The sequence below is a fragment of the Microtus oregoni genome, unplaced genomic scaffold (assembly GCF_018167655.1).
Source record: "Microtus oregoni isolate MIOR12 unplaced genomic scaffold, Mior012 000007F_ref0000211, whole genome shotgun sequence".
NCBI classification, from domain to species: domain Eukaryota; kingdom Metazoa; phylum Chordata; class Mammalia; order Rodentia; family Cricetidae; genus Microtus; species Microtus oregoni.
The window spans coordinates 10,090,515-10,233,080 of NW_024543066.1; the positions used below are offsets into that span (position 1 = coordinate 10,090,515).

At 44.3% G+C, this 142,566-nt stretch overlaps 4 protein-coding genes across 5 annotated transcripts in view; all 4 read left to right on the forward strand.

Moving 5' to 3' along the window:
* The first annotated feature begins 8,823 nt into the window (after positions 1-8,823).
* On the forward strand, positions 8,824-60,769 carry Stox1 (storkhead box 1). 2 transcript variants are annotated; one of them, XM_041656596.1, is made up of 4 exons: positions 8,824-9,124; positions 51,495-51,644; positions 53,206-55,495; positions 60,533-60,769. In XM_041656596.1, the coding sequence occupies exons 1-4, from the start codon at positions 8,824-8,826 to the stop codon at positions 60,678-60,680; spliced, it is 2,889 nt and encodes a 962-aa protein (XP_041512530.1). In that variant the 3' UTR covers positions 60,681-60,769. The 2 variants fall into 2 exon arrangements, with proteins under 2 accessions (XP_041512530.1, XP_041512531.1); XM_041656597.1 differs by lacking the exon at positions 53,206-55,495 and having other exon boundaries at positions 60,533-60,687.
* Positions 60,770-70,861: 10,092 nt separating this feature from the next.
* Ddx50 (DExD-box helicase 50) lies at positions 70,862-97,755 on the forward strand. Its single transcript, XM_041656518.1, has 15 exons — positions 70,862-71,042; positions 75,027-75,326; positions 78,193-78,268; positions 78,609-78,787; positions 80,582-80,699; positions 80,810-80,995; positions 81,412-81,557; positions 85,711-85,860; positions 89,250-89,411; positions 90,529-90,648; positions 91,398-91,471; positions 91,694-91,853; positions 94,878-95,012; positions 96,733-96,777; positions 97,268-97,755. The coding sequence occupies exons 1-15, from the start codon at positions 70,959-70,961 to the stop codon at positions 97,544-97,546; spliced, it is 2,214 nt and encodes a 737-aa protein (XP_041512452.1). The 5' UTR covers positions 70,862-70,958; the 3' UTR covers positions 97,547-97,755.
* A 6,987-nt stretch (positions 97,756-104,742) lies between these two features.
* Ddx21 (DExD-box helicase 21) lies at positions 104,743-123,137 on the forward strand. The gene is made up of 15 exons (XM_041656041.1): positions 104,743-104,903; positions 107,223-107,645; positions 108,730-108,805; positions 109,045-109,223; positions 110,302-110,419; positions 111,508-111,693; positions 112,922-113,067; positions 113,752-113,901; positions 114,300-114,461; positions 115,394-115,513; positions 116,430-116,503; positions 118,229-118,388; positions 119,050-119,184; positions 120,269-120,313; positions 120,753-123,137. Exons 1-15 carry the CDS (start codon positions 104,817-104,819, stop codon positions 121,008-121,010), a joined length of 2,319 nt encoding a protein of 772 aa, XP_041511975.1. The 5' UTR covers positions 104,743-104,816; the 3' UTR covers positions 121,011-123,137.
* A 3,667-nt stretch (positions 123,138-126,804) lies between these two features.
* LOC121451066 (kinesin family binding protein) overlaps positions 126,805-142,566 on the forward strand; it is an 18,291-nt gene continuing 2,529 nt past the window's right edge. Inside the window, exons 1-6 of the mRNA XM_041656546.1 lie at positions 126,805-127,291; positions 130,962-131,060; positions 134,919-134,998; positions 135,282-135,465; positions 138,609-138,693; positions 140,564-140,679. Coding sequence (XP_041512480.1) covers positions 126,878-127,291; positions 130,962-131,060; positions 134,919-134,998; positions 135,282-135,465; positions 138,609-138,693; positions 140,564-140,679 — 978 coding nt within the window. The 5' untranslated portion in view covers positions 126,805-126,877. The remainder of the gene's footprint in view (positions 127,292-130,961; positions 131,061-134,918; positions 134,999-135,281; positions 135,466-138,608; positions 138,694-140,563; positions 140,680-142,566) is intronic.

Genomic DNA, 142,566 nt, shown 5'->3' on the forward strand with positions numbered 1-142,566 from the left:
AAGAATAAGCCTCCGTGTGTGATTTATTAGGGTGTTGGGCTCCCCAGAAAGAGCCCAAAAAAGGTATAAAAAAGCAAGTCAGCTTAAGTTATGTTGGAATATGAAGAGAATTTATATTTACATACACTGCTCAACATAAATAGAATAAAAAATAAACATTAATATGAATGATTTTACATGTTTCAAGATCTTTTTGTTGTTGTTGAGGGGCATGATTTCAAGACAGGGTTTCTCTGTGTAGCCCTAGCTGTTCTAGAACTCACAGTGCAGACCAGGCTGGCCTCGAGCTCCTGAGTGCTGGGACTAAAGGCCTGCACCTATGCAGGTTTGTGATCAGTCTGCTTCCAGGCTTCAGATAAACCAATAATGTATTACCCTTGAAGTAGCTTTCTATGACAAGGTCGTGTTAGAATTTGCAAAGTTGATGTCCTCTTTATCAAAGCTTTCAGTCGGATTGTAACTCTCAAATCTGTGTCTTTGTGGCCACCAGACACCTGGCACGTCACAGCACCTGACCCTCGCTGAGCCCGGCTTCCCCCACTCTAATAGATCTTGTGTCTGTGTGCACCTTACTGACCCTTACTGCCTTTCTGTCTTTAATCAGGAAATGAAGAGAATCTACTTCTAACATGTACGATTAATATTTAATGGCCATTCATTTGTTTATTAGATGCATAAAACAATTGTAAGCCAGGCTAACCACACACCCTTGCCATTTCTGCCTAAAACATAAATATTTAATTAGAGGAAAATCTGCTTGGAGCCCTCCTCCCATGAGCCTTGGGTCTTGCTTGTGCCATTTACTGAAGCTGTCTGTCACCTTATCTGAGGCTTTCTACCAGTTCCCAAAATACAGGAGATATTCATGTCTCAAACTGTTTCCAGGAGATGAGCTCTTGCTGGAAAAGACCCAGGTGACCATCACTGCAAGCATTTGGATTTAGAATACAGTGAGCTTCCCCCCATCCTGACACTAGCCTTCAGCACTTACCTCTGTTCTAAGGCTTGCTCAGATTTCACTCTTCAGAGCCCGGGACCCCGAGTGTCTCCAGATACTCGTGTTCCGTAGGATTTCAGCAGCACTCCCATTTCAATCAGCTCGCTAACAAATGTAATTATTTGTGGACAGGGTCTCTGAAGCCCAAGTTGACCTCAAGTCAGACCTCTTGCCTCTAAATCCTCCCCCCCATACAGGGTTTCTCTGTGTAACAGCCCTGGCTGTCCTGGAACTCATAGACCAGGCCGGCCTTGAACTCTGCTGGGATTAAAGACAAGCACCACTTTACCCCACCCCCATGGTCTCTAATTCTTGAGAGCTGAGACTGTAACAGCGTGGCACTGAAGGGCTAAGGAGATGGTTCATCAGTTTAAGAGTCCTGGCTTCTGTTCGAGAGAACCCAGGTTTAATTCCCAGTACTCACATGGCAGTTCATAACCATCCCTAACTCCAGTCCCAGGGGATCCGATGCCCTCATTTGCCTCCCTGGGCACCAGGCATGCACATGGTACACAGACACATATGCAGGCAAAATGGCGTACACATAAAAGTTTGAAAAGGCTACAAGAAGGGCTTCTACAGGAAGGGCTGTAGAGTTGGCTTCCTGTCTAAGAGCAAAAGTGTTGCTCTTGCAAAGGATGAGGGTTCAATTCTTAGCACCTATCTTGGTGGTTTGCCCATGGTGCTTAGACATACATGCAGGCAAAACACATGTATACAGAAAGCCTTTGGAGAATTGTGCTGGAGACCAAACCCAGGTCCTTGGGGGTCTAAAATAGTGCTGAAGTGCTGTGTCACTGACATAGCTAAAAACCTTTGTTCCACCAGGCGGTGGTGGTGCACACCTTGAATCCCAGTACTTGGGAGACAGAGGCAGATGGATCTCTGTGAGCTTGAGGCCAGTCTGGTCTACAAGAGCTAGTTCCAGGACAGGCTTCAAATCTACAGAGAAACCCTGTCTCGAAAAAAAAAAAAAAAAGACAAAAAACAAAAAAACCCCTTTGTTCCAAACAGCGTGTCACTCATGGAGCTCTACCTGCCTCTGCCTCTAAGTGTATGCCCCCACCATTCGGTCATTTGGTTTTGCTTTTTTGAGACAAGGTCTCAAATTGAGGGTGACCTAAAAGCAAAACAATTAAAGCTGATCATCCTGCTCTGTCTCTCAAGTACCAGCATTGCAGACATTCATCACCATGCCTGCAAAGATTTCTCCTTTAATAAACAGCAAGCCAGTTTCCTTGGAGACAGTCTTTATCTGCTTGGATAGGATAAAAATTTATAAAGGTAGCCGTCGTTTCCTTGGATGCCCTTGCCTGAGATTATGAAGTCAGACATGCATCTCTATTACGATTAGAAATAGCTGTTGATATGTTAATGTACCTAAAAACAGGGCCAAAGACATAAACTGTCCATGTCCACCGGGTGGTGGTGGCCCATGCCTGTAATCCCAGCACTTAGGAGGCAGAAGCAGGCAGATCTGAGCTACACAGTGAGTTCCAGGACAGCCGGAGGTTCTACACAGAGAAACCCTGTCTCAAAAAACTGGCCCTGTCCCCATAAGGGATACAAATCTAACAAAGGGTCAGTGTATCGGAGTTCAGTGGATGCAAGTCAGAAGTGAAGAACTTGGTATGCTAAATTTTCTCCTCCTCTGGCACACCCCATTCCCACCCTGTAGCCCAGGCTGTCACCGAACACACAGAGAACTCCACCTGCCTCTGCCTCCTGAGTGCCAGGATTAAAGGCGTGCACTCCAACCTCCCGGCCCTCCTTTATTTTCTTTGCAGGCCTGAACTGAACCAAGATCTTGAACATGCTAGGCAACTGGGTTAATGATGCCTGTGTTGAGAACAGAACTTAAATCATAGCAGAGTTGGAAGTCCGAGCTGCCTGGGTCAAAGCTAGCAATCCCTTTGTGTTGAACTGTTCCTAGCAGTGATCTCCGTGCCATCTTGCCCAGCTGAAAATGCTTCAACTATGCGAAAGGACTGTTCAGGGTGAACGCTTTAATGTGAGTCACGCTCAGCCGATGTACGTTATTCCAAATGACGAAATACCCCAAATGACCACGTGCAGGTAGTAGAGCCATTGCTTAGCATGCTTAAAAGCCCAAAGTTCAATCCCCACCATCACAGAAAGAAAACACAGCATAGGGCTCAGTGGTTAAGAGCATTGGCTACTCTCCCTGAGGACAAGAATTCGATTTCCAGCATCCATGTCAGGCAGCTTAGCTCACGACAGTCTGCAATTTCAGCTCCAGGGGATTTAATGCTTCTGACCTCTGAGAGCACCTCCATCACATACACATGTAGACATGTAGAACACACCTATACATAGTTAAAATAAGCCTTAAGGGAAGGAAAACACAAGCCAGGTATGATGGCACACACCTTAAATTCAAGCATTTGGGAGGAAGAGGCAGGTGAATCTCTATAGTTGGAGGCTAACCTAGTCTACACAGTGAGTCCCATAGTGGCCTCCTGAAGCATAAACGGCATTGTCTTCCTCTGGCAAGAGCATGAAGAGGGAAATGGGGCCAAACACCGTGGCTGCTGTTATGCTTTAATCCCAGCACCCGGAGGCAGAGGCGGGCGGATCTGTACGGGTTCAAGGTCAGCCTAGTCTACAGAGCAAGTTCCAGGAAAGCCAGGGCTATACACAGAGAAACTGTGTCTTGAAAAACAAAAACCAACCAACCAAGCAAGATCTGTTTACTCATGTATGTGTAGGTAAGTTTGCCTTCCATGTTTATGCACGCAAGTATGCTGGTGACCAGCAGAGGGCGCCAGAGCCCCAGGAACTAGAGGTGCAATCGGTCATCAGCCTGCTAACCCAGGTGCTGTGAACTGGCGCAGGCGCAGTAGTAGCTGCAGGCGTGGCCCCTTAGGTAGGGCTCCATTCTAGCACACCTGGTTACTCTCACCCCTACCCTGTCCTAGCTCCCAGCCCCATCAACCTCCCCACCTTTCCCCACAAGTTTCTTTTGCATGTTGTCTGCGTGAACACGGATGTGGGATGTCAAGTGAAGCCTTGCTCCTCCTCCAATCAATAATCCATACTGGGTTTTGTTTTTTTTTTGTTTTTTGTTTTTTTTTGTTTTTTGTCGGAGGGGAGCGTGTAGGGTCTGTGTAGCCTAGGCTGGCCTCAAAAATGCTATGTAGCAGAGCATTATGGGGGAGCCGGACAGTGGTGGCGCACGGCTTTAGCCTTTAATCCCAGCACTCGGGAGGCAAAAACGGGCAGATCTCTGTGAGTTCTGAAATGAGCATGGTTAGCAGAGAGAGAGTTCCAGGACAGCTAGGTTCTACAAAGAGAAACCATGTCTCAAGAAGAAAAGAAAAGAGAAAGAAAAGAAAGAAAAAAACACTTGGTAGAGTGCCTGGTATATACAACCCCCAGGGCTCAAACCTCAGAGCCGTATAGACCAGACATGGTGGGATGTCCCTGTCACCCAGCACTACAGGCCAGGCATGGTGGCTCACTTCTCTAAGGCTGACACTCGAGAGTCGGAGACAAGAGGATTTGCTGCAAATCGGAGGCCAGTATTCAGAAAAGAATGCTTTCTAAATTTGTTTCAAGCCTAGCTTGGCCATGCCTGTGGTCTCATCCATCGGGCGAAAGTAGAGTAAGGAGTTCTGGGCCAGCCTGGGTTACATGAAACCTGTCTTAAGAAAGTGTGACAGTTTCACTTGCTGAACTCAAGGAAGGAAATGTCAGCTCATGAGCTGTGGTGTGCAAAAACAATCTAGGGGCTGGAGAGATGGGGCCTCCAAAAGAGATCTGTCCCATCACTCACACTGGGTAACCCACAATCACCTGTAACTCCAGCTTCAGAGGATCCAACACCCTCTTCTGGCTTCTGCAGGTACCTGCACTCACACATGCAAAGACCTATGTGTACACACACACACTTAAAAAAAAAATCTAAAACATTTTAAAGTCGTCAGTACAAATGTCGCCCCCACTATGCCATGTGTGCGGTAAACAGAAGCCACAGGCTGCTCCTTGATGTTTGCCTTGGCGCCTGACTATTGGGCAGCCACGCAATTGACTCCCCAACCCAAAGTCCTCCTGTGCGTGGTGACAGCGGGCCATGAGAAGGCGACAAAAGCAGTGCCATCTTACACGAAGCGGTAATAAGATCCGGTTCAGGTTGAGCGAATCTACATGCCAGGCACCGGGCAAGGCACCAGATGCAAGGATGAATTAGGAGCTGATGAAGACGGGTAATTGTACATTATAGTCTTTTCCAGGCCAGTGTCCTAGAAGGGCTGACTGCGCACTTGGGAGCCGATGAAACCTTCCTAGACGTGTCAGGGATTTTTCTCAGGCAGGTAGGAAATCTGTAGGCTGTCACCTGGTAGGGAAGTGGAAAGGGGTCTGGAGAGATGGCTCAGTGGTTAAGCACTGGCGTTTCCTGCAGAGGACCCACGTTCAGTCTCCAGCACCCATGCGAGGCAGTTCACAACTGATGCACATACAGGCATGCTTGCGGGTGTACATGATACACATAAAACAGTGTAAGAGGATGGACCCACGTGTGCCCGGAGCCGGGAGATGCTGAGTGGGCGGATGTCCTTGATGTCCTTGGCAGGGGAGGCAGAATGGGCTGGGATTACAGTTTCGGTACCTGCTGCCATGTGGTGCTGATGCCAGGGGCCGTCCCTCCACCTCTGGCAAATACAAGCAGTAAGGCTGTGCTGAGACGCCTCAGCCTTGGAGGTCAGACTCCGCAGCACAGGCGGGTGGCCTGCCTCTCTGTAGGCCACCCGAGTCATGAGTTCCCCAGACCTTCTAGGATGAGCCTTCTTCATCCTCTCCACTGGTCCTGAAGCCCCAAAGCTCTTGACGCCTGTCCCTAGAAGGATGATGTCTTTCTCACGATGCTCGTGTTTGCTGGCAAATCAGAAGCCTAAGGTCATTCTTGGCTACAGAAAAGTCCAGCAGGAAACAAAACTGGCCCCTCAAACCCATGGTACACCCTATGGTAGATAAGTCACATTTGAACAAAATGACAATGTGCCCCTTTAAGTGGACAAAGGGGCTGCCCTTCTCTTCTAAAGCGTTGTTGTGTTTGTTCCTGCCCTGAGGCTTCGTTTACCCACACACCACATCTGCCATCTTCCAGGTTCTTTGTTGTTTTTAACTGGTTGACTTTTTGTTTGTTTGCTTTGTTTTGGTTTCTTTTTTGAGACAAGTTCTCCTCTGTCTCAGCCTGGCCTCAAGCTTACTGTGTAAGCAAGGATGGACCTTGGGCTTCTGATGTTCCTGCTTCTACTTCTGTGTGCTAGGATTGCCATCATGAGCTACTGTACTGGTTTACACAGTTCTGGAGACTTAGATTTGTTTTTATTATGTTAGTATGTGTATGCATGTTTGTGTGTAGTTTGTGCATATGAGTGCAGGTATGTGGTAAGATGTTGGGAACACTCTACCATCATCCATGATCTCTGTCCCAGAGACAAACTGCCTAGACTTGTTGGGTTTTTTTTCCCCATCTGTTAGAAGGATGGTTGATTTTTGCAGATTAAATTACATTGCATCTAAAAACAACAACAACAAAAACTAACATGGTTGTAAGCACAAAGTAAACCGAAAGCAAATAGAAATTTCTATCAGCCCGGTGGTGGTGGCGACACATGCATTTAATCCCAGCACTTGGGAGGCAGAAGCAGGTGGATCTCGGAGTTCGAGGCCAGCGTGGTCTACAAAGCAAGTTCCAGGACAGACACCAAAGCTACACAAAGAAAAAAGAGAGAAAAAAAGAAACCAGGTCTCTGTGAGTTCCAAGCTTCCAAACCAGCCTGGTCTATGTAGTGACTCCCAGGCCAGCCGGGGCTCCCCACCAAAAATAATTTCTCTTCTGGCTGTATCATGCCTGGCGTTCACCTGTTGGACCGAATCTTATTCCTGTGTGCCAATGTTTGGAAGCCGAGAGCTGACCGCACTTGTCCTCTCTGCAGGAGCCATCTGCCCACCTCAGGATCAGAATTCAGATGGGAAGAACTATGTTAGCTTCACATGTTTATCTGAACTGAAGATGAAGTCAGATGTATTTTACAGAAGCCTGACCTGGCTGGTACGACGTTAAGTCAGATGATTGCCATGTGACTGGGGCACACTTCTTTTTGTTTGTTTGTTTCTTTATTTAAACAATGTCACGGCTTCACCTTTGCTCCTTCAGCAGCTCTTGAGAAACGGCAGTGACCTTGGACTAGACTTCGGTGGTTTTTTTTTTTGTTTTTTTTTTCACTGTACCCGATGAATCTTTTCCCAAGGTGAAAGAGAAGGTGGCTAGCCCCAGTGGACATCAGGGGCAGCGCAGAACAAGGTAGCTAGCTGCCTGATCCCTAGTCTGGGAATAAAGCTTCTGTTCGCCTGAGTAAAGGTGGGAAGTACTTCTTAACTGACAGCTGAGGAGAGCGCTCAGTGGGTAAAAGCTGAGTCTGAATTCCTGAAGCCCATGTAAACCGAGGTAGAATAGCACATATGTAGTTTGTGTATAATCTACTATAGTCTGAACTCCTGGTGGTCCTGTACTTCTGGGGAGCTGGGATGTGGAGACAGGAGAAATCCTGGGAGCTCTCAGGTCAGGAAGCCTGCAGCACAGAGTGGCAAATCAAACAACCCCCCCTCATGCGGGAGGTCTGAACTGGCACTGATGTTAGCACATGCACCATGGCACACACATACTCGCACACAAACTTGAACATACACACACACACACACACACACACGTGCATGCATGAGATATAATTGTATCCAAGATGCTTGAGGCCAGAATTCATATTTTTTTTCAGATGCTGGCATCTTGCACGCAATTCCCATGATTCATATCCATTCCCCTTACACAAAGCCTGAAGACGATTTTGTACATGTCAAGTGTGGTATTTTTCACTTTTTAGTCTGCAATAGTCAACAGAGTTAACTGGGCATTGTTATTTATACTATCTGCGATTTCTGGTGTATTTACAATGGACAGAGCATGGATTATCTCATGTAGTTTGGGGGACTGAGGTAAGGGGATTATGAGGGTCTCATCCGCAGAAGGCGAGGAGGAGACATTGATGACTGACAGGGAAGTGAGAACTCTGAAATGACCCTCAGTACTATAAGGAGGAAGGTGCTTTGGCAAGCCCTGAGTTTTGGTGCTAAGGCTGATGCCCACCCTGTCCTTTTTCCAAAGCTGTCCTTTTCAATAGATCCTTTTCCTTGGGGCCCAGGACTTAACTTCCAGTAGGGCCTGTTTGTCATGTCCCAGGAGCCCCAAAGGGTGAACTAGGAAAGCCCGTGATCAGTCCCTGCAGAGCGATAAGGACAGAGTGTCATCTCAGAACCCCCAGATCCTAATCAGGGCCGGGTCCCACGATTTCGCCACTGCCTCTCGCCATTAGGGTGGCACCTCTCCAACCCTGCTTTCCTCAAAATTCTCAAAAGAATGGAACATTTTAGGAGAGGAAACAGACCCTACAACTTCAGAAAGCCACGGGTGAGAGGGTCCTCAGAGTACTTAGACCTGGACAGTCTTCTCATCTCTCAGCAAAGACCAGAGAAGTAGGAGAACTTGCTTCTGGATAGGTCAGGAGCAGAGCAGAGGCTCAAACCTGGGTCACCTCCTACTCTAGACCTGGGTCCTCTCCGCCCTGCGGGTGGAGGATGTCCAGTCTCTTCTAGTTGCTTGCGGGGACCCGGGAGTGACCGCGGCGCCCTGGGAAGCCGCGCCCCGCCCCGGCCCCGCCCCCCCCCCCCCCCCCCCCCCCCCCCGCAGCCGGCTCCAGGGGCAGCAGGCGCGGACTCAGCGAGCGCGGGTCCCGCGGGCGGACGGTATGGCGCGGCCGGTACAATTGGTACCGGGCTCGCTGGCACTGGTGCTGAGCCCCCGGGAGGCCGGGCAGGGGACAGAGAAGCGGGGTGGCCGCGCGCTCTTCCGCGCCTTCCGCCGTGCCAACGCGCGCTGCTTCTGGAACGAACGCCTGGCACACGCCGCCTCGCGGCTCGCCTTCCTCGGCTGGCTGCAGCGCCGGGTGCTGCTGGTGCGAGCGCCCCAACCCTGTGTGCAGGTGCTGCGGGATGCCTGGAGGCGCCGAGCCCTGCGGTCGCCCCGAGGTTTCCGCATCACTGCGGTGGGTGAGTGCGGGCTGGGAGCCGATGTGAAGGGGCTGAGGGTGGAAAGCCTGAGAGGCGGCCCCGGATCACAGCGACAAGGGAGCCCTTGGGTTCCTGGTAGCAGGGGAGAGAAATTTTTTTAAAAGAAATTAGGCTCAAGTTCGAGAAGGAATCCGTTTGTTCCATCCTTCCTTTCTAGCCTTCTTCCTACTTTTAACTCCCTTTCTTCTTTTCTTAAGTTCTTTCCTTCCTTCCTTCCTTCCTTCCTCTTTATTCCGTTTCAGTATCTGTTGTTCGTGTCCTGTTTGTCTTGGGTGGTGGTTGTGGTCTTGAGTCAGCCAACTTTCAGAAGTTTGGGAGCTCGTCATTAACCAAACAGAGAAAGTTCCACCTCTCTATTCCTTTCAGACTGACCCACTGGCTGGGAAACGGACAACAGGTGTTTGCTTGCAAAATAGAGATTCTCAGCTGAGAAACGGAACCACTGCAGCAGGGACCGGTCACTGACACTGGACACTATACTTAGGCATCTGTGACAGACCCTCGCTGGCTGTGGGTGGCTGTGGGGGCCTTTGACGGCGTGGTGGTGACAAGCGGTCAGTTGTTTCAAGCCCCGAGTTTCTACTCCTCCCAAGGGACCTCTCAGTCAGTCACAGGTCCTCTTCCTTCTCCTTCCACCTCAGGAGGAGCCCTGCAAACAAACATTGATTTTACTCCCTGGTGCAAGGGAACAGGGCGACGGGAGGAACCTGATGCTGTGTGTGGTCTTGTCCAGGGATGGTGGCCTCGGTTATGTGGTTTTGCAATCTTCTCTTTTTTCTTAAGCAAAGAAATGTAGGGGTAGGCTGGGTAAGAGGGGGCAGACATCGTGAAGGTGAAACGCCTTCCGCGTACACAGGTTTCATCTTTTCCACTCAGGAGGGAGTCCAAAGATTAGGTCTCTCGGGCTTTGAAACAGGGAGCCAAGTAGCCAAGTCAGAATCCTCACCAGGGAAGGAGGCTTGCAGAGAGATGGATGAAAAAGGTTTTCAGTCTGTGTCTTGGACTTCTCTGGTTTGAATTAGCGGTTTTACATTCTCCCATTCCCTGCCTTCTTCCGAAGGGTGAGCAGTGTGTATTTCAGAGAGGGAATTGAATGCAGTAGGGGTCTAGACCCCAGGGGCGAAATAAGAGATGATTTATGCAAAGTCTGAGGCAGCCATGATACCACACCACTGGGGCCCAGAGAGCTATGGTGCGTAGTGAAGCAGAAAGGTGAACTGGCTACCCACGGTGCGCCTGACTAGCGTCCAGGAACAAGACTCATTGGAATTTTTGACTTATTTTTGTGTATGTGTGTATGCATGCCTTGGTAGATATTTGGAGGTCAGCCGACAGTTCTTGGGAATCAGTTCTCCCTTCCACTGCGTGGATCTCAGGGATCGAACTTAGGTTTTCAGGACTGCCAGCACGTGCCTTTATCCACTGAGCCATCTTCCTAGCTCACAAAAGACTCATTAACAAGGGAAGAGTATGACAGGTTTATTTAAAGTTTTTGTTGTTAGTCCGGGCGGTGGTGGCGCACGCCTTTAATCCCAGCACTCGGGAGGCAGAGGCAGGCGGATCTCTGTGAATTTGAGGCCAGCCTGGTCTACAAGAGCTAGTGCCAGGACAGGAACTAAAAAGCTACAGAAAAACCCTGCCTCAAAACAAAAAAAAATTTTTTTTGTTATTTGTTTTTTGTTTTCTTTTTGTTCTTTAAATTGAGGTCTGTACCTGGATGTGATGGTGCATGCTTTTAGTCCCAGTACTCTGGAGGCAGAGGCAGGCAGATCTGAGTTCGAGGCCAGCCTGGTCTATAGAGTGAGTTCCCCAGGACAGCCAGGACTACGCAGAGAAACCCTGCCTCAAAAAACAAAACAAATGCCTGAGTCTTGTAGGTTCCCACAGAGGCCAGAAGAAGCCCAGAAGGCCTGGAACTGGAGTTTCAGCTGGTAGTGAACCACCATGTGGGTGTGAGGACCTGAACCTGGATCTTCTGAAAGAGTGCTCTTAACCACTGGGACTGTTTTTTTCTTGAGGTAGAGTCTAATGCAGCCCAAATGGGTCTCAAATTGTCTGTATAGCCAGGGCTTCCTTGGACTGGTTTTCCTTCATCTGCCTTATATGTCTTGTTTATGGGGGTTGAACGTGCACGCCAGTCAAGCGCTCTGCCTACCTGGCTACAGCTTCAGCCTGGACAAGCGCTATCTGATCTAGGGACAGATGCCCCTGGGTGGTGAGGGGTGTTTTTGTGTTGAATAGGATTGCTAATTATTATCTAACTTGAGATGCCAGAGTTACCAATCATAAGCTCTTGGGCCGCCTGGGAGTCTCAGAGGGCAGTGACTACGGGAGAAGGTGCTTTCCACCAAGAGAAGTGAAGTTCCAGTCTATTCTACTACCCCTGGCGGCTTGGTCTTCCGGAAAGCCAGCCCGGGCCTCTGGGGGACACAAAGGAAGAGCTTCTGGGGACAGACAGCTGTAGGTCAATTTGACTTCTGCTGTCGACTTGGATCTTTCTGGAGGCTCATGCCCTCTTGCAGAAAGGCACGTGGGCACAAGGAGCTGATTGACAGCTCACACAGAAAATGCCGGGAAAGGAGGGAAGGCCATCTTCATCAACTCAGCTGTGTTCCCAGAGGCCCTTCTAGTTTCTGGAGCTTGCGGGGCCTCTCAAGCACTCAGACACTGGGATGGTGGCCCATGCCCGTGATGTTGGTATTCGGGAGTCAGAGGCAGGAGATCAGGAGGTAAGACCCTTGTCAGCTACATAGCAAGAGTTCATACCCAGCCTGAGCTGTGTAGAGCCTTGTCCCAAAGAACAAGCACCACCAAGCTTGCTGGGCAGGGACCTGAATTTGATTCCTGAAACCTAGGAGAGAACAGGTTCCACAGTGTGCCTCTGACCTCCACACTCCGGCGCCCACCCAAATAAATAACCAAACAAATAAGCAAGAAGGTGAGCACCACAGGCCTGCAGTAAGGACAGCCGTGAGTTCCCGGGCACAGCGGCACTGAAGCTACAGATTTTATGTTCCCCTCCAGTTGTGTGCTGTTTCTTTCCCTCTTTGCTTAGAGACCTTATTCCCGCCCCGCCCCCCCCCACCCACACTAGAGGGAAGCCAAGGTGGGGACAGCAGAGTATTTTCCTGAAAACAGGGGCACTGACCCTTCAGCTTGCTGACAGCAAACAGCTGCTTCTTTAGTGCCCTTAGGCCACCAGTGTTTTGTTTGGGGTTTTGTTGTTTGTTTTTCAGCAGCAAATGACATTAACTCATGAAAGGAGACAGCTGGTTTGCTTACCCAGCTGAGTCACCACGTGGGTACGAGGTGGGGGCGGGCAGGGGCATCACCCTTTGTTCGGGAGGCTCCAGTTGCTGCTGAGAAGCCACCTCCTGGGACAGATAGGAAAGGTGGGCAAACCGTGGGATGCCACTTGTCCAAATGAGCCCCCTGGCTCTCACCCTAAGCAGGGCTCAGAGACTCTGTTCTCTCTCCCTGACCCCCTCTGTGACCTCACACTGAACCCGGAGCTCTCCATCTGGCTAGACTAGCTGACCAGGGAAGCCCAGGATCCTTTCTCCACACCCAGGACTGAGGTTACAGGGAACACACCTTCACACACATACTGACTGAACCCTGGCAGCCCCAGCATCTTTTCACGTTTTTTTTTTTTTTAATTCTATGTGCATGAATCTTTGTATGTGTGTGCACCACTTGCATGCCTGGTCCTGTGGAGGTCAACAACAATTGATCCCCTGGAACTCAGTTAGGATGGCTGTGAGCTATTACGTGGATGCTGCAAACTCAACCCCAGTCCTCTGTAAGAGCAACAAGTATTCTTAAACTGCTGAACCATCTTCTCCAGCCCCCACCCCCACCCCACATGACTAGGCTGGCCTACATAAATCCTCCTGCCCCACCTCCTGAATTCTGGGACCAAAGGCAGGGGTCACCACCCTGATGGCTTTTTATTTATTTATTTATTTATTTATTTTTTGAGACAGGGTTTCTCTGTGTAACAGGAACTAGCTCTTGTGGACAAGGCTGGTCTCCAACTCACAGAGATCCGCCTGTCTCTGCCTCCTGAGTGCTGGGATTAGAGGCCTGCGCCACCACGGCCTGGCTCCTGATGGCTATTTTTAAATACAGTCTTCCTGAGGCTGAGGAGATGGCTCAGTGAGTAGAGTGTTTGCCACACAAGCCTGAGGACCCGAGTTTGGATCCTCGTCGTCCACATAAAAAGCCAGGTAGGCGTGTTGGTGTAGGCGTGTTGGTGTAAGTGTGTTGGTGTAGGCATGTTGGTGTAAGGACCTGTAATCCTAACGCTGACAGAGGCTGGAGACAGGCAGATTTCTTGAGCTTGTTTGCCAGTCATTTTAGCAAAATCAGTGAGAGACCCTGTCCCAAAAAAATAATAGTGAAGAGTGATTGAGGAAGTCACCCAACGTTGACCTCTGATCTTGACACCCATAGACACATCTATGCACACACATCTGACACACCTGCATGTACACATACAAATGTATCTAACACACACACTTTAAAATAAACAGTCTTCATTAATTCATTTCTAGTCCTGATTATTCTGTTTGGTTTTTTTCCCTTCCTTAGTGGTGAAGGTTGCCCCCAGCAAGCACTGGACCACAGAGCTTCATCCCCAGCTCGGTTTTAAAGCAATATGGGAGTGGGTTTGGGTGGTGAAGGCGTGCTCTGGTGTGTGTGTAGGCCAGGGGATAACGGGCAGGGCTTCATTCTTTCCTTCCATCGTGCGGGTCCTAGGGATTGAACTCAGGCAGGTCATCAGGCTAAGCCACAAGCACATTTACCCACTGAGCCCTCCCGGGGGTCCTCTCAGCTCTTACTTTTGAGACGGTCCTGTGGTCCTGTACAGTGGCCTGGGCAGATCTGCAGCAGCCTCCCGGTGAGCTGGGATTACACGGGTGACTTCTGGGTTCTGGTGTTTTAATGCATTTTCCTCTAGGCTCGTGTGCCTCCAAAGAAAGAAAAGTGGGCCTGCTCACACGGAAGAAGGATAGCAGAGTAGGTGACCACATCCCAGGAACTCTGAGCACAACCCTTCAGCTGAGCTGCATGGCCTTTGCCTGACAGGAGGGAGACCCTGAGCTTCCAAATGAATTGAGCTGGGTGTACGTGTTTATATTCTCACTGGGGAGGCCAAGGCAGAACTGCTGTGAGTTCAAGACCAGCCTGAGACATACAGTGAATTGTAAGACCCTGTTCTGAAGCAAATTAAGGCATCCAAGTAAGGTGACTCTCCTCTGTCATTCTGCCACTGGAGGCAGAAACAGAAGGGTCAGGAATTCAAGGCCACCCTCCAGCCACTTGTGGAGTTGGAAGACAGTCTGAGCCAGTGAGACTTTGTCTCAAAATAAAAAGAAAACACAATTGGTTTAATTCCTGTCTTTTCTATTTTTATTTTTTTTTATTTATTTTATTTTTTTAGTTTTTTCCGAGACAGGGTTTCTCTGTAGCTTTGGAGCCTGTCCTGGCACTAGCTCTTGTAGACCAGGCTGGCCTCGAACTTACAGAGATCCACCTGCCTCTGCCTCCCGAGTGCTGGGATTAAAGGCATGCGCCACCACCGCCCGGCTCTATTTTTATTGGATTGACTAAATGTTTTCTTTTTTGGTTTTTGGGAATTCAACTTGCTGGGCAAGAGTCACTAAGCTACGTTCTTCCCCTTTATGATGCCATTGTGCAGGGCTGCAGTTTCAAGACCCCAAACAGGCACGACAAAATGGCACTCTGGGGCTGGACGCGCAGCGTAGCTGGGAAAGTGTTTGTGCAACATGGAGGGAACCTTTGGTTTGATCCCCCTGATGTTTTAACTGCATGTGGTGGAACAGGTGTGTAACCCCAGCCTTTGGGAGGTCAGGAGGTGGAGGCAGAGGGTCTCTGATGCCAGCTAGGGGCTATACAGTGAGTTCAAGGCCTTCTCAGAAAACCGAAGAGGGAAATAAAATCGAATGTCATTCCGTTGGTGAGAAATGTCCAGCTGTGGAGGAAAGACCCGATGTGACCAGCCCTTCAGATGTCCCAACACCAGTGTTGTAGCCTGCCCTGCTTCCAGGTAGAGGTCTTCTTCCGCTGGGTTGTTTTTCTGACGTGGTGACTTGGAATGAATGGGGTTGACTCTGCCCTGTTCGCAGGCAGGAAGGGAACGCCTGTGCTTTCCCCCAGCAGTTTTGGTGTTTCTGGTTTAGGTCTTTGATCATTTGGAGGTAGTTCTGGCATAAACTGGTTCTTCTGTGTGTGGACATCAGTTTTTCCCAGCACCAGCTGTGGAAGATGCTCTTTCCCCTCCCCAGAGTGTGTTTTCAGCATCTGTCCAGCACTAAATGGCGGAAGTCATGTGTACTTAGGTTAGGTCTCCAGTTGTGTCCCCTGGTCCACCTGTCTATGTGTCTGCCAATACCACATTGTTTTCATGGCTCGATAATACTATATCATGGAACTGGAATTGCAGTCCCTTTAGTGTTTTGTTGTTTTTGCTTAGGTTCTTTTGGCTACCCAGGGTCTATTGTAGTTCCTTATGAAGTTTTAGGATAGTTTTTTTTCCTGTTTATATGGAGAATGAGGTGGGAATTGTATTGAATCTATAATAGTTGATGGTCATTTTCACATTAATTCTACTAATTATTAATTAATGAGCATGGGATGTCTTTATATTTAGTGCTTTTATCTCTTCAGAGGTTTAAAGTTTTCACTGTAGAACTTCTTCCATTGTTAGATTTATTATTATTATTATTATTAGTTTTTTTGAGACAGGGTTTCTCTATGTATTCTTGGTTTTCCTGAAACTCCACCTGTAGACCAAGCTGGCCGTGAACTTGGAGATCTGCCTTCCCCTGCCTCCCGAGGGCTGGGATCAAAGGCGTGCAGCACCACAGCCTGGCAGACATGTTATTTTCTTTGAGGCTATTGGGGGTGTCCATGAGCTCCTTCTCTGTATGTGTGTTGTTGGTGTAAAGAACAGAAAAGCTCTTGATTTGTGCAAGTTGATTCTGTATCTTGCCACATTGATGAATTTCTTTATGTGCATTGATGTTTGCCTGCATATATGCCTATGTGAGGGTGTCAGATCTTGGAGTTACAGACAGTTGTGAGCTGCCATGTGGGTGCTGGGAATTGAACCAGGGTCTTCTGGAAGAACAGTCAATACTCTTAACCACTGAGCCATCTCTCCAGCCCCCTTTTGGGGTCTCTTATGTTCAGTATTGTGGCATCTGCAAATAGCAATAGTTAGACTATTTTCCTGTTTGTATCCCTTTGATCTCCATCTCTTGCCTTATTGCACCAGTTAGGACTTCCAGCACAAGGCTGAAGAGGATAGGGCAGTTGGTATCCATCCTGTCTTGTTCATCACTTCCGTTGTTTGGCTTCAAGCCTTTTCCCACAAAGGATGATGTTGCCTGTTGGCTTTTGTATGCAGCTTTTGTTACGTCGAGGTATGTTCCCTTTAGCCTTACGTTCTCTAAGCCTTTTATCATGCAGGCATGTTGGATTTTGTCAAAGGCGTTTTCTTCATCTATGGAGATGCTCATATGGTTTTCTCCTTCAGTCCATTTATGTGCCTTGTTACATCTGTTGACTTGGGTGTGTTGAACCATCCATCCCTGCGTTTCAGGAATGAAGTCAAACTGAGCATGCTGTATGATCTTTTTGATGTGTCTATTCTATTTGCAGGTGTTTAATTGGGAAACTTTGAGTCTATCTTCACTGGGGACATAGGTGTGTAGTTTTCTTGTGTCTTTGCCTAATTTGGATACTAGAGAGATAGATACTGGCTTCATAGGAGAAATTTGGGAGTGCTCCTTCTCTTTCTATCTTTTTGAATAGTTAAAAAGGATTGGCGGTAGATCTTCTTTGAAAGACAGAATTCTGCTGTGACCCCATCTGGTCCTGACAGGCTTTTTATTACTGTTTCAATGTCCTCATTTGCTAGGGGTCTGTTAAGGTTGTTGGCGCTAAAGTGGAGGTAGTTTGGCTGGAGCTAGAAAAGTTTCTTTTTGATTTTCTAGCTTCATGGAGTATAGGTTTTTTTTAAATATTACCATACAATATTCTGAATTTGGTGTCTGCTGTAATGTTTCTCTGTTCACTTTACTTTTTACTTTTTCTTTCTCTTAGTTACTTTTTTTTATTTTTTGCTTTATTTAATTTTATTTTATGTGCATTGGTGTGAAGGTGTCAGATCCCCTTCAACTGGATCTTCAGACAGTTGTGAGCTGCCATGTGGGTGCTGAGAATTGAACCCGGGTCCTCTGGAAGAGCAGTCAGTGCTCTTAACCACTGAGCCATATCTCCAGCCCCTCTCTTAGTTACTTGAACCAAGGGTCTGACAATCTTGTTCGTCCCCTCAAAGAATCGGCAGTCGATTCATCGATGCTTTGTTTTGTTTTCTTTGTTTCTGTTTCATGGCTTCTGCTCTGCTTTTTATTATTTCTTGCCTTTGACTGGGTTTGGATGGATTCACTATTTTTTCAACTTAAGTTTTTAGATTTATTTTTGTTATTTTATCTATGTGAGTGTTCTGCCAACATGACTGTGCATCCCCTGTGTGCCTGGTGCCCTAGCAGGTGATGGGCCTCCATGTGGGTACTGAGAGTCGAACCTGGATCCTTTGCTACAACAAGAAGGGCTCTTCACCACTGAGCCAACTCTCCAGCCATTTTCAACTTTTTTAGTTGTATCATTTTTAAGGCATTATTCTGATTTCTATCTCTTTGCTTTCTCTTTTTTCTTTTTACGTATGAAGCTGTTTTTTAGCAATTTAGAAACCAGTTTGTGAGGATACATCCCGTTTGTCAAAGGGAACTGAAATTGCAGGTAGCCCTGGAACTGAGGTGTCGAAGCTCCCGCCTGGTGCCTGAACTTTCTTTTCTAATTTTTAATTTTTAGTTGCTTTTTGGGGGAGATAGTGTTTCTCCGTGTAACAGTCTTGGCTGTCCTGGAACTCATTCTGTAGACCAGGCTGGCCTCAAACTCACAGAGATCCACCTGCCTCTGCCTCCCAAGTGCTGGGATTAAAAAATGTGTGCCACTACCTTCTTTTCTTTTTTATGTGCATTGGTATTTTACTTGCATACATGTCTGTGTGAAGGTGTCAGATCCCCTGGAACTGGAGTTAACAGACAGTTGAGAGTCACAATGTAGAAGCTTGGAACTGAAGCCCGGTCCTCTGGAAGAGCAGTCAGTGCTCTTAACCATTGAGCCATCTCTCCAGCCCCTCATAATTGTTCTTTTCATTTCTGTATCCTGGAGCTCATCCAGGTAACTCTCATTGGCAAGCATTTGGACAGGACTGGTAAATTTGGAGGGAAGCTGTTGACTCAATCTTTCACATTGTTGGTGTTCCTGCAATAAAGTCTGGGCACATGGACTGCCTTTGTTAGTTTTAAGTTTGTTATGGGTGGAGCAGGGTGGGGGAGAAGAGACGATGTGGGGCTGGGGACGGATCTAGAGGTTGGAAGTGGGTGGAATGCAGTCAGATGGGCAGAAGAGACTGGTCAGGTGCACAGGACATGCTTCCTGGGGTGGGGGTGGGGGGACAGGTGGGATAGCATGTGGGAGGGTCTTGTGACGACAGATAGGTAGGCAGGATACAGGGCCAAGCCAGTGCTCTTAACCAGGGAGTCGCCCCTCCAGGACCTGCTGGATGCACCTCCAAACAGAACAAAGGTCTCTCTTAGCTTATACACAGGACAAAAACAGTTGCTTCTTCCCTTCCCCAAGGAGAGGGCTTAGAATACCAGATGGGAAGGCTCTGTATTCTTTCTCTTTTTAGTATAAATAATCTCTCTAGAGATCTCCCCATGGAGATGTCTCTGAGCCTCCTATCCCTGGCAGGATGACCACACGCCTTTCGGGTTCAGTGAGTCACATGGGCTTCTCCCTCTCTGCGCTTGTAGCTGAGTTTTCCAAAGCTCTGGGAACTCAGGTTTCTGGCTCGATGTTTTTAGAGAGGTCCAACCTTGCAGAAACACAAACTCCTCTGTCTGTATCACACAATCGTATCCCTTGGGTTTTGCCACAGTTGACTGTATTATGTTTCCCACAATATGCCTGCCACTCTGGTTTTTTGTTTTGTTTTGTTTTGAGACAGGGTCTCACTACGTAACCCTGAACTCCCTATAAAAACCAGACTGGCTTTGAAATCACAGAGATCTGCCTACCTCTCACTATTGGCTGTTTTGTTCCAAGCTGATCAGCAGATGCTAGGACCTAATCCATTGTGGTTTGTCTTAAATGGCACCTACCCAGTTAGTGCCTGGAAAACCCAGGGGCAGGATGACGTTGATGCTGCTGCCATGGTATCAACTTCATTCTCCAAGACTTCCAATTCTAGTTATTTGAGAAAATCTTGTTACTAGATAGATCTACCTTAGAAGCCTGCTCTGGGTAGTTTTATGTCAACTTGACACAACCTAAAGTCATCTGAGAGGAAGGAACCTCAGCTGAGAAAATGTCTTCATAAGATCCAGCTGGAAGGCACTTTCATAATTAGTGATTGATGGGGGAGGGCCAGCCCATTGTGGGCAGTGCCATCCCTAGGCTGGTGGACTTGAGTTCTACAAGAAAGCAGGCTGAACTGGGTGGTGGTGGCACATAGCTTTAATCCCAGCACTTTGGAAAGCAGAGGCAGGCAGATCTCTGTGAGTTCAAGTTCAAGGCTAGCCTGGTCTACAAGAGCCAGCTCCAGGACAGGCCCTAAAGCTACAAAGAAACCCTGTCTTGAAAAACCAAAAAACAAACAAAAAAGGCTGAGCAAGCCATAGGAAGCAAGTCAGTAAGCAGCACCCCTCCACGGCCTCTGCTTCAGCTCCTGCTTCCAGGGTTCTCCCTGTTTGCATTCCTGTCCTGACTTCTTTGATAATGGGCGGGGATATGGAAATGTAAGCCAAACAAACCCTTCCCTCACCAAGTTGCTTTGGTCACCGTCTTTTATCACAACAATAGAAACCCACAGTAGGACAGGAACCAAATTGGTTATTATATAAATAATGTGGTGGTGTATGCCTTTAATCCCAGCACTTGGGAGGCAGAGATGTGTGGATCTCTGTGCATTCCAGGATGACCTTGTCTACATAGTGAACTCCAAGATAGTTGGTGTAGCATATTTTCTTTAGGCCACAAACCAGTTCTCAGGTCATGACACAAAGACTTTTTGTTAGGAATGCTCAGACTTAGTTGATGCTTATCCTACTAGCTCTCACAACTCATTTTAACTTGTTTCTCTTCATTTATGTTTTGTCTCAGGGCTTTTTAACTTTCTTTCTTTCATTCTTTGTGTCTATCTGGGTGGCCCCAGGCATCTCCCTTTCTTTCTCCCTCTTTCTCTCTTCCCTTGTTCTCCCTTCTCTGGAACTTAGGTTTGTCCTCCTATCTATTCTCTCCACCTGCCAGCCCCAACTATCCCTCTACTGCCCAGCTTTTGGCTCTTTGGCTTTTTATTAGACCAGTCAGGTGCATTAGGCAGGCAAGGTAAAACAGCAACACGTCTTTACATAATTAAACAAATGCAGCATGAACAAATCTAACACACCTTTAGATTACAGTACTATTCTGCAACATAAACAAATGTAACACATCTTTACATAATTAAAGGAACACCCACAACAGCTAAGGTTATATAGAAAGCTGGCCTCAAAACAAGTCTGTAGCTTCCCAAAATTACCGTGTTAACCTAGTTTAAGACGTATACTCTTTTAGTAATTAATTTTTTTTTTTTTTTTGAAAAAGGGTTTTTCTCTGAAGCCTTAGAGCCTGTCCTGGAACTCGCTCCATAGACCATGCTGGCCTCGAACTCACAGAGATCCATCTGTCTCTATGTGAGTGCTGGGATTATTTTATTTCATGTGCATTTGTGTTTCTCTTGCATGTATGTCTGTGTGAAGGTGTTGAATCCCTGAAACTGCCATGTGGGTTCTGGGAATTGAACCCCTGTCCTCTGGAAGAACAGCCAATGCTCTTAAACCCTGAGCCATCTCTCCAGCCCCAAGATGTATATTCTTTATAGCTGGATGGTAACTCAAACAGATTCTGCTATGACTTGCAAGGAAAAACCTGCAGTAAATTCTTCCATGTGACAGGCTAATGAGTTGAAGCCAACCTCAGTGACTTTTAGGCTAAGCCGTCATGAATGGCAGGAACAAAGAACAGGGTTTTGTTGTTGTTTGTATTTTGTTTTTTTTTTTTCTTTCTTATAGAATTTTTCTCACTGTTGGAAGCTGCCCACAAAGCACACACCAAGCTCCATGGTCTTTTGGGGTTTTCATAAGTGCTTTAGTGTTTCTGATTACTGTCTAGGTATCTAGGAGATCGCCTTTTTAGTTCCCTTTGGCCAGAACTTGCATTCGTACCAAGACGTTTCAGTAGGGAGAGCATCTCTAGTGGGGCTGGGATTGCCACAAATATCAGCCAGAAGTGGTGTAGTTGCCTGGATTCTGAGGAGGACTCCACACCCCACAACCCTGCTGCTTCCACTCGGCTTTGCTATTAAAAGAATTTTATTCCAGGTGGTGATGGTGGCACATGCCTTTAATCCCAGCATGTGGGAGACAGGGGCAAGCCGATCTCTGTGAGTTCAAGACCAGCCTGGGCTGCATAGTGAGTTCCAGGACAGCCAGGACTACACTAAGAAACCCTGTCTCAAAATCCCTACCCCTCCCCCCAAAAAGAATTTTAGGATTAGTCAGGTATGAAGTAAAGTTGGACTTATTAAATAAAATACTGAGATTTAAGTGTATGCTTAGAGCTAAATACAGGATTCTGAGACCCTTGAAGTTGCCTTGCTCAGAGGATGTAATTTATAATTGGATCCAAAGATTAAGCAAAGTTTGAAAAATTAAGTTTAAAAAAATCCATGAGTTGTCTCCAGGGTGTAGCTTGGTTGGTAGAATGCTTGCCTAGCATGAAGGAAGCCCTGAGTTCTTAATCCAGGTGAGGTGGTGCACATCTGTAATCCCAGCACTGAGGAGGTAAAGGCAGAGAGGATTAGGGGAGTTCAAGGTCATCCTTGGCTAAAGATAGAATTTGAGGGCAACCTGGGCTACGTGAGACCCTATCTCAACAAAGCAAACCTGAGAAATATTGAACAACAAATTTCTGCCATTTCTGAATGCCAGAGGCTGTTGACAGGTTCCAGGGAGGAGGCAAACAGTGGGAGAAGAAGTGAGCCAGGCCATGGTGGCAGCCAGAGCCTTGCTGCCTGACCGACTGGCCATCGGCGGGCATCTTTAATTATACAGAATTTAGTAAGCAGAGATAGATTTGTGTTGTTCCAAAACATAGATCGTTATCATTTTTGTTTTTGAACATGTGTTTAAGGTTTCTTCTTGCACATCCGGGCTCGTAAGTTTAGTCATCATTGATAAACAGGGTTATTTTTTACAATCGTTTTTGCTCATCAACCCCACAACCTAATTTTTAGGAATCTAGAGGCATAGCACAGCCTGTTCTCAGGCTGGTAGCTCTCTTCAAGGGCACCAGAAAGAAAATCTCCAAGCCAGCTCAGGCAGTTTGCCACGCCCTGAGCAGTGTATTATTAACTCTTAATGGTCAGAGCGCTCAAGGAAAATCCTCAGGCCAAAGCTTCCACAGTTGTTATTCTGGCAGAACATACAATGTTTATGTTTTACATCTTTACAGAATTCGTTCACATGTCTAATCCTGGCATTCTGTTGTAACAGTCCTGATTGTCCTGGAACTTGCTTTGTAGAACAGATTGGCCTCAGATTGAGATTGGGCCTCTGCCTCCCGAGTGCTGGGATTAAAGGCGTGTGCCACCACCACCACCACCCGGCTTCACCTCATTCTTTCCACACCATTCTTTGCCCATAAGTATAAGAACCTGAGTAGGGCAGACACCTCTTCAGCTAATCTAACTCTGATGCTGTATGTACCATGTAATCTTGCCTGAGTGTACATTGGGAAGAGGCTTGCGATCTTGTTGACTTTTTGGTTTGGGGGGGTTTTCTTTATTGTTGTTTGTTTGATTGTTTGTGAGACAAGATTTTATGCAGCCTTGGAGCCTACTCTGGAGCTCACTTTGTAGACCAGACAGACTGGCCTCAAACCCACAGAGATCCACCTGCTTCTGCCTCCCAAACACTGGGATTCAAGGGTGTGCTCTGCCACCGCCCTGCTTCTGGTTGATCTTTTACATTTACTTTGTTCTGATTATCTTGCTCCCGAGTGAGTGCAGCGGCAGATGTTTTAAATCTATCTCATAGCCTTGTAAAGAGATCTCTGGCTTCTTTACGGGTGTAAGGAAGACCTTCAAGTAGATAAGGATATCTCCCTAAAAGCGGGAGGCGTAGTATGCTCAGGATTTTCCTGGGGAAGGTTAGAAGCAGTATTCCTGGGAGAAGACATAAATGATTCATAAGAAATTTTCCATCAATCCCCAATCCCCAAATTGTACAAATAGTAGAAGCCCCTCCACGCATGCCACATGTGGAGATCAGAAAGTGGCGTGGTGGCCATCCTGTGTCTTAGCTTTGCTGGATCTTTGTCACACAGGTATGCTGGCTTTATGACTTTTGCCCTTCCTGTTAGATATGGCCGTGCCAGTCGACAGCTTATCCCAAGTAAAACTCACAGCAGCGCTCTTGCCTCAGCCTCCTAAGTGCTGGTGCCACAATGTGCCGATCTACTGTTCACCCTAAGGCTTTTCCTTCTGTAAAGGGTGCTGTCGGGGGGATTCAGGAGTGAGGGAGGATTGCTGACACAGTCCAGCTCTATGGTCACGTGGGTCTGGCTCTGAGCGACGTGAGCCCTCTTGGCTTGTCGCACTCTTGAGACACCTTGAGAAAGGGGAGCTCTGTCTCCAAAGGCAATCTTCATGCTCATCAGGATGTATTTCAATAGCCAGACAATCTGCTTTCAAAGTCTTTTTTCTTTCTGAGACAAGGTCTGTCTTTATAACCCTGGCTGTTCTGGAACTCACTATGTAGACCAACCAGGCTGGCTTTGAACACACAGAGACATGCCTACCTCTGCTTCTCAAGTGCTGGGACTAAAGGCATTCAAAGTCTTCAACTCAACATTGTTCTGTTTTTTTGTTTTGGTTTAATTCAATGTACACTGTCTATGTGAAGGTGTTGAGTCCCCCTGGAACTGGAGTTACAGACACTTGTGAGTTGCTATGTGGGTGCTGGGAATTGACCCTGGGTCCTCTGGAAGGGCAAACAATGCCTGAACCACTGAGCCATCTCTCCAGCCCCCTACTCTGTATTTTTAATTAGAAAAAGAATTTTTTCTGTGTATGAGTATTTTGCCTGCATGTACGTCTGTGCAACACTTTTATGCCTGGTGCCCACAGAGATCAGAAGAGAATGTCAGATCTCTTGGAACTAGATTTAAACGCAGTTGTGAGCCGCCACATGGGTGCTGGGAATTGAACCCCAGGTCCTCTGGAAGAACAGTCAGAGCTCTTTTGTTTTGTTTTGTTTTGTTTTTTGAGACAGGGTTTCTCTGTGTAGCTTTGGAGCCTGTCCTAGCACTGGCTCTTGTAGATCAGGCTGGCCTCGAACTCACAGAGATCCGCCTGCCTCTGCCTCCCGAGTGCTGGGATTAAAGGCAGTGGTGACTGCCCAGCTACAGCCAATGCTCTTAACAGCAGACCCAGCTCTTTCCATTCCACTCTCCATGTCTTTAAGCGGTGCATCAAAATATCCCTTTTTTGGGCCACTGACGACAGTCAATGGCACAGATGCCTTTGAAGACATCTGCCAACCCCACCACTGCTGTGCCGAAATGACCCACGTTGCTCTGTAAAGTGGCAGCTTCCAGATACTTGGTGGCTTTTTGGACATGCACAGCCCCACTAGTGTAGGTTATTTCCCTAGTGCTATTAAAGCGAGCACAAGGATTTTAGCCTCTTTATTTGCGTGTTTTTTTTTTGTGAATCAAATGATTCTCATGGGTAACATTTTCTCAGAAAGAGAGCGCCACTTCATGTTAGGAATTGTCAGGGCAGAATTCTGTTTAAAGATACTCTAAGTTAGACTTTCGTTACCCTTTACCCACCCACGACGTCCAGTCCCCACCCATGATCTAGTGATTGACGGAGGCACTGATGATAATGAAATACCTTCCTGAGGTGCACCTACTGAGAGAGAAGATGAGTGCTGGGGGTCACAGTAGCATCAGACAGCTGAGTGACCTCTGGCAGAACCAGGAAAGGCACAGCTTGCCAAACCATACAAGATAGAGAGGCCAAATACAGAAAGAAAGTGAATAGCAGTGACATCTCCCGCGGAGGAGACCTGTGTCCCGTCTTACTCACAGTAGTCAAGAAGGCAGAGAGAAGCCACACTCTTGCCCATTCCCCCTTCCTTGCTTTGTAGCTTCTGTTAAAATTCCCACCGGGCCCCATGCCCTGTGGCCTTAATGGAAGACGGCCCTTTCTGTGGGCAGCTGTCTCCCAGACAGGTTCCCAGCATTCACTAGCTCCCATAACTGGCAGCTCCTCAGTGTGTTGTCTTTCACCAGTCTCAGAGTCTGAGTACAGCTCACTGAACAGGAAACCTTGCCTGTATTAGCTTTGCAGAGCTAAATCCATGAGACAATCCATGAGCTCCGGACCAGCAGTTGAAGGAAACATTGTAAACCTAACACACACACACACACAGTGGGATAATCCTCTTGTACACTGTAAAGATTTGTTACTCTTGCTGGGCAGTGGTGGCGCACGCCTTTAATCCCAGCACTCAGGAGGCAGAGGCAGGTGGACCTGTGAGTTCGAGGCCAGCCTGGTCTATAAGAACTAGTGCCAGGACAGGCTCCAAAGCTACAGAGAAACCCTGTCTGGAAAAACAAACGAACAAACAAACAAAAGATTTGTCACTCTAATTGGTTTAATAAAACACTGATTGACCAGTAGCCAGACAGGAAGTATAGGCAAGGCAACTAAACTAAGGACGGCAGGAAGGGATAGGGCAGAGTCAGGAGTCACGTGTCAGATGCAGAGGGAGCAGGAGATAAACGTGCCATGCTAATAAAGGTACCACCACATGGCCGAGAGTAAAAAAAAGGAATATGGGTTAATTTAAAAAGAGTTAGCAAGTAACAAACCTGGATGAGCATTTATAATTGACATAAGCCTTTGTGTGGAAGTTTCAGAAACGGCTGCTGGGATTTGGGAACAGGCGGTCAGGACAAGCAATGTCCCATTACACACACACAGAGAGAAACCCTCCAGAGGTTGGTTCTCCTTGCAGCAGAGGGGACTGCTGTCAACTTCTCATGCAAAGCTTGAGAGGAGGCTTCTAGGAGCTCCTCCCACTTGTCAATCATACAACAGTTGAATTGCCCCCAGCATGGACATCTAAGTTGAGCTCATTAGCAAACCTAAGACCCTCTTTTCAGCAAAGCTGGTGTCCCAGACGTATACTGGGGTCTGGAAGTTGCCCCTTTTCCCTGCTCTCTTGCATATTGCCTTTCCTTGGCCAGAAATAGCGAACTCTAAGCCAAATGTATTCTGGAGTCTAAAGTCCCAGATTCCAGGCCCAACCTGTATGGGTAAGAAACCAGCAGTTTTCTCACTGCTGAAAAGCTCCGGGCTCAAGAGGCGTCCTTGCCATTCCAGGGTGGCAGCAAAAGCAAGGGCACCTCATGAAACTCTTGCAGCCACAGAAATGGTCCTCTCTGCTTTCCTGAATTAGAAACCCCTTCCTAGTCCTTGTGACAGAATGCCGAAATCGATGCTGTTGTGCCTTGTTGCAATGCAGACACAGGGACACCAAGAAAAATGCAAAGCAATTGTAAAGTTCTTCCAGAGGGGTGTGTGGTACACCCTTTTGACTCCAGTACTGAAGACTGTGGATTCTAGGCCCTGAAACCCTGTACGGGGCCGGGGGGGGGGGGGGGGGGGGGAGGCGGAGAGACAAACGGATGGATAGACAGAGAGAACTGAACTTAATTCTTAGGGTGATACTATGAAGTTTTGCACAAAACCCCTAGCAGAGAAATTCAGCATTTAGAGGGATCGGGTCACAGCTGGGAGGGGAAGCTTCCCTCCTGGCTAATGACTGTGGAGGAGAGGGCGTGTCTGGGACACTGCATGCTGATGCTCGTGGAGGCTTCTCTGTATTCTTCAGCTTCTCCGCCTGCCAGGTGGTTTCTAATCTCCTTTCTGCACAGACCTGTCACTCAACAGAGCTGTCAGTACAGTGGCATCTCCTATGCACTCCTGGGTCCCCTGTGGGGTGAGGTGTGTGTGTGGGGGGGAGGGCCGTAACCAACCAGGGCAGAAAAGAAAACAAAGGAGCAAAGGGTAAGTAGTGATCCAGATACCTTTCCTGAGGGGCCTGGCATCTTGGCACTGCAATCTTGTCCTTGTTCTAGCTGTGGCTACTAGTTAGTTAGCCTTGGTTCCCTCTCCACTGTGGGATAGAACACTCTTGTCGTACATGAAGCTGGCCTTGAAGGATTTCTCGGCCTCTTTGCCTCACATCGAAAGGAAAGCATATTGGGAGGTGCTGGGGCCTGGCCAGCAGCCTTCCCAGTCCTCCTGCAGGGCCGCACCGCTTCTGATGAGTACTGCCCAGTCTCCTCAGCAGCCTGCAGGCTTGGTCTCTTTTCTCATAAATCACTTGACGAAACCAGATCCCACCATTCTCCTCCTCTCTGTAACTTGGTTTTTTAACATTCTTTGTTCATTTTGATCAGAACGTGCACCCAAGACGTTCTGGATCTGAGACAAGCTTCTTAGAATTTGTGTAGTGATCATACTTGAGGAGACACTCCTGGCTCTGGGGTGACCAGACCAAACCCAAAAAGAAAATTCTCCAGGATGGGTAGTCAGGCCCATGGGTAGGGATGGAGAAAATAGACAGGATGGTAAAGCCCTGCCTTCTCTCTCTAACCTTTTGGAATATAAACGTATCTCTCCAGGAGTTGCTTCTGCTTTGGAGGTGCTCAAGTCTCTGGACTCTCTTCTCTTTCCCTTGAAATATGTTTTGGGTTTGGAAATCTCACCAGAGACCCTAACTAGAGGTTGTAAAACAAGCTGGGCATCCACAACTCTTCAAAGACCAGCCTCTTACTCAAGGTGCCCTGTGCTGTCCTGTGTCCTGTTGAAGGCAGGGCAAGCCATGGCTCTGCAGTGATGGGGAAGCTCAGCCAATCACATCTGGCTAGGGTGTGGCCTCCTGGAGCCCAGGAAAACAGGGGTAGAAAGGTGCGTGCGCTCTCTACCTGGTGCTGGCTGGACCCATTTGGACTTCGGTAGCGTGAGTTTCCCCGTTTTTTAATTATTAAATTATATCTGTTGTTTTGAGCTGGTCTGGTTATTTAGCATACTAACCGAATACGCCAGCACTTTCACAGGATCCCCTGGGAAGAACGTTGCCCCCATGACAGCTGAAAGCAATTTTAGAGGACGATGTCCCCTCTCCCAGCAAAGTTTGCCCTCAGGTTTAGGGACATCATTTAGGGATTGGTTATAATTGGTATATGGTTGAGGGATGGGGGAGGAATTTTATAGGCTCAGGGGTGTTCTTGCAAAAAATAAACAAAACGGATAATTGGTGATGGGATAATAGATTGGTAATGTGAGTTATTGTTTTTAGACAATTATATTGGTATCGATTCTTGTATATTGATACAAAGTTAAATTATGTTGAATATTGTATACATGCATGCTTCTACCTCTGTTTGAAACATTGTTTATGTATTGACATATATTTACCATATTGCAGTGTACACTACTACCTCTGATTAAGATACTTATACATTGTTTACATTTGAAGGTCATTGTTCTTATTTTTTGCACAGTTGTTTATTGTCTTAGTCTTTAAGTTAGATAGGTATTGTGAATTATAGATCAATAGTCATCTATATTTATAATTAGGCTAATCAGGTTCTTTAGATACATAGAGATTATATTCAGTATAGATAGTATAATCTTCACCCTCTTCAAAGAGCTGTAGAAAATGGCCTTTAATCTAACCTAGAGTTCCGTGGTAATGAGACACGATCACTCCTGGCAACACCCATCTACTCCCGAGAGAATATTGAGCATCAAAGACACTCCACCTGGAGCCTTTCTTCTTGGCAGAACTGGCCTTTGGGCAAAGAAATGCCCATACCTCAACCACTGACAGAGATACAGAGTATCCGTTAATGGATAAAACAGGACTGTCATATCCTGCTAAGACAGGGTAAGATAGTTTTGAAAAGTTTCTTGCCTTTGAAAATGATATGTCACTTACATCAGGCCTTAGTCAAAGTTGGTTGCTTCAACATTGCAAATGAGACTTTGGGTGATTGCCCAGGTAGTCAGTTGTCTCTGACATTTGTTGCACATTTTGGAAGTTTCTCGATTGTACTTCCTGTTTACTCAAGTAATATTACTTCCCTTCTCAGATCTTTGATGGAGTTGAAGATTAGATAATTGTAGTTACCCTCATCATGATTTAGCTAAACTTAATTTCAAAACATTATTTAGACTCCTTGAAATAGAATGCTTAGTAAAACTTTTGCTATGTGTTTCTTGCTTAATATTGTTTATTGCTTGTAATTTTATATTTGGTATCTGTTCCTATTGTATATAGTTGTATTGGGTTTGTTTCGATCTTGTTTAGACAAAACAGGGAGATGATGGGGAAGCTCAGCCAATCACATCTGGCTAGGGTGTGGCCGCCTGGAGCCCAGGTAGAAAAACAGGGGTAGAAGGGTGCGGGCTCCCTTTGCGTTGCTTGCCAGACCCGTTTGGACTTTGGACCTTCCACTCTGGTAGCATGAGTTTCCCCTTTTTTTAATTATTAAATTATATCTGTTGTTTTGAGCTGGTCTGGTTATTTAGTGTACTAACCCAATACACCAACACACTGCAGTCATGCTGCTCTGGCTTGTCTCAGACAGCTCTGCTGTGCCTGCCTTAGGCTGCCAGGCAAAGGCCGGAGGAAGGGGTGGAGGGACCCAGACACAGGGTTGATGGTGTAAGAGAGGGACTGTGCCTGTGAAACCCTGGGGGAAGGGCTAGCTCACTACCAAGTGCAGCAGGAAAGTCTTAGGTGCCACAATAGGAGAAGAGGGGACTGAGAAGAGTAATTAGGTAGGAAGCAAGTGGACCTTTAAAAGATGTTGAACCTCCCCTCTGGGGCAAAACTCACCAAGAAAGGCAGGAAGAATGAACTTATTCTGGAGAGCAGTTACAGAGCTAGGTGTGAGCAAGGCCAGGGAAGAGGTCTTGATGACTCATGCCAGGAACTTCTGAATGCCCCTTGGTCAGAGTCATTTAAAGAACTTAGTAGGCCAGCTCTTGGTTTGTAAGGAAAAATCAAGGATAAGACTCCAAGAAGGACAAGAATGAAGTTCCCATTCCTTAGTAGGGAAAGACTATAGATAAAGATGAAGTTAGACACAGAGAGAACAAGCTCCAACCAGGAGCAGAAGCCAGGAACAAACCCAGTCCTGGGACATGGACGGATCAGGATTGAGCCAGCGACCAGATCCAGAGTCAGTGATCTCCACCAGAACAGGTACAGGGGAGTAACCGCTGAGTGAGTGAGCCAGAACCAGAGACTGCTGAGGGTCTGGATGTGAATCCAGGACCTTCAAGACAACACCTCAGTGGATCTGGGCGAGAGTCTAGGACCTCCCAGGAACTAGCCCCAAACCAGGACCTCTGTCAGCCTGGGTGTGAGTGAACCTGGGTCCTCAGAGGGAATAGGCAGGAACCAGAGATCTCTGCAGAGCAGGGAGAGATCTGAGACCTCAGAGAGAGTAGGCCTGAGCCAGGTTCTCTGTGGTTCAGGCATTGGTCTGGGACATCAAGGGGAATAGGCGGGTCCGAACATCAGTCTGAGACCTCTGAGAAAGTAAGCAGGTCCTCTGCAGTTCGGGCACACCCGAGCCTGGGACCTCCGAGGCAGTAGACCAGAACCAGAAACCTTTCCAGGTCTAATTCCAACCCAGGGACTTATGCAGGAGGGAATCCAGACCAGGATTTACAGATACAGGTCAAAGCCAGTAACCTAAGCCAAAGTTGCCCTGAGGCAAGGAACTCCACCTTGGGCAACAAATTCCACAGAAGTGGAACTGAATGAGACTCCTAGGACAGAGAGAACCAGAGGAAACAAGCTCCACCTGGAGCAGAAGCCAGGAGCAAATCCAGTCCTGGGAGCCAACCCAGTCCTGGGACACTGGCAGACCAAGATTGAGCCAATGACCTGACTCAGAGTCTCCACCCCGAGTGGGACTGAGCCAGTTACCTAAGACACAGAGAGAACAAGCTCCAACCAGGAACAGAAGCCAGGAGCAAACCCAGTCCCGGGACACAGGAAGACGGTTGAACCAGCAACCAGCGACCAGATCCAGAGTCAGCAATCGCCACCAGAACAGGTCTAACTCCAAGCCAGGGACATCTGCAGGAGGAGATGCAGACCAAGATTTACAGATACAGATAAAGGCTAGCAGCCTAGGCCAAAGTAAGCCTGAGACAGCAAACTCCAAGGGAGCAGACTAAAACACAGGAGCACTGAGCTACCTCCAGGAACAGGAATAACCGACAGGTAACTAGAACTGTGACACTGACTATACCATGAGGAACAACCATCTGAGCTTTGGATTCACTATTCAACAGAATCTCAGACAGCCCTAGCTACACCTATTAGAGGAAAAGATGAGTAGAAAAGGTAAGATCACACGCTACACTACAAAGAGCAACACAAGACAAGTAAAACTTAAAGACCCTACAAAAGCAAGACCCAAACAACCAAATATGGATGAACCAGAAGAAAATGATCTAAAAAATAACCTCAAGAGAATGTTTGAAATTCTCAAAGATGAAATGAGAAATTCCCTTAAAGAAATGGAGTAGGCCAGCTCTTAGGACTGGCCTGCAGTGGCCCCCTTTCACACTTCTCGTCAAGCGATGACCTGGAGGGAACAGGCTGAAGTGTGTTGAGAAAGCTGGGCAAGTGAGTACCACTTTTCTCTGCTAAGACGATTCCCTACATAGTCATGCAGGCCTTCGCCACTGATGGATTATTGAGAACAGCCATGCTGGGTTGGAGGGGAGGCTACTGCCTCCTGGGACGTAAGGCATCAGCTAGAGAGGAGCCCGTATCAGACTTCCCTATCTTAAAGCATAAGGTATGAGAAAGAGGAAGATAGATAGCGCCTTTGGAAATTATAGGTCTTACAAGCAATCATTGTTTACCTTCCCCAACAAGGAGACGGGGAGATGTTGCAGCGAACTGCTATTGAAGGCAGCGGCAAAATGTCAGGGAAAAATTCTGATGGACTCAAGGAGGTATCTGGTCTAACCAACCAGGACCTTCAGGCTGTTCTAGACATGACACCCCCAGAAGAGGGCCTAATACCTCAGCCTCTGCTTGACATGCTGAGGACACAGCATTGGCTCATTCATAGAAATAATTTTTAAATTAAAATTTTACTGTTTGATGTGTGTGACTATTTTGCCTGCATGTATGTCTGCCCGCCGGCTGCGCACAGTGTTAGTGGAGGGTCAAGAGAAGGTATCAGTGTTGTGCCCAGATTACGACTCCCAGAGAGAGACCACCGAGAGGCCCAGACTATAATAAGCAAGGTTTATTTAGCATAATACAAACATTTGGAACTCATCTCAATCCCTGGTTGCAAGTGAGGTAGAGAGGAGCTGAGCTCCCTCTGTGGGGTATGCTTTTAAAGGTGTAACCACAAAGAGGCTTTTTGAAGCTGCCTTGGCATGGGTGCAAGGTCCTTTGCTCTTTCCCATTCTGTTAAGTCAGCTAATTCTTTGTTCTTAGAGCAAGGCCACCCTGTTCCTGAGTCAGGCCATCTTTATCAGTCTGTACCAGGTGGCTGGCTGGGCTGAGCTGAGTGTCCTCATACTTGGAATCTCCCCAGTGGGAGAGAGGAAGGGAACTATCTTCCTGGAAAAACATTCTGCTAGGAAATTTTTTCTCGCTCCTTTGAGAATAAGGGTTGAGGGTCTTACAATCAGATCCCTTGGAATTGATTTATAGATGACTGTGAGTCAACATGTGCTAGGAATCGCGCTGGGTCCTCTGTAAGAGCAGTCGGTACTTTTAACCACTGAGCCATCTCCAGGCCCAGTCTTTAAAGTTTTAATGGTCTAGAAATAGTTCTCAATAGTGAGATTACATTCATGGGAATTGTTTCCCCAGAGTGACTTTAGTTAGTTGTTCTTTTTGTTTGTTTTTGTTTTGTTGTTTTGTTTTTTGTTTTTGAGACAGGGTTTCTCTGTACAGCCCTGTCTGTCCTGGAACTAGTTCTGTAGGCCAGGCTGACCTTGAACTCATAGAGATCTGCCTGCCTCTGCCTCCCAAGTGCTGTGCCACCATGTCCGGCTTGGCGTTTATTTTTAAAAGTTAGTATTTCAGAACCCAGAAGAGCAAGTAATCAGCTTGGCTGACAGTCTGGACAATGTGAGTGTGACCATTGATCCAAACCCAGGGGTGCCTTCCACATCCAACCACCATGGTGCGGATACCAGAAAAGAAGGTGGCCAACAGATAGAGCTGCCCCACAGAAGGGAGAGGGGACCTGGCATGGGTGGGCAGGGACAGGCCTCCCTGGATTTTTTATTGTCCCGAATAAAAAATGGAGCCATCAAGGTGCGCTCTGCAAGGCCTTTGGAGGACCTTGTGTGTAGAGTCTGGCGGAAGAGGCAGCATTGTGTTCATCTCATGAAACCAAGTACAGCCTCCCCAGCTCCTGTCATCACAGAGCTCAGGCCAGTGCAGCAGAGGGTCTCACCAGTGGGCACAACCTACTTCCAGGCAAACCCATCCACAGAGACTTGGTGAGTCAGGGAAGATCCAGGCTCATTCGGGACCAAGGCAACTTCCTTTGACAAATGTCAAGGGTTACTCCTAAAATACAGGTGGAGTTATAGCTATTTGCCTCTATTTCCCAAGGCAATACATTGTCAGGGGCCTTGAGTATCAGTCTCAGCACCCCATCAGGGCTCAGAGCAGGCCATCTACAACAAGGGAAAATCTGACTAATAGGGTCTGACGGTAAATACATTAACTCAAGCATGTTACCTCTGCATGTTCTTTACTCTTTGGACAAAGAAACAGAAAAGAGGTGATCTCTACCAGGTTTTTAGTTTTTAGAAACATAGTTTAAAAAATTCCATAGGCAAAAACAATGATATCTATATGCATTTATTTCAGAATCAGAAAAGAACAGGTAGAACCTGACAAAGCAGCACTCCAGGAAAACTGACACTACCCAGGAAGGGCCAGCATCCAGGGGGAAACACCTAACATTCCAAACCAGCTGGGTGGTGGCACACATCTTTAATCCCAGCACTCTGGAGGCAGAGGCAGGCCGATCTCTGTGAGTTCAAGGCAAGCCTGGTCTACAAGAGCCAATTCCAAAACAGGCTCAAAAATTACAGAGAAACCCTGTCTCAAAAAACAAACAAAAAAAATGTCATTGAACTCTGGGCTCACTCACTCCCTTCACCCCAATCTCTGTTGTGATAATCGACTTTGGGGAGCCATACCTGTTTATCAGGGGCGGGCACGCCGTCTTTCTATCTTTTTGAAATTCCTATGTGGTCTATTAGCAAAGGTAGTTGTGGGGGGTTGTCTTTATGAAGATTTGTTAGAACGAAGAGTTAATGTTATCGCTTTAAAGCCCCATGGAAGGTCATTCTGTTGCCCCTTACAGGAGGAAGTCACACTGCTGAGGTATTTTGGGAATGAATCCTATTTTGAAGGGATTCACAAGGTTTTTACAGAATTGACAGCGACTATCCAAAGTCAAGTGTTCCTGAAGATCTGCAAACAGGTCCCCACAAGTGGTACATTTGTGGGTCTGTCTAGGAATCTGTCCGCTGTGCATTTACTGTATAGTCTTGTGGGCTTTCAACAATACATACATTGATTTCCACATGCAGTAAGGAAAGCCCCTGCCAGGAGAGCGTCTGCTGTAAGCTCTACAATTTTCATCAATACTTAAAACTTTCAATGCTAGTTGAAGGCACAACTTATGTCTCTCATAACATTTGTAGCTCAGCTTGGACATAAATAGCTTAGGACCTCTTCTGTAGACAGCCAGCTATGTGGCATTCCTGTGAAGGAGCTAATGAAGTATCTGTAATAATCTGTCCTGTCCCTTTAAGAGACAAGCCCCGCCTACTACCTCACCTGTCTGCTGAGGCAGGCAGACTTCCTGCTTACAGCCAGAGTCTCTTCCTTTTCCATCTCTCCCCTGAAGAGGCAGCTTCTACTTCGCTCCATTCTCCCCACTTCTCCCCTTCCCCTCCTCTGTCTTTCTGTTTCTCCCCTTACCGCTCTCCTCTTCCCTTCCATAACCCACTAAATAAATATCCAACCTCACTCTGCATGTCGTGCCTATCCATGTCTCTGTCTCTCACTCACTGCGTGGCTCCCTGCCTGGGATCAGCCACTTTTGGAGACCTGTGATGTGGTCTCATGGCATGCCCATCTGTCTGTCTGTCCTTGTGGGACTAACTGCCCCTTGTGACCCACTGCAGCCACTTGGGGAATTGCACCATCCCTGCCTGGGACTGGCTGCTCTGGGGACCCGCTGCCCACTGCTGACACTTGACCTGCAGTGTTTGTGCCGCTGCAGCTACTGGGGGATCCGCAGCATTTTTACTTAATCCACTACAGTATCCTGTGATATCAAGCCCTTGGCACACACAGCTTACAGCAGAAGTCATGAAGTGGCAACTCAGGTTATGTGTCAAGGGAGTCGGGAGATTTGGGCTAAACAAGAGTTTTGTTGGGGGATTTTAGAAATCTGGGAAAATGGCTTGCACAAAGGGTAGATTTGCCTCTAGGTAGGTAGGCTGGCGTGGGCACAGATCAGCAAGGCTGTCCCAAACCTGGGCATTCCCACCTGCTCTCTGCTTTGCCTCCTTGAGTGGGTGGTTCTTTGACCTCCAATTTATTTTCTCCTGGCTGTGAGAGAGCTGCATCTACCTAGACCCAGGCGAGAAGGTGTGAAAGTGCACACACCTGTAATCACAGCACTTGGGAGGCTGGGGTAGGGGGGACAGAAAGGTCAGGGATTCAAGGCCATACAGGCCAAATGAGACCCTGTCTGAAAACAAAAATTAAAGCAGAAAGAAAAAATAAAGGCTGTAAGAGTCTTTGAAAATCTCCTTGGCCTTCCACAGAAAATGAGAGGCTATGGATTCATTCTGAGTTAAGAAAAATCAGGTTTGATCAAGGAAGACCAACTGAGAAATCTCTGATAGGAGTGAATGGCCCAAATGTCTTGAGTTCTTCATCCAGAACTGGTTCAAGACTGCTGCTTGAGATGATCAAGCCTCACAGGATACTCCAGCCATGACCTGATGATAATTCTAAATTTTCTTTAGGTCCCCATAAGATTATCAGTGCTCCCCAACCAGCAGGAAGTAGCTTGGAAAACTATTCCCAAATTCCAAAATAATGGACTATGGATATTTTCCTTTGTTTAGAATGTTGGTTACAAATTGTTATGGATATTAGAAGAAAAGCTAAACAAAGGATATTAGATTCAAAGTTCTTGTTCCTTAAAAAAAGGGGGGGAGTGCTATGGGACAATGGTTTTACCCTGTCAATTATATTTTAATAAAACTCTGATTGGCCAGTAGCAATCAGGCAGGAAGTAGAGGCAGGTCAATGAGAACAGGAGAATTCTGGGAAGAAGGAAGTCCTAGTCTGCAGTTGTGACCCAGCCACAGGAGAAGTAAGATGTGACTGCCTTGCTCAATAAGATACCAAGCCACGTGGCTAGCATAGACAAGAATAATGGGCTAATATAAGTTATAAGAGTTAATAAGAAGCCTGAGCTAATGGGCCAATCAGTTTATAACTAATGTAAAAAAAAAAGAAGAAGAAGAAGAAGAAAATCTCCTTGGCCAAAGTCATGTCCCATGCCTGGCAGCTTTAAGTGGAGCTAGAGATGGAGCATACATTTTTCCTGCCCCCAAACCACAGAGCGACAGTGAATGGGGGCCTAGGAATGTATTGAATGGACCAATCAATTACTGAACTGCAGTAGATCTCCCATAAGGGAGGTACAGCCTGCCCAGCCTGATGCCTTTCCTTCCAGGTGGGAGAAGCACTGTGCCTGGATCAGTGTCTAGTCAGAAGGCTATGGGAGCGGGAAAAGTCAGGGTGGATCAAGGCTATCATTATGTGCCTAAGTAATGGCTGCAAGAAAACAAATCTCGGGGCTCTAATGAGGCTGTGGCTGATCAGGTGAGATGTCCTTAGTTTGGGAAGAAAAGGTAAAGAGTCCAGTATTGATGAACTGACACGTGTCAGTCTTATTTCCAGCACTGTCAAACGCCTTGGGAGTGCCTCTGAGAAGCTACTGTTCCCTTGTTGAACAGTTGAGGTGAATCAATAAAAGAGGGCACTCAGTAAATTGTTGTGCCTAAGTCCTAAGACCCTCCTGAAAACCACCACGGAGCCACACTTCCAAATGCAGAAGCAAGGTTTTGTTTATTATTAAGTAGGGACTAGCATGGGTCCTTTGCCTCACAGTCTGGCACAGCAGATGAGGGAGAAGGACCCCGTCTGTTTCTCTAAGGGAGAAAACACAAAATACAAAGTCTTAAAATACAAAATTCTTTTTTTTTTTTTTTTTAATATTTATTTATTTATTTATTATGTATACAATATTCTGTCTGTATGCCTGAAGGCCAGAAGAGGGCGCCAGACCTCTTTACAGATGGTTGTGAGCCACCATGTGGTTGCTGGGAATTGAACTCAGGACCTTTGGAAGAGCAGTCAGTGCTCTTAACCACTGAGCCATCTCTCCAGCCCCCAAAATACAAAATTCTTATCCTCTATCACAATTGGTTCCTGATAGGCTGTTAGTATCTAAGGGGGATAGCAACAGCCCCCTGGTTCCGTCCTCCAGACAGCTGCTGATCCTTTGCTAGCATAGGGTCTGCCTGGAGAGTATCTGATTGGTCCATTGTTATTCAACCGATAGGGAAGTCAGGTGGTCAGCATCTTGTCAGCAGATTTGTGTAGCTTGGGTTTTTCCCATAGCTAACACTTCCCCTAAAAGGGGCTAACACCCCCCCCCCCCCCCCCCCGCGCAACTTTCCTCAGGGGTAGGGGTGAAGTTCGAAGTGCCACAAGGTCCCAGCATAAAAATGGCATCTTTTCCGGCCTCAGGAAGTGAAGGGAAGGATGTGAGGCCATGGCTGCTTAACACATATCTGGACTGTCTCTGCTTCCCCATGTTGCCATTAATACTAAGACCCCACAGGAATGTAGCTGACCCTTTTTTCATTCACACCAACCCTGCTTGGGCATCTCCAAATGTCTTGAGAAAGCATTTAGGTGGGAGGTTGTAGCGCTCACGTTGGGTTATAATTGCCTCTACCCCACTGCTCCTCAGGATAACCAAAGCCCCTTGAGGGCAAGTACTGGGTCCCATTTGCTGTAGTTCCCAGACAACTGGCGTATAATAGATACTCAATAAATGTCTGCTGGATATGGAGTGGTGCAGCGCTTGGTGCTGCCCTACAGTGGCGTTCAGATGCACACGTGTAAGTTAGCCTTAAAGGACAGCACAGAACACAGGGACCGGGCTGAGGAAAAGAGCCCGGGTCGTAAGCAAGCAGTCGTTACCCGTATAAAAGGAGTGCGCGCCAAACTCTCCCCGCGAGGGAAAAATTGACTCAGACCACTGCTTCTTAGGACCAGGATCTGTTGAACCAAGTCAGCCAGGCCATTCTCTAGAGATGCCCTTCAACCGTGTCGTTGAGACCCAAGCAGCATCTTTTCTAACGTTCGTTCGGTGCTTGGGAGGGAGGGGTGCGCGCGGGGAGGTCAGAAAACACCTTTGCGGGGTCAGTTCTCTGCTTCCACCTTTCGGTGGGAGTTCAGGGTGGGGAGTGATGAACCCATCAGATGCATTTGAGCAGCAAAGTGCCTTTCCCCACTGAGTCATCTTTCTCGCCCAGGACTTTTTCTCTTAGCCTGGTGGGCATGGTAATACACACCTTTATTCTAGGCACTTGGGAGGCAGAGGCGGGAGGATCTCTGCCAGTTTAGTCTACATAGTGAGTTCCAAGACATCCAGGACTACATAGAGACTCTCTCTCAAAAAATAAAATAAATAAATAAAAACAAAAATTTAACTTTTTAAAAACAAATTTTACTTAATTTTATTCTTATGTGCATTGGAACTGGCATTAGACAGTTATGAGCTGCTATGTGGTTGCTGGGAATTGAACTCGGGTCCTCTGGAAGAGCAGTCAGTGCTCTTAACCGCTCTGGAGCCAACACTCTTTTACCTGCTCAGCCCTTTCTATAGTCCAAATTTATAGCTGTTCTCTTAGTTATTGGTTGCCTCTATACCAGAGGTACCAGGGAGAATAATCCACCAATGACACCCAGTCCCTGAAACCTGTGGATATGTTGCCTTGCATGGCAGAAGGGACTTTACAGATATGATGGCCTCCACTTGAGAGAGTCCTCTGTATTGCTGAGATGAGCCTGGTCTAATAACTCCAATTCCTAAAAACAAGAGAAATGTCTACGACACATATCGGAAGTGACACTAGACTCTTAAAAGGAAATCAGAGAGTGGAGGTGTTAGGAGCACTGTGACGAATGACAAATGGGGTCAGCCCAGGCATACAGGTTGTCTTTGAATTTCAGAAAGGCTCAGCTTGGATCGCTGCTGGTGATGTAGTATCAGGGCCCGTGGGTCCCAACATAGAAAATTATTTTCCCTAACTGGACTGGTACGGAGACACAAGGAATAACCGGACACAGCTTACACCATCATCACAGAAGGGCATCTCAGGCTTCTCTCTATCCTGAAGATCTACCCATGTTTATTATACCAAACATCTCTTAACCCCCTCAACCGAAGTGGATACCTCATTTATATTCTCTTTCTGGGAACAACACCTGCAATTCAGTCATCAGCTACATTTATAACAAAAGAGAAGGAGCAGCACATCCTGGCTATTGTTGAGGGCAGTGACAGGCTGTCTGCAGGTCTACATGACCACCTCAGGTGGGCCTATGGCTGCAGAGCCTGGCTGCCACACCATACAGAAATATGGGCCTACAATGTAGGGGACCTTCGTCATCAGTTTTATAATCACAAGGCAAGGAATTCTGCCAAAAACCCAGATCTAAACTTACTCAACTGTCTAGGTAAGAGACTAGGTTTGAAAGCCTGGCTGCTGTGGGATAATGATTTTATATATTGCTTTTATATAATTTAAAGAGTTTTATATATATATTAATATATAAAATTTTATAATGCTTTTTTGTACACTGTAAAGATTTGTCACTCATATTAGTTCAATAAAATGCCGATTGGCTAGTTGCTAGGAGGAAATATAGGCGGGGTGACCAGACTAAGACTAAGAGAATTCTGGGAAGAAGAAAGGCAGAGAAGCAGTCACCAGCCAGATGCAGAGGAAGAAGATGAGAATGCTTTGTTGAGAAAAGATACCAAGCCATGGGGCTAAACATAGATAAGAATTATGGGTTAATTTAAGTTGTAAGAGCTAGTTAATAATAAACCTGAGCTAAGAGGCCAGAGACTTTATAATTAATATAAGCCTCTGTGTGTTTCTTTGGGACTGAACAGCTGCAGGGCCAGGCAAGACAGAAACTTTCGTCTACACCTGGGCATGACAGCATACACTTATAATCCTAGGACTTGAGGGCTGACGACAGAAGGATCAGGAGTTCTAGGCCGGCCTTTGTTGTAGAATATTATTTTAAGACGTGTTACATTTGTTTATGCTCTGGAACATTGGTTTAATGATATAAAGATGCATTGCTTTTGTTTATGCTGCCTTTGTTTAACTCTGTGAAGCTGTGATTCTTTGCCTGTCTAAGACACCTGATGGGCTAATAAAGGGTTGAATTGCTGATAGCGAGTCAGGAGAAAGGATAGGTGGAACTTGCAGGCAGAAAGGATAAATAGGAGGAGAAATCTGGGAAAGAACCAGGAGCAAGAAAAGGAGGAGAGGAGGACCCTAGGGGCCACCCCGCCACCCCGCCACCCCGCCACTCCGCCACCCTGCCACCCCCCCACCACTCCACCACCCTGCCACCCCGCCACCCTGCCACCCAGCCACCCCCCGCCACTCCGCCACCCCGCCACCCCGCCACCCTGCTACCCAGCCACCAATGCAGAAAGAGTGAAGGTAATGTGTACAAAAGTGAAAAAAGGAAAATTTGCCGAGAGGCAAAAAGTAGTTGGGATAATTTAAATTTAAAAAACCTGGCAAGAAACAAGTCAAGCTAAGGTTGGACATTTATAAGAAAATAAGACACTGTGTGTGGTTTATTTGGGAGTTAGGTGGCGGGGCACCCCCTGACCAGATAAAAAGAGAAAGTCAAAGAGTGAAAACAATAAGCCTTGGCTGCACCGTGCCTACATGAGACCCTGTGTCAGGTTTAAAGAGGAACCTTCAACACCACATTGAGTAGGGCTCTGGGGAAATAAAACACTCCGACTTTTGATCTCTAGAATGTAGATGTATTCTGCTTTGTTGTTTTGTTTTAGTTTTTTGTTATTTTGAGACAGGATTTCTCTGTGTTGCCCTGGCTCTCCTGGGACTCACTCTGTAGGTCAGGCTGGCCTCAAACTCACAGATCCACCTCCCTCTGCTTCCTGGGATTAAAGGTGTGCACCACCACCAACAGGCTGATTATTTTTTTATTTTTTGTTTGTTTGTTTTTCAAGACAGGGTTTCTCTGTAGCTTTAGGAGCCTGTCCTGGATCTAGCTCTTGTAGACCAGGCTGGCCTCGAACTCCCAGTGATCCACCTGCCTCTACCTCCCAAGTGCTGGGATTAAAGGCATGCGCCACCACCACCCGGCTATTTTTTATTTTTATTTCTGAGTGCTCTATCTGCATGTATGACTTTATGCCAGAAGAAGGCATCAGATCCTACCATAGATGGTTGTAAGCTACCATGTGATTGCTGGGAATTGAACTCAGGACTTCTGGAGGAGCAACCAGTGCTCTGAAGCTCTGAACCACTGATCCATCTCTCCAGTCCATGATAAATTTATTCTTAAAACCCCTAAATTTGGGGCTGGAGAGATGGCTCAGCAGTTAAGAGCATTGCCTGCTCTTCCCAAGGTCCTGAGTTCAATTCCCAGCAACCACATGGTGGCTCACAACCATCTGTAATGGTGTCCTCTTCTGGCCTTCAGGCATACACACAGAAAGAATATTGCATAAATAAATAAATAAATAAATAAATAAATATTTTTAAAAAAAACCCTAAATTTGTGAGGACTCTCATTCTCTCTGTCTCTGTCTCTCTCATTCTTGGGCTGCAACCCAAGGCCTTGTTAATGTTCTGCACATGATCTGCCACTGAGTCCTTGGGCTTCTTTCTTCTTCTTCTTCTTCTTCTTCTTCTTCTTCTTCTTCTTCTTCTTCTCTTCTTTTCTTCTTTTCGGATACAGTTCTGACTATGTGGTTCTGTCTGACCTTGAACTCTCGATTCTCCTGCCTTGCCTCCGTGAATGCTTTAGCTCTCATACCAGGCTTTTTGGGATGTTTAAGAGCCAGCAGGTGCCAGCCTTGATGGCACAGCCGTTAGCACGGCTGTCTGAGAGCCAGCTGGTTTGAGCCACTAGCTCCTTCCCTCCCGGCGGAGACCTCACTGTGTCTCTCCTGAGCATGAGATGACTCAGGAAAGGTCACAGTGGAGTAAAGCTAGAGCTCAAGAGACAGGTGGGGAACACCCCACCTGGGGAGTCACTAGGACTGGAATACAGCTCTCAGTTGGTAGAATGCTGGCTTAGCACGCGTGTCTGGGATCCTAACACTTGGGAGGCAGAGGCAGAAGGATCAGAAATTCCAGGTCATCCTTGGCTACCTATCCAGAGTGAAGCCAGCCTGGGGTATGTGGAAACCCTGCCCCACCCCCAAACCCTCTACCTGAGACAGGACTGGCTCAAAGTCAGAGACCCATCTGCCTCTGCCTCCCAAGTGCTAGGATCAAAGGTGTGTGCCACCACTGCCTGGCAGTTCTCTCTTTCTTGGCTATACTACATTCCTAGTTATGCTTTGGTTCCAAGGTGCTCTGTCAGCACTGGCTGCCATCACGTGGCTATAAGGGAACAGATTTGACATTTCTTTGAGTTTGATGTTGAACAAGTCCAGGCAAGACCAGTGAGGCACTTTTGTATGAACTAAAAAATAACCAAGGAGATGTCCATTGCGGATCCACCATGGAGCAGATCCACTGAGCACACTCCTCCTAGGTCCCAGTGCGTTACTGAGTCTGTGTTTGAAGTCCTTGCAGAGAAACTTTGCTGTGCTAGACCCAGGCCTCCTGCAGCATGCACCCAGAAAAAGGTGCTGGCGAATGAAGGCCGGTTCCACCTCCTTTCCCTTCCCTTCACCCACCCCCTCCCCACCTCCTTCCATCCCACCCACTATCCACTTCCTTAGAGGGGGAGGCCCTCCTTGGAGCATCAACAAAGTCTGTCCTACCAAGTTGAGGCAGGACGAGGCCCCCTTCCCCTGTATCAAGGCTGAGCAAGGGGCCTGGAAAAATGGCTCAATGGTTAAGAACACTGGCTGTTCTTCCAGAGGACCTGAGTTCAATTCCCAGCACTCACATGGAAGCTCACAACTGTCTGTAACTCCAGTTCCAGGAGATTATGCATTCAGGCAAAACACCAATACATATAAAATAAAGATAGTTTAAAAAAAAAAAAAGGCTGAGCAAGATAACCAGGGTGCATGAACTGGCTTTTTGGAGCCTATTCCCTATGGTGGGATATCTTGCTCAGTCTGGTTCCACTGCCAGGGGCCTCACAAATAGATCAAGCCACACAACTGTCCCCATATTCAGTCACATGAAGGCTCCCCAGCTGTCAGCCCAGAGTCCATGTGTTCCTACTAGTTTCTGTGGTTTTCCCCATCATGATCTTGACCTCTGTACCTCCCACTCCTCCTTGCCCATATGATCCCTCCTCCCTTCAGTTGAACTCCAGGAGCTCAGCTCAGTGATTGGCTGTGGACACCATGTCTGCTTCCATCAGTTACTGGATGCAGCTTCTATGATGACAGAGTAGTCACTAATATGATTATAGAGGCAGGCCAGGCCAGTTCAGACAGCACCTCCATGATTGCTAGGAGTCTTAGCTGGCATCATCCTTGTGGATCCCTGGGAATTTCCTTAGCACCATGTTTTTCTCTACCCTCATAATGGCTCCCTCTATCAAGATATCTCTTTCATTGCTCTCCCTCTCCATCCTTCTCCCAACTTGGCCATCTCAATCCCTCATGTTCCCATTGCCTCCCTTCTAGCCCCCCTCCCAGGAGATCTTAACTATTTCCCCTTCCTGGGGTCCTCCATGCCTGTCCCTCTTCAGGCTTCTTTGAGGTTGTGGATTGCAACCTGGTTACCCTTTGCTTTGATTCTTTGTATTCTCTTTGTTTCTATTTTATTGATTTCAGCCCTCAATTTGTTTATTTCCTGTCGTCTACTCCTCCTAAGTGGGTTTCTTTTTGTTCTAGAGCTTTCAGGTGTATTGTTAAGTTGCTAGTGTGAATTTTCTGCACGTTCTTTAAGTGGGCACTTAGTGCTCTGAACTTTCCTCTTAGCACTGCTTTCATAGTGTCCCATAGGTTTGGGTATGTTGTGCGGTCATTTTCACTGGATTCTAGGAAGTCTGTTTCTTCCTTGACCCAGTGGTGATTCAGTTAAGCATTGATCAAGTTCCATGAGTTTGTAGGTTTACTGCAATTTGTGTTGAATTCTAACTTTTTTTTTGTTTGTTTTGTTTTGTTTTGTTTTGTTTTTCGAGACAAGGTTTCTCTGTGGTTTTGGAGCCTGCTCTGGAACTAGCTCTTGTAGACCAGGCTGGTCTTGAACTCACAGAGATCCACCTGCCTCTGCCTCCCGAGTGCTGGGATTAAAGGCGTGCGCCACCGCCACCGGGCTTTGAATTCTAACTTTAAGTCATGGTGATTTGATAAGATACAGGTGGTTATTCCAATTTTTTTGTATCTGTTGAGATTTGCTTTGTTACTGAGAATGTGGTCAGTTTTAGAGAAGGTTCCATGAGGTGCTAAGAAGGTGGTATATATTTTTTTGTATTTGGCTAAAATGTTCTGTAGATGTCTTTTAAGTTCATTTGAGTCATGACATCTGTTAGTTCCTTTATTTCTCTGTTAAGTTTCTGTCTGGCAGACCTGTCCAGCAGTGACAGTGGGGTGTTGAAGTCTCCAAGTCTCCCATTATTAGTGTGTGGGCTTTGATGTGTGACTTAAGTTTTTGCTTTTGTTTTGTTATGAGACTTGGTTTCACACGTCTCAGGCTTTCCTCAAACTTGCTGTGTATCAGAGGATGACCTTGAACTTCTGATGCTGGAATTATAGGCATGCAATACATCACGGCCTGTTTCCTGTGCCGCTGGGCATGCCAGGCAAGGTACACCCCTAACCTCCCATTGCTCTTCCTGTAACCATTAGGGCAAAGTATCCCAATAGTGGATACTCCCATATTGGAGTATCTACTGTGCTGGAGAAATAATTTCCCTCCACGACAGATAACCAGCTGCCTAGAGTATAGCCAGCTCTCAAATCCTGGCATATTTGGTTATAGATTTCCCCCTACTCAGCTGAAAGGGGGACAGGGAGAGGGCTTGGCTCTGTGGGCTGAAAACCTTGATCTTATTTCCATTCGGATTTTTTTTTTCTGAACCTATTTGACGTTATAACTCAGCAGACCTAATCATGTAAAGCAGCGGAGCTTTGTGCAAACGCCGGTATCTCCGATGAGAAGCCTGTTGTTACAAAGGCTGCTTGGCTTTCTTTCTCTCTTTTTAAGGAGAAAGATGTGGCAGATGAAAGAGCAGCTTGAAATCAGGGGCTCTTCTTGGGTTACTCTGAGCCAAGCATCCTCTTTTATTAAGCCCGAGTGTATCTGCAGGCTGTTTTTCGTTTGTGCTTTGCTGTCATGTCTCATGCGCTTAGAAGAACCCTTTCCCACCGTGGGATTCAATACCAAGCCCCAAAGAGGTGGTCTCGGGTTTCCCCAATCTGGGTAATTAGCTGAGGTCCAGCGGCTCAGTTAAGCCATCTGAAGGTCAATAATGCAGGAGTTCTTGGCAGATTGCCTAGCGCCACATCATCCAGAAGCATACCTGTGTAGGCTCGAAATAGTCTCGAGGGAGGTTTGTGTTCTTAAACATGAAATATTAGGATTAGTGTTACATAGATTTTAATGCCATGACAAATTCTTGCGCGTATGAAACCAAAAGGTTTGGATGTGAATGCTTCCCAAATTCCCTGGAACCCATTCTTCTATTTGCTAGCACAGTCTTATGAACCTCAAAAATCAAGTTGAAACTGAGCAGTAGTGGCATAAGCCTTTACTCCTAGTGCTCGGGAGGCAGAGGCAGGCGCCTCTCTGTGAGTTTGAGGCCAACCCGGTCTACAGAGTGAGTCCCAGGAGAGCCAGGGCAACACAGACAAATCCTGTCTCAAAAAAACAAAAAACAAAAAGCAAAAAAACAAAAACAAAACAACAAAAAAGAATACATTTGTCATCATACATTCTAGAGATCAAAAGTCCAAGTGTTTTAATTCCTCAGAGCTCCAGGAAAGCTAAGGATGTTACACAGAGAAATCTGTCTCGAAAAACAACAAAAATCAAATTGAAATACTTCAGTTTGAAACCTAACAAGTTGGGCATTGGTGACTCATTTGTATAGTCCCAACTCTTCAGAGACAGAGGCCAAAGGAATACTGCGAGTTTGGGGTTTCTCTTAAGGTCTTGATTCATTTTGAGTTAATTAAAATTATCTATTTATCTGTCTTTTTATTTTTAGTTTTTAGAGACAGGGTTTTTCCTGTGTAGACTTGGCTATCCTGGAACTCACTTCGTAGACCAGGCTGGCCTCGAACTCACAGAGATTTTTTTAATTTACTTATTTTATATGAGAGTTTTGCTTGCTTGTATATATGTACACCATGTGTATGCCAGATGAGGGTGTCAGAACCCGTGGGACTGGAATAACACAGACGGTTGTAAGCCACCACGTGGGTGCCGGGAATTTAACCCAGCTGAGTCCTCCTGAACAGCCGCAAGCACTCTTAACTGCAGAGCTGGCTCTACAGCCCCTAGTTTTTGTTGTTGTTGTTTTTTTTTTTTTTTTGGTTTTTTTTTTTTGGTTTTTCGAGACAGGGTTTCTCTGTGGCTTTGGAGCTCGTTGTTGTTGTTTTTTGTTTGTTTGTTTTGTTTTTTTGTTTGGTTTGGTTTTTGTTTTGTTGTTTGGTTTGGTTTTGGCTTTTTTGAGACAGGCTTTCTCAGTGTAACAGCCCTGGCTGTCCTGGAACCGACTTTGTAGACCAGGCTAGGCTGGCTTGGTCTACTTCTGTTTCCCAGAATTAAAAGCATGCACCTCCATGTCCAGCTCCTAGTTTTGTAATTAGCTTACTGAGTATTAGATTTCATTATAGAATTTTCATACATACCTAGTTTTGATTGAGCCTCTCCCATCTCTCTGCCCTCATCCCTACTTACACCCTTTTACCTCTGGTACCCCCTCTTTTACTTTCTTATCTCCTGTCATCAGGGATTATTCGTTTTTAAGATGTAGCATCAACACTGACCTGGAATTTGCCTTGGAGCCCAGCCTAGATTCAAACTCCATATCCTTCTGCCTCAGCCTCTGAAGTAGATTACAAGCAACCATGCATTGCCATACCTGGCTCAAAAAAAAAAAAATTTTTTTTTTTTTTTACCTAGGATTGCTTTGACTATGAGGAGTCTTTTATGCTTTCACATAATTTAAGAATTTTTAAATTTTAATTCTGTGTGTTTGAGTGCTTTGCCTCCTCTTAGGTGACTCCTGCCTACAGGGAATCTGAGCCCCTGGAGCTGGAGTTACATATGGTTGTGGGCCTCCCTCCATGTGGGTGCTGGGAGCTGGTCCTCTGGGAGTTCAGCCAGTGTTCTTAACTACTGAGCCATCTCTCCAGCCCCTGAATCATAAGGTCTTTAAACATTACCTTTGTGATGACTGAGGTCATGAGGTGTCGATGAGGACTGCAATAGTGCTTGTATTTTTCCTGATGGCTTCCCCCGAGGTTTACGGGGGGAGGAGGGTTGGAGGGGGGGTCTATGCCCTTCCATAAAGAATCTCTGCTTACTCGGGAGGCAGAGGTAGGCGGATCTCTGTGAGTTCGAGACCAGCCTGGTCTACAGAGCTAGTTCCAGGACAGGCTCCAAAGCCACAGAGAAACCCTGTCTCGAAAAACCAAAAAAAAAAAAAAAGAATCTCTGCTTTCCCTCTTTGGTGAGATCTTATCTTGCGCTGGATTGTTTTTGTTTAGTTTTTTGTTGTTGTTATTGTTGTTGTTTTCTTTTCTTTGAGATTTTATATGTGTGTGAATGTTTTGCCTGTATGTATAATGTATATGCGCTCCGTGACTGCCTGAAGCCCGTGGAAGCCAGAAGGCATTGGATCCTTTGGAACTGGAGTTACTGGTGGTTTCTGAGCCACCGTATGAGTACTGGGAACCGAACCTTGGTCTTTGCAAGAATAACAAGGGCCACCACTCCAGCATTTTGTTCTGGGTTGTTAAACCACTGCCACCCACAAGAGCAAGTCGTGCCCACACACAACGGGCCTGGGGCTTTCTAAGGCTTTTGGCACCAGGAGGCAAGGACTGATTGCCTTAGACTAAGGCAGTGGTTCTCAAGTTTCCTAATGCTGCAACCCTTTAATACAATCCCTCATCTTGTGGTGACCCCGACCATACAATTATTTTTGTTGCTACTTCATAACTGTAATTTTGTTATGTTATGAATCATAGTGTAAGTAGTTGATAAGCAGAATATCTGATATGCAACCCTTGTGAACGGGCCATCTGACCCCCGCCCCAGGGGTCTTGACGGCAGGTTGATAACCATTGGTCTAAAGCCATCCATCCGCCAGCAGACTGATTTGGTACCTGACATCTAGTCACCATTTTTGTTAGTTTTTCCAAGATAGGGTCTCTCTCTGTGTTGCCCTGGCTGTCCTGGAATTCACTCTGGAGACTAAGCTGGCCTCCCACTCACAGAGATCCACCTGCCTCTCTTCCTCTCCAGTGCTGGGATAAAAAGCATGTGTCACCACCGCCTGTCATCTTGTCACCATCTGAAGGTTGCCAGCTCAAAGGATCTGCCTTACTCGATGCTGTCAGCCTTGGCGAATGAAAAGCTGCCTCCTTCACTTGCTGGTTGGCATCCATCTACGTGAACGTGGAATTCATGCACTTTGCCTTACAATTCCCCTCAAAGTCAGCTTTGGGATGTGATTATTTTACAACTTGTTCTTTGCTTTCTTTATAACAAAAATTAAAAACAAATCAACCAACCAGATTATTTTGCGAGACAACAAGGGATTAAAAAAAAAAAGATGCCACCACCAGGTGGGGGGGGGGATGCATTTAATCCCAGCACTCAGGCTGATCTCTGTGAGTTCAAGGCCAGCAGCCTGGTCTATGAAGTGAGTTCCAGGACAACTAGAGCTGTTACACAGAGAAACCCTGTCTTGAAAAAAAAAAGAAAAGAAAGAAAAAAAAAGAAAAACAAAAACAAACAAGCAAACAAACAAAAAAAGATGATAGTGGTTATGCACACCTTTAATCCCAGCACTCGGGAGGCAGAGTTAGGTCGATTTTTTTGTGAATTCTAGGTCAGGTTGGTCTACATAGTGAGTTCCAGGCCAGTCAATGATACATAGTTAAGACTCTGTCTTTAAAAACTTTTTTCAAAAAAATGCTTTCCAGTCTGTCATCTATGTATGTATGTATGTATGTATCTGTCTGTCTGTCTGTCTGTCTATCTATCTATGGAGTGTAGAAAGTGTATCAGACAATTGGCCTCATCTATATTGTTTTAACTTTGATATTTGTCTTTCAGCCTAACTACTTTTTCCATTTCTGAGACACCCAGGAATGGTAACCTGTGTAAACAGAAGGGGCATTGTGGTGACTGCTCTTTTGCCTACAGTCTCTCTTTAGCTCAGTGCTTTGCAAGCTCGGGGGGTGGGGGTGGGGGGGGTGGGGGTGGGGGTGGGGGGGGTGGTGGTGGTGGTGGAAGGCCCTAAACAGGCCTGTTCTTAAAGGCACCGCTGTTTAGTTGCTCTTCAGTGGGAGTTTTCCTGGAACTGCGAAACCTGGCTGATCTGCCAGTGGGGGGTGGGGTGGGGTGGGGAATCAAAAGGTTGGATGCACGCAGTAGGAAGGGTGCCTGAGAGGAGAGTAAAGCAATTTAGAATGTTCTCTCTAGCATGTTTCATATAGAGGTACATGGATTTTAAAGAGGAAATACTACTAGCTAGTGGTAGTTTTAGTTCTGTTTTTTTTTCCTTCATTTTTTTTTTTTTTTTACTTTAGGAAAGGTCTCTTGTGGCCAACCCTGATCTCAAACTCACAAATGTAGCTGAAGATGACCTTGAATTTACGATCCTCCTGCCTCTGTTTCCAATTTGTGGGATTATAGGTAGTAGATTAGTTTATTCTTAGTGTGAGGTACCTCAAGATGAATCTAAGGCCTGCCCTAAGGAGATGAACATGCTAGGCCAGTGCCCTACCACCGAGCTATATCCACATCTGTTTCTGAGATCGAGTCTCAAGTAGCCCAGCTAGGCTCAAGCTTACTTTGTAGTTAAGGGTGACCTTGAACTTCTGGTTCTCTTCTCTAGTGAGAGGAGTATAAGCGAATGTCACCAGGCTCTTTATGCCGTGTTGGGGGTTGAACGCAGCCAAGGTGTTTTCCTTGCAAGACAAGCCCTTTACAAACTGAGTTCCATCCCCAAACTATCATCAATGGTTATCTTTGGTGTAACAAACTCCATAGACATAAATAGGTTGTTCATTGGCCGATACTTTCTGTCAACTCTAGTGGCAAGCATGATCCATCTCCACCTGTGCTGCACATGATGCTGTGCTTTGTACCACGGCTTCCCAGCTGAGCTGGAGGCATGCTTTTAGCGTGTGAACTGCTGGATAGCATGTTCGACCTCTGCAACAGGTGTCACAGAGAGACCATGATGTAAACCTTCTTCTCTAGTTTCTTTTCTTTTCTTTTAATTAATTAATTTTTTTGTTTTGTTTTTTCGAGACAGGGTTTCACCTGTTTTAGAGCCTGTCCTGGAACTAGCTCTTGTAGACCAGGCTGGCCTTGAATTTAGAGAGATCCGCCTGCCTCTGCCTTCCGAGTGCTGGGATTAAAGGCGAGCGCCACCGCTGCCTGGCTGGTTCTCTGGTTTCTACCCTCACACAGGCTATGTTAGCAGAGTCTGTTCTATGCTCACTAATTCTGAATGGTTTATAGCAGATTTATCACCTCTGCTGTTTTTGACCTCCAATTCAGGTGATGTCTTCCCAGTGCAAATGAGTCCCATAGCCCAGTGTCGGTTTGTGCCCTTGGCTGAAGTTCTTTGCTGCACTATAGCTGATATGAACGCAGCTCAGGTGACTGTAACACGGGAATCACTCTTGGAGCACTTGAGACATTACCCAGGTAACCAGTGTTCACCACCTGTGTTCATTCCTATGTGTTGGGTTTCTATTTAAACAACTGTGACAGAAGTAAAGGGTATGGTGTCCCTTTCCCCCTTTTCTGCAGACTCTCTTGTCACAACACTGAGTCGCCCAACCCAGCTGTTTCCTAGGCTGAGGCGGGATTCAAAGTTCAAGGCCAGCCTAGGCAGCTTAGTAAGACCCTATCTAAAAATAGAACATAAAAAGACAGCTGGGGATATAGTTTACTGACGGAATGTTAGCCTAGCATGCACAAAGCCCTGGTCTCCATCACTGGTATAGGAAAAATATAAAGGATACTGTCAAGAAAAGCCCTACCTCAACATTTGTGTGTCACGTGCGTCTTGCAGAATGAGCCAGACCCTCTTTTCACCATGTGGGTCCCAGGACTTGAACCTAGGTCCTTGGGCTTAGCAGCAGATCCAGCCTAGCTTCAACATTTCATAAAGGTATTTCTTTTACTTTATGATTTTTTCCCAATATGTCAATACATGTTAATCAATTCACGTCTCCCACCTCCCACCTTCCCATGTCTGTTTCCCAGAGATGGAATGGGTAGAATCTGCAGCTCCTACTCACGCCTTCACGAACTGCATTTTAATGTCTTTTACCCTTTATGGGTAAAAGTGAAGTCATTCTGGGCATTCTCCATGTAGCGCTCATGAGACTTTTTAAAACTTTTCATATATGTTCATTATGAGGGCTTTCTCAAGGTTTACTTTTTTTTTTTTCAGTGCTGGGGATCGAACCCATGCCTGCTAGGCAATTGCTTTCCTACTGAATCTTCAGATTTTAAGTTGATTTATATCCAGTGGTATTCAAATTTTTGTTTTTTGTTTTTAACCCTTAGTCCAGCCATCTGCCTCTGTGGGTACCAATTTACATAGTTTTTTATACTTTGATTACACGTTCTTTGAGTTGTTTTGTTTTGTTTGAGATAGGGTTTCACTGTAGCTCAGGCTGGCCTAGTTCTCAGTAGAGAGCAGTGGGTGGCCTTGAAACTGACACGATTCTCCTCTGTTAGCCTCCTGAGCACCGAAGTTACAGATGAGTCACCATGCTTAGTTTTGACTTAGAAAACGTGTGTGTGTGTGTGTGTGTGTGTACACGTGCACATGCATGACAGCCCAGGCATGGGAGTGTCACAGACGTGTGGAGGCCAGAGGACAGCTCGCCGCTTTGTAGAAGCGAGGATCAGGTCATCAGGCCTGCACACAGGCAGTGTTTTCCATTGCGCTATCTGACCTGCTGGCATTTCAATTGCATAGATTAGATACAATCAGCTCCAAGTTTGCTTTTTGTTTTTTTGTTGTTTGTTTTTTGTTTTTTTGAGATAGGGTTTCTCTGTAGCTTTGGAGCCTAACCTGGAACTAGCTCTTGTAGACCAGGCTGGCCTCGAACTCAGAGATATTCGCCTGCCTCTGCCTCCTGAGTGCTGGGATTAAAGGCATGCACCACCACTGCCCATTGAGCAGTTTGTTGAGCAGATTTGTGGTCATTCTAAAATTCTGATTTCACTTGTTTTTTTGTTTGTTTTTTAGGCATTGCGGTTCCATCCCCAGACATTTTCCACAGCACACTGGGGGCTCTAATTCAAGAGAGGAAGATTTACTACACTGGAGAGGGCTACTTCATAGTTACACCGAACACTTACTTTGTCACAAAGACAGCCATGCAGGGAAATAAGAGAGCTCTCCTGTCAGACGAAGGCTGCTCAGAGCCCACGTCAGTGACCTATCTGGTGAGCGTGGATTGCTGTGCAGAGCTGGCCCAGGAGAACGAGGCCCCTGTCTCCCACTGTCCCTCGTGTCAGTGTTTCCTTGATACAAGCATTCAGGACTCTAAGGACCCACTGTCTGCTGAAGAACTGACTAGAAAAAACCAGGAAGGTCTCGAGAAACCCACGCCTTTGTCTAAGCACCCGGTACTTTCAGCATCTGAAGACACTCACATCTGTATGAGCCCCAAACCATTACCATTCACCAGAGACAAAGGCAAAAAATTTGGTTTTGGTTTCTTGTGGCGCAGCTTATCTAGAAGAGAGAAGCCCAAAATAGACTATCGCAGTTTCTCTGCGCAGTTCCCGCCCAAAGAGTGGCCCGTCCGAGATGAAGACAGCTCCAACAACATCCCCCGAGATGTGGAACATGCAATAATTAAAAGAATTAACCCCGTGTTGACTGTTGACAACTTAATCAAACACACAGTCCTAATGCAAAAATATGAAGAACAGAAAAAGTATAATAGCCAGGGCACTTCCACTGATGTACCGCCGACCAGGCACAAGTGTTCTCCTAAAGAGGGAATTCGGAAAAGGCAGGGCAGGTTTGCCAAGCCTCACCGGCGGGGCTGTTCTCATAGGGGTAGACAAAGAGCTTGGAGCCAAGGGGATGAACTTGAGCCAGGACTCGAAAAGCACCCCAAGGTCTCTGAAGCCCAGCCTGCTCCCAGAATGAAAAGTCCCAGTAAAGAAATTCAGCAGTTGCATGATGGGAACCCAGCTATGTCAGGTGCCCACTTGATTTATAAAAAACAGATCAGTAATCCTTTTCAGGGCATGTGTCTCCGAGGGCACCCAGTATCCAAAGGACACAGTGTTCTGAAAAGCTATGATCTGAAACCTAGTCCTGTGAGGCCAGAGAAAAAGTCTTTCCCGAGGGCGGGGTCTTCAGGTCCTTTGGGAGTCTTTGACGCTGGAGCCAAAGGGCCGTTTGCAGAACAGTGCTGTGATAACCCAGAGACAGAAACCAAGCAGGGGGTGAAGGCACCTGTCCATCCTGTCAGTGACTCCAGTGGTAGCTCAGGAAATTACCCTCGCCACCCTCGGTGCTGTTCCTTCCGGGAAAGCTTGTTGAGAGGTGGCGTGTACGATGGGGAAAGCAAGGTCATTCCTGAAATCTTAAGGAAAAGTTACTCTGACTGTGACATGTTCTTGGGAACCAAAGAAACGCATCAGGTCCTGCCTTCTTTGGACTCAATATCTTGTTTGTATCCTTCAGTGGATAAGACGGTACACCAGTTCCAAACCCTGGGCCTCTTAGATTGCCCAGTTAGGGCAAACCATTTGAGGGCACGTGAAAGACAAGACGGTGACTCTGAAGAACTAACGAGGAAGGCGTTTGTCCCAGGGGCCAAGATTGTCAATCTGGAAAATGAGGAGTTCTCTGATAGTGAGCAGGATGAGGTAGCTTTGAACCAGAGCGACACTGGGGTGGATGACGGGGCCTGCAGTTCACTGTACCTAGACGACGACTTCTCTGAGACTGATGATGACTCTTGTCACACACTGCCTGGACACACCTCTGTAGGTGGAGGCGGGCAGAATCATCTGGGAAGACCAACGGTGACCGGGAGATCTCTGACCGAAAGTGATAGCACAGCTGACAGGTTTGAGCCCCAGGCACTTGAAGGGCACTGGTACAAAGCTGGCTTGTTTGCGAATTCAGGGGACGGCTCAAACCCTCATTTCACTGATAGCCCTGGCCTAAATTCAGGGACTCCATTTGGTTTCAACTACAAAAGAGAGACCACCGCTGCCTGTGTCCAGGCCCCAGCAGCAGCTCATGGAAGTTTACTTAAATTCTCTACTATAAGGAAAACCAGTTGTGGGGCAGAGATCCTGCAAGATTCTCCTGCTGATGCAGGAATGGATCCAGCTGGCTGGAGACAGAGGCCTCCGAATCAGGAAACCAAGCCTTTCCCAGACAAATCGCAACTTTGGAACACCTCGCCCGTGCCAGTGTTGACTCAGGAGACACAGCAAGAGCAGAGTCACCTCCAAGGGACAGAGAGTTACAGCATGACCGGAGACAGCGGGATCGATTCCCCGAGGTAAGGCTGCATAAGGCTGGAGTAAGAGAGTCAGCGTGGGGCCTGTGGAGCCTCCTGAGACTCCTGAACAAACCAGTATAACAGGGCCAACAGCCCTGGGGGGTAATTGTGCCACCTTATAATCAGGTTGCATATGGTAGGATAGAGTTCACTGTTTGTTTTTTGAGACAGGGTTTCTCTCTGTAGCCCTGGTTCTCCTGGAACCCACTCTGTAGACTAGGCTGGCCTCGAACTCACAGAGCTCCACCTGCCTTTGCCTCCCAAGTGTTGGGATTAAGGCCTTATTCCATCATCCCCTGGCCGGAGTTCACTTTTAAAAACTAGTATCTTTAGAATTTCAGACTATATATTTTTAAAGATTTATTTTATGTGTATCAGTGTTTTGCCTGTGTATTTATTTGTCCATGCATCACATGCATGCCTGGTGCCCACTGGGATCAGCAGAGGGCACCAGATCCCCTGAAACTGGAGTGATGGATGGTTGTGAGCCACCGCGTGGGTGCTGGGAAGTGAACTCAGGTCCTTTGCAAGAGCAGCTAGTGTTCTTAACTGCTGAGCCATCTCTCCAGCCTCATTCAAGGCTTTTATTGTATTCACCCTCCCGCCCCCAGTTCCTCCCATATGTACCCTCCTCTCCTCCCTACCCACCTAACTTTTCTTCTTTTTCCCATCAGGTTAGTTTATGTTGTCTAACTTCTCTTGGGAGTGGGGCCTGACCGAGAGAGTGGTTGATCTACAGGGCTCACGTAATTAAAGAAACCTAACTCAATATATTGAGTTCCTTTTCAGTAGAAACAAAATCTTACTGGAAATTCTAAAGGAAAGGAACTGCTAAAACCAAAGTACTTTCAGAACTCAGAGTTGGAGCTCTTCTCTTCTACTCCTGGATTGGATCTCTGAGTTAAGTAAAGGATGTGGCCACTTCTCACTTGCTTAAATAACAATTGTTTGTATCACAAACATAATAGGGACGTGTTTGGGGTTGTAGCCCAGCAGGTAGCGTGCTTGCACAGCGAGCACAAAGCCCTGGGTTTGATTGCAGCATAGATGGGGGATGTGTGGTAGCATCCAGCACGTGAGGTGGAAACAGGAGTTCAAGATCATCCTTGGCTGCAAAGCAGGTTCAAAGCCAGCCTGGGTTCAACCCCCTCCCCACAAACACATACACACACAAAAACTAGGTATTAAAAGGTTGTAAATAACTCTCTGTGTGTGCTACAACAGAGTGTGGAGGTAAGAGGCCAACTTGAAGAAGCTGGTTCTCTCTTCCACTGTGCAGTTCCTGTGGACAGAACTCAGGTTATCACTATTGGCAACCATCTTACCCTCCTTCCCAAAGTAGTTTTAAACTTTGTAAGGATCCCACTATTTTTTCTTACTTTTTCTTTGGTTTTTTGAGACAGGGTTTCTCTGTGTAGCCCTGGCTGTCCTAGAACTTGCTCTGAAGGCCAGGCTGGCCGCAAACTCAGAAATCTGCCTGCCTGCACCTCATGAGTGCTGGGATTAAAGTCGCGTGCCACCACACTCAGCACAAATACAAGTATTTTAACAAAATGCCGGGGACTGGAGAAACAGCACAGTGGTTAGTTAAAAGCACTGGCTGCTCTTCCAGAAGACGCAGGTTCAATTCCCAGAACATACATGATAGCTCACATCTGTTTACAGTTGTATCTCTTGGGATCTGATGCCCTCCTTAGGAATGCAAATGAATTTGCAGACAAAACACCTGCAGACAGAGTCCATCTTTTAGCAAGAAGTCATTCACAGTCATGTGTCCTTTTCCACCTAGTTTATCATGGATCTCTTGCAACCCATACATTCACAGCTATCTTGGGAGTTTGTTTTGCTTTTTCAGATTTTTAAATTTTTTTTTTGGTCTTTTTGCATTTTGTTGTTGTTGTTGTTTTGTTTTTGTTTGTTTTTTTTGAGACAGGGTTTCTCTTTAATCAGTCTTGGTTGTTCTGAAACTCACTCTGTAGATCAGGCTGGCCTCGAATGTCTCACAGAGATCCGCCTGCCTCTGCTTCCTGAGTGCTGGGATTAAACTGTGTGTGCCACCACCGCCGGGCCAGATCTTTAATTTTTTTAATTAGTATATATGTGTGTGTGTGTGTGGTATTTGCTTGTGTGTGCAGGTCCCTTTGGGATGCCAGAAGGTGGCTTTGGATCCCCTGGAGCTGGAATTACAAGCAATTGAGTCACTCAGTGAGAGCAAAACTTTAGTCCTCTGCCAGAATTAACATGAGTTCCTAACCACTGAGCCCGTTCTCCAGCCCCTGCTTTTTATTTCTGAGACAAGGTCTTCTTATGTTGACCAGAGTAGCTTCCAATTTGTGAGCTTCCCACATTACTCTCCCAAGTCTTTCTTTATTCTTCTGTTTTGCTAATTTAGTTTTGGGTGGGGTGATATTTAGATTTTTGAGAAAGTTTTCCTATGTACCCAAGATGCGTGCAGCTCAGAGTATGATGGTGCCGTCACCACCCAGGAGACATGTTTGTGAGGATTATCTAGATGAGGTTAGTTGAGATGGGTTTTCCCATCTCGACTGTGGGCAGCACCGTCCCATGGGCTGGGCTCCTGGACAGAACGAAACAGAAAAAGTGAAGTGAGCACTGCCATTCCCCGAGTGTGGGTGCAGTGTCCGCTGCCTGAGCATGAGCCCAGCAGGCACCCGGCTGTCCCACAGCTTTTGTATTCACTTATTTTACTCCTTTGAGATGGGGTCTCACTGTGTAGCTCAGCAGTCTGTCCTGGAACTCACTCTGTAGACCAGGCTGGTCTTGTACTCACAGAGATCTGCCTGCCTCTGCCTCCCAAGTACTGGGATTAAAGGCGTGCGCCACCACTGCCCAGCTTAATTTCCTCTTTTTTAATTGAGGAAAAATGTGTATGTTTGGGTGCTTTGCCTGCATGTCTGAGCACCACAGGTGTGCTGGTTTCCACAGAGGCCAGAGGAGAGCAGCAGATCCCCGGATGGTTATGAGCTGCTGTGTGGGTGCTGGGAACCAAACTTGGGTCCTCTGCAAGAGGAGCCAGTGGGTTTCTTTTTGTAATCTCAGAGATCCACCCGCCTTTGCCTCCCGAGTGCTGGGATTAAAGGAGTGCGCCACCGCCGCCAGGCTGGAGCCAGTGCTTTTAACAGCTGAACCGTCTGTCCTATTAGTTCTCAACATGTGAGCAGAGACCACTGTGGGAGTCAAACAACCCTTTCACAAGGCCATCAGAAAACATTACAGTTATGAAGTAGCAATGAAAATAATTTTATAGTTGGGGGGGTCCCATCCATGAGGAACTCTATTAAAGGGTCACAACATGGGAAAGGTTGAGAACCACTGATCTAACCAATCCCATAAAGAAGTTTTTACATGTGTTTGTATGTGCATGTTCATCTGGGTATATACAGTGTTCATGTGGAAGTAAGAGGACTACTTTGGGGGAGCCACGTTCTCTCCTTCCGCCTTGAGGCACTCTTTTGTTTCTGCCCCTGTGCTGTCTGCTGACCAATTATTCTGTCCCCACTTCCCAGCTTGCCCTGGGACTGCTGGCATTTCAGTTAAGGCCTGTGGGCTTTTGGTGGGGGGTGGGGTTCAAGGCAGGTTTTCTCTGTAACAGCCCTGGCTGTTCTGGAACACACTTTTAGATGAAGTTGGCCTCGAAGTCAGAGATCTATCTCCTTCTGCCTCTGGAGTGCTGGGATTAAACGCTTGCTTGTGCCACCACTAGCTGGCTGAAAGCCTTGGGCTTTTTTATGTGGGTTTTGGATATCAAACAAGGATCATTAGGCCTTCATGGCACACAGTTTCAAACGCGTAGCTGTCTTGCTGGCCCAACTTCTTGCTGTTCTGTATTTTTTTAATAATGTGCATTGTGTGTGTGTGTGTGTGTGTGTGTGTGTGTGTGTGCACATAAGTGTGAGTGCCCTCAAGAGACTAGAAGCCTGAGATCCACTGGAGCCTAAGTGACAGGTACTCGTGGGCTGTCTCATATGGGTATTTGGAATTGAATTCAGCTCATCTGCAAGAGCAGAGAGCCATTTTTTTAATAAAGTTTATTTATTTATTTAGTATACAGTGTTCTGTCTGCATGTATGCCTGCAGGCCAGAAGAGGGCACCAGATCTCATCATGGATGGTTGTGAGCCATCATGTGGTTGCTGGAATTGAACTCAGGACCTCTGGAAGAGCAGTCAGTGCTCTTAACCACTGAGCCATCTCTCCAGCCCCAAGAGAGCCATTTTTTAAAACTGATCATGCTATGGGTTTCTTAAGAGGCGTATAATCATTACCGATATTAAGAAGGAGAAGGAAAACAGCATTTGAACGTCAACTCTATGCTGTGATGCTCAGGATTAAGGTCAGATGAACAAGACATAGTTGGTACTTTGTTTGAAGAGAAGTACAAAGTTAACACAGACAAGCTGAACTGAAGAACACACACTGATTCTTCCCAACTGTCAAAGATGTGTAGGATTCAGAGTGATGGGCAGCTAGATAGAGAGCACTTGCCCAGCATGCACGAGGCCCTGAGTTCAGCCCAAGCACCACAAAACAAAACCACCACCAAATTACTGGTGCAGCTGAGGGCACATCTTGGCAGTAGGATACGTACTTAACAGATGTCCTGGAGCAAGACAAATGGGGCTAGATAAGGAAGGACACGGCTCATAGCCCCCAGAACAAGAACATTATCCCCTTCCTGTGACTTCCCAAAAGGAAGATGCTATACCTGATAAACTGATTCCACTAAGGAGATAGATGTTTCTGGCTAGCAGGCACTAGGTTTGACACTTGATGTGAGGTTTGAGAACCCATGTTCAGAAAACATAAACTTCTTTGAAAGTACCTGTCAAATAACTAGGGTGCTGTTGTGTGGCTTTTCAGCTGTGAAGAACGGGCTTGGTTTTGAAAGGCTACCTTAGATTTGTTAAGTATGGCTTAGTGTTAATAAAGCTTCAAACTAACACGAAATGACAGTGCCCTGAGAGGCATCCCAGGTCCCTTTGGAAGACAGTAATCCTGTCCCTTTTAATGTCTTTAGGACCCAGAGCCTGGCATCTAATAATTCAGCTGTTTTGGATGGATTTAAGAGAAGACAGAATTTTCTGCAGAACTGTGACGGCATAAAGAAGAGGCAAACACTCACATCCAGTTCCTTGCTTCAACTAACCCCAGTTATAAACGTCTAACTTAAAAACAAATGTATTTCAGATGTGGTATTACACTGTAGATCAGACTGGCCTGGATCTCGATGGGTAATCCCCCTGTCTCTGGTTCTGGAGTGCTGGGATTACAGGCATAAACCACCATGTCAGGATTAAAATTTTAACTGACTTTGGAGAACTCTTAGGAACTGGATATGTAAGGATCCTCTAAAGCTGAACATATGTGCTATTATTAACCCCACCATATTGTATTCTAATTACTTTCTTCCTTTTTACCATTTTAAAGCAGTTTTCAGTGCCTTTTACTAGAAATTTTTGTGGTTTTTCAATAAAAGAAACATGAAATCATTTATCATTTTCTAACTAAATGTTATTAACTTTAATTTTCCTTGATCGGTTTCTCCAATACATATAGTGCCATTCTCATCAGCCACAGGAATGTGGAATGCTCAGGTTAAGTGGATTTCACAGAGAACAAAGGGCTGCACAGACACTTGGAGATTAAAGCACTGTTGGAAAGAACTGATACGATGTGCTGCCCTTTTCTCAGAGGAATCCTTCCCTGGGTCCTCGCTGCCCAGGGTCTTTTTTCCAGCCTGCCTGTAGGTAATCAAATGGCCCCAAATGGGGTTGACTAAGGATATCTAGAACTCCTGTGTCCGTAGACCTGTGGTTCCCTACAGCTCGGAGACCGTGTGTGTAATGACTACAAAGAAATGTATGCAACCCATTGCTTGTATGTGTTGCTTTAAGGGGCATTTGAGATGGATTTCTGATGAATATCCATGATTCTGGTTTCATAGGCTCCTCAGACCAAGGTCCAGACAGGTATGCTGTGTGCCGTGTCCTTTTGGGAAGTCACGGAGCACCATGGCCAGAGTCCACATTGCCCAGGGCATCATGTTCATTCGGATCAAGCTGCAGAATGAATAAGGACCACATGGCCAAAGCCCTACAGCTTCAGTCCCCTGGCCACCCTGTCTCCAAGAAAGACTTCACTAAGTGAAATCCAGATGAATATGAAGACGTGGTGGCTGAGAAGCAGCTCACCTGATGGCTGTGTGGTCAAATATATCGCAGTCATGGTTCCAGTGCAAGAGGCAGGCCTTGGGCTCTCAAGGTCCTTCCTCCACTGTGCCCAACCTCCTACATCATCAGGGTTTTTTTATTTTGTTTTTGTTTTTGGTTTTTTTTTTTTTAGCCGTGTTTACTAAAAATGTCACATTCGTTCCAAAAAGGAAAACAAAATAAGACAAAAAAAAATTCCTCCAAGTGAAAAGTGGGCAGATGTCTAATGTCTGTGTCTATAGTAGTAAGACACTCTGTTTAGTTTATAGAGAACTTGCCATGTTTTCAAAGACTTAAAAGGCATTTTACAAAATGTGCTGCCAAATTGGGTGTGCACAAGGATTGTGTTGGAAGGAGAACATGGTGAAAAGGAATGAATCAAGGGCCTTTTCCTCAACATTCTTAAAAAAGTGAGACTCAGATTCTTCGGTAAAAGCTGGCTATATAGTAGCATATTTAATAGCAACAAAATCATTTACTGATGGTGAGTTTGTTAATCTATGTATAGAGATTATATCAGATATAATACGTCCTGGGGGGAGGTAGGATAGTTCTAAAATCAGCTTTTCTACTGGATTACAGCCAAGTGAATCGAAGAAACTGGAAAATGGAAAGAAATTTGAGGGCGGTGAGGATTGAAGCTCATACGGTGGAGTGCTTGCCTGGCACTGGAGGGTCCTGGGTTCAAGCCCCAGCTCTGCGCGAAGTGGAAGCAGGAGCCCTAGAAGTTCAAGGTCATAGGTCATCCTTTGCTATGCCAACTTTGAGACTAGCCTGGGCTACATGAGGTTCTGCCTCAAAAGGAAGGAAAGAAGGGAAAATGGTAGACCTATCAAGGGTTCTTCTAAGCCGTGGAGGTGGACGTTCCCACTGGAGCCTGCCATTACACCTCCACTATCCCTTTTTCTTAGTGGTGCTGGTGACAAGTGTCACTGTTGAAAGAAATGTATGTCTTTCTTTCTTTTTTTTGTGTGTGTGTTTTGGTTTTTTGAGACAGGGTTTCTCTGTAGCTTTGGAGACTGTCCTGGAACTAGCTCTTGTAGAGCCAGACTGGTCTCCTGCCTCTGCCTCCTGAATGCTGGGATTAAAGGTGTGTACCACCATGGCCCAATTTAAGAAATATCTTCTTTAGTGCCATTAACACACACTAAGTAGATTTGTACAAAGTAATATATTCCATTATCAATGTGTCTGGATGGTGCCCTGCCCTGTGATGGTAGATAAAGGAGAGGAACTTGAAAAAGATTATCATGAAATTACCACCCCAAACTCACCCTCAATGAGGTGTCATTGCATCAAGGAAATTTATTTGAAAATTAAAGGCATCATGTCTCTCACCAAGATTGAATTTCTTACGAGCCCATAAATCACCCCCAATTCACGAGATTTCTATTAAGTGTTGATGTGGACTTCATCAACATCATTTGCTTTGGAGGTAAGATGGGTAAGTTGAGGCCAGTTGTTAAAATCTTTATAATTTTGAACCCTGTCTCGAAAAAAAAAGCTTTATAATTTTGACATTAAGTAGTTTATAGTATCAAATGCAATGGGTTCATGAAATGGCTCAGTGGGTAAAGGCATTTGCTACCAAGTCTAACAACCTGAGTTCAACTCCTGGGATCTACACAGTGGAAGGAAAGAACTGACTCCCAAATTTTGTCCTCTTACCACACAATCACACACTAGTAAATACAATGTCAAATGTCTCATTTTATATTCTCTTTCTTTACAGTAAAACACATTTTTAAAATTCAGCAAAGGTCCCGTGAAAGCTCGGTGGGTTAAGGCTCCTAAGCCCAACGACCTGAGTTCAATCCCCAGGACTCACAGTGGAAGGAACGAACTGACTCTCTGACGCTGTCCTCTGACCTCTGCGCATAATGTCATAACAAATGTAATTTTCGTGAAGTTTTATTATTTATATGTTATTGTCTTTATTAATGATCGCAAGTGTATGACCTATTTCTAAGCTATGAATGGGTCATGGGGCACTTCACAGAGTTGTCCTGGCATCTCCAGGAGCACACCCGTGTCAGGTGCACACAGACTTCCATCACATGAGCACACATGCACACTTTTTTTTTTTTGGTTTTTTGAGACAGGGTTTCTCTGTGGTTTTGGAGCCTGTCTTGGAACTAGCTCTGTAGACCAGGCTGGTCTCTAACTCACAGAGATCCGCCTGCCTCTGCCTCCCAAGTGCTGGGATTAAAGGCGTGCGCCACCACCGCCCGGCTATACATGCACACTTTAAAAAACTCTTTAGATTTATACATATGAATGTTTTACACACAATTATTGTGCTTACCACATGCATACCTGGTGTCCTTAGACAGAAGGGGGTGCCAGATCCTTTGGAACTGGAGTCACAGACAGCTGTGAGTCTGTCTACATGTGAGTGGTGGGAATTGGCCCCTGATCTTCTCTAAGAACACCTATGCTTTTCTGTTGTTTTGTTTTTGAGACAGGATTTCTCTATGTAACAGCCTTGGCCGTACTGAAACTCACTCTGTAGACCAGGCTGGTCTTCAACTCAGAGCTCTCCTGGCCTCTGCCTCTCAAGTTCTGGGATTAAAGACATGAGCACCACCACCACCTCAAAAGAACAAGTACTATTAATAGAAGTCATCTTCTCTTTGGTTATCCCCCTACCCCAGTCCTGTGTCTCCCCCGCATCCCCCTGCACCTTTTTTAATCAAATTATTGATAGTAGTTGAAATTACACTAGCTCAATAATAGATTGCCATGCCGGTGTTCTCTTAAACTACATGTGTATGTTCTTAGGTTGCAAACCTATCGCTGAATGTAATTAGCAAACATGCTACTGGGACATGTGGGCTCTGTTCTGGAAACAACAGGAAGGGCCTTATCTGAAGCTACAGACTTGAGGAGACAGGAAACAGGAAAGAGGCTGTTGCCTACCAGGGGTGAGGAAGCTATAAAGCAAGAAAGGGGGCACCCTGTCTCTCACACAGCCTCTCTTCCTGAAGCCTCAGGGGCTTCTCAGCAGCTTCCAGGCAGTTCTTAGGTGACAGTGCCCTCTTCTGGGGTAACTCATGCTGGCTCTGATGTCCTGGTTCCTACAGCCCAATTCAAAACACAGGCAAAACCGGGCTGGAGAGAAAGCCCAGTGACTGAAAACCTGTTTGGCTCCTACAGAGGACTGTAGGGTGGTTTCCAGGGAATCTTATGGCCACTTCTGGCCTGCCCAGGCACTCACATACATATACCCATACACATAAATACATGTAATTAAAAATACATTTTTTTAAAAACTCACAAAACTATTTACTAGCCAAATGGTGAAACTGGTCACAGTGGCACACACCTTTAATTCTAGCAGAGAAAGCAAGAGGCAGCACATGGGCGCTTTAATGAAAACTTCAGCTACATAGTGAGTTCAAGACCAACCTAGGCAACCTGAGACCCTGTCTCAAAAAGCCAAACAGCAGCAACAGCAGCAGCAGCAGCAGCAGCAGCAGCAACAACAGCAGCAGCAATCATTTAAGGGTGAGCACCTCTGCACCTAACTTCTACAGTGATGTTTGTTGCTTTTGCTAATCAGGTTTTTTGCATTACTGTCCTTACTTGGCTAACAAAAGGGTTTTTTTTTTTTATTGAGCTCTACATTTTTCTCTGCTCCCCTCCCTGCCTCTCCCCTTCCCCCTTCAATCCTCTCCCAAGGTCCCCATGCTCCCAATTTACTCAGGAGATTTTGTCTTTTCTTACTTTCTACTTCCCATGTAGATTAGATCTATGTCTCTCTTAGTGTCCTCATTGTTGTCTAAGGTCTCCGGGATTGTGGTTTGTAGGCTGGCTTTCTTTGCTTTATGTTTAAAAACCACCTATGAGTGAGTACATATGATAATTGTCTTTCTGTGTCTGGGTTACCTCATTCAAAATAATGTTTTCTAGCTCCATCCATTTTCCTGCAAAATTCAAGCTGTTGTTATTTTTTTCTGCTGTGTAGTACTCCATTATGTAAATGTACCACATTTTTCTTATCCATTCCTTGATCGACGGGCATTTAGGTTGTTTCCAGGTTCTGGCTATGTCAAACAAAGCTGCTATGAACTTAATTGAGCACATGTCCTTGTGGCACAATTGAGCATACTTTGGATATATACTCCAAAGTGGTATTACTGGGTCTTGAGGAAGGTTGGTTCCTAATTTTCTGAGAAATCACCACACTGACATCTAAAGGGGTTATACCAGCTTGCATTCCCACAGCAATGCAGAAGTGTTCCCTTTTCCCCACAACCTCTCTAGCATAAGTTGTCATCAGTGGGTTTTTTTTTAAATTTATTTATTAAAGATTTCTGTCTCTTCCCCTCCACCGCCTCCCATTTCCCTCCCCCTCCCCCAATTAAGTCCCCCTCCCTCATCAGCCCAAAGAGCAATCAGGGTTCCCTGCCCTGTGGGAAGTCCAAGGACCACCCACCTCCATCCAGGTCTAGTAAGGTGAGCATCCAAACTGCCTAGGCTCCCACAAAGCCAGTATGTGCAGTATGATCAAAAACCCACTGCAATTGTTCTTGAGTTCTCAGTATTCCTCATTGTCTGCTATGTTCAGTGAGTCTGGTTTTATCCCAGGCTTTTTCAGATCCAGGCCAGCTGGCCTTGGTGAGTTCCCGATAGAACATCCCCATTGTCTCAGTGTGTGGGTGCACCCCTTGAGGTCCTGAGTTCCATGCTCGTACTCTCTCTCCTTCTGCTCCTGCTTTGGACCTTGAGATTTCTGTTCGGTGCTCCCGTGTGGGTCTCTGTCTCAGGTGTTTGAAGATGTGTGGATTGACAGTCGGGTCTTCTATTCGATTCCATTGGTCCTCCTGTCTGTTGTTATGCCAATACTAGGCTGTTTTCAGTGCTGTAGCTCTGTAGTAGAGTTTGAAGTCGGGGATTGTGATGCCGCCAGATTGTTTTGGCTATCCTGGGTTTTTTGCTTTTCCAAATGAAGTTGAGCACCATTCTTTCGAGGTCTTTGAAGAATTTTGCTGGGATTTTGCTGGGCATCACAACAAAAGGTAAATGGGCTAAGGTCATATGCCCCCTTGCTTCTCCTTATCTCTCCCAACAATCTCTGCCCCCCACTGTCTTCATCAATTTGTAACTGCCTATTCACTTCCATATCATAATCCAAAGTGTTTTATTTCCTCGTGTGAGGAAAGTTTTACATCCACCTTCAAAGTGCTAGATGTCGTTTGATAGGTCTTTACCTTCTTTATAACTATGGGCTAAAAAAATTAATTTTGGAAATGACCAGAGCGGCAAGCTTAGAAATTTTAAATCATAAAAGTCACACAGTTTAATAAGCTAAGGCCAAGGACAAGGGGATTTTTATAGAACCTTTGATAGAGAATAGCCAGAAAAGAACACAGAATTTATCCTTTCAGGTTATATCAACACCTATTTTAGGATAGTTAGAAAATACGATCAACAAGACGATTCCATTGGTAAAGGCATCACCCACTGAGGCTGACAGTCTGAGTTTAATCTCCAGGACACACGTTATAGAAAGATAACTTCTGTGCACACACACATACACACACACACAGCAAAGAAATTAAAGCCAGGCACTGTGGCACATGCTTTAATCTCAGCACCGAGGAGGTAGAAGCAAGCAGATCTCTGTTTGTTTGAGGCCAGTTTTGTCCTCTAGCAAGTTCCAGATCTTCTAGGGCTACTTTGTAAAACTCTTATATTTATTTTTACAGTGTTCTGCCTACAGGCCAGAAGAGGGCACTAGATCTCATTACAGACAGTTGTGAGCCAACATGTGGTTGCTGGGAATTGAACCCAGGTCCTTTGGAAGAGCAGGCAGTGGTCTTAACCGCTGAGCCATCTCTCCAGCCCCAAATTCTTATCTAAAACAAATTACATGAAAATATGTGGTCTATAACGATGTTTCGATAGTTATATTTGGACCTAGGCACATGGTTCCTGCCTGTAGTTCTAGGCACTAGGGAGGCTGGAACAGGATGATCACCTGATCCCACAAATTGACGACTGTGTTTTGACTCGATGTCTGTGATGATTTATATTGATGGTCAACTTCACAGGATCTAGGTCACCTTGGAGGAAATCCTCTGGGCATGTCTGTGAGGGAGTATATTTGGGTAATTGATGTGGGAAGACCCACACTGGTTGCCAGATGGAATGAAAAGTTAGGTGAGCCACATCACTCTATGTTGTGTGGATGGAATGTGGCCAGCTGCCTGTATGCCTCCTGCTACAACTGCCCTGCCAGAATGGGTGCTACTCGTGAACTAGGAGCCAACAGGAAACCCTTCCTCGCGGTCCTTCGCAGATATTTGATCACAGCAATGAGAAAAGTCCTGTTTTAATTCCCATTGGGTTCAAATCTTATGAGCAGACATAAGTCTATTGAGGTATTTTTTTTATGATTTATTTTTATTTTGTGCAGTGGGTTTTGCCTGAAACACATCTGTGTGAGGATGTGGAATTCCTGGAACTAGGGTTACGGTCATGTGGGTGCTACAAATTGAACCCGGGTCCTCTGGAAGAGCAGCCAGTGCTCTTAACCGCTGAGTCATCTCTCTAAGCTGAGTCATCTCTCCAACCCATTTATTGAATTTTAAAATTATAGTTCCCGTTCCCAGGTTTCCTAATTGATTAAGCTAAGATGATGGCTACTGAGTCTTCCACTCCTTGGGCAGGTTACTCACGTCTAGGCTTATACTATCCTTTTCCGCCTGGTTAGATAGAGATCCGCGAGTTGGTTTGGGGAGTTTAGGACTTTGGAAGCACTAGTGCAGGGAGTAGGGCCATCCTCTCAGCCCCGGATTAGACACCTGCTTTTGCAGAGAGCCTTTCTTAAGCATGGGAGAAAAACAGCAGCGAATGACCTCACAGGCAGAAAAAGGGAACTCTGTGCTATAATGGGCTAGGATGTAGTGGTAAAGGAGACAGGGGACCAGGAAGGAGGGAAAAGAACAGGGGTCTTTATCCCAGAGGAGCAAAGAACAGCTTCTGGATGGAGAGGAGACAGACTTGGCCCAGAGGTAAAGGGGACCACCCCACCCCCCCATGTTAAGGTGAGGTGTTTAATTTTAGTTGGGCATGTTAATTAGGTGAGCCAAAGGGGGCTTTTGATTGCTGGATGTCAACATTTGATAGTAGGCTTAGCAGGAGGAAGTGGCCAATAAGGGACTAGACCTTGGGCCTAGCCTTAGGAATGTAATCTAACGGTTTTCAGCAAGGCAGAGGGATATGGGGAGAAAGACAAGGCTTAGGAATGTAATCTAACGGTTTTCAGCAAGGCAGAGGGGTATGGGGAGAAAGACAAGGCCTGCCAGAGCTACATGCGTGAGTGGGCTAGTGTCCCTCCAAGAGGTCATTTTGGAAGAAGTCACTTGAGGAGGGAGTAGAGATCTTAGGCTTTTCCTTTTCAGGCTTGCCATGAGAATATCAAAAATAGGATCCCAAAAAGCTAAAATTTTCCTTCATCTGTCTGGCCTTTAACCACAAGAAAGCAGCATCCGGTTTTGTTTTTTTTCCTGAAGCTGAGGACTGAACCCAGGGCCTTGCACTTGCTAGGCAAGCGCTCTACCATTGGGCTAAATCCCCAACCCTGCATCTGTTTTCTTTATCCCTGTTTTTCGTGTGGTATTCTTCACCCTATCTAGGTTCCTATGTATACCATATTCTGTTGTGGGGCACAATGACTGTCACTGTAGAGCTGGGTGTGGGTGTGAGGCAACAGGCTAGATTTAGAAAAGTGATTTAGATTTATAAAGATTTAGACAAAGAGACCCCTATGCATTCCTCTAACCTTTGGAAAAAGCTTTTTTTTTTTCCCTACCATCAATCCTTGAACACACCTGTTCACAGAACTGAATCCATAAAACTACAAATAAACAAGCATGGACTTCTAGGTTATTCCTTAATCACACGAAGTCCGGAAAGTATCACACAAACTTAATACTGTGAATATTGCGATCCCGGTCATTCACGTCCAGCCCCCAAACTCAGGGCATGTAGCCATCTGCAGTTTCGCTAAGACTGTTTGGGCTCAAATTACAAGGCTGCTGCACTGGACAGTAACATGTGGCTTGCAAGAATGCCCCTTGGCCGACATCTCAGTTCTGTGTCTTAGCTCCTCTCCAGAATGAAATAGCTGATCGAATGAATGAAGCGATCATCTAATGATAAAACAGGTTTAAGGACTGGGGTTGTTCAGTTGACAGCCTGGCCTGAGAGGTACTGGGGATTGAAGCCAATCTTTGTGAACACACACAGAGACCAAGAAGTCAATCCGCCGCTACTAACATATCTTTTGTGTAAGTTTGTTAACTCAGAGGCAGTCAATCCTGATCAGTAAAATTAAAAGTACTTATTAAAAATAAGTCTGTCAGACACATTGGGTTTGCTTTTCTTAGGTTCCTTTGGTTTTTTTTTTTTTTCTGTTCCTTCTGTTTCATAGGAGCAATCGCCTTCCCACTCCGAGCAACTATAGCTGAGACTGGTGTGCCCATCTTGGATTCTGAGCAGTTCTCTAGTCCCGCCGGAGCTACTGACTGGCTTTGGACAAATTCCTTTCTCGGGTGGGTTCTGTCTCTTCTGTGGAGCCTGGGAACTAAACTGAAGCCATAACCTAACGCCGCAGACCCATCCGACCCGGCTGACCCCCACGCAGCCTCAACGACAGTGCCCGTCCACCCGCCGAGCCGTTAGACGCTAACGCTCCACCCACTGCGGGGGGCGGGCGGAGGGCTGCAGTTTCCGGCGGCGAATGGCTGGACGGCGCGTGGCGCTCTGGCCGGCCCCGGCGCGTGCTGGCCCACGGAGTTGATGCACGGCGCGTCAGCCCCTCTTCCCTACCGCCCGTGAGGGGGCTGCTCGGGCCCTGCAGGGCATGCTGGGAAGGGAAGTGTTCCCGGAGGGGGAGGGGGAGCCTTGGAATTCTTCGTGCTGTGCCGCCGGCGCAAGAGTCCTTCCCGGAGATTGGCCCGTGCTCTGGAGCCGCCTGTCACTTGAGAGAGTGGGCGGGCCTAGCGGGGCCTCTCGGCGTTTTCATTGGCTGAGGGAGGTTGCGGCTTTCTGGAGGCGTTTCCTCCTGGAGGGTTCGGGCTGCTTTGCTCCCGCGGTGCGGTGCGTGGCCCGGAAGTGACGCACGGCCCTGGCCGGCGGCCGCCCAGCCCCCGCTTCCTTTCACGCTGTCGGTGTCCGTAGGTGGTCGTGGCCACCGCACCCGGCGGGAGGTGGCGGCAGCCAGTAATGCCCGGGAAACTCCTCTGGGGGGACATCATGGAGCTCGAGGCACCCTTGGAAGAGTCCGAGAGCCAGAAGGAGAGGCAAAAGGTGCGCTGCGGCTGGGCCGCGCCTCCCTCGGGCTGCGCTGGCCTGGGCGGGGAGGGGAGCGGTCCCTGAAGGGGACGACCTGTCAGTACCGGGCGCGAGCTCCCGAGGGAAGGCTTCCCCTGGCCGTGCTCGGCCCTCTGAGGCCCCGGGGACCATCCCCATCGCCACCCTCCCGGACCTAGGCTTCGGCCCGGCTTCCGTGACACTTCAGCCCGACGGCGGCCCTTGCGCCTGGATCTCTTCCCAAGAGATGGGCAGACTCGAGCTCCCATCGCCGCGGAATCTGCTCCTTTCCCCTTTCTTCGGCGGCGAGGCCCTTCATTTGGTTTGCCGGGGCCTTCGAAGAACATAATTAAGAAAGATGATGGCTTTGCCTATGTGTTGCTTCTCTGTTGCGGTGTCGTGTCTGCAACAGTCTTGGGGAAGGCTACCTAGGTTTACAGTCCTCCATGATTGGGTAATCGAGGCTTAAGGAATAGTGGCACAACCAGGGTTTGGCTGTGATGGAGTTCGTGGGGGTTGTATTATAAATAGCCCTTACTGTCAGTATTTTCAATCCACAGGTATTTATTGAGTCTAATTTGTGCCTGACTCTTTGCTGAGTACCAAGGAGCTTAAGCTAATTAAATATGCAAAAATGGTCCCTGCCCACCAGGAGCCTGTAGAGGAATTTTTAGAGGCTCTACCCCCACCTCCGTCCGAAAAAAAGAAAAGGAAGAAAAAACAAAAATCAAAAAACTCGAAACAATAGAGGATCTTAAGGTGCTAAGAAAATGCACAGGTAAAATTTTTACTGGAGACATTTGACCTGGAGGAAAAAAAGTTGAAGAGGATAAAAGTGACTGTGGGAAAGATGAAATCTGATAAAATATTTATTCTGTAGCATGCTAGGGATTAGGGAGGGAGTATCCTTATGTCTTAGCACCAAGGTAAATTCTATATTATAGCCAACCAGTCTTGCTTCCTTCTTCCTTTAATGCCATCTTCCTAATGGGCATTGAACTACCATGCCTGACAAATGCCAGCATTGAGCTGTATTCCCAGCCCCCGTTTTTCTGCTTTTGTCGAATGTACTAAATTTAGGAGTTACATCTTGTCACTTCTAGTTTCAGGGGTTTGAACTTGCCCACATCCATTGCCCACATTTTCACCATTTTTATGTGTGTAACCAGGTGTCATCAAGTGTAGTAGAGGCGTTCTGCTGTCATGACTACCATCCATCTCGCGAACCTTTTTATCTTCCAAAGCTGAAGCTCTTTGCCCTTTAAATAATAACTCCCAAGGCTTTGAATTTTACTACTGTAGGTACCTGGGGTAGATTATACGTCTAATCTCCAAACAATCACTTTAATCTTAGTTCCTCTTCAAAAGATTATTTTCCCTTTCACACCTAAATCTTTATGATGGAGGAGGGGCCTCTATGTGTTACTTTCATTGGTTAATAAAGAAACTGCCTTGGCCCTTTGATAGGACAAAAAATTAGGTAGGCGGAGTAAACAGAACAGGATGCTGGGTAGAAGGCAGTGAGGCAGATGCTATAGCTCTCCTCTCCGAGATGGACGCGGGTTAAGATCCTTCCTGGTCTAGGTAATGTTTGTATTTTCCCAACTATACAGTGCACAATAATCTCATTCCCCTTCAAGGTCTTGCTCCACTGTTATCTTTGTGATTGATTTTTTTTAAATGTCTTTCCTTGTAAAGTTAGTTTTTTCTTAATATATCCTGAATATCGCCCAAAGATTCTTGAGGAACATAATGGTGTCTTTGTGTATCCTTACATTTTACTATATTCTTACATGTTGAAAGCTTTCCCTGGCAAATTCTCAAGCAATATCATACTTGTTGATTGCCCTTCATGAAAGAGAACTAGAGATTTGGAAATGGACTGGAATATGAGCTAGCATAAATAGAACACTAGGCCAAGTCTGACAAGATGGAAGATAATTTTGGGTTGGATATATTGAGATAGGGAATCAATGTTCTTAGAAAGTGAATGAATGTAGAGAAGAGGCAGGAAGTGTGTGTTGAAGGCAAAAAACTTGGGCTTCTGCTGAGGATGAAGAAGAGGAAACCCTGAAGAAGGTAGAGAGCTAAGCACTAAGACATACAGAGCAATGGAAGCAGGAGACAGTATCGGGCCCTGTGGCTCCAGTATAGAGTAGCGGAGTTTTCAGCACTTTGGGATGTTACAGGGTTTGTACTTCAAGCTGTCTCATTGACTTGCTCCATCTTCTCCCCAAAGTGTGGGGTCCTGGAGCAATCCAAAGCACAGGACTGCCTCTTTAAGTAATCTTGCTTTTCTGTAGGACTTACTATTGGGAGTGCAGTTAAATTAAAAATCAAATGATGTAGCACTTTTTCTAAAGGCATTTTCACATATTACTCAGTTTTCTCAACTTTTATGAATGAGAAAATTGTATGCTAAAGCACTTAAATTGTATAGTGGTGAAAGTTTGGTGTTTGTAGTTTTTAGTATAATGAAGTACTGCTATCTAATCTTTTCTGAAGCAAGTGATTTATTTATTTACTTGACCAAGGGACTCTGAAGGACTAAATTTCCAAATCATCTTTTGTGGTCTGTAAATATTGAAAAATATTAAAAAATACTAAAAAAAACAAGAACAAACAAAAAACAGAAAAGCCTCCTCAGTTTGGTATTTAAAGGGAAACAATTTTTTTCTTTTTAATATGTATGGATGGTTTGCCTGTGTGTATGTTTATGTACCAAGTGCATACGTGTTCTCTGAGGGTACAAGAGGCTGTCATATCCCCTGGAGCTGCTCTGTGGGTGCTGGGAAGTGAACCTGAGTGGAAGAGCAGCCAGTGCTAGTGCTCTTAACCCCTCTCTAGTCTTGGTTTTGCATTTAAAAATTGAAGTTACAGAATTGTGCCTTGGTGTTGCCTTTTTTGTTACTCTGTTAACCTAAACAGTCTTAATTTTCAGGGTTATAATCCTACGGAAGTGTAACAACTGGTTTTATATAAATTATAGTTTCATTTCTCTTTAATCAGAGTTCAAGGAGAATTATGTCTATATTAAGTACAAAATACCTGTTCCATGCTTTTGGGAGGTGAAGGCAGGAAAATGGTGTTGAAGGCCACCCTGAGCTACATGAGAACATGTCTCAAAGCAGAACACACAATTCAGGGAGGAAGCATGACGTGAAAATAACATAGACTTTCAGGTCAGACAGGGCTACATTCCATTCCGTCCACTTCTACCTGCAGAACCTTTGGCAAACATTTGACCTCTTAAATTCTGCTTCTTCATCTACAAACTGGCAAAGATAATACAGGTTCACCATCCCTTATCCAAAATCATTGGAGCTAGATGTATTTTGAAATAACTGGAAATCATTAGAAGGGTTGGGGACCTGCAGCCTTAATATTAAATATGGATAGTCATACTGAATGGGATCAATAAAGACTATAAGTAGCTTCACGTTAGTTGTCAAATTTTGCCATCGAATGAATTCAGATCAGATAAGGTTTTGTCTCCATATAAGTTACAAAAACACTTTCGGTTTTCAGAGCTTTATGGATTTCGGAATTTCGGATAAGGGATTATGGACCTGTACTTCCCTGATAGGGTTGTTATGAAGATTTAAACAAGATAAGCCGAAAACATTACACAATGATGGGTAGGTACTCAATACATTTTTTTTCCCCTTTTGGAGATGTTAGTTTTTATTTGCATCTTAATTTATAATTTTGAGACTTCATTCTTTTCCTGAGGAGGAACTATTTAACATTCCTAAAAGTCTTAGGATGGGATTAGAAATGTTCTAGAGACCGAGTCTTGGAAAGGCAAGAGATGGCATGACAAATTGAAGCAGGTAAGATGTAGACCCTGTGTTAACTAACCAGTCTGGATTTCTTGCAGGTAGAGTGTAACTGTAGGTTGAGCTTAGCCAATGGGGAGTCATACTTGAGCTTTAGAGTCCTAAAAGGAGAGCTTGGCACTGTTTCCTTCTTTGTCTGCAGAGTGATAGAAGGAAGTCAAGGCACCATTATGAATCAGATGAGAAAACAGAAACAAGAGAAAATGGTGTTACAGATGAACTGGATGCTGATGCTCCCAAGCCCAAAAAAGCTAAAATAAGAGAGAAGCTAAATGGAGACACCGAAGAAGGACTTAGTAGACTTTCCGATGATTTCTCCCCATCTCATAAGTCAAGAAGAAAAGACGTACCAAACGGAGATGCTGATGTGTATGAGAAAAGGTCAAAGCGAGTGTCATCCTTCGAAAATTCTACTCATAAATCAAGTGATAAAGTGGAGGAGGTACACATAATATTTGCATATGGTGTTGTCTTTAAAATGGAGGCTGACATGATCTTTTAGTTTCATTAGAATTGATTCCACAGTATTTCCTGCTTAGTGTCTAATGCTCTTTGTTCTTTTTGTTTGTTTGTTTTTTGTTTTTTCAAGACAGGGTTTCCCAGTAGCTATGTATGGAGCTAGTCTTGAAACTCACTCTGTAGACCAGGCTGTTCTCAAACTCACAGAGTTCTGCCTGCCTCTGCCTCCCGAGTACTGGGATTAAAGGTGTGCACTACCACTGCCTGGTGTGTCTAATGTTCTTATTTGAACCAGAGAACCAGTATAACTGAAACCTGAGCCTTTTCCACTTCGGTCCTTGTTTCTTTCATTGTATTGTCTTTTTAGACACACACACATACACACATTTAGTGTGTGGTTATGTCACTTTTCCTTCTGGTGAATGGTTCTCAAGTTGTTAAGCTTAGCAGCAGGTGCCTTTGACCTGAACCAACTTGCTGCTACCCTACTTCCTATATTTTTTTTCTTGAGACAGAGTTTCTCTGGATATTAGATTTAGGGAATTAGAGTTGACATGCTTAATATAGACTCTACTCCAAGACCTGCTGTAGTTGTGTTTCTTAATTAGTTTAAGATGGGGTCTCATACAGTAGCCATGTTAGTCTTAAATTTTCCAGGTAGCTGAAGATGATTTTGGACTCTGTCCTTTTGACTCTGCCTTCCAAGTGCGAGATTACAGGTGTATACCACCATGTAGACTTTTTTTGGTTTTGGAGGCAGGGTCTCACTCAGTAACCCTGGCTTGTCTTGAGTTCAGAGAGATTCACCTGCCTTTGCATCCCATGTGCTGGGATTAAAGGTGCTGTTCCATCATCATGCCCAGCTGTCTGCCATACCATGGCCTTATAGCTGTAATACTTAGGATAGTTACTTTCTTTTTAAAAGGGTCCCCCCCCCCACCTCTTCTGAGTGGTTTTTTGTAGGTATATATGTGCACTATGTACATGTCTGATGCCTATGAAGCCATAAGAGGGTGTCAGATTTCCTGGAACTGGAGTTAGAGATGGCTGTGAACTACCACATGGGTGCTGGGCACTCAACCCTTACCTCCTGAGTGCTGGTTTTAAAAGCATGCACTACTGTGCCTGGTCTCTCTTTGATAATAACTATTATAACCTTTAATTTGATAATAGCTAATAATTTAAGCCCTCTCCATTATTTCTTTATGCTGTGCTAGGGATGAAACCCTGGTATAGGTACTGAGATTAGTTTATGTGAAACCCATGGAGTATTATGGAAAGAGGTGAATCTTTGTATTGCTGGTCTATATTTTTCTGCTTGTTAATTTGTTATTTAAACGTTAATTGACTATAAATCTGTTTTGCTAGTAAAATGTACAGATTGCACCTGACTTTGTTGAAGTTTGCCTAATGCAATGTTAACTGATTATTAATTTTTTTCTTTGTGGTTTGTATGAGTCTATGTCACATGACTGTGAGTGTGCAGGGAAGCCAGAAGAGGGTGTTGGATCCCTTGGATATTGGTGAAACACTTGACATGGGATATGGGAACTAAACTCAGGTCCTCCACAAGAATAAAATGTGTCCCAGCACTCGGGAGGCAGAGGCATGCGGATCTCTGTGAGTTTGAGACCAGCCTGGTCTACAAGAGCTAGTTCCAGGACAGGCTCCAAAACCACAGAGAAACCCTGTCTCGAAAAACCAATTAAAAAAAAAAAAAGAATAAAATGTGTTCTTAAGTGCTGAGCTCTATTTCAAGCCCTGTCAAATTAGATTTCACGAATTCTGCATTTAAGAATTTATGCTAAGGGTATGATTATGCTGTGTACAAAGTTATATGAATTAAGTATAATATTGATCTTAGCAAAAAGTCTAAATAACCTACATGTCTAATAATGGTCACTTAGTAAATAAAATATGCTGTGTGTGCAGTAGAACACAGCTATTCCTGCTGGCAGTGGTAGTACACACCTTTAATCCCAGGATTTAGGAAGCAGAGGCCAGTGAATTTTTGTGAGTTTGAGGCCATCCTACTCTATAGATAAGCTAGTTCCAGGACAGCCAAGGCTACACAGAGAAACCCTGTCTCTAAAAACAAACAACAAAATTCAAATTTACATATATGTGTGTATATATTTATATAAAAAGACTAATAATAGTGTGACCTGCATCAAATAGCTTCTCCTGGTTATGCTATCATCTGAACAAGACTGCAGAGGTATATATCATATTCCATTAAAAAATAATGGAGCAGAGAGTGTTTTGTAGGTAAGAGTGTTTTCCTAGAGGACACAGTTTATTTTCAGTGCCCACATTGGACAGCTCACAACTCCCTATTACTCCAGATCTCTAATTCTAGGGCACCTTTCTGGTTTCCTTGGACACCTGCACACATGTGGTGCACACACAGACACATAAATTTAAACATAGTTTTTTAAAAGGATACAAAAGAATGAAAATCTGCTTTTGAAAATATTTTATGCAGTTTGGCATGGTGGTGTATGTCATTAATTCTAACACTTGGGAGGCAGAGGTAGGTGTTTCTTGAGTTTGAGGCCACCCTGGTCTACTTAGCAAATTTCAGAGCTGCCAGGGTTAATGAGATTCATATTTGTGTGTATGTGTGAAAAATAAGTATGCTTGCCATTTATGGAAATGTTTGGCTATGTACAACTGTAATTCCAGTATTCTTTGAGGTGGATGCAATTAGAATTATGGCCGTCCTTTGCTGCAAAGCATGTTTGAGACCAACCCAAGCGATATGAAGGACTAGGTGGGAAGCCCCGTCTTTCACTCTAAAAATGAGTAAAAGTCAGTATAAATTTTATTATTGGTTTCATTTTTGACAGACTCTAACACGTGAACAAAAGGAAGGAGCCTTCTCTAATTTTTCCATTTCTGAGGAGACTATAAAGCTTCTAAAAGGTACTGTGATTTTTTCATGTCATTGAAGATCTACTGCTAATTTTATAAAACTCTGATTCCTTTTCCTACCAAAAGAATTTAAAAAATAGCCCTCTCTTTTTAGTTGCAGTTATTTCTACATCATTCTTTTCATTATTCTGACTTGTTTTAACTGTAAGAGTATCTTTATTTGTCAAACCAGACCATTTTATTCTAATTCCTGTTAGGGGAAGGAATAATTGTAACCATTACTAGGTAGTGTGTCTTTAGGCAGTCATGGAGGAATAAAGATTGTCATTTTCAAGTGAATTTAATTTTTCCTAATGCTAGTCACAAATTTTAATGAAATCTCATTTTACAGGTCGAGGGGTAACATATCTCTTTCCTATTCAAGTTAAAACCTTTGGTCCTGTATATGAAGGAAAAGATTTAATTGCTCAAGCCCGGACAGGAACAGGAAAGACATTCTCTTTTGCCATACCCTTGATTGAAAGGCTCCAAAGAAATCAAGAAACAATTAAAAAAAGCCGCTCACCAAAGGTAACGGTTATTAAGGGAGTAAAAGCTCTTGATGAAGAGGGACAGAGGAAAAACAATCTTTTGGTTTTGTTTTTTGTTTTTGTTTTTCTTGGTGCTGGAATCAAACCCAGGGCCTTGTGCATGCTAAGCTCATGCTCTCCCACTGAGCTGTACCCTAAACCCTGAAAAAATTATAGTAGACCCAGAGTCAGTCTACACCTTCCCCATAGAGTCATTACCTGTTTTTTTATAAAGTTAAATTTTGATTCCTAAAGTAAAAATTTGTTTTTCACATAGAAAAAGTTCAAGTAAAGCAAAATGACAATAGTTAATGAACACAAATGTACTGTCTCTGAATGTATAGACATCTTCCATAAGTTTTGTGTTACGAAGTCAGTTTACCTTATAGAAATATTTTTATTTAGTATATTTAATGAGTTTCTCTTTTCATTCCTGACCTTTGCTTACAAATAATGAATTTTCCAATAAGGTATTTACTTAGTAATTCAGTAAATATTCAATAATATTTCACAGGTTGACTTTTTATGAATATTATACCAATGATATTGCTATTTTGGGGTTCTAGAGATATGGCTTAATTTATTAATAGTAAAATCAATTAACAGAGGGAACTAGTAAAATTGTAGTCTAAAATTTGACATTTTTAGAACCTGTGTGCAGTTTAAGGTTTGTAACAGTGAAGAAGAAAAGTCATCATAATGATTTGAACAGGTATGTTTGTGCTTTCAAATACTCCTAATGTTACATTATAGAAGCAAATTCACATGTATATGGATAGAATATCATAATGGCTTAGGATCAGCTACCATGTCATATTTACTGTATTGGTTTTACAAGATAAGTTGTTTTTCTTCGTTGAAATTAGGGAAAATTGCAAGAAATGCAGATAGGAAACAGTTACACCCTACCTTAGTCTGTCAGAAGGCTGTTCCTGATAGCACAGTTCCACTACTTCAAGTAGGACCTTGGGCAAGAGTTATAACTTCATTGTCACTCAAGTTCATGTCTGTAGAATTGGGATCTTAATGCCACCTCATCTTTTTTTATGACTAGTCACAATCACTAATTCATAAAAGCACAAGCACTGATTTTACTGGTTTCTTAAAGTGCAGTGAATACAGTGACTCACCTGATGAGAACTTTTGCTAGACAGTCACGGATAATGTACATTGTCTGTCTATGGATAGATATCTGTATTCTAGGGGAGTAATATAAATTTGAAGGAGAAAGAATAAAGAGGGACAAGGAAGTAATAAAAATGTTTGGGAACCTCATTTGAAAAGTCTCTTATATTTTATTTTTTGTTTGTCTTTTGAGATAGAATCTCATGTAGCCCAGGCTGGCCTTGAGGTCACTCACTAGTTGAGGATAATCCTTTTGCCTCCCAAATGCTAGGATGGTAAGGGTGCATTACCACACCTGTTTTCATGTAAAGCTAAGGAGTGGACACTAGACTTTGTGCATGATAAGCACACACTTTACCAGCTGAACTATTCCCGACCCTGGAAAATAACTTTTGAAATCTAATAAAATATGCTGTAGTAAATATAAGCTGTTCTATTTTTGATATTTGTGTTCTCTGCTCCCATACCCCAGAACTGGGGATTAGATCACCAGTTCCTGCTAGATAATTGTTTTGCCATAACAGTGTGCCCAGCTCTGTCTTTAAGTGCTTATGAAGTTAGTGTTGAGATTCTTACTCTAAATGCATCTTTACAGAAATGTTCTTTCAGGTTGAATTTACATCAGTCTTTAGAAAAGGTGTATTTTTTTTTTTTTAAACTTCTTGTTCAGGTACTTGTTTTGGCTCCAACAAGGGAACTGGCAAATCAAGTAGCCAAAGATTTCAAAGATATAACTAGAAAACTCAGTGTGGCGTGTTTTTATGGTGGAACATCATATCAAAGCCAAAGTGAGTAAATATATATAATAGTCCAAACTTTATTGATTTTAAGTCTAAAGAAATCATCTAAAACCATATATTTGGTTCTTAACATATTTGTGGTGTTTTTCTCCTCACAGTTAACCACATTCGGAATGGTATTGACATCCTTGTTGGGACCCCAGGGCGTATCAAAGACCACCTGCAAAGTGGCCGTTTGGATCTCTCGAAGCTGCGCCACGTTGTGCTTGATGAAGTAGATCAAATGTTAGATTTAGGTTTTGCTGAACAAGTTGAAGATATTATTCATGAATCCTACAAAACTGGTATGTCCTAGTTGAAATAAGTATATTAGCAGCTGTTCTTTGATTAAAAACTTAGAGATTTTTATTTCATAATTTTTATTACCCTGTCTCTTGGTATTCTAACAAAATTAAAGTTATTTGGTATCATTTCCCTAAAAAAGCTATAAAAGCATGTTCTGTAATCATTCCATGCAGATTTACTAACTCATTTTATTCATTTCTTGGGTTCTTGTTCTTCTTAAATTCTTTTCTTCCTAGTTCAGTTTTCTGTTTCATTTTAAAAGTTTAATGGTTGCATTGAGGTTTGTATGTAAAAACTTGTCCCAAGTTTTTATTTTTTCATTTTTTGTTTTGTTTTGAAGTTTGAAATGATTTTTAAAAGCTGGCTACATCATGGGACATTAAGAAAACATTTGAATTCTTTTTGTTTGTTTAAGATTCAGAAGACAATCCTCAGACCTTACTTTTTTCTGCAACTTGCCCACAGTGGGTATACAAAGTTGCAAAAAAATACATGAAATCCAGATATGAACAGGTTGACCTTGTTGGAAAAATGACTCAAAAAGCTGCAACCACTGTGGAAGTAAGTAGCTTTGCCAGCATGTAGATTTTAGCTTTTAATTGGTGTTTGTTTGAAATTTGATGAAGCTAAACTCAAGGGTTAGGGACCTTTTGAAGCCTCACCTCTTTTCCTGCCCCTAGTAAGATACATAGTAGTGCTGGGGAATATAACTTCGTATGTCAGGCTATAAGTTCAATTCCCAACTCTCAGAAAAAAAGGTACATGTGTATTCTGCAGTCTGAACCAGCGAGCAAGTAGGATAAGTAGGAGTGATGGGTGTGTGAACAAGGAAGGCCTAACTTAAAAGCAGCTGTCAAACGTGGCCAAAACTGTTACTGCTGTAGCGGCTGGGGTGATGGTGCATGTGCTGAGGAGACTGAGCCAGGAGTATCTCATTATGTTGATGTCAGCAGAGTCAGCCTGAACTATAGTGTGGCAGTGTGAAGAGCTGTCCCAAAACAGTAACATATCCAAAAAATGAGAAAAGAAAGAAAACAATATGACGGAGGCGGTTCTTATTAATGAGAGAGTATTTATTACTGGGACCAGTGAGAATGTGGGTAAAGGTACCTTTGGTGAAGTCTGATGATCGAGTTCCATCTGAGTCTAAATAGTCAAAGGAGAGCACTGACTTATGCAAATTGTCCTCTGACCTCCACACATGCACTATGGTATGCAAAAAGACAAACATGCAATAAATAAGGGTAATTAAAGCAAGATTTCTTTTGGGGGGGTTGTTTGTTTGTTTTTTGAGACAGGATTTCTCTGTGTAGCCCTAGCTGTCACTCTGTAGACCAGACTGGCCTTAAACTCAGAGATCTGCCTGCCTTTGTCACCTGAGTACTGAGACTAAAGGTGTGTACCATCACAAATGACAAAATATTACAGAATGCTAAATATAGAATCATACTATTTTAGGGGCTGGAGAGATGGCTCAGTGATTAAGAGCACTGACTGCTTGCTCTTCCAGAGGACTTGGGTTCAATTCCCAGCACCCACATGGCAGCTCACAACTGTCTGTAATTACAGTTCTGGGGACCCAACACTCATGCAAAACATCTATACACATGAAAATTTTTTTTAAAAAAATCATACTATTTTAAAAAATCAAAAACATGTAATGCTAAATGAATTCTTTAGTTATTTATAAAGTGTAAGCCCAAAGAAAAAAATATTAACATGATTATTTCTTGAAAAGAGGACACATTGACCGGGCGGTGGTGGTGCATGCCTTTAATCCCAGCACTGGTCTACAAGAGCTAGTTCCAGGACAGGCTCCAAAGCTACAGGGAAACCCTGTCTCAAAAAAGAAAAAGAAAAGAAAAGAGGACACTGCAGTGCTAAATGGTTAGAGGAAGCTTTATACATTGAAGACATTTTCAAACATCTACAGATATTGAATGGCATAACAAATATATACTTATTTTTTAAGGCTTTAAAAAATCCCTGTTCTTATATGTTTCACTCCTACATTTGAAGTTCCAGCCATTATTTCATTTTCATGTGTCAAAGGCTGACCACAGACTGATTTGTTAGTTGATGATGACCTTCAACTTCTGCTCCTGCTGCCTTTATCTCGCAAGTGTTAGGATTATAGGCAAGTGCTACTACACTAGTTTTATTTAATGCGTATGAGTTTTTCCTGCATTTTTGGCATTGGATTTCCTGGAATTGGAATTAGATGGTTGTGAGCTACCATGTGGATGCTGGGAACTAAACTCAGGTCCTCTGGTAGAGCAGTATGCCCTCTTGACTGCTGAGATATTGCTCCCAACTTTGTTTTGTTTTCTTTTTGAGAAAGGGTCTCACTGTGTAGCCTTGTTCTCGTCTGAAACTTCGTTGACCAGGCTGACCTTGAACTTGGGTCGTCTACCTCTTCCTAGTGCTGGGATTGAAGATGTGTACCACCATCACTCCCAGCTGTTTGTTGAGTCAGTGTCTTGCTATGTAGCCCAGGCTGCTCCATATCTTGTCATCACAGTTCTTCTAGGTTTTGAAATTACCAGTGTGCTATCATATCATGCCTAACTCCCCTCCCTGCCTTGTACCTTTTTTTGAAAATAAATCAAAATTTCCCGATTTATCTTAGTCTTCATTTTACTGCCATGTACCCCTGTTACTTCACATGTTGGTTAAATTGTGAGTTTGATCTGATTCAGGTTTTCTTTTCTTTTTGTCTTTTTTGAGATAGATGAAGATTTTGTTATAGGTGGTATAATTTTTAGTTTTCTTTGTCCTTTTTGATTTTCTTTGCATGTAGTCTATAATTGTCATATTACATTTATTTTTTAAGACTAAGCCAGATTTGGTGGTGCTTGCCTTTAATTCTATTGTTGGTGTGTATATTGTGGGCATAGGCAGGCAGATCTCTGAATAGCTCATTCCAGGCCAGCCGGGGCTAGTTAGTGAGACCTGTGGAAAGCAAAGAAAGGGGGTGGTGGGACTGGAGAGATGGCTCAGAGTTCTTGGGTGGTACACGCACATGGTACACAGACATACAAGCAAAGCATCCACATATATAACATAAAAATAGATAAATTGGCCGGCGGTGGTGGCGCACGCCTTTAATTCCAGCACTCGGGAGGCAGAGGCAGGCGGATCTCTGTGAGTTCGAGGCCAGCCTGGTCTACAAGAGCTAGTTCCAGGACAGGAACCAAAAGCTACGGAGAAACCCTGTCTCGAAAAATCAAAAAAAAAAAAAATAGATAAATTGTAAAAATAAATAAAATTATATCCAGGTAATAGGGCCAGTGAGCTGATCTAATGGGTAAAGGTGCTTGCAGCCAACCTGATGATGACCTAGATTTGATATTTGATTCCTGGGACTTGCATTGTAGAAAGAGAAGACTGAGTCCCACAGGTTGTCTCTTTAGTTTTATACATATACACCATAGTATGTGTTCATGTGCAAACATGCTTATACTAAAAAAAAAAAAGATAAGCTGAATAACAAAAAAAAAATAGACTTAAAATGTGGTATAACCTTTCCAAACATTTTAATGTGTGAAATTTGTAAACATTTAGATAGTTCAGAAGATTTTTATAGTGGATACATTTAGGTATATATGTTCCCAGCATCTAGATCCTATTACTAATGTTTTATTTTCATTTTTATATTTTAGTTTTGATTTTTGGAGAGACTTGGAACTTGCTATGTAGCTAAGAATTGGTTGAACGCCTGATCTTTCTGCTTCCCACTCAAATTGCACCCTCCTCTTTATCTGCCTTTGAGGTTGGGTCTGGCTATGTAATACCCTGGTGTGAACTCGGCAATCTCAGTCTCCTAAGTGCTGAGACAGCAGACAGGGAGACTGCACCACACCTGATGTAATGCCTTATTTTCTTTATTACATATCTGCCCATTCCTATATCCATCTGGCTTTTATTTTATTCATTGTTTATGGTGCTGGAGATTTAATTCAGGGCCCTGTCTCATATCTAATTCAGTATCACCTAGTATTATATTCCAGACACATAATACACTTCTATCTTCATCACCCCAAAATTCAGCTTTGAAACTTTATGAATTATTCCCCATTTTGTCCTTCCCTAGTAGACCGTGTCAATAGCTAATCTTCTTTCTCTGTGAATATACCTGTTATGGATATTTCATATGAAAGTAATTATACAATAGGATAAATTTTTGTATCTGATCTAAAGCCAAATAATACTTATTTTCATCATCTCCCTTTCACCAGTAGGGATTGGCCCCAGAGCTTGTGTATGTTAGTGAAATGTTCTACCATTCAGTTATATCCCTAGCCCTCCTGTTTGGGTCTCACTCTTAGATTAGGCTAGCCCTGAGGTTACTGGCCAAGTATGTGTTACCATTCCTGGTTAATACAGTGCTGGGGATCTAATTCAGGACTTCATTTATGCTAGGCAAACACGCTGCCAGCTGAGCTTATGTCCTCAGTACCCTTTAAAAAATAATTTTTGAGGGCTGGAGAGATGGCTCAGCAGTTAAGAACATTGCCTGCTCTTCCAAAGGTCCTGAGTTCAATTCCCAGCAACCGCATGGTGGCTCAGAACCATCTGTAATGAGGTCTGGTGTCCTCTTCTGGCCTGCAGGCATATACACAGACAGAATATTGTACACATAATAAATAAATATTTTTTAAAAATAATAATTTTTGATGAAACATATTTTGCCTTTTTTTTTTTTTTCTTGAAGCATTTGGCTATCCAGTGCCATTGGTCTCAGAGACCAGCAGTTATTGGAGATGTCCTTCAGGTCTACAGTGGATCTGAAGGGAGGGCTATTATCTTCTGTGAGACCAAGAAGAATGTAACTGAAATGGCCATGAATCCACACATAAAGCAGGTAAGCTTCTTTACACTCTTTCTAGATAATGGATTTGTATCAGCATGCAAAAAAATGCACTCTTTGTGGACTAAATTTGATTATTCAAAACAGAGTAACTTGGGAAGATGACAGTAAACGTTGTTACCTATTAAATCATAATAGGTTTGGTTGTTACCAAGCCAGGGGCTTACGCATGGTAGGCAAATAGTATACTACTGAGCCAGCCTCACGAAAGTTAAAAGTTATAGTATGGGGCTAGAAGATGCCACCATGGTTAAAAATACATAATGATCTTTCAGAGGACCCAAGTCGAAAGTTAAAAGTTATAGTATGGGGCTAGAAGATGCCACCATGGTTAAAAATACATAATGATCTTTCAGAGGACCCAAGTCCAACTCTTAGCACCCAAACAGGCAGCTCACAATCACCTGTAATTCCAGCTCCAAGGGATCCCTCTTTGAGCACCTCTACTCACTTGCACATGCCTAAACACAGACACACCATACACATAAATGAAAGAAAAAAATCTTAAAACCATAATAAAATGTATTATGTTTGTATGATGTTAGGAGGGAATTCTATCAGTTTTCATTAGATTTTTTTAAATTTTTTTTATTTTTTATACTTTTGGTTTTTCGAGACAGGCTTTCCCTGTATGTCTTTGGCTGCCCTGGAACTAGCTCTTGAAGACCAGGCTGGCCTTGAATTCACAGTGATCGATCCACCTGCCTCTGCCTCCTAAGTGCTGAGATTAAAGGCCTGCGCCATCACTGCCCAGCATCATTAGAAAATTTTAAGATGTTTTGTATGTGTGTGTATGCATACATGTATGCACAGAGGCCAGAGGAGGACACCAAGTATCCTGCTCTATCATGTTCTGCCTTAGTCACTTGAGACAGGGTCTCTCACTAAACCTATTGCTAGGCCAGCTGCTAGCATTTCTCCAGTGTTCCTCCTGTCACCTGTCTTCACTGTACGCCCAGAACACTGGTGTTACAGGTATGAACACAGTCATACCTAGTTTTTCACATTGGCTCTGGGGATTTGAACTCAGGCTTATGTAGTGAGCCATCTCTCCATTCCTTTTTCAAGATATTTAAAATATGGTCTAGAAAATATGAAAGTTGATAGAATCAATTTTAGTTGGTAAGAATTTTGATACTTTAAATTATGTTATAAGAAAGAATTGTAAGCTTGGTGTGGTGAACATGCCAGGTCTCTGAATTCAAGTCCAGTCTTGTATTCTGAGCTCCACATGGATGCCATGGCATATGCACTCTCTTCTGCACAAAATAGATGAGTAACTATTAAAAAATGATTTAAGAAACAGAAAAGCAAGCAAGCAATCAACAGAAATGTTGTATTTTATGTATATACACACAAATTAAACCCCTAAATAGTCATTCTGCATACCAACTAATAGTAACTTCTGACTAAGTAATGACTAGAAAATTTCCCCAACATTTAGTAACACTTTACATTCAGAGGAGATGTACATGCTATCAAATACTCCTTTCTGATAAACAACTATAGGAAATGACTGCTTGTTTCAAATAACTAGTAACTAGTGCTGTTGATGGAACAACAACAAACAAAGTGAAAAATCCCAACTTGCTCATGCATAACCTATTTTTCATTGGAATGTTGCTTTTTCTTTAATAGTATTTTTCTGCTCTTCATCTCCTAGACAAGAATGTAAAGTTAGTCTTTTTAAGTAAAAAGCAATTACAATTTGAGGATATGTCACGCTTGCCTCTTTGGCCAGGACCATGCTTCTCGTCTGATTCTTTCCTGTTCATGAGGAACATCCATCTTCATTGCTTTCTAGGATTCAGACCTGCAAAGTTGCTTGGTTGTCAGCATCATCTCCTTTTAGTCTGCTGCCATCACAGTCACTGTTAAAGATTTTGTTTTTTGGGACTGGAGAGAGATGGTTCAGGTGGCTCAGTGGTTACTGTCACTTCCTGCTTTTGAAGAATACATAACTTTTGTTTCCAGCACTCCTGGCAGCTCACAACTGTAACTCCCAATTTCAGGTGATCTGACCATCTGACCCCCTGGCTTCCAAAGGCATCAGGCATGTATGTACGTGGTGTACACACATCCATGCAGGCATTTAGACATACACATAAAATACATTTTTTTTTTTGAGACAGGGTTTTTCTTTACAGCCTTGACTATCTTCAGACTCTTTCTGTTGAGCAGACTTGCCTTGAATTTACAGAGATCTGCCTGCCTCTGCCCCTGACTGCTGAGATTAAAGGTGTGCACCACCACTGCCCAGCAAAATACAATTTTTACAAAGGTGTGTGAATGCTTAAGCCAGGCATGGTGGTGCACTTGGGAGACAGAGGCAGGCAGATCTCTGAGTTTGAGGCCAGCCAGGATCACACAGAGAAACCATATTGAAAAAAAAAAAAAACCAAAATAAGTAGATTGAACAAAGAAATAAGGAAGAGGGAGGGAGAGATTGTGTGTGTGTTTGGGGGGGAGGGTTTCCAGATTATTTCCTCCTTCCAAATGTAACTATGTTCATGATAGTGTTCGCCTTATTCCCACTTGTTTCAGGAAAACGTTCATGTGTTCTTTCCAGTCCCAACTCTCATCTTTTCACTTTGTTTTAGCAATAGTTTTGTTCAAATATTTGTAGTTTGTTTCCCAAGTAATATTTCTCACCCAGATTCCTTAGCCCTAATGTTTCTTTTTATATCAGTTTGATTTCTTTTTCAAACATTCTCTTTTTAATTTATTCATTTATTATATATACAGTGTTCTGCCTGCATGTATGCCTGCATGCCAGAAGTAGGCACCAGATCTCATTATAAATATTCATGAGCCACCATGTGGTTGCTGGGAATTGAACCCTGGTCTTCTGGAAGAGCAGCCAGTGCTCTAACCTCTGAGCCATCTCTCCAACCTATCAGTTGATTTCTTAATATTGTCCAGATCTCAACTTCAGTGACGCTTTCCCTCAATGTTATAGTCTCCTCTTTGTTACTCTTATGTGTAATGGGATGTTTCTTGTCCCGACCGTCCAGTCCCAAATAACTGACTCAGAGGCTGAATATAAATTATCAATGCTCAGCCAATAGCTTTGACTTGTTACTAGCTCCTCCAGAGGTCCTGAGTTCAATTCCCAGCAACCACATGGCGGCTCACAACCATCCGCAATGAGATCTGGTACCAAGATCTGGTACCCTCTTCTGGCCTGTAGGCATACATGCAGACAGAACACTGCATACATAATAAATAAATAAATCAATAAATCATTTTGTTTTTAAATCACGCATTGTTCTTAAAGATAAAATTGAAAAGTAAAACAAGAAAAGGGCACAGACTGAATGATGTTGGGATACCAAGTTATAGATATGAGATATACACTTATTTTTTTGCTTTTTTTCTAATAGAATGCTCAGTGTTTGCATGGGGACATTGCACAGTCACAGAGAGAAATTACCTTGAAAGGCTTCAGAGAAGGTAGCTTTAAAGTTCTGGTGGCAACCAATGTGGCTGCCCGCGGCTTGGACATTCCTGAGGTTGACTTGGTGATTCAGAGTTCTCCTCCACAGGTAGGAAATGGGGTTTAATTTGAACAATCAGAATATTTTGTAAATGTTACTTTATTTATGAAGTACTGCTTTGATATGAAAAACATGTCTTTCATTTGTTGTTGATCTTAACCTCTGTTAGGATGGTATTACATTGATGCCGCCTTTATAAATAAGTGATTTTATTGTTTGCGTCTGAAGATTAATCAACACAATCATACAAGGAGCCAGAAATGGTGGCACATATTTACAGTCCAGCACTTGGGAGGCAGAGGCTGAAGGGTTACTGCATGTTCCAGGCCAGCCATTGGTACATACCCAGTTCCTGCACAGAACCAAAGAATGATGCCAATAACATCTCATTGAGGAATTTAAAAAAGTTTCATATACAGAACTCTAGTGTATGTGGGTAATTAGCTACTTTTTAAATAGCTGCTTTTTAAAATTTAATCTTTTAAAATTAAAATATAATCACATCATTTCTACCTTCCCTCTTCTTCCCCCAATCCCTCCAAGATACTCCCATTGTGTTCTCAAATTCATAGCCTCTTTTTGTGCACACACACATAAACTCATATTCCTAAATACATAAATAGAATCTTCTCAGTCCTTATGTTACTCTTATGTCTATGATTTCAGGACTGACCTCTCGGTATCAGATAACCAACTAGAGGGTTCTTCCCTGAGGAAGACTATTTTTCTTTGTGTTCCTTAGGTGCCTATAGTTTCTTGTCTAGGATGGGAGCCCTGTGAGATTTCCTCTCTTTTTGTCATGTCTGTTGAGGTTGTCCTTGTTCAGGTTTGGATTAATAGCTTTTAAATTGTCTTTTTATTTCAGAATTCTAGGATATAAATTACTCGTGATGTTGTAAAGTACAGAAGAATTGAATGTATTTTTGCATTTTTTGAGAAATGGTCTCAGACCAGGCAGAACTGGAGCTCTTTTTAATACAAGGCTGGCCTTGAACTTGATGCTCAGCAGCCTCCTAAGTACTGGGATTATAGGCCTGGACTACCATGCCTAATCTCTTTGGTGTTTCCTAGACTTGGGTCAGCCTTCTGAGTACTGATTACAGATGTGCATCATGGCTGGCTTACTTGTCAAGTTTATAAAATGAATTTTCTTTATTCTTCTAAGGATGTTGAATCCTATATCCATCGCTCTGGACGCACAGGTAGAGCTGGCCGGACGGGAATTTGTGTATGCTTTTACCAGCCAAGAGAAAGAGGACAGCTGAGATATGTGGAACAGAAAGCAGTGAGTAAAGTGAAATTGTCTCAATTGTCTTACCTAATGGTGCCAGAGAAGAGAGTTTTTATGCTTGTTCTCACAAACACACCTACCCAGTATTCCTCACCTTAAGCTACATTTGGATGTCAAGCGTGTGGAGAGCTAAATTTGTATTAGTTGTAAGACTTTGTTTTATACAGCTTTTATTGTGAATCCAGAAGACCTGACATGCTCCTTTTTTCTTGGAATTTCTCCCTTGATACTAAAGTTGAAAATGTGTTAATGGTTCCAGTATCATTTAAGCATTGTGAATGGGTAACTGACTCTGACTTGGCATTGCTATTTTAGTTAGGTTCATAATACAATAACCAGTTTCATTAAAAATGCATTTTTATGGCCTGTATTTTCTTGTAGTTTTTCACATTTTACCGACTGCCTTTATGCTTATTTCCATATACTAATATTTTATAAAATTAAAGTGATAAGAAAAATGTTGATAGGTTAAAATGACATCTTTTTCTCTTTTTGAATTGGCTTTATTTTCCAAGTGAAATTCCATGATTTAACTAAGGGACAATTTTTTAACTTTTTTTTGTTGTTGTTGTTTTCTTTTTGGAATTGATTATAGATGATTTGTTAGAAAAAGCAATTTTTTTTTCATCTGCTAGGGCTTGGAAATCTTTAAGTCCAAGAAATGGAAATTCAACAAACTATATTAATTTAGAAATTAACTATGACAACTTCCTTTTTCTTTAATGTAATTCTTTCATTTTCAGGGAATTACTTTTAAACGTGTAGGTGTTCCTTCTACAATGGATTTAGTTAAATCTAAAAGCATGGATGCCATCAGGTATGCTTTCCGACCTTGCTGAGTAATTTCTCTTCTGTATTAGGCTGTTCATCTTTAAGCTCTCCTAGTTCAATATGAGAAAATTTTAGTGAAGGGTTTTGCCAGAAGACATTTAGTTACATTATTGTATGAAAATGTTACTCTTTCTTTTCCAATGATGATCTTGCCTTTACTTTTTGCCCTGTATATTGACCAAGAACATGTACTATTTTTAAACCATAGGTCTCTGGCCTCTGTTTCTTATGCTGCTGTTGATTTTTTCCGACCATCAGCTCAAAGACTGATAGAAGAGAAAGGGGCAGTGGATGCATTGGCTGCAGCATTAGCTCACATTTCTGGTGCATCAAGTTTTGAACCACGATCTTTGATCACCTCTGACAAGGTAGAAAAGTGTGTGGAAGTGTATATTTGGCTAGAGAAGGTTAAGATACTGTTGAGATACTGCATTTGATTCCTTCAATAGATTAAGGTTTCGTTGCTTTTTTTTTTTGTTGTTGTTGTTGTTGTTCCTTTTTTCTCTCTAGAAAAATCTTTCTCTTCTCATCTTGTATATACGCTTGCAATCCCAGCACTCAGGAGGAAAGACTAGTACAATAAACAGCATTTACCATCCATCTTAATTCAACAACTGTTAATACTGTGTAACATATGCTTTATATTCTTTTTGTTGTTGTTGTTGTTTTTTTGTTTGTTTTGTTTTTCGAGACAGGGTTTCTCTGTGGCTTTGGAGCCTGTCCTGGAACTAGCTCTGTAGACCAGGCTGGTCTCGAACTCACAGAGATCCGCCTGCCTCTGCCTCCCGAGTGCTGGGATTAAAGGCATGCGCCACCATTGCCCAGCATATGCTTTATATTCATATGGACTTTTTTCCTTTTGTAAACTGAAAGTTGAAACATGAAGACATCATTCCTAAATGTTTCAACTTGTATCTTCTAAAAATAATGATATTCTACTTAATGACAGTATCACAGTCGAATCTGCTTACAAAGATGGTTCTATATCAGTCTTCTGATATCTGTATTTAAATTTGCTTCTGCCCATACAAAACATAGCTCTCACTCCAAAAGGAGTATGAGATAGTTTTATTTTCAACTATATGTGAGTTACCATAAATTTGGATTTAGGTGACTGTGGAGGGTGTGTGCCACTGTGGAAGTGCTTATGTGTGCTTTCATAGTTGCAGAACTAAAAGTCATTAATTGGAGAATTTGCTACATACACTGATGTGGACATCAGGTAGGCAGGTTACAGCCAGGTGGGAAAAATCTCTTTTAGATCTTTTTTTTTTTTTTAAATATTTATTATGTATACAATATTCTGTCTGTGTGTATGCCTGCAGGCCAGAAGAGGGCACCAGACCCCATTACAGATGGTTGTGAGCCACCATGTGGTTGCTGGGAATTGAACTCAGGACCTTTGGAAGAGCAGGCAGGCAATGCTCTTAACCACTGAGCCATCTCTCCAGCCCTCTCTTAGATCTTAAATGTTACTTGATAGCATTCCTAGCTTTTGGTAGAAGGTATTGGTCTGGTAAGATTGTAAATTTCTTTTGTTTTACCTGACAGTACCTAGAGGATCCCTAAAAACTCAATAGATACTTTATAAAATAATATTTAGCCAGGAATAATGGCATGACTGTAATTTCAGTATCCAGGGGGCTGCTTGCTTGGGCTACATACATAGCTAAACTTGTCTCAAAACCAAACAAGCCAGAAGTGGTAGCTCATGTTTGTAATCATGTCAGGAAGCAGACAGTAGACTGAATTTTGAGACTACCCTGGTGGACATAAAGGATTTAGACTAACCAGGGCTACATACTGAAAATCTGTCTAAAAAATAACCCCATGGATATTTGTGTGCCACTGGCTGGCCTAAAATTCACAGAGATTTCCTGTTTAGGCATGCACCAACACACACCAACCTATGTATTTTATTTTGGAAGACAAGGTCTTGCTATTTATCCCAGGTTTGCCTTGAAGTCTCAACAATTCTCCTGCTTCAGTCTCTCAAATAAAAAAAATTTTAAAACTTACTTTTAAAAGAAAATGTTAAGGTACTTCATAACATCACTTACCGCTAATTCTTGTTCAATAAAAGAATTCTTTGGCCACACTGCAGTCACATTTGGGAAGCAGAGGCAGGAGAATGTTGCAAATCTGAGGCCAATCTAACCAAGAATCTTTTAGTAGATAGATCATCTGGCTTTTAATTAAATATCTTGGCAACAATGTACAAATGGCTTGAAATTCATCTTATGAATAGACCATATTTGATGTCTTAATTTTTTTTTTAATTTTATTTTATGTCTAAGAGTCATTACCTGAATGTTTGTATATGCACTGTGTGCATCAGTGCCTTCAAAGCCAGAAGAGGGCAGCACATTTGGGACTGTATTTACCACGGGCTGGTTGTTAGCCACCTTCTGGGTACTAGGATTTGAACAGGGTCCTCTGAGCCATCTCTCCAGCCCGCAGCCTGGTGTCTCTAGCTCTGAAATCTTCATCGTGAATGTCCCATAATGTGTGTCCTACAGAGTATTCTGCTTGCTGCCTGTGTGACTTCATTTTTCATTACTCTCTGGATTTCTCTGGCTGTCTGAATCTGTTTGATTTTACTTCTACATTAACTCACTTCTGCAAAGACCTTTAGGCTTACTCATCTTCTCAGCCCCTTCCCCTTAGGCTGTGTGGCTTCCTCCTTTATTTTGACCTCTGCTTAAATACCTTCATACTGGAGAAATCATTGATCACTCTGGTCCTCTCTTCACTTTTTTACATTCTTTATGATATGTATCACTGGTATTTTATATCCTTTGTTACTATTTCCACTCCACCCCCACCACAAGAAAGCTAAGTCCGTGAGAGAAAAACGTTTGTTTGTTTGTTTGTTATTAAATCTCTAGCCCTTGGCAAGGTCTAGGGAAGAGGATAGGAGGTAGTCATTAAGTATGTGCTAAGTAAAACATTGTGTTTCATGATGGTTCTTTTGCTGTCCAATGCCGCTTCATGGACACTTATTTATTTATTTGTGGTTGTCCTCCAGAAATTTGGAGATTTTGATGTCTGTTTTTGTTTTTCACTGTTAAGTAACTGAATTTTAATGTTTCTTTATTCCTCACTACTTTTTCCCAACTCTTTCTGTGATGCTGTGGCCTGATTGTGTCTCATAACACATAGAGCATAGCCTCTGTGTGGTCTGTAAGAGCAGTGCACAGCACACGACGCTTTCAGTGATGTGTGCACAGCCTTCTAGTACTGTTTGAGAGAAGTGAGTTTTTAATAGCCATGTTACATGTAGGCACACTGCATGGGGTCTGCATAGTTAAATGAGGAAGGATACAGAGTTCAAACTTCATTGTCCTGCTGCTGAATTTTTCCCAAGCCTAATAGGACTTTTATTTCTAAAGGGGTTTGTGACCATGACTCTGGAAAGCCCAGAAGAAATACAGGATGTCAGCTGTGCTTGGAAAGAGCTTAACAGAAAGCTGAGTAGTACTGCTGTGTCTCAAGTCACCAGAATGTGCCTCCTAAAAGGAAATATGGTAGGTTTCTCTAGATTCAATTCTAGAAGCATTCTAGCCAGTTACTGATAATATTCACAAAGACTTCAAAGATTTGGGATTATATAAATGGTATCTTCCTTCAGAGTTGTCATTCTGTCTTGTTTGACTAATACCTCACTTTTTGTTGTTATTATTTGAGACAGGATATTCCTGTGTAGCCCAGGCTGGCATTGGACTCAGGGTTCTCCCGTGTTGGGATTGTAAGCAGATGACAGTACACCTGCCTAAGATTTGAGTGATCTAAGTCTCTGCAGTGGTTTACTTAATACGTGTAGTTATATGTGTTTATTTTTAGAGTACTTTCTGTGTAACAGTTGGACAGCTCTTAAAATTTAGAGAACGTGGACTATTTTTGTTGTTGTCTGCTATTGGCTGCTAGTGTGAGGGTCTTTTCTTTTGAGACGGTATTTTATAGAAGCCCAGGACAGCCTTGAACTCTTGCTCCTCTTCATTCTACTTTCCAAGGACTGAGGTTACAGGCCTGTGCCTGAGTAAATTACTGTGAAGCTCTTTGTTTGTTACTGTTTTTTGATACAGGGTCTCTTTGATACAGTCCTGGAACTATGTAGACCAGGCTGCCTCTCAGACATCTACCTGCCTCTGCCTCCATATTGCACCATCACATTCAGTTTAAAGCTTAATCTTAGGAATTGACTTCTTTTAGTGTTTGAGATAAAATAACTCAGATTGTTTATTTTACATTACTACATAGATTAAGTTGGCGAATCTCAGTGAGTTCTAGGTCAGCCAGGTCTTCAGAGTTAGTTCTAGGACAGCAAAGACTACACAAAGACCTTGTCTCAGCCGTGTAGTGGTGGACGCCTTAAATCCCAGCGCTCAGGAAGCAGAGGCAGTTGGATCTCTGAGTTGGACACCAGCTTGGTTTACAGAGCTAGTTCAAAGACAGACTTCAAAGCTACCGAGAAACCATCTCAAAACAAACAAACAAACAAAAAATCTTAAGTCTTTTGCAGTGCTAGGGTTTGACCCACTTACTTGCATGTGATAAGCAAGTACTATACCTCAGACCTGTGTTCCCAGCTTCTCACTAATGTTTTAAAGAACTTTATTAAAAGAACCATTTTTTTAAAAAAAAATATTTATTAATTATTTATTAATTTATTTATTTATTAATACAGCGTTCTGCATGCATGTACACCTGCAAGCCAGAAGAGGGCACCAGGTATCATTACAGATGGTTGTGAGCCACCATGTGGTTGCTGGGAATTGAACTCAGGACCTCTGGAAGAACAGCCAGTGCTCTTAACCTCTGAGCCATCTCTCCAGCTCTAAAAGAACCATTTTCTTTCTGTCTTTTTTCTTCAAGGCAGGGTGTCTCTGTGTAGTTCTGACTGTCCTGGAACTAGCAATCCACCAGCCTCTGCCTCTTAAGTGCTGGGATTAAAGGCTTGTGCCACCACTGCCCAGCTAAAAGGACCATTTTCTAAGGGACACGGGATATTTATAGTTATCAACAAAAAATATTCTAGGTACTTCAGAGTCTTATTAGTTATACTTGGTTCTATCTGAGATCAGAAACTATAGTAAGTACTACAGATCATCTGTGCTTATGTGTCACCTGCTTTGATCTTGTAAACAGTCATGGAAAACATACGTTTTAAAAGCAAAATGCAACAGATATTAATTAGTAACAATTAACTCATCTATCTAAATAAAAATCTTTTTATTTTTCTTTTAGGGTGTTTGCTTTGATGTTCCTACAAATGAGTCAGAAAGATTACAGGTATTATTTTTTAAATAACTGAGTATGTTTCTTTAAAAGATTGTTTTGAAAAGCCAAAAAAAAAATCGTTTGAGTCATTTATCATGCCTAAATCAATTAAGAAAGTCCTTAAGCCAGGCGGTGATGGCACATGCCTTTAATCCAAGCACTTGGGAAGCAAAGACTGGCAAATATGAATTTGGTGCTAGCCTGGTCTATAGAGCAAGTTTCAGGACAGGCTCCAGAGCTACAGAGAAACCCTGTCTTGGGAAAAAAGAAAAGAAATATTGCCTGTCCCATAATTAATTTTTTTAAAATTTATTTATGACATATACAACATTCTGCCTCCATGTATCCCTGTAGGTCAGAAGAGGGCACCAGATCTCATTATAGATGGTTATGAGACACCATGTGGTTGCGTGCTGGGATTAAAAATGTGCACTACAACTGCCTGGCTTTGTTTCTGGGTTTTAGTTTGCGTTTCTGTTAATCCTGTACATTCCTTTAACAGGCAGAATGGCATGACTCAGACTGGATACTCTCAGTGCCAGCCAAATTACCTGAAATTGAAGAATATTATGATGGAAACACATCTTCCAATCCCAGACAGAGGGGAGGCTGGTCAGGCGGCAGGTCAGGCCGTTCAGGCCGATCTGGTGGTCGATCTGGTGGCCGATCAGGTAGACAGAGTCGACAGGGGAGTCGGTCAGGAAGTCGGCAAGATGGTAGAAGACGAAATGGGAACAGAAATCGTTCAAGAAGTGGGGGCCATAAACGGAGTTTTGACTAAGTATTTGATAGTTAATCTTCCAGTGTGAGCTTGCCTATTTCTGTCTAATCATGTATATTATTCACCAAAAATTAGGTCATCATAGTTGAGGTATTTGTCTGTAATTTGCAAAGAAGTTGGTCGTATTTTTTTAAAAAGTATTTCACAAGAATGGTTGTAAACAAATCTACTTATCCAGCTATACCTTTGAATTAAAAAAAAACCCTTTTATTGGTCTGTTTTCATTCTGTGTTCAGAATTTTCTCAGTGTAATTATTTTAAAATATCTTCTACGATGTGGTAATCTTTTGTTTTCAGACATGATTTCTCTGTGTAGCCCTGGCTATCCTGGAACTCACTCTATAGACCAGGCTGGCCTAGAACTCAGATCTGCCTGCCTCTGCCTCCCGAGTGCTATGATTAATGTTAGGTCATACATCCATGGGTCATGCAATAAGACAAAGCCTTTTCTACATTAAGGGTTGTTAACTGTTGACATGTCTGCTGAAATGTACCGGCTTAACTTAATACACAGATTTAGGTAGATAGGTATGAAAGCAATATACACTCCCTAATTTATCAATCATTTATTGAATGTCTGTATATCTACTCTGGCAATCACTAGGGCACACATTTATAAATAGGGATAGTTGTTAGTTTTATAAAACTCACTGTCTAGCAATCAGCCAGTTATAGACATGAATGAATAAAGACTAAAACTAAACCAGGTGTGGAATGCATAGGACTGTGGTGTACCTATGCAATTTGAAGATTCAGGAAGTCTTTTTAGAAGAAAATCTGACCCATCACCTGTATGTGTGTATATATAAACACATGTATAAAGAAAGTAGTTTTGTGGTTTTTTTTTTTAAGTTATTTTTGTTTTTGAAGTTTTTTTGTAGTCTAGACTGGCCTCTATCACTGGCCAGATGACTTTAGAAGGTGAGGGCCTATAGGCAGAGAGGACAACATATACAGGAATCCAAAGAATAAGTCTGAAGATACACAATTTAGAATGGTTTTCATAGGGGAGGAGGAAGAGAGAAGATTGAGTAGTTAAGAGTACCCAGTGTTGAAAGCCTTATCTTTGTTGTTAGGGCGTTCCATTTTGACTGAGTACAATAGAAAGAATGTTACAAAGGTTTTAAGGTCAGAAATGATTTTTTTTAAATTATTAGGGTCTTTATTAGTATTTTGTGTATTCTGCTTGCATGATGTACTATGGTTATGCTTGGTACTATCGGAGGTCAGAAGGTGGTATTGGATCTGATGTTTGTGAACTACCATATAGGAGCTGGAAATTGAACCGAGGTCCTCTTGAAAAAAACAAAGAAAGAAACAGAGTACTCTTAATTGCTGAGCCATTTCAGGCCTGAGGAATAACGTCATTAGGTTTGTATTTTAGAAAGATTACTGGCTTCATGGAGATGTACACATTGGAGGACAGCTAGACTGTAGGCCAGGAGACCTCTGAAGAGGCCATAGGAGGACTGGGGATGTAGCTGAGTAGTGGAGTACTTGGCTAGCTGGTAGGGAAAGGACTAAGTTCTTAACACTGAAAGAAAAAAAAAGTTGTAGGAGTAATTCAATATAGAGAGATGCTGGTGAGCCAAACTGATTAGTAATGTTTAAGTGATGAGAATCAATGCACTTGAGTTACTCATCCAAATCATAGCTAGATAATACACAGTGGAGTGAAGGGTTTTTGTGTGTGTGTGTGTGTATGTGTCGTTTTGTTTGTTTGTTTTCAAGACAAGGTTTCTACGTAGCCTTGGTGCCTGTCCTGGAACTAGCTCTTGTAAACCAGGTTGGCCTCGAACTGCCTCTGCCTGCCTCTGTCTCCCGAGTGCTGGGATTAAAGGTGTGCACCACCACCACCCGGTTTAGTGAAGGTTTAAGTTCCCACAGAAGCCCAGTTTCTTAACCATTATCCAAAATTAGTGGTAGTGGATATTAAGAAACACAGGTAAGCTGGGCATGGTGGTACATGCTTTTAATCCTGGTACTCAGGAAGCAGAGGCAAGTGGATTTCTGAGTTTGAGGCCAGCATAACTAGAGCTACATGGTGAGACCTTGTCTCAAGAAACAAGTAGCATAGGTAAATTACAGAGTATTTTAGGAGATAGAATTGTTGGGACAAATGTTAGTTGAACTACAAGATGAGAGGTACAAGGGAAGGATTTGTTATCAGGATACTGAGAAGTAAAGTGACATGGGAAGAAGTAGGAATATAATTCAGATTGCATACATGTTTTTATTATTTATTTTGAAGACTGGGTCTCTACATATCCCTGGCTGCCCTGGAACTCACTATGCAGACCAGGCTGGCCTCAAACTCAGAGATCTGCCTGCCTCTGCCTTCCAGTGCTGGGATAAAGCCATCACATCTGGCTATTAGGTATATTTTAACTTCAGTAGACACAATGAGAGTCTTAAGAAGAGATAAACAGTGGGCAGTTGGGTTTATAGGTCTGAAGCATAAGTTTTCTTACAGAAATAGAGATTTGGGAATAATAAAGTTGTATTCCATATAAATGCAGTTATCCAAGGAAAGCATTGTATAATTTGAGACTGAGGAAAAAACCAAGAGATACTTCATGCATGAGGGGAAGGAGATCTCATTGACAACACTGAGGGCAGAAAGCTCACGAATAGCAGTCTTTCATATGAAATCAGGAAGCAAATCTAAGCTAGTCACTAGATTTGACAGAAAGAACCACCATCACTGGAGTAGTGAGAGTAGAAGTATAGACAGTGGGCATGGTGGCACATGCTTGTAACTCCAGTATATGTAGTCCTAGAGTTTAAGAGGCCGATGGTTTGAGGTGGACCTGGGATACACTTTAAGACTCAAATCACTCTGGGTGTTGGTGGTTATCGCCTTTAATTCCAGCACTTGGGAGGCAGAGACAGGTGGATCTCTGTGAGTTTGAGGCCAGCCTGGTCTACAGTGAATTCCAGAACAGGCTCCAAAGCTACACAGAAACCTTGTCTCAGAACAAAAACAGACTCGGGGGCTGGAGAGATGGCTCAGAGGTTAAGAGCATTGCCTGCTCTTCCAAAGGTCCTGAGTTCAATTCCCAGCAACCACATGGTGGCTCACAACCAATCTGTAATGGGGTCTAGTGCCTTCCTCCGGCCTGCAGGCATACACACAGACAGAATATTGTATACATAATAAATAAGTAAATAAATAAATATTAAAAAAAAACAGACTCAAGCCACATATGTACCAAGGCTGAAGAGCTCTTTGTAGAAATTTGGCCATGGGTAGGAGAGAGTAAATCCAAGCTGTGAGTAGAGCACAAGATGGTTAGGATTTTTGTGCACGAGGATGGTGGTCGGATGGGTATCTGATACATGCTGAAATAATATGAAGAGTCCAGAAAGGGGAAATTTAGCAAGATTACTATAAAAACCCAAATGAATGAGGAGATCATGCACAGACTAGAAATTTTAGCTTTGGGTATGTGGGTGGCAGTGGCTTTCAGTATTTTGTTAGGAATAAAACATGTAGGCAAGTCTGTGGTTGCTGAGGTGAAAAGTCGAGGTTAGACATGCAGTGGTTAACATCAGAAGAATGAAATGGTTTCCCTAGGCAACACAGCAATCTCATTCTGTGTGGGGATGGAGAGGGGAGCAGGAGACTGACGACGGTGGCTTCTCCTCAGAGAAATGAAAAGATTGGCAAAGCAGATTGGCAACATGATTAATGCCTGTGGCATCTAGACTGACTTCCAGATAGAAGTGATTACAACGTAGTGGGCCAGGGAACTGAAGGTCTGTGAGAGCTGGAGAGGTTTGCAATCTAAGGAGAGTAAAAGAGGGACTGGAGCGATGGCTTCAGTGGTTAAGGGAGCACAAGTTCAATCCCTAGCACCCACATCAGGCAGCTCATAACTACCTGTAACTCCAGCTTTGGGTGACCTGAACACACACACAGATCTAAAAAGAACGTGGGGAAGTAAGTCAGGACAAGGAGAAAATTGGTGGGTCTCTGAGTTGGGAGCTAAACTGATTATACATAGCACTCCAGATCAGCCTACATAGTGAGACTAACTGTTTAAAAAGTGGAGCAGAAATGGGTTGAGGAAACAAGCACATGGAATGAGAGAAGGAACCTGCATGGGCATGGTCAAGCTGGGGGGTGCCCTCTCCAAGATCCAGACTTCAGGTCAGCCAAGGAGGTAAAACGTGTCTGCTAGACTAAGCAGTCACTGGGGGATAGTGGAGCTGCACTGACGTGATTGTGAGCTCTAATTTCACACTCAAATCTCTACTACAGTGCCCGAGTACCAGTACATTCAGTTAGATTATGGTGTCCCGAGCAATGTTTCGGGTGAATGAGGAGTGCCTGGTTTCTGTCCTCTGAAGACCAGAATCTAATGAAATAATAGGACATAAAAACCTAAATTTATGGCAGTGCCATGACTGGCAAGTTCGGAGTGTAAGAAATCTAGAGATATAATTGAGCTTCATTCAGCAGGTGTTAAGAAGGGTGGTGGTGGGTGGTTTGTGACCAGGGAGTTAAGAGACGGCTCAGCTTACGAGGAATACTGCAGAAAAACTAAGTTCTGTTCCCAGCACCTGTGTCAAGTGGCTTACAACTGTTGCCTTTACTTCCTGCCTCAAGTCATCCAATGTCATCTTCTGGACTCCAAGGGCAACAGAAGGCATGTGCACAACCACAGAGACCCATAAGCACACATAGAACCATCAAAAAGGCTGGGAATGGCCATCTAGGCAAAAGCACATTATAGCTAAAGAAACTGCCATTGTCTAAGTATTTATTGTCAGCTATGAGTAGCACCTATTGCTGTGATCTTTGCTGAGGACAGCAGTGCTAAGTACAACACTGAAGGGGTTTCTGGGTCTTGATCAGCCACTGAGGGGATTTGTGTGACAGAGATAAGCTGTAGGTAAATGCTAGCGAGGTGAATCTAAAGGATCTACATGCTAAAGATTGCCTTTCCTGTCATTAAATTAACAAAATTAAATAATAGTTTCTATCTTAAAACGAAATTTAGTGTAGTGGTAGACACCTGTAATCCCAGCACTTGGGAGGCAGAGGCAGGCAGCCTGGTCCGCAAAGTCAGTTCTAGAACACCCAGGGCTGTTACACAGAGAAACGCTGCCTTGAAAAACCAAACCAAGCCAGGCAGTGGTGGTGCACACCTTTAATCCCAGTACTCTGGAGGCGGAGGCAGGTGGAGCTCTGTGAGTTCAAGGCCAGCGTGGTCTACAGAGCAAGTTCCAGGACTTGCTCCAAAGCTACAGAGGAACCTTGTCTCAAAAAAAAAAAAAAAAAGAAAGAAAAGAAAAAGAAAAACCAAATAAAACCTCCACAAAACTTAGCCACAGTGACGCACTAGGGAGGCAGAGGCAGGTGGAGCTCTGTTGAGTGTGAGAGACAACTAGAGCTACATAGACCCTGTCCCCAGAAATAATCTTTGTATGTATGTGTTTATGTGAATGCAGGCACATACATAGCAGGGCATACATGTGGAGGTCAGAGTACAACTTTTGAGTGCTGGTCCTTCCACTTTCTTGAGACAGGGTCTCTGTTCCTGTATTCTACACTTCGCAAGCACCTTCCCATACACCCATTATCATGGCAGTGTGATAGTGTCAATAAGGTTAATATCTTATTTCCATTATATGAAAGTAAGAATCAAAAAAATATTTCGGGAACATTTTCCATTTCCAGCCTTCTCAGGTTTACAACCCAAAGCTCAACATTTGAATTCAGAATTTCTACTACACTTTGATGTCTCCTCAAAGCATTAATATTGCAATGGACATTTTCTTAGGACCTGTGAGATGATTTAGCTGGCAAAGGTGATTGCTATCTCATGATGCAATCCTAAAGAACTGGGATCTATACTTAGAACCCATGTAAAGGTGGGAGAGATGCACTTTCTACTCTCATTTTTTTCAAACTACTAAGATAAATGTCTCCCAATTATTTGAAGATCTAAGAAGTTTAAAAACTTATCACCAGGGGCTGGAGAAATGACTCAGAGGTTAAGAGTACTGAATAATCCTCCAAAGGTCCTGAGTTCAATTCCCAGTAACCACATGCTGGCTCACAGCCATGAGATCATGTCCTCTTCTGGCTGCAGGGAAACATGGCAGACAGAGCACTGTATACATAATAAATAAAATAAATCTTAAACAAAACAAATCACTGGTGTGGTGGTACAAATTTGTAATGGCAGCACAGGCAGGTCATGAGTTTAAGGCCAGTCAGAGATGTAGTGAGAGCAAAAACTAGCATTCTCACAGATCATTCAATCTGCCACTTTCATCTTCCTCGGTGGAGGTAGTGAATTATACAACACAGGCATCACTGGGAACCCATTCCTAGCCTGAAGGCCCTATTAAGGCCTTCAAACCCACTGACATTTGTCCATCTCTTCCAACAGACTATATCCTTGAAGTCAGGCAAGTCATGGGTTTTGTGAATTCTAGCCCTGTTTTTCACATTCGACAGAAAGAATGCTCAGGAAGTTTGTTAGTGCACACATGAATAAAAGACCGTACTTTTCTGGGGGAAAAAATTGGGGGCGGGGGTGGAGAGCTGTTGAGACAGACTCTCACAGGATGATGTCTAGCTGGCCCTTAAGTACGTACACCAGAAGAGACTCAGATTTAGAGATCTGAACCCCTCCCTCTTGTTCCTGAGTGCTGGGATTAACAGCGTGCACACCTACACCCTGCCAATTCTGGTTCTTTTCAATTGTTCATATTGTAGGGTGTGTAAGTGGGCGTCTTGGGTGCCACGGCGCGCGCGTGTGAAAGAACAATTGTGCGGTCGGTTCTGGATTCCAGGGATCGCAAATTCAGGTCACGAGACCTGAGCTATATCGCTGGTACCTGAATTCTGGAGCTCACCAAGGCACCAGGGGTTAGCTGTCACCTCCATCAGTTTCCCACACAGGATTCAGGATACACATCGCAAGACTGCCGGTAAACCCAGACTTGTTAACGGAGGCAGCAGGCTTAGGCTCAAGGTCGTCACCCAGTTCTAGCTGGCTAGACGTATTTATCTCACAGGGCTGGTGGGAATCCAGCTCTAGTTAAACGAGAATACCAAGAGAGCCTCCACGTAGCACCCACCGATCCCTTCCACGGCCATGCGAACCCAAGCTTTCGGGTGTCCGCTGCTTCCGCCGGATGCGCCCCGGTCCGGAAGTGACGCGCTAGGGCGAGCTGAGAGGCGGTGTGCGTTCTCTCTCTCCTTTGCACGCGGTGCAGGAAGCCGGTAGGCCTGAGCTGCTCGTGCTGAATAATGCCGGGAAAACTCCGCAGCGAGTCCAGGTTGGGATCAGACGCGGCCGAGGAGAGCATGGAGAAGCTGCCGAAGTCAAGCGACAAGGTGAGGCTTGGGGTGCCGGGCAGAGCCGGGCCCGGCAGGGAGCGCGTGGCCCCCGGCAGCGCTCAGCCGGCTGGCGCGTCCCCGGCCACGCGTTACGGGCCAGGCTTGAGAGAGCGCGGAAGGGGTTTGCTGTTCGCGTCACAGTGAGGACTGGAGTCGCAGTCAGCCAGGCCTGAAACTGGGGCACATGGGCGGTATCTGCAGTGACACACGCACACGGATCCCCCTTTAAAAAAAAAAACAACCTCAGAAAACGAGGTGATGCAGGTCTTTCTAGTATTTGTCGTTTAGATCTGCGTGGAACTGGAGTCGGGCTAAGTGAGGGGATCTGTGTGAGCATGGTTAAATCGCCTTCGCTCTTCTTCCTGGGATGAGATTTAACATGACAGTCTCTGACGATCAAAGTAGAGCCGTAGAAGGGAACGGAAGTTGTCCTAGATAGAACTCTTGTGTTGCGCGACTTAGTTGACGTTTTTGCTGCCCTGCGGAGGTTTTTAGGTAGGAGCCTTTTAAAGAAACAGAAATGGATTTGGATAAGGTGGAAACCGCATGGATCAAAGCGTTCCGGGTTTGCATCCGCGTGTTCTGCCGTGGCGTGCCGTAGTCAGGAGGGAGGGACCTGCCTCCTCGCTTAGGTTCCAAACTCTACCTCTGACTAATTTTCACATATGGTAGCACGTGTTGAAGGGGCGGGGAGATTATCTATAATCCATTATTTTTAAGATGATTTTTGTGGTTATCGGGTAGCAAACCTTGGGCCGGTCACATGTTGGCAGGTGATGTACCACTGAACCTTAGCGCGGCCCCAGCGGTTCTCAACATGTGGGTCGTGACTCCACAGTATCAGATACCCCGCGTATCAGATAATTTGCTGTCCGATTCACTGCAGTAGCAAAATCACAGTAATGAAGTAGCGATGAAAATCATTTTTGTTGGCGAGGTCACCACAACATGAGGAACTGTGTACTAAAGGGTTGCGGCATTAGGAAATTTGAGAATCACTGGCGTGGCCGGCGATTTGCGAGTAGAGGGCAGGCCGGGGGCGGGGGTGGAATTTAGCGCACTTCAGTTTAGTTCCACGCTTCTCGACTCCTAATTGGTACAAGTTTTCAATACATGTCCATTTAAATAAAGTCTATGTTTGTTTTAAGTATGAGAATGATAGATTGGATTTTATTAGTAGTCTCTTCATATAGTGTCATTATGTAAATTCATTTCGTCCGTTGAAGTATAAATTTCATGAGTGTTTTTGCCATATAGGGAAAAGAAACCCACTTTTGAGAGCACCTGTCTGAGGGCATAACAGTTTCTCTTATAGTCACTTTGAATCGTGCTGGGTCACCGTTCCTGTGTGTGCCCGTGTGGATGGGCATGCCTGCTCCTGCGTGTGTGGAAGCTAGAGGTCAACCCTGTGTGGGTGGGGTGTCTTCTAACACATCCCAAGTTTCTCTCTGAGTCTGGACACCTCTGGTTAACCTAGGCTCCTGGCTCCAGCCCCACCACTGGGGTGACAGGCGCGTGCCCCTACACCCATCTTTTTACAAGAGTGCTAGAGTTTCCGGTTCAAGTTCTCGTACTTGAACTGTAAGCATTTTGCCCCCTGAACCGTTTCTCCAGCTCTTGGGCCCTTTTTGTAGGGTGTAGCTTAGAGCCTTAGGGGTCCCTTAGAATCTCCGGGAAAATTCAGTTTTGTATGATTGGCCAGTGTGAACTGAAGAGGTACTGGGGGGAGCTCCTTTAGGCCCCCATGACGGTTATATATACATATCTCCATTGTGCTAAGAAATGGAGTTAAAACAGATACTGTGGGGTTTTTTCTTAACTAATTTTCTTAAACCTTTTGAAATTATAATAGAATTACATTAAGCGAGGTGTAGTGGTGCGCGCCTTTAAATCTAGCATTTGGGAAGCAGAGACAGGCAGATCTCTGTAAATTCAAGGCCAGCCTGCTCTACAGAATGAGTTCCAGGACAGCTAGTTCTATGCGATCCCGTCTCTAAAAATTATATAATTGCGTGATTTCCCCTTCTTTCTCCTCCATGTAACCCTCACCTTGCTCGCTTTGAAATTCCTGGTCTCCTTTTGAATTGTTTACATGTGCACACACATACACATACATTCCTAAATATTCTTCTCCATCCCCATTCTACCTGTATGTATGATTTCAGGGCAGATTTTTTTTTTAACTTATACAGTGTTGAAATGCCTAAAGCTGTGTTCTTCATAACTATAAGTAACCCTGAAATAATCCAAAATTGGTGGATTTTACACAAGTATAGTGGGTTTGTTCAGTGCTATGCTGTCTTTATTAATTTCTAGAAAACTAAAAAAGAAAAGACAAAATCCAAGACCGAAGAAGCAACAGACAGAATGGAAGAAGCTGTTTCCTCCAAAGCCAAATCAGTTAAAAAGAAAGGGCCTGCAGAAGATGATGTGGATCCCCCTAAGCCCAAGAAGACCAAAAAGCAAGAGGAAGCACCTCAGGACGACACTGCTTCTAAAAGCAAGACCTCCAAGAAGAAAAAGGAGCCCCTTGACAAGAAGTCGGCCTCTGCCAAAACCAAAGAAATAAAAGCTGAGGAACCTTCAGAGGAAGACGCAGATGTTCCTAAGCCCAAGAAGATGAAGAAAGGGAAGGAAGCAAATGGAGACATTGGAGAGAAAAGCCCCAACCTGAAGAACGGATTCTCTCATGCGGAGTCGAGTGACGCTACTGGCGAAGACAGCAGTGAGACAGAGAAGGTGAGGCTGGCTTCCCTTTCATCGGTTCTTATTGCGTGTGTTTGGTTGTGTGCGTGCGGACAACACTTGCAGGAGCTCATTCGTTCCCTCCACCATGTGGGTCCTGGGGACTGAACTTGGCAGGCTTGGTTTGAGCACCTTGCCCGCTGCTCTCTCACCAGCTGGCAGAGTAGAGTAGGGTGGACTGCTGTAGAGAAGGTAGACTGTTCCGTTGCTTCAGGGAATAGATAATTGCTACATGTAATTGTAACATTTTAAAATTGTTTGGGTAGTGGATGTTGAACCCAAGGCCTTAAGCATACATGTTATTTTAATAGGAAATTTGATATGTCAGCACCTCATTGGGGTGCATAACAAGCTCTGGGAGAGCACTTTGCATCAGAGAGTTGATTTCACCCTCCTTCAACACAAGGTTTCTCTGTAGCCCTGGCTGTCCTAGAGCTCACTCTGAAGACCAAGCTGGCGCCAATCCTCCTGCCTCTGCCTCCTGAGTGCTGGGATTAAAGGTGTGCACCACATTAAGTGATGAGGTCTTACTGTGTATTCTGCCTCCTTGTGCCTCTCAAATGCTAGGAATAAAGTCATGCACCAGTCCTCTTTATACTTATTAGGCATTAAGGCAGGTTGAGACGGTCTTGTAATGTTCCCAGCCTGGCCTTGAACTTGCTGTGCAGCACACAGCCGAGAGGGTGTGTTGAGATGAGGGGAAGCTTGCAAGGATTGGTTCTTTCTCCTCTTCAGGGCCTGAGATTGAACTGGCTGACGTGTCAGGCTTAGGCAGCAAGGCCTTTTCCCAACTGAGTGATCTCACCAGCCCCTCCTTGATTGGTTTTTAAACTGATGTATTTAGGAGTGCTTTTTTTGTGTTTTTAAGGACATTCAGTTTTTGTGGAGGGCTGGAGCAAGTACCATGGCATTTGGATAACTTGTGGAGTCAGTTTTCTGTCTGCCCAGTGGGTTCTGCTGATCAAACTGTCAGGCTTTGGCAGCCTCTGCCCCAGTCTGTGTGAGAATAGACTCTTCAGAGGCTTCCTTGTTCACTTGCTTGTGAGTTACTGATTTTTGTGGTCTTGTTCTTTGATAGGAAATACCTGTGGAACAGAAAGAAGGCGCTTTCTCTAATTTCCCCATATCTGAAGAGACTATCAAGCTTCTCAAAGGTAAGATTGCCTGGTGTCAGAATTTGAATTCACTCTCTTCGTTGTGGTGAATGGGGACCAATTCTTCCGGTAGGCATCTCTGCCATGGTGGAGTAGGCTGGTGTCTTGATTCAGTTATTAAGTCAGTATCTAGAAATGTGAGCCTGGCTTGCTTTCTGTGATCTCTGTCCTCTTCTAAGGTCCCCAACACCGAAAATAAAACACAATAATGCCAAGTCACATGGTTGATTTGTTCACAGCTCGTGGGGTGAATTACCTGTTTCCTGTACAAGCCAAGACATTCCACCATGTGTACAGTGGGAAAGACTTAATTGCCCAGGCACGGACAGGAACCGGGAAGACATTCTCCTTTGCCATCCCTTTGATTGAGAAGCTTCAGAGTGGGCTACAAGAGAGGAAGAGAGGCCGTGCTCCTCAGGTAACTATCTTAAGCTCATCCTAGGCCTCAGGTCAGCTCCCAGAAAACCCATGAGCCCAGTTTGTATATGCTAATTAGTATTGGGTTCCTCCAAGGTCCTTGTGCTCTCTGGCCATAGGCTGGGGTGATTCTTTGAATTGTTGGCTACCAGCTCTATATGTCTAGTACTGTGATCTGTCCTGGTTGTGATTGCCCATGCTCACTCTAATGTTCTTATCCGCGTTAAAATGCTGGATGTGCCTGGGACTCACAGACTTGATCCTGAGTGTTTAGTTACTTGAGACACGGTCTGTATATAGACTTGGCTGGCCTCTAGCTCATGGCGATCTACCTGCCTCTTGGTTGCTGGGGTTGTAAAGTCAGGTAGTACCATGGCTTCTGGGTATAGTTTTTGCTGTTAATCTGGAATGAACTGAGTGAGTGGGCCCTGCCAGTTGTAGTTTAAGTCTAGGCTTGGCCTCCATCCGGCCCCTGGACTTTTGGTTTACTCTTCAATATCTCTTGAAGGTTGTTGAGAACTAAATCAGACTAATGCGTAGAAAGTACTTTTAATAGTGCATGAGGCACCTGGGAAAACTGTTCCAGCTAATGTTGGTGAAGCCCCTCCAGGTTGTTTTCCCCAACTCTAGTTCTTCTCCAGAGCAGCAAACATTTGAACACGTTCTTCTAATTAGCTTGATCACGGAGTCTTAGAATATTGCCTGGGGACTGTCTTAGTGGTTTTGTTTATGTAGCATGTGATATCTATTGCGAAACATGATAAATGTTTAGGGTATATGTCACGATGAGAAGGATGACGAGGCTGGAGAGGTGGCTCAAGAGTTAAAAGCACTGGCTGGCTGCTCCTCCAGAGGACCCAGGTTCAGTTCCCAGCTCCCACTTAGTGGCTTACCTCAGATTACAGAGGAACAAGCACTCTCTTCTAGCCCCCTCGGACACTGAATGCACCTGGTACACAAAAATAGAAATAAATAAACCTTTTTAAAAGGTAGATGAGTAGGATGAGTTAATCGTGAATTCTGGAGTGGTTGAGAAACATACTGTGCAGCACTTTGAAGTTCCGTCTTTTCTCGTTCAGGTACTAGTTCTTGCACCTACAAGAGAATTAGCAAATCAAGTGAGCAAAGACTTCAGTGACATCACAAAAAAGTTATCGGTGGCTTGCTTTTATGGTGGAACTCCCTATGGTGGTCAAAGTAAGTAAGTCAGTTCAAAAGCCAGGGAGGGAAGTGTGCCAGCCATTGTTCTGGATGCCTTCTCCACTTGAATTCTGTCTTTATCTCATTTCGGGGTTCTCTGGGCTGTTTAAAGGGCCAAGAGCAGGGTTCTGGGTGATTCAAGGTAAATCTTAGGGTGTTTATTTGCCTAAAGACTGCAGCATATCAAACTCGGTGTGCCGGGTTTGCCTCTTTTACATGCGTGTTTCTTGCTGCAAGCAGACTTTTTCACAGGCATCAGCTAAGGTTGCAATTCCTTCTTCCTACCTATTGCATTCTGGTCTGATCCTCTCTCTCGCTCGCTCTCTTCTCTCTGAAAGGAGGATGAGGCATTGGCACAGATGAGTATGGTTTCCATCCTCAGTGACCTCAGTGACCTTGGAAGGCCTGGGTTTAATTGAATTTTGACTGATCACATAGTAATTAAGGTGTCCAAGTTGCTTAACTTTTCTATTTTTGAAGGTTGTATTAGATAATGTAAGGTGCCCAGTGTAATCCCTGGGCCTCCTTCCACACGTTCCCAGTGTTTCTATGCCTCATTGGAGGGTTTGCCCTTCTGTGCTGTCTTACACTCCTACACCCAGTTACCCTACAGAATGTTCCTATTTCTTAGCTACACGTAGTAAGTGACACACTTGGGGAGGTTGAGGTAGGAAAGAGGGCTGGGCTCAAGAGTGTTTAGAACTACATATTAATGCTGTTTCAAACCCCGCCCCCCCCCCCAAAAAAAACTTCTTTTACTTGTAGCATGTTACTTTATAGCTGTCTAGTAAGAGTTGAGAATGAGGGGGCTGGAGAGATGGCTCAGCAGTTAAGAGCATTGTCTGCTCTTCCAAAGGTCCTGAGTTCAATTCCCGGCAACCATATGGTGGCTCACAACCACCGGTAATAAGATCTGGTGCCAACTTCTGTCTGCAGGGACACATACAGGCAGACCATTGTATACATAATAAATAAATAAATTTTAAAAAAAAGAGTTGAGAATGAAAATGTGTGTAAATGGATACGCCATGCTGGTAAAAGGAATTTTAAGTCAAAGCAACTCTTTTTGCTGGAATCTTTTATAGTCGAGCGAATGCGGAGTGGGATTGATATCCTGGTTGGGACCCCAGGTCGTATTAAAGACCACCTGCAGAATGGAAAGCTGGATCTCACCAAACTTAAACATGTTGTCCTGGATGAAGTTGACCAGATGTTGGACATGGGTTTTGCTGATCAAGTAGAAGAAATTTTATGTGTGGCATACAAGAAAGGTAAGCCCCAAATTTAAGGGATTGATGGAAGGGTGGGGTCATGGTAAAATTGCCTTCCAGGAGATAAGTAAGGATACTTACTCAAGGAAACTTATAATATGTATTTTTTTTTTATTTAATTTTGTTTTTTTTTTGAGACAGGGTTTCTCTGTAGCCCTTAATGTCCTGGTACTAGCTCTTGTAGACCAGGCTGCCCTTGAACTCACTGAGATCCACCTGCCTCTACCTCACGAGTGCTGGCATTAAAGGTGTGCACCATCTTGTGACTAAGATTTGGAATTTTTAAAGCCAGCATTCTACAATTGGTAAAAGCTTGGTGGAGTAAAAGAAAAATTTCCTATTTATAATTAGTTCTAACAACTAATTATAAATCAGTGTTTACTATTCAAACCCTGTCAAGGGATTGGGCATGATTTATTCTTCCATCTACCACTTTCTGCCTTTATTCATATAGAAGATTCTATTTACAGTGGCTCTAAGCAGCTGTGGTTCTGCATGACTGGGAACTGGTTGTATAACACGGGTCTCCTTAAGTAGAGCTGCTGGTGTAGTTGTGAAGTGCACTGAAAGCTTCCACCAGCTGTTCCCTTTGAAGAATCTAAACACCATAGTGCTCCTAAGTCCAGACGGCTTTGTCATTGGGGATGCTGAGGATTGGCTGAAGGCCTTGTCACTGGAGTCTATATTCTTTTAGACTTACATATTATATATATAGTGTTCTGCATCATGTATGCCTATACACTAGAAGAGGGCACCAGATTTCATTACAGATGGTTGTGAGCCACCATGTGGTTGCTGGGAACTGAACTCTTAACCTCTGAGCCATCTCACCTCAGATTCTGGATTCATAAAATGCAAAGCTACTATGAGTTTTGTTACAGGCTGTTTAATTATGGATCCATGCTGTTTGGTACCTGGACTTGCAGAATTGCTTGTCCAGTTTGTGGACCTCCTTCATGGGACAGATTTCCTGTGTGAGTGAGAGAAAAGACAAAGGCTAGAAAGTAAAATAGGTTTCAGAATGCTTTGAGCATCCTTTCTGATGACAAGTTATTTCAGTTTTTGTGTATTGGGAGTTTTCAGTATTTTTATTTTTGTGTCTTTGATGTGTGACTGGCCACCGGTGGCTGTTCTTAATGGTGACGCACCCTGGAGGTGCCAGGTGAGGTGAAGTACTGTGTGTGCAGCCTTGTTTGGATTATTCACACTGACTTCTTTTTCCCCAAAGATTCTGAAGACAACCCCCAAACATTGCTTTTCTCTGCAACTTGCCCTCATTGGGTATTTAATGTTGCTAAGAAATACATGAAATCTACATACGAACAGGTGGACCTGATTGGTAAAAAGACTCAGAAAGCAGCCATAACTGTGGAGGTAAATGATTCATTTAGTTGCCGGAATTAGTATTAAATTGTCAGTCATTTTGTTTCCTGTCTGCTAGTTCTAAGATTCACAATACAAGCTCTTTTTCCAGATAAATACTTAGTCCGTATGAAGAGCCAAGTAAAGTGCATCTTTCTTATGTATGGTGTCTGTGCTTTCTGGATTTCACCATCTAGTAGCCTGATTTCAGAGTCACTTGAAACCCTGTGTTTGAATTAGATAAAGTAATAACTTTTAGAATTTAGCCACTAGGAGCAGGGCAATCTGACACATCTTGAATCTGTTCCATCTTAGGCTCCGGTACCTAGATGAATTCATTTCACCCAAGGAGAGGCCTGTACAGATTGTATTTAAGTGGATGAAGGGGCATAGCACACGCAATCCTTTCTTGTCAGTTACTTGGTTTTCTGCAGGAGCCTGGGAGATAGCGTTTCCTGATTACATTAAAATGTAAAGAAGCCAGATGCTTTTTGGAAAGAGTCAAGAGGCCTGGGGACAGACCATGTTGCTCTTTTCTTTATTTAGCTTCCTTCTTTCTTCTAAGCAGTGGTGGCAGCAGACAGCCCTGTAAGGCCTGCATTTACTTCCTGTACCACGACATTAGATTTAAGAGTTGAGAAGGGAGACGTGAGGTCCCAGCAAGGCTTTATTAAGTGCCGTTTCTTCTCTTCAAAGCACCTGGCGATTAAGTGCCACTGGAGTGAGAGGGCAGCGGTCATTGGGGATGTGATCCGAGTGTACAGTGGTCATCAGGGACGCACTATCATCTTCTGTGAAACCAAGAGAGAAGCCCAGGAACTGTCACAGAATTCGTGCATAAAGCAGGTCGGTCCTTCCTTATCATGCCGGAAAAGACTGGGGCACCAGACACTCTTCATCTTGGACATGTTTGCGTCACCCAGTGACTTGCAGGTTGTGTTAGATTAGGGGAAGCTGCTCTGATGGTTGGGGTTTATGTCATCGATTAGTCCTGCCGTGCAGGTGCTGGTTCTCATGAGATCTACACTCATAGTCTGTCTTGATGGTTTCTCAGCCTCGGAGAGTGATGTTGGGCTGAGGGTTGTAGGCAATTGAAGGTTTTTCCATGTAAGACGCAGATGTAAGAAGGCATCTGTTTTTCACTCTAATGTTTCTGGAAGGAGTATCTCCAGATTGATCCCTTGGACCTCGTGGAGGGTGGTGTGGTGGGTTTGTATTCTTAGGTTAGTTTATGTCTTTACCAGGATGCCCAGTCGTTGCACGGCGACATTCCACAGAAGCAAAGGGAAATCACCCTGAAAGGTTTCCGAAATGGCAGTTTTGGCGTTTTGGTGGCGACCAATGTAGCTGCACGTGGCTTAGACATCCCTGAGGTTGACCTGGTTGTCCAAAGCTGCCCGCCGAAGGTGAGGCTTTTGTTTGTTTTTGTTCTTTTCCTAAACAAGAATAAAACTTTGCTTTGGGTTTTGGGGTACTAAAAGTTACTTCCTTGACTTTTATGTGGTTTTCCTTAAATTGGCTGTCGGTCATGGTAACATACACCTTTCGTTCCAGTATTCTGTGTTTGATGGTTTGAGAGTTTCGGGCCAACCATTTGCTACCTTGCCCGGCTGTTTATTTACTTTTGTAGTTTTATATCATGTACTTTAAATCTTGAACGCTTGCAGAAGAGAATATAACCTGTTGATAACTTGTTTTTATGTAGTGTCTTGCAGTGATAGGACTTAGGCATATGTCTTTAGATGTCTGCCCCCGTTTCTGATTTCCACCTTTCACCCTCAACCTGCCCCCTTCATATTAGTGTCTTCCAGCAGTCTCCCCACTCCTCAGGTAAAACCTTTTCTCATAGGGTCTTTCCTTTTCTGAAGTCTATACAGTCAGTTTCGGTGGGTTTGTGGGTGGGTAGGTAGGTAGATAGATAGAAAGTTAGTCTCTGCATGTGAGAAAGAACAGTCAGTGTTTGTCTTCCAAGTTGGTTCTTTCCATTTTCCTGCAAATTTCATCATTGTATATTTTGTAATATAGGTAAATTCATTGTGCCTGTAGACATTTTCCTTATCCATTCTTTGTTGGACATCTAGGCCGGGTCCCATGTCTTTGTTGTGTATAGATATAGTCTAACTTACTAGCAAGTTTTTTAAAAGACTTGATGTATTGTTAAAATATATTTTAATACTTTTACTGCAGCCACTTGAGGCTTGGCAATACACATACCCTTAGAATGTTTGCACACAGGATAGGAAGCACTGTTGGGGAGGTTTTGAGACTCAGTTTCATTCACTGACCTGTGCATGCTGCTTTATCTTATTTTTATCACTCATGTGCTTGGTTTCCATAGGATGTGGAGTCCTACATTCACCGTTCAGGGCGGACAGGCAGAGCTGGAAGGACAGGGGTTTGCATCTGCTTTTATCAGCACAAGGAAGAGTACCAGTTAGTGCAAGTGGAGCAGAAAGCGGTAAAGTGATTTTTTAACTTGAATTCGACGCATGCTAAGTTCTGAAGGCAAGATCAGTCTTTAGGACCATGGCTGAAAGTGTCTTAGATACGGGTTTCCCACGGTAGAAGGCTAATAACTTATATTTGAAAGGTAATTCTTGGACAATAGTATGAACATGACCAGAAATACTTGAGGTTAGAGTGTGGAGAAGGGATAGTGGGGAAGAGCATTAGAAGGATGGAGGGAGCTGGAGTATGGTACATGGACCTACAACACTGAGGCAGGAGGATCACCATGAGTTTGAGGCTAAATATTCTTACAGAATTGATAATATTTATGGATGATTCCTCCTCTAGGAAGACCTTAGCTGCTCTCCCCTTACATTGGGTGGGCTTCAGTTAGTGCCTGCCACACAGAATAGAGAGTGGTGTGTCTGATATGAACGGGAGTCCATTGCCTTCAGTGGTGAAGTGGTGTCCCTGATGAGAGGTGGTGAGATGGACGTTCACCTGTGGGATGCATTCTGTCCCCAAACCCATAGGCTCAGTCTACGGACGAGAGAAAAGGCATCAGACAGTCTCGCATTAAAGGTCAGCCTATAACATACCTCCTCAGAACTTTAAAAGCCCTGGAAACCAGAGATAGATAGGCACAGAATAAAGTGGATTATTTGGTAGACCTAAGAAATAAGTTACTTGGGCTGGAGAGATGGCTCAGCGGGTAAGAGCACTGCTGCTCTTCCATAGATCTGGAGTTCGAATCCCAGCAATCATGTGGTGGCTTGTAACCATCTATAATAAGATCTGGTGCCCTTTTCTGGTATGCAAGCAGAACACTGTATTACACAATAAATAAAACACCAAAGAAATAACTTACTTAATCTCAGTAGAAGCAGTAACCCTTATTCATGAAGTTGTGGTTTGTTTTCTTGTAGGGAATTAAATTTAAGCGGGTAGGTGTTCCTTCTGCAACAGAAATAATAAAGGCCTCCAGCAAAGATGCCATCAGGTGCGTTCTCTACCGTCACCACAGTCTGTTTCAGTGCTGCTTCTTGGACCTTTAAAAGGTTCTGTATTCCTTCCAAAGCCTTAATATAACCAGTTGCTTTATACAAAACAGCCAACTTGATAGAATAAACATCCATGTTTCTTGTCATCCCTGCCTGTTTCTCAGGGGAGCCACTATCTGTAATTGGGTTTGTGTTGGACATTTTAAGGATGTTTCCCACTTTGTGACTGGTTGGGATTATAGGCAACATTCCAGATCTTCATTCTGTATTCCCCCGTGGTAGAGTGAAAGCTGGTGAGGGCAGGGGTTGCTCAGCTGTTTCTCAGGAAGGTTGTAGTGGTAGTGACCTCACGGTGTAGGATCATCCTGTAGGCTGAAAGATTTTCAGCAGATTAGGATTTCTTGCTGTGGTCCCTGTGCATCATAGTCTGGAGTAAGTAGGGTAAAAGTTGTGTGAGCCAAAATCTGTTCTGCATATGCGTCTGCTGAGCTCAGAATGCAGCACAGTTACCGCTGTAGATGTGTGACATGCTCGTGTTACAACAGGCAGAAAGGGTCAGGGCCCCAGAAGTCTGCAATTTGCACTTAAGTCAGGATGGTGAACAGTTGTCTATTGCAGCCCCAAGCCGGGGCTGGATGTTGGCAGTCTCAGAACGGTACCACATCATGCCTCTGGGCTCAGGAAGTGAGTGCTGTAAAGTGACAGTGAAGATGGAGAAGGCGCCTAAAAGCAGCTTCCCAGGACCTTTGTAACGACTTGAGGCCTCACCTGACCAGAGCTTGCCTGAAGAGCAGTGGCCAGGAGTGCAGAAGATGTCTGCCTTGAGCCATATTTGGTAGGGTTACCTAGGGAACAGTGGCGGAGTGGTGCTGTAGTCAGTCACCCTTGCAGCTTACCTGGGAGTTTAGGAAGTTGGTTTCTCCTGAAGCACGCAGTTTGAGTGGGTAATGAGTAGGCAGGGAGCCCATGAGCGGTGAAAGTGCTGACTGTCATTGTCTGTTGAGAGTACTGTGGAGTACTTACTAGTTCAGGAAGTACAGGTTTAGTGACGAAGAAGAGGCAGGTTCTAGTAGTGTGTAAGAGGTGTCCTTTAGAGTGGTGGCTGCCAGTCCAGCCCACTCTGCATAGTATACAGATGCACTGCTTTGATATTGCCAAGACAGTGGCTATCCTCCAGAAGATAACACCTCAAAAAACTGTTTTAAGTCCAATATAGAACATTTGTTTGAGATTTCAGAATATAAGCAGCTATAGTTCTGTCCAGTTCTAAAAGTAACACATATGTTCGACACTGTATACTGTTGCAGTATGGGGGCGGGGCATGGTGCTGCACACCTGGAATCCCTCCTGATAGGAGGGAGAGAGTATATAGCTGGTTCTAGGCGGATGTCTGAAGACCCTGTCCCAGAGAGCACAACAAAAGCAAACAAATGCGCTCTTGAACCTCATTGCATCCCATACTGTCTTCTGTCCCAAGGGAGCCTGGAAGCAGTGTGGTAGAAGACCCTGTACTTCCTGTCCTCTTGTCTCCACCTCCTAAGTGCCTAAGGCACACGGCAGCACCTCCAGTTTCTGCAGTGCTAGGATTAAGCCCAGGACTTGCCTTCATGCCAGTTTAGCCACACCCCTAGTTGTGCCAATGTCCATTTGAAAGCTTGTTTATTTTCAGTTATTGTAGTGCCACGTATTAATTATTCTCTAACAAATTCACTCTCAAACCACAGGCTTTTGGATTCTGTGCCTCCCACCGCCATCAGCCACTTCAAGCAGTCAGCTGAAAAGCTGATTGAGGAGAAGGGGGCTGTAGAGGCCCTGGCAGCCGCGCTGGCCCACATTTCAGGGGCCACATCAGTCGACCAGCGCTCCTTGATCAACTCACAAGCGGTAAATTTTGGGTACTTTATAAAATGATGTAAGCAAGACTAAAAGAGTTCATTTGAACTTCCTGATTGATTGGCTTAACCTCTAGGAGGTGGGAAGGCACCGGCTGTGTTTAGCTATTTTCCTAATTAAAAACAAACTTAATAGGGCAAAACAGATAAATGTTTCCCAGGGATGGATTGGGAGGAGAAGGCTAATACATAAATGGCCTGCTGCCAAGCCTGACAACCACAGGATCCACATAGTGGAAGGAGAGAACATTTCTGCACCTGCTCTCTAGCCTCTACACGCAAGCTCACAGGGAAACAAACGAATTAAAATGTTCTAAAACCGAGTGCAAACCCACTGTCCTGAGTGTTGAAATGGTGAATTCTTTTGATACAATGAAGTTTCCTGTTTTTCATGAAGTAATTGTAGACCCATGTGGCATAAGATGTACACAGATTCCCTGTGCTTCAACTAGTCCCTCCAGTGCAGACTTGAGAAGAGTAATGACTGGATACTGACATTGCTGCTCTCCCATCAGTCTACCCACGCCCATTCTGTGTGGCTGGGTGGTGCACTGTCGAGGAGAGCCTCCCCCAGAGCCTTCCCTCCTCAGAGCAAGTGTTGATGACACTGATTGATTTTTCAAGACTTAATTTTTATGCTCTCTCTCCCTAAGGGCTTTGTCACCATGATCCTACAGTGCTCGATCGAGATGCCCAACATTAGCTATGCTTGGAAAGAACTCAAGGAGCAGCTGGGCGAAGGCATTGATGCCAAAGTGAGGGGGATGGTCTTCCTCAAAGGAAAACTGGTGAGTGTGGGGCCACAGCTTAGTTTCGTGGTTAGCTTTGTGACCAGGATGTGCCCTCTCCCGTGGTGCTGTCTCCAACCCAAACTGTTGTGTAATTATCACTGTACCTTTATGGGAAAATGAGAATATAAAGGGCAGATAAGTATTGGGGAACTGGTTTTGACTAAGGGATCCCTTGATGGTCACACACATGGATGTATATGGAAATCCAGAGCTCCGGTGTTAGGTAGGAAATGCATGATCAGAGAAGCCGTGAGCCTAAGCTGGGGGTCAACTTGTTCTGCTTACCAGCTCCACATTGCCACTCCTCCTACTCTTTACTGTGGGGATACCAAGCACCCTGTGCCTTATTCTCCCTAGGGCCTGACCTTGGTTGCTTACTGTGCCTTCCCCTCCACAGTGTTCTTTAAGACTTAGCTTTGACTCTCGGTGCAGCTTCCCAGGCTCGGTATACAATTCATTAGAGGAATCCTTACCTGTATGGCAGAGTTCTTAGGCATAATATTCACCCTGGTGAATTTTCCCTCCCTCTGATTGCTTACAATGAAGGCCTTAATCCCTGTGACCTATCTGAATGCCCCATTGTTCCGGGAGTTGGCCATGCATAGAGAAGCCCACGAATGTCAGGGTCCTTTAGCACCTGTCTGACACCTATGCTGTGACTGGGTAAATTTCTGGGTGGGGTGGGAAGTGTAGCTCAAATTGCCAATACAGGAGTAGTTTGGTGCTGTGCTGTTGGTGGCTTCCACAACTGAAAAGGAAAGTACTTATTATTAAAAAGATCATACCATATAAATTATATACCTTTTCTCATGTTCTCACAGAAAACTGAATTATGAAAAACTAGACATCAGCAATATAATTTTCTGCTTTTCATTGTGTCCTCTTGAGTATGGGTTAGCATGGCGGTCCTGGTCCCATTTGGAGCATTTCTTTACCTCCTGCTCCTTTTTAGGAGCATATGTTAGCCATGTTCTGGTTATCTAGCATCAGTATCTGCTGTTTCCTTTACAGCTTTCTTTGTATTTGGCAGTATCTGTGTGTTGCTTGGATTAACTCTTCCTTTCTTTGCTTTGCTTTCTAGGGAGTTTGTTTTGATGTCCGCACTGAAGCAGTCACAGAAATACAGGTATTTTCTATTATATTTAGTGTTTGTAGACCCAAATCATTCTGAAAGCCGAGTGAATGTGGGCCACAGAGAGCAGTCTCACTGATTTATTGTAACCTTGCTGCTGGCCTGCCTTGCTCCTCCCTGAAGGTGGATCCAGGGTCTGCCCAACTGCTCTGTCCGCGCTATCCTGAGCACTTGCCTATGCTGTGCTTCCTAGCACTGTGTGACAAGTGTGCTCACAGAGCTACAGCATGGCAGTAGTGAAATTTCAGGTGGAGAGTGAGGGCTGCCCCTCCAACAGACTCCACACTGCTCCCACAGCTTTGGGGGCTCATACTTGGCACAAGCAGCTTTTTAAGCACCTGTTTAACAACTTGTTCCTTGGAGACATGGCAACAGTTTTTCTTGTGGCTTTACCAAATTTCATAAAATCATGGAACAAACCTTCTACCTGCAGGAGAAGTGGCATGATTCAAGACGCTGGCAGCTCAGTGTGGCCACGGAGCAGCCAGAGCTGGAAGGACCCGTGGATGGATATCGAGGTGGCAGGGGTCAGCGTGATGGCAACCGCGGTGCATTCAGAGGACAGCGGGGTGGAAGCAGGAACTTCAGGGGGCAGGGGCAGCGAGGAGGAAATAGAAACTTCAGAGGACAGCGACCCGGAGGTGGCAACAAAGGCCAGAAGCGGAGTTTTAGTAAAGCGTTTGGTCAGTGAGTAGAGGCTAGCAGGAACTGTTCACACTGTGGACCCCACTGCCCTTCCCCCTGTCAAAGCCCCAGTGCTTCCTTCCTTTTTGATCATTTGCTCAGCCCCCATTCCTTGTAGAGAGACGGGCTCTGGACTGTTTGATCTAACATCATGAGCTGTCTTCATAGGAACCCAGTTCATCGTTTTCCAACATAGTGTCTAATTTTACAAAGTAAAGCCGGCCGTGGATCTGTCTATCCTTAAGTGTTGACTTTGCAGGTTCATCTTTGTGTGTGTGCGTGCACTGAGGTCTGATCTCAGAACCTCACGTGCCGAGTGTGCACACACCCTACAACTAAACTCCATCTCTACTCCCTAAGGAATGGCTGCCTCTGGTCTCTGGAGGACCATACATCAAGGGTTTTTTTCCCGTGATACTTGGCCTCCTGGCCTGTTGACAAACAGTCGCTAGTGTCTGTATGTGTATGCTCAGGTTTGATGCTGAACAATGCTTTTCAGTGCCTATCAGACTTATTAGCTGATTTGAACAGTTTGTGGTAAGCTCTGGATGTGGAGGGTGGAACACAGACAGTATAGATCTCTTCATAGTGTCTCCACATACTCTTGTTTCTCAGCAGAAGGTGTTCTGGTGAATTCTCCATAGTGTATATAGAAGTACATTTTTATAGGAGCCAGTGTCTTTAAAGTTAGGTTCCAAATGTCTGAAGTTTTTTTCATCAGTAATAAGCCTAGATACATGGTATTTAAGTGCGTGTGCCCTTCCTTTAGAAGATTAATTTGCCAGGAAGTAATTAAGGGAAGAGGGCTCAGTTGTTATTGCTGAAGAACTTTTCAGGTCTGGTGGTGGTAGCACATGCCTTTAATCCTAGCACTAGTCAGGCAGAGAGGCAGGCAGATCTCTGAGTTCAAGGCCAGCCTGGTCTAGAGTGAGTTCCAGGACAGCCCCAAAGCTACAAAGAGAAACCCTGTCTCAAAAACAAAACAAAACAAAAAATGTTTCCAAAAAGCCACAATAAAGGAATCTCATCTTCACAAGTGAGGAAGCAGGAGGAAGCTTGCTTTAAATGGTGACCACTGAGTCATGACTCTTCAAGGAACTGTATCTACTAGTGGGCAGAGTGGGACAGTGTTCTCAGTGGCCTGGATCTTAAGCCACAGCATAAGATCTGTTTCTGTTAGGCTGCTTCACTATTGAAAAGTTATCACCATTTAGAGAATTCCAAAACAAGCTGTACCATTGAAGTTGTTGCTTTGCGGGAACTGAAGAATTCAGCACCCGTCCCAGCAATAACTGACCCAGTTCTCCGCGGTTCTTTCTCTGGGAACCATCCCACCTAGCACAGAACCCCAAGTGGTGGGTCCTCATACCTTCCTGGAGATTCTCTACAGGGAATCGTAGGACAGACTCAGAAAGAAAACCAGAATCACATGCTCTGTCTTGTTTCCTCCAATTGTTTAGATCAGCTAAGATCGTCAGGCTCATCCTCTGATGTCAGTGTGAGCGGTGCCTCTGGCCTAGCACCACAGGGCTCTGATCACCGCATCAGCTTCAGTTTTCCACTCTGACCAGATGGTTCTTGTCCTCTGTGCTTGGAATTCTTTGGAAATTTTTCTTTGTTGATGACTGTGGCTTATATAAGTTTTGGTTTTGCCCAACCACTGGGCATGCTTTAGTGAAACCTTTCACTATTAGGATAAGAATTTGTGCTGTAGCAAGCTGATGGCAGAACATGCTGGCCTTTCAGGGGAAGAGGCTAAAACCTGGTTTTAGCCTATGGAAAAATGATCTGCCATAAATCAAACAATGAAGGGAAAGCTAAATAGTACACACTGTAAGTGAAGCATAGGTCTCTGAACAAATGAAGATAGGTTTCGTCTACATCCCAGAATCTAAACAATATTTATATGTATAATTTAGCTGTTGTTTGGTTTAAATGGGCTTTATTGGGAAATGTTATCATTTTTACTATTTTCTACAGAGAAAATATTTTCCAGTTTCAGATAACTCTGGATTTTGAATTATACCTGTTTTTCTGTTCAGTCTGTCTGTGTATTGTACATAAACTGTTTGTACCTTCAGATGACTCACTGTATAAAGTACTGCATTATGCCGTAATAAAGATACTAATGCTTTATAGTTCGCTTTGGTGGCTTTTGTTTTCTAAAATGAAAATAGCTTGACATTTTTATAACAATGGCTGCTAAGTATAAACTAGTAAGACTTGGGGCTAGTGTTGTAGCTCAGTTGGTAGAGGCTTACCTACCATGCATATTGCATTGAGGAGGTAGAAGCAGGAGGCACAGGTTAGGTTAGCATTAGTTAAATTCTCGTAAAAATAAAGCAACCCTACATTAGCATTCCAGTAGGCAATTTTATACAAATTCATTTCTCAAAACAAGCCATACATTCAGTTTGTGAATTGCTTTCCTCCCCTCACATTCTGTTTACCTTTCTGTGTATAGGAATCCGGTATGGCCTATTTGCCTTTGCCCTCTTGCTTTTACGGACTGTAGAGGTGGCTCCCGTGGTTAAGAGCACTGGCTGCTCTTGGGGAGATCCTGAGTCAATTCCCAACTACCACATGATGGCTCACAACCATTTGTAATGAGATCTGGCGCCCTCTTCTGGCCTCTAGGCATACATGGAGACAATACTGTATACTTAATAAATTAATCTTTAAGAAAAATAGCATTACATTTATTTTAATAAACTTTGTTTTCAAGACAGGGACTCACTATGTAGCTCTGGCTGTCCTGGAAAGTGTATACCAGGTTGGCCTTGAACTCATGAACATTCATCTGCCTTTGCGTCTCAAATGCTGTAATAAATTTTATTTAAAAAAAAAAGCTTGGCGAACAAAATCATCACACACCAAAATTAACCAGAGTCTATGCAATTTAATAAACATCCAGCTAGAATTGGAAATGGAAGTTGGGAAGTTTCATAAGTTTTACACTTTAGGTATTATTTTATGTATTCGTGCACCACTGTTGTATGACTAAACTAGCTGGTGAGGCAAGGTTGGGGAACCCATGGTGCAGACACCACCAAAGTCCAACTTGGTGAACAAGAGAGTTTTATTGGAGTACTGATGGAGGAAGGTCATTGGCTAATAAAGGAACTGCCTTGGCCCATTTTATTGGTTAAAGGATAGGTGGGAGGAGTAAACAGAACAGAACACTGGGAGGAAGAGGAAGTGAGCTCAGTCTCGACAGCTCTCCTCTCGGGAGCAGACGCCTGAGAGAGAAGCAATGCCCCTGCTCCCGGGATGAAGCTCCGACCCAGGATGGACATAGGCTAGAATCTTCCTGGTAAGCGCACCTTGGGGTGCCATACACAGATGATTAGAAATGGGCTAAATTAATATGTGAGAATTAGCCTAGAAGAGAATGGGCCAAGCAGTGTTTAAATGAATACAGTTTGTGTGTTATTTCGGGCATAAGCTAGCCGTGTGGGCGGCTGGGATGCTGGGGACGCAGCCCTGCCGCCGCCTTTATTACTACAGAGTACCTTACAGGACCTGTATCACCAAAACCCACTGAAGCATGCATGACCACTCACAAAGTTCAGAACCTGGAGGACACTGCACAGCCTGCAAACAGCTCAACAAATTGTAGAGTGTCCCTCCCCGATGCCTCGGTTGTGAACCTCTTCCAGGCATCTTGGCTGATCTCAGTCTGCAGCTCAGCTTCACTTAGTCTGGGAGGGACTCGGTCTTTATTGCTTACTCTGGCAGGAAGAACCTAGTGAATCCAATCAATCTCAGGGACTTCCTGAAGCTTTTTAAGTTGTCTACCTCCCTGCTTAAGGAACTTCCCCTAAGGGTGGAGAGAAAACTTAAACAACAACCATCAAACCCAATATCTAACAGAACTAGAACTAGAGAAACTTGCCTCGTATTCTTTTCATAACCCAGGCAGACTACATGAGACTTTACCTGACACAAAAACTGGGGTCGCAGACAAAAGCCAGTGATCCCTTGTGTATCTCAAGGTGCTTGGCACAGCCAGTGCTTGACAGTTGAAATATCCACTCCACTTGAACGGGCTCACTTTGGAAAGTATGGCATGAGAAGTCATGCAGGAATGACTGCATCCTACGGGGTTGAAATGAAAACAGGGCTGGAGAGGAGCTCAACAGTTAAGGCTCGCTCACTGGTTTTCCAGAGGACCCAGGTTTAATTCCTAGTACCCACATCACAGCTCACAATTGTCTATGACTTCAGTTCCAGGGGACCTGACACCCTCACACAGACATACATGTATGGAAAATAATACACATTAAAAAAAATAGAGCGAGTGCATTTTATATTCATGACATTCAATCAAAGGTTATTGAGGGCTGGTGAGATGAATCAGTGGTTGAAGAATCCTGTCACCGAGCCTGAAGACCTAAGTTTGAACTACAGAAACCACCCATGTGATGGAGAACCCATTTCTGGAAGCCATACATAGTGGAACACAAGCACATTGACACACGTGCACACAAATTGAAATAAAAACATTTCGTTAACTAAACTTCATTAAACTTTCAAAAATTGTAAGAGATTATATCTTTTTAAAAAATATTTCTTATTGTTTGTTTTATGTGCACTGGTGTGAAGGTGTCAGATCCTCTGGAACTGGATCTTCAGACAGTTGTGAGCTGCCATGTGGGTGCTGGGAACTGAATGCGGGTCCTCTGGAAGAGCCTTCAGTGCTCTTAACCACTGAGCCATCTCTCCAGCCCCAAAAGGTTATATCTTAAACTGAGTTTGGTAGAACACTAATCCTGGTACTTGGAAGGCAAAGGCAGGAGGACTACCATGAACTCAAGGCAAGCATGTGCTATGTTGGAACTACCAGACCAACCAGGACTATAGAACAAGACCTTTTCTAATCCTAACCCTCCTGAAGCAGAGGCAGGCAGACCTCCAGGGCAGCCAGAACTACATAGAGAGACCCTGTCTTTAAAAGTAAATAAAAATATAAGTATTAATGAATAAACCCCCACAGGGGCACACTCATAAATCTCTGCACTTCAGATTCAGGTGTGGTGCAGGTGAACAGGACGATGTTGAGTTTGAAGTTAGCATGGGCAAAATAGTAGAAAGATATCTCAAAAATAAATGGTTGAAACGTAGTAGGAGTTTATTGTTCGCTAACTTGAGGTAAGGTCTCGCGCCTATGAAACTTAAAGATGACTGCCATCATGCTTGGCACAGAGCCTTTATAAATTTTGTAGGGCGGTTGGAGGCGGGGTGAGACGGCTCAGTGGGTGAAGTTTGTTGAGGCTAATAAGCCTGAGGAGGACCTGATCCCTGAGATCCACACGGTGAAAGGAGAGTCAGACGGTGAGAGGAGACTCCTGAAAGTTGTCCTCTGACCTCCACATGCACTCCGTGGTACACGTTCCCTCCGGATCAAATTAACGCAGTAATAGCCTAGTATACTAATACTGAACGATCCCTACCTACCTACTAAGCAATTAACTAGCTAAGTTAGAGATTAATACTATCCTGAATTTCATTTAGGGATTGAACCCCTGGTCTCATACCCGGTAGGCAAGTGCCCTATCCCTAAGCCTTCTAATTCTGAACATTTTTATATAAGCCACATCCATCTTTCGGGATGAAGCGCGAGGAGCCACACACCACACCTGGCACAGCTGACGGCTCAGTCCTCCTCCCGGACAGCTTCGTTTCCCTGACGACGGCTGTTGTGGCGACCAGCACGCCCTCCTATTGGCTGCGGCCTAGCGTCTCGCGCTCCCCTCCACCGATTTCATTGGTCGGCGCGCCACAGTCACAACGTGTCGTAAGTGAAGTGTCGCAACGCGGAGGCCTCCGGTGTCTGGTCCTCTGGCAGGAAGGTGGCCGTCTGCTCAGGCCGTGATGGCGGGCTCCCTTGGACCAGAGATCCGGGAAAAGTTCCAGGCGGCGCTGGCCCTTTCACGGGTGGAGCTGCACAAGAATCCGGAGAAGGAGCCGTACAAATCTAAATACAGCGCGCGCGCGCTGTTGGAGGAGGTGCGTGCTCTTCTCGGCCCGGCTCCCGAGGACGACGACGAGCGGGCTGCCGACGATGGGCCGGGGGACCAGGCCTTGGGCGCGGCCGAGCCGCGGGACGCCGAGGGCCCGGGGGAGCAGCGGGCGCTGCGGCTCGCGGTGATCGAGTTCCACCTTGGCGTGAACCACATCGACACAGAGGAACTGTCTGCTGGAGAGGAGCATCTGGTCAGGTGCCTGTCGCTGCTGCGCCCCTTCCGCCTGTCGCTTGGCTGCGTGTCTCTCTACATCCAGGCGCAGGTGAGATGCCGAGGCGGAGCTCACTCGGCGTCCAAAAGCCCCTCCTGGCTGGGGTTGTCTTAGTTGGTTCAGTCCCCAGTATCACAGAACCCTGGGCCTGGAATCCCAGCACTTGGAAGGCAGCGGCAGGAGAATTGCTATGAGTTCCTGGCTAGCCTGGGCTACAGAGTGAAGCTAGTCTCTCTTAATTTATCTTAACACCTACTCACCATCTGCCTGCCAACTCTCTCAGCGCCCTCTTCAGCCTCACTTGCTGCCTTCCTTAGTCCTGGGCAGAACGATAGCGGCTGTGCTTTTCCAACCCCTTGGCCAGCCCAATTTCATTCTAGTAAGAAAAATCCAACTTGTCTCGAATGAAAATGACAAGGGATGGCAATAATCCAATCTTGGTTCAAAATAAAATGTCCCAAATCTTCAACTCCACTCTTAACCACATTGTTTGGTTGGGTCAGCAAGGAATTCCCACCTATTCCTCATAATGTGTCTCAAGATCTCCTTTTAGTAACTATTTTTTTGTTTGTGTTTACACAGGGCTTCATGTGTCCAATGCTGACCTTTATCTTCTTGTCTCCTTGAGTGCTAGAATCTTCCCTCCCTTTTTACTTTCAGACAGGGTCTTGTTTTGTAGCCCAGGCTGGCCTTAACCCATGATCTTTCCCCCCCCTCAGCTTACTTACAGGAATGGGCCACCATGACTGACTATTGTTTTAGTAACGTTCCTTGGTCCAAACTGATCTCTCCTTCCAACTGTCATTGTTTTATAACACCACACTGTGAATTATACTTATTGTTACTAAAAGACTAATTGCCTGAGAGCCAGGCAAAAAGCAGGCAGTCAGACTGAGAGGATGCCTGGGGAAAAAGGAAGGAGTCAGAGAGACGCTAACTAGTCATTCAGCCGCAGAGAAAGCAGAATGTGTAGAAATGAGGTAACAAGTCACGAGCAACGTAGCAATAGATAGATTAGTAGAAATGGGTTAATTTAAATGTCTGCGCTAGTTAGTAATAGGCCTGAGCTATTGGCCGAGCATTTATAATTCATATTTATTCTTTGATTTGGTTATTTGGGACTGGGCAGTTGGAACAGGAAACATCCTCTTACAATACTTTGTCTCATTTATAGGGTGCATGGCTTATTAAGAAGCAAGTCTGACAATTCTGCTTTGAGGAACCTAATACTTCAAAACTCAAATAGTGGCCGGGCGGTGGTGGCGCATGCCTTTAATCCCAGCACTCGGGAGGCAGAGGCAGGCGGATCTCTGTGAGTTCGAGGCCAGCCTGGTCTACAAGAGCTAGTTCCAGGACAGGCTCCAAAACCACAGGGAAACCCTGTCTCGAAAAACCAAAAAAAAAAAAAAAAACAAAAAAAACCAAAAAACAAAACTCAAATAGTGGGTAAAAGTTTCCATGCCCTTGGGTGTAGCTCAGTGGTAGAACATTTACCTAGTGCTCCAGGTTTCATCTCCACACTCTGGAAAAAAAAAATATACAAATAACGTCTGACTCCCTGGTGCCAGGTTAGTCTCTTAGGCTTTCAGATATTTTCATCTTACATACAGTCCACTTGTGCTCATATATGTGAACCAGGGAATATTGACTAAAATTGAGTAGGTAGGCCTTAAGAGAAAGTCTCAAAACTTAGAAAGAAATTGTATGTCATATTCTTTTATCATGGCTCAATAAAATTAAAGGTCTAATAATAGCAATAGTATTAGTAATAATAATAACAAGCACTACCTATACTTTTTTGCTTGCTACTTACAGCTCCAGTAGGTGGTACAGACAGGGACATTTTACATGTTTGTTCATACATGAGTGAGTTAAAGAAATTTATAAGATGTTCAGTTTGAACACTTAAGCCAGCTGTTGTCAACACATACCTTTAATCCCAGTACCTGGTAGGCAATGGCAGGAGGATCTCTGTGAATTTGAGGCCAGTCTAGTCTATATAGTGAGTTCCAGGACATCCAGGGCTATACAGAGAAAAACTGTCTCTAAAAACCAAAAGGAAAAGCAAGAAAACAGCAACAACAACCAAAACCCACTTCAGCAATTACCGAGTTACACTTGAACCCTGTGTGGTGGTGGTTCTGCACTGGCAGCTTGACTGGAGTAGAAATCACCTAGAGAAGCCTCTTTGGCTACATCTGTGAGGGTATTCCAAAGAGATTCACTTAGCTGTGGATGGCAGCATCTCTTGGGAAATGCCAACATTTTTTTCTGTACCAAGTGTGGATTCAGTGAGACCAGCCACATCACACTCCGGGCCCTGTGCCGTCCATGACATCTCTCCAAAGTGTGATCCGAAATAAACCCTGTATTTGAACAGTTGTTTTTGTTGGGGCCCCTTGGCACAACAACAAGGAAGTCAACCTGTCAAGTTTTCCAAGGGTTAAAACCTTTGGAGGGCTTGGAGAGATGTCTTGGGGTGAAGGTGCTTTTTGCTAACCCGAACATCTTGAGTACAGTCCCAGGACTCACGTGTTGAAAGTGGAGAACCAACTACTGTGTGTAGCCCTCTGCATGCACATCCAGTGCAAACACACCTACACACATGCACATGATAAATGGAAATTAACACACAGCTTTTTGAAAGGGTTTTAAACCTTAAACATTAAAGTTATTCCACTATTTCAGTATCATGGAACCCGTACATAATATAAAGAGTCTGTCTGCAATGTATACTGTATTTTATTGATTTTAAGGTACAAGTTTGACAACTTGGTATACCTGAAATAAGAATGTCTCCTCACCAGGATTGGAGAGATGGCTCAGAGGTTAAGAGCCCTGGCCACTCTTCCAGAGAATGGGGATAGGATTCCCAGCCCCCATATAGAGGCTCAGTCATCTCTAACTCCAGTCCCAGGGGATCCCACACCCTCTTTTATCTTCCACATGCATGCAGGCAAAATACCCTTAAACATAAAATTAAAAAGAAATCATCAAATAGCATTGTTGGCCAATCTAATCCTTGTATACCTGAGAGCCCAGTTCAACAAAGCAAGAAACAGTAAGGTAAATATGTTGTACTTGAGCTACACAGAGCCAAGGGTGGTATCACACACCTTTAATCACAGCACTCAGGAAACTGAGGCAGGCGGACTTCTGTGAGTTTCAGGCCAGTCTCTATATATAGAAGATTTAGAACAGGCAGGACTATATAGTGAGAGCCTCTATAAAGCAACAAGAAACCTAAAAAATGCATATACACATACACCTCATAAGTTATATTAGTAGTTGTCCTGTACATAAGACTTAACTAGTTACAATATTTTTAGAAATTTAAAAATAACCTTGGGAACTAATAGTTTTAAAAGGAGTCTCAAGTATGATCAGATATGAAGAGGTCATTGTCCTGGCATCCATTTATAGGTTTGTGTTAGGTAATTTTTTTGTAACTGTGACCAGTATTCTTGGCATAGGCACTCAAAGGGAGGAATGGCTTGTTTTGGAAGATTTCATCCAACTTTGCTCAGCCACATGGACTCTGGCTGTTGTAGCCCAACAGAGCAGGACTTCAGCTCATGAACAGGAAGCAAAGTGGCAAAAACAAAGAGGGCCATATTAATAAAAACCCACTGCCATTTTGTCAGGAAATACTGACTTTGAAACTATGAGTCTTTTTAATTGGATATATTCAATGACTGTCTTCCCGTTCCTTGCTTTCCAGAATAACCTGGGCATCCTGTGGTCTGAGAGAGAAGAGATTGAAACTGCACGGTCCTACCTGGAGTCATCAGAAGCACTGTACAATCAGTACATGAAAGAGGTATGTTACGTGGCAGACAAAAATTCACATTGACAGTGAACTAATCATGAATTAATACCAGAATTCCTTATTCACAGGAATTATTATTAATTATTAAGGGATGGCTTCCTTTATAAAGTGCTTGCCATGCAAGCATGAAGACCTGACTTTGACCCCCAGAACCCACATAAAGAGCTGGGTGTTGGGTGTTGTCATGCATGCTTGTAATGCTAGTGCTGGGGACTCGGACAGGTGACCCTCGAGCTCGGGGGCCAGCCAGCCTAGCCAAGTCAGCAATTCCCAAGCCAATGAGAGACCCTGGCACAAAAAAAGCAAGGTGTTACTTCTGGGGAACTCCTGAAGTTGACCTTTGTCTTCCACAAGCACATGCAACATGCATGCATGTACACACGAGAATTTTCCATTCATGATAATTTTTCAGTATACCTAGGAATTTCTTTCTTTTTTTAAAAAAATATTTATTTATTTATTATGTATACAATATTCTGTCTGTGTGTATGTCTGCAGGCCAGAAGAGGGCACCAGACCCATTACAGATGGTTGTGAGCCACCACGTGGTTGCTGGGAATTGAACTCAGAACCTTTGGAAGGGCAGGCAGCGTTCTTAACCACTGAGCCATCTCTCCAGCCCCTCCTCCCCCGGGGAATTTCTTTTTAAAGCTGTCTGAAATTACTGCATATTGAAGACTGAGGTTCTTAAAAGTAATCCTTGGTAGAGCATAATGGCAAAGATGGTCTTAATATAATCATAAAGGAAATACTCTGTTATCCAAACATACCATTTGAATATTTTCGTATTGATTTATTTTAGATTTATTTCCTCTTGTGTATATGAGTGTTTGCTGTATGTATATATGTGTACTACATGCATGCCTTGGAAGTCAGAAGGCATCAGACTCCTCGGAACTGGAGTTGTAGATAGTTTTGGAACCACTCTGTGGGTGCTGGGAACTGAACCCAGCCTGATCTCTGCAAGAGCAGCCAGTTCTCTTAACCACTGAGCCATCTCCAGCTCAGTTTTGGATACAGACTACTGATTGTATTTTTTTCATTGAAGACAGTACTTTGAGGGAAAGCAGCTATACACTATATCTGAAACTCAACAATACATCTGAAATCTTTGTGGCTGTGTTTTGCTGCTGTGGTGTGCACATCAGAGTCACCCGAGGGACCTGTGAAGCCTCAGTAGGCCATGTAGGTGCCTGTTTTCCCAGCAACTTGGAAGTTGAGGGAGGAGCTTGAGTTCAAGACCAGCAAGACTCTGTCTAAACCAAAACCAAAGTCTCAACAGACCAGGCTTCTGGGCCATCTGCGGCTGTTCTGGGCTGCGGCCTGAGAGTGCGCTTTTTAACAAGGTGACATTTATGCTGCTGCTGTGATGACCATGTTCTGAGACCTGCTTCAGGGCCATGTTTTTCCTGATGATATTCCCCCACGTCTGAAATGCAGCTCATGCAGATGAACATCTCTGAAGAAGCAGCAGAATATATATGTCTAGGATATATTTTTTAGTTTTTTATTGCAGCATGACATAAACACCAACCACATTACAACTGCAGAGTAAAGACTTAAGTTGGGAAGCAAAGCCAAGGCAAACAGCAGACAGGCCCTCTTCAGAGACTCTCAACAATCCTGAAGGTGATTCAGAAGGCTTTCCCCTCTCTAGCTAATGGGAATTAAGTCATTTATCATTCATGTATATAAATAAATTAGAGATGGCTCAGAGGTTAAGTTCAATTCCCAGCAACCACATGGTGGCTCACAACCATCTGTAATGAGATCTGGTCCCCTCTTTTAGCCTGCAGACAGAACACTGTATACATAATAAACAAATAATTTTTTTTTTTTTTAGCTTTGGAGCCTGTCCTGGAACTAGCTCTTGTAGACCATGCTGGGCTCAAACTCAGCCTCCTGAGTGCTGGGATTAAAGGCGTGCGCCACCACCACCTGGCTATAATTTATTTTTGTTTTATGTGCATTGACATGTATGTCTGTGTGAGGGAATCTGGTCCCCTGAAACTGGAATTGCAGACAGTTGTGAGCTGCCATGTGGGCGCTGGGAATCAAATCAGGATCCTCTGGAAGAGCAGTCAGTACTCTTAACCGCTAACCCATCTCTCCATCCCAAATAAATAAATCTTCAAAGAATAAAAACCCTTTGACTAAAAGAAACTGAGGGGAGGAAAGAGTTTATTGGTTTTTACACTTCCAGGTTCCATCGCTGAGGGAAGTCAGGGCGTGAACTCAAACAGAAACTTGAAGCCACGGTAAAATGCTGTTTACTAGCTTGTTCAGCTAGCCTTCAGGACCATTTGGCCAGGGGATGGTTTATCCCACAGTGGATTGGACCCTCCGATTAGCAATTAGTAATCAACATAATCACCTGCAGACCAATCTGATCCATCCAATTGCTTGTGCAAATGACTGTGCTGTGTCAGGTTGACAACCAGAGCTCACTGGGACAGATTCTCTCTAGGAAGTATTGCTGTGCTTGGGAACTTGATGCGTTCAGTTAAAAGCAAAGATGAGGTTGGAGGCAAAGCTCAAGGAATAGACAGTGTGCTTAGCATGTGCTAGACTCTGGGTTCATTCCCAAGCACCACAAAAATGATATAGGAAGTTGCAAGGATGAACTTGTATTTGGGACTGTCCTCATAAAGGGTCAACATTTATGTCCGGACAGAAGCCTTTATGTAATAATGGGTTTGTGGAGGGTAACACTGTCACCCTGAAAGCCTTATGAGGGAGGATAGGTGCTGTAACTGCCTGCTTTTCATAGACAAGGAAACAGTGTAGGAGGTTGGCTTTCCTAAGACAGTAAGCAGTGTGATTGATCCCTGCTTCTTATTTAGTTGCTGAAAAGTCATGTTAACCCTTAACGTATCTCTGAGTGGGAGGCCAGGCTACAGAGCGAGTTCCAGGACAGCCAGGGCTACACACAGGAGACACACTGTCTTAGAAACAAAACAAACAAAAAAAACACTTTGCTTGTTTCCCTGAGTTGATTTTCATTAGTAGTGGCAGTTTGAACTGTTACCTAAGAAGATAGAAATCACTATTTTTATGCATATTTTGTCTTATTATAGTTACTTATTTGAGTGTGTGTGTGCACGCGCATTGCACGTTATAGTGGGTTCTCTTTTTCCGCCGTGTGGGCTCTGGGGATCAAACTCAGGTTGGTCAGGCTTGGTAGTAAGGTGTTTTTTTTTTTTCATTTTTAAATTTATTTTTGAGATCATAACATAATTGTATAATTTCTCCCTTTCTTTTTTTCCCTCTAAACTTATGTAGGTTTTTAAAAGAGACTTTTTAATAGACAAAACAAAATTCAAAATACTTCATTATTCAACTAAAGTGAGGTTTGGTGGCCTACACCTATAATTCTGGCATTCAGAATACAATACAGAGACAGTAATGGTTGGACTCTGAGACTACCCTGGGCCACACAGCACACAGTGAGTGCTAAGCGAGCTTGATCTGCAAAGGGAGAACTGTCTTTTTCTTTTTCTTTTTCATTTTCTTTTCTTTTCTTTTTTAAATGTGCACTGGTATTTTGCCCACATATGTGTCTGTGAGGAAGCCAGATTCCCTGGAACTGGAGTTACAGTTGTGAGCTGTCATGTTGGTGCTGGGAATTGAAGCTGGGTCCTCTGAAGAGCAGCCAGTGTTCTTAATCTTTGAGCTGTCTCTCCAACAACAAGACTATGTCTTTAAAAAATAATATATGCACGTACCAGCCTGAGTTGCAGTTCCATGCTGAGGCTACCTCAGACGAAGGTCATTTCTGCAGACCCGCCACAAGAGAGCGCTTGGGATTTGCTTTCAGAAGCTGAAGAGCTGTCTGCTCTTTAATCACAGATTGGGAGCCCGCCTCTTGACCCGACGGAGCATTTCCTTCCTGAAGAAGAGAGACTCACCGAGCAAGAGAGATCAAAAAGGTTGGTCTTCATTGAGCCCACAGGCGTGCCCTGCAGTCTGGCTGGATCCTTGCTTGGGGTGCACACATGCTGTTTGCTGCTGCACGGCACTCCTCCTCCTCCAGGGTACAGTGAGGATTCTATGTACATAAAACCTCCATTGTCACTTACAAGTTACATGACTTTGTTCAACTCTGAGACTCAGTTTCCTTGTTTGTCAGATAGAGCCAAGGGCTCAACTCAAATGTCTGAAATTTCCTTCTAAATTGTAAATGGTTGTGTAAGTCACTGTTTTACTTCACAGATTTGAGAAGGTTTATACTCATAACTTGTATTACCTGGCTCAAGTCTACCAGCACATGGAAATGTTCGAGAAAGCTGCTCATTATTGCCACAGCACACTCAAACGCCAGCTCGAGCACAATGCTTACCATCCCCTGGAGTGGGCCATCAACGCTGCCACCCTGTCCCAGTTCTACATCAATAAGGTCAGTGTCCCAAAGTAGTTCTCCGGCAAGGCCAGCAGTGAGTGCCGTAAAAGCAGGTAGCTGCTATTTGTTGTTTAAAACTTGGTGTAGAATGCAGCCAGCTGCTTTGGCAAAACAGTATTGGAGTACTTTGTTCCACGAATACTTTTGAATCTTTAAAAATAAGTTTCTGTTTGTTTGAGAATTTCATGCCATACATTTTGATCTTGATCTTTCCCCTTCCCTTACCATTGAGTCTTTAACATGCTGCTAGCCCTCCATGACAGGACCTAATGTCAGTTCTGTCTGGCTGTTAGCACACTTTTCATTTCACTCTTGCTGTGTGGTATCTTAAATTGCAGATTTTTATCTTGTTATGGATACAACTTTATCTTCATGTAATGCTAATCTCAAAACTGAGAATTTGTCTGAGGAAGTTGACGGTTAAATGTGGGCTTTGATAAAAGCATGCGGTGTGTTTCAGTTGCTGTTCAGAATTAGCCGTTCTCTAATAATCACTTTTGATGTTGGGACTGTGTGCTGAGCCCTAGAGTTCCAGGTTTTATGGCACCCTTCTGAACTGTCACATAGAGACAAGTTTGTACCTCAGGCTGCTTGTTAGCGTTGAGTTGTATTTTGCATAACTCATTTTTTTTTTCAGTACTTTAGTTTCTAATACTAACCTCTCCCCCCCACCACTGTTTTTTGGAGGCAGGGTGTCGCTGTGTATTCCTGGCTGGCTTGAAAGTTGCTATATAGACCAGGGTGGCCTGGAACTCAGAGGTGTCTGCCTGCCTCTGCCTCCCAAGTACCGTGGCTAAAGCATGTGCCACCATGTCCGGCACAGAAACTATTGCTATTTGGAGCTCTGGTTCCCAGAGCGCCGACATTTGGAAATTCTTAGCCCATCAGCATCCCTCTTGCTCCTCTGGTGGCCTGCTGCCTTCCCCTCAGCCTTTTCCTTACTATGACTGCTAGCTGGTTCTGTAAACATGCCCTGTGTTTACAGTGTTGTCCCACACAGTGTCACTCAGAAACACTATTGGGAGAGAAAGGGCAGTGTTGACTGCGGCATCGCTTCTAGGAGTTTGGTTTAGGATCAAGCACGGAAGTAAGACTTTTTGCATTCAAACTGAACTCCTGTGACTCCATTTCAGCATGGTCATCAAGAGGCCCCTCTGTCAGCTCCTTCCCTCCAGCTGTTGAAGTTCCATTGTGTGCTCCATTTAGTAACTTTACTGATATGGGATTCCCCTCTGTATGTTGTGACTATCATTGGCTAATAAAGGACTGCTTTGACCCTGTAGCAGAGCAGGGCAGAAAGAGCTAGGCAGTCAAAACTAAAGTGAATGCTAGGAGAAAGAAGGGTGGAGTTAGAGAGAATCCATGTAGCCCCACTGAAGACCGATGCTGGAACTTTGCCAGTAAGCCACAGCCATGTGGTGATTCACAGATTACTAGAAATGGGTTAGATTAATATGTAAGAGTTAGCTAATAAGCTAGAACTAATAGGCCAAGCTGTGATTTAATTAATACAGTTTCTGTATGATTATTTTGGGGCTAAGCAGCCAGGAACTAACTAGTGGCCTCCATTTAACACTTTACATTTCCTTGTTTAGTATGGTTTTAACTAACACCTAAAACTCCATGGATATTCATAGTACAGCAGGTGAGTCTCTCCTGCACCACAGGTTTTTTTTTTTTTCCTTTTTCTTTTTTTTTTGGTCCACATCACAACCAGCTAAGTTCTGTCACAAAAAAAGAGATTTAAACCATGTTTGAAAGTGATGTTCAGCCGTGCGGTGGTGGCGCATGCCTTTAATCCCAGCACTTGGGAGGCAAAGGCAGGCGGATCTCTGTGAGTTCGAGGCCAGCCTGGTCTACAAGAGCTAGTTCCAGGACAGGCTCCAAAGCTACAGAGAAACCCTGTCTTGAAAAACCAAAAAAAAAAAGTGATGTTATATCTTAGTCACTCCAGAAATATCTGTCCCCACAAATGGGTTGAAAATGGAGTTTAGGGGCTGGAGAGATGGCTCAGAGGTTAAGAGCACTGACTGCTCTTCCGGAGGTCCTGAGTTCAATTCCCAGCAACCACATGGTGGCTTGCAACCATCTGTAATGAGATCTGGTGCCCTCTTCTGGCCTGCAGGCATACATGGAGGCTGAACACTGTATACATAATAAATAAATAAATCTTTAAAAAAGAAAGAAAGAAAGAAAGAAAGAAAGAAAAGAAAAAGAAAATGGAGTTTAGTCAATAGGGTGCTTGTCTACTATGCAGGAGACCCTGGGTTCAATACTGGACTATGCAAAAAACAAACAAAAACAGAAAGTGATGTTATTTGTATTGTTACCATCTCCATCTTCTTCGGTCTTGCTGTTCTTCAAGTCCCATGTTAATGTGCTACCCACAGAGCACAAGGCTGTCTCTGTCTTTAGCAGTGACTGCTCATAAGAAGACAGTCTACACAGAGCTAAAGTGGTAATGATGGGTAAGACACTGTAGAGGGCCAAGAATGTTTCTTCATGTGAGCTGTAACTGTCTTACGGTTGGACTTCATACCAACATGTGCAGGTGTGGATGCTGCTGGTCTATTGATACCCATGGTACCCAACTATTCTTTATAAGAGCTCCGAATTCAGTGTGGAGGCAAGATGTATTACTATTGAAATTCTATCAACCACATCAGTCTTTCAAACTAACTGATAGGAAGCACATTCTCTTCCGTTCAGAAGATAAACTTTAACTTGATTCTGCCAGATCCCGCATTTTGAATGACAGATGACAGGTATTTGTGTTTAACACAGAGATGTTCTTGAAGTGTTGGAGAAGTTTTCTATGCCCAGATTTGAATCTTGAATTCCTTGTGAGTATTGACGAAGTAGTTCCATAAGTTCATTTGTAGAAATCCCTTGACTTGAAAACTTGATGGGAAGCCTCCTTGTCATGTCGTCTCCCTCCAAAGGTTTTAAAAGGCAGGAATGAGCCCTCAGTCCTCTGACAGAGTGGATACAGAGTACCAGATAATGCTGTTCTCCATAGCAGCGCTGCTGGGTCCCTTTAGAGGGGTCATTTTCCTGATAGTACAGCTATGTTAATAGAACTGTTATTGTAAACAAGACTTTGTCATAGTTAGATTTTCTTGTGCTTATTTTCCCAACAGCTCTGCTTTATGGAAGCCAGGCATTGTCTGTCTGCAGCTAATGTTATTTTTGGTCAAACTGGAAAGATCCCAGCTACAGAAGACAGTAAGTTTGTGTGTGTATCTCATGATACAGTTTCTCACTATGACAGTCTTGTCCACGCTGATCTTGAACTCAGTGTCCTCCCACTGTAGCTTTCTAAGCACTGTAATGACAAGTGTGCCATACCCGGCTTCTATATAACCTCAAACCTGTGTGAATTCTGAGTGTATGTGTGTGAGTGCTCTGTCTGCAGGGGTGTGTGTGCCACATGTGTGCATGATGCCTGCAGAGATCAGAAGAGGGTATCTCATTCCATTCAACCGAAGTTAGATGGTTGTGAGCCACAGTGTGGGTTCTGGGAACGGAGCTAGGGTCCTCTGCAAAAGTAGCAAGAACTCTTAACCACAAAGCCCTTAGATTTGAAACTCTTGTAAGCTTTAGAAAAGTTGTAAGAACAGAATTCCATATGCCTTCCTCTAAATGCATCATTTTCAATATTTGTGATTCTCTATTCATTTTTTTTCTGACCCATTTAAGATGAGTTTTTATAGACATCTTTCGACTGTAATACTTCAGTACATCGTTTCCTAAGAATTAGAATATCTTCAATTAGACGTAATGACTCATGCCTGAAATTCCAGCACTCCAGAGACTGAGGCAGGAGGAGTGCCACAAGTTTTAGGCCAGCTTGGGCTATGTAACAAATTTCAGGTCAACTCAGACAATAGAATAAGACCCTATCATGAAAAAAAGAAATCTCTCTCTGTCTCTCTCCCTCTCTCTCTCCTCTCTCTCTCTCCCTCTCCCTCTCTCTCTCTCTCTCTCCCTCTTTCTCTCCCTCTCTCTCTCTCTCTCTCCCTCTCCCTCCCCCTCCCCCCTCTCTCTCTCATATGGGACCGTTAGCAGCTTCAGGAAAGGCAGCACCATGACAGTCCTCCTGTCTGCAGTGAATGTTTCTGTTGTCAGCTGTCCTCTAATGTCCTTCCTAGGGAAGCTTTTCCCGTCTTTGTCGTACAGCTCAGGATTGCACGTTGCCTTCAGCTGTGGGGTCGCTTTAGTCCTCCTGTCCTCTGGGGCAGTTGCTGGCCTCTGCCCTTTCATCGTGTCTTTTGAAGGCCATAGGCTGGTTACTATGTAGGATTCCTATTACTTAGGGTTTGTGTGATGTTTCCTTCCACCATGATTGAGATTTTGGTCAGGATACTACTTATGTAAGGGCTGTCTCCTCACACTGTCTTTCTTCACCATAGGGGTTTTGTTTGGTTGCATGTTTGTGTGTATGTGATGCAGCATTGAAGCAAGGGCCTTGTGTGTGCTAGGCAAGCTGGTCCCAGGCTGGGAGGGGTCGGGGAGAAAGGTGAAAACGACAGTGTCCACGTTTTCCACATGATTTCTTTCAGAATACAAAAACATTGTTGGATATGACATTTGCCAGAAATAATTTGTCAATTTTTATTTAAAATACTTTAAGTTGTGTAAACTGTTTAACCTAGTAAATTCCATTTCTGGAAACCAGTCCAGATTCTAGGTAGATGTATGTATAGGAATCTGCAGCCTAGACTTGTTCATAATAGGAAGGATTTAAAACAGTATATTTCCTCTCCCAGAAGAATGGCTGAAATAGGAAATAGCTGTTTAATTGTGTGTAATGGTGTATTAGAAATTAAGTTCAGGAGTTGGTAATGATAGGGTCAGAATTTTAGTAGCATGCTATATGAAGAAAAAACTATTTAAAAGTAAATATCCATTGTAGCCTTGGTTTTTTACCTGCAGAGAAAGCGTAAGAAACCCAGTGAGGCTCTGCAGGCGCGGCCCTGAGTGCCGCACAGCTTAGTGAGAGTCTGCCGCTGTGCAGTCAGGGAAGGGGAAGGAACAGAGGACAGTGTGCAGCGCAGATAGCTCTGACCAGCTGACAGGCTGCCTGGGCTTTCAGATCCTGAAGCCGAAGGAGATGTGCCGGAGCTTTACCATCAAAGGAAAGGGGAGATAGCACGATGTTGGATCAAGTACTGCTTGACACTGCTGCAGAACGCTCAGCTCTCCATGCAGGTATGCACATGGAAATTGCCTTTGGCTTTGTGGTTTTTGCAAATTGTGTGTATGTGTGTGTGTTTTAGGTACCTGTGTGTGTGCAGGGGATAAACTTGTTTTTTTTGAGATAGAATCTCTCACTGGACCTGGGGCTTGGTGATTAGATTATGCTGGCTAGAGGGCAGCAGGCTGCTGGGGTGCACCAGTCTCTTCCCTGCCAGCACTTAGGTTACAAATGCTTGTCACCACTAGGTGGTGGCGCACACCTTTAATCCCAGCACTTGGGAGGCAGAGGCAGGCGGATCTCTTTGAGCTCTGGTCTACAAGAGCTAGTTCCAGGAAGGACATATTCCAAAGCAACACAGAGAAATTCTGTCTCAAAAAAAACCCCCAAGTACTGCTTGCCACCTTCCTCAGCTCTTTTGTATGGACCCTAGGGATCCAATCTGGGTCCCCAGACTTTCGTGACTAGCACGCTCCTGACTAACCTACCTCTTCAGCCCTAGGTGTACTATTTTTAACAGTCTCACTCCACAGTTTAAACCAGCTCCTCCCTCAGCCACCTGGGATAACAGTACCCGGATAACGGGTGTGCACTACACTTAGTAAGGGCCACACAGAATACCACCGCTTTCTGGAAAACATTCTTTTAACTAGGCTGTGGAGAGATGGGGTCAGCATCATATTTAGATTGTGACATAATTGTCCCAAGAGAGTATTTAAAAAACTAATTGTTCGCCAGGCGGTGGTGGCTCTCTCCTTTAATCCCAGCACTCAAAAGGCAGAGACAGGCAGATCTCTGTGAATTGGAGGCCAACCTGGTCTACAGAGCGAGTAGGCTCTAAAGCTACAGAGAAACCCTATCTTGAAAAAAACAAAACAAAACATGCGTATAAGAATTATTCATTCAACAATTAGTTGGGGGTTTTTTTTTGCTTTGTTTTTCGAAACAGGGTTTCTTTGTAGCTTTGGAGCCTGTTCTGGAACTCACTCTGTAGACCAGACTAGCCTTGAATTCAAAGAGATCCGCCAGCTTCTGCCTCCCAAGTGCTGTGATTAGAGGCACGCGCCACCACTGCCCAGCTTGAATGAATAATTTTTTATCCTCCACAGATACTATATTCTTCTTTTGACTTCATAAAGTCATTTAAATTCTGTTTTATAACCTGGGAATGGTGGCACATTCCAGCACTCAGGAGGCAGAACCAAGAAAATCTTTGTGAGTTTGAGGACAGTCTAGTCTACATAGTGAGTTCCAAGGCAACCAGAACTACATAGTAAGATCCTGTCTCAAAAAACCAAATAGGGGGCTCAGGTAATGACTCAGGAGTTAAAAGCATTGGCTGCTCCTCCAGAGGAACAGGGTTCAGTTGCCAGCACCCACATGGCAGCTCCCAACCGTCTATCAGGGATCTGATAATCATCTTCCCGCAGATACCAGGCACCAACCTGGTGCACAGACATGCATACAGGCAAAATACCCATGCATATAAGATAAAAATGAAGTTAACTTTAAAAAGATCGGAAGAAAGTAAAGTCTGGGTGCGCTATGGTGGCCTAGTCATTTAAAATGACCAAATAAATACGTGAATCAACAATCTCATCTATTATCTCCTTCTGTTTGTGATTTTGTGTTTTGGTCCTGTTTTGAGACGGGGATCTCGCGCTAGTGCCGTCTGGTACAGAGCTTACTTAAGCAGTCCTTCCTGGCCTCAGACTTGTGTCAATCCTCCATCCTCAACCTTCCTAGTACTAGGATCACAGAATGCACCACCACGCCTGGCCCCTTGATTTAGTTTAGACTGCAAGTCCTTGAAGGCAGGAAGTAACTCTCACTAATTTTTGTGTCTTTGCAATATTACCTTACAAACTGACAAAATCTTGTAGGCTCAAGACATAGTCAGT

Excerpts from the sequence above, each read along its gene's own strand:
- Stox1 (XM_041656596.1), top strand. The coding sequence starts at position 8,824 with ATGGCGCGGCCGGTACAATTGGTACCGGGCTCGCTGGCACTGGTGCTG. Across the intron at positions 51,645-53,205 it reads GCACTTGAGACATTACCCAG|GCATTGCGGTTCCATCCCCA; the intron begins GTAACCAGTGTT and ends TTTGTTTTTTAG. Across the intron at positions 55,496-60,532 it reads AGCGGGATCGATTCCCCGAG|GACCCAGAGCCTGGCATCTA; the intron begins GTAAGGCTGCAT and ends TAATGTCTTTAG.
- Ddx50 (XM_041656518.1), top strand. The coding sequence starts at position 70,959 with ATGCCCGGGAAACTCCTCTGGGGGGACATCATGGAGCTCGAGGCACCC. Across the intron at positions 81,558-85,710 it reads AAGCTGCAACCACTGTGGAA|CATTTGGCTATCCAGTGCCA; the intron begins GTAAGTAGCTTT and ends TTTTTCTTGAAG. Across the intron at positions 90,649-91,397 it reads GATATGTGGAACAGAAAGCA|GGAATTACTTTTAAACGTGT; the intron begins GTGAGTAAAGTG and ends TTTCATTTTCAG.
- Ddx21 (XM_041656041.1), top strand. The coding sequence starts at position 104,817 with ATGCCGGGAAAACTCCGCAGCGAGTCCAGGTTGGGATCAGACGCGGCC. Across the intron at positions 113,902-114,299 it reads AGAATTCGTGCATAAAGCAG|GATGCCCAGTCGTTGCACGG; the intron begins GTCGGTCCTTCC and ends TGTCTTTACCAG. Across the intron at positions 118,389-119,049 it reads CCTTGATCAACTCACAAGCG|GGCTTTGTCACCATGATCCT; the intron begins GTAAATTTTGGG and ends TCTCTCCCTAAG.